Consider the following 144179-nt stretch of genomic DNA (forward strand, 5'->3'; position numbering starts at 1 on the left):
CCCTTCCAGGAGAGCTCCCTCAGGTGTTCCTTGGTCCCTGTGTGTACCAGAGGTATCCCCTTCCAGGAGAGCTCCTGAGATGCTCCATGGTCCCTGTGTGTACCAGAGGTATCTACTTCCAGGAGAGCTTCCTTGGGTGTTCCATGGTCCCTGTGTGTACCAGAGGCTCTTCCATCAGAGCTCCTGAGATGCTCTATGGTCCCTATGGGCACCAGAGGTATCACCTTCCATGAGAGCTCCTGAGGTGATCCATGGTCCCTATGGGTACAAGAAGCTCCATGGTCCATATGGGTACCAGAGGTATCACCTTCCATGAGAGCTCCTGAGGAGCTCTATGGTCTCTGTGTATACCAGAGGTATCCTCTTCCATGAGAGCTCCTGAGATGCTCCATGGTCCCTATGAGAGCTCCTGAGGTGCTCCATGGTCCCTATGGGTACCAGAAGCTCCATGGTGCCTACGGGTACCAGAGGTATCCTCTTCCATGAGAGCTCCTGAGATGCTCCAATGTCCCTGTGTCTACCAGAGGTATCCTCTTCCATGAGAGCTTCTGAGGTGCTCCATGGTCCCTGTGTGTACCAGACGTATCCCCTTCCAGGAGAGCTCCCTTAGGTGTTCCATGGTCTCTGTGTGTACCAGAGGAATCCCTTCCAGGGATGCTGCTGAGGTGTACCATGGTCCATGTGTGTACCAGAGGTATCTCCTTCCAGAAGAGCTCCTGAGATGCCCGATGGTCCCTGTGTGTAACAGAGGTATCCCCTTCCAGGAGAGCTCCTTCAGGTGTTCCATGGTCCCTGAGTGTACCAGAGGTATCCCCTTCCAGGAGAGCTCCCCCCCTTCCAGGAGAGCTCCCTCAGGTGTTCCATGGTCACTGTGTGTACCAGAGGAATCCCCTTTCATGGAAGCTCCTGGGGTGCTCCATGGTTCCTGTGTGTACCAGAGGTATCCCCTTCCAGGACAGCTCCTGAGATGCTCCATGATCCCTGTGTGTACCAGATGTATCCCCTTCCAGGAGAGCTCCCTCAGGTGTTCCATGGTCCCTGTGTGTACTAGAGGTATCCCCTTCCAGGCGAGCTCCCTCAGGTGTTCCATGGTCCCTCTGTGTACCAGAGGTATCCACTTCCAGGAGTTCTCTGAGGTGTACCATGGTCCCTGTTTATACCAGAGGTATTCCCTTCCAGGGATGCTGCTGAGGTGTACCATGCTCCCTATGGGTACCAGAGGTATCCCCCTCCAGGGATGCTGCTGAGGTGTGCTATGCTCCCTGTGTGTACCAGAGGTATCACCTTCCAGAAGACCTGCTGAGGTACCCATTATCTTTTGTGTATACCCATTCCTTAGGCACCTAGTTGCTCCTGTGAATGCTAAGGGTGGCACCCCTTCCTAAGACGCCCAGTGGCTCCTGTGAATGCTAAGGATGTCACCCCTTCGTTAGGCGCCCTGTGGCTCTTGTGAATGCTTAGGGTGGCACCCCTTCCTTAGGCACCCAGTGGCTCAAGTGGATGATAAGGGTGGCACCCCTTCCTTCGGTGCCAAGTGGCTCCAGTGGATGCTTAGGGAGGCACCCCTTCCTTAGGCGCCCAGTGGCTCCTGTCAAGGCTCAGGGTGGCACCCCTTCCTTAGGTGCCCAGTGGCTCCTGTGAATGCTAAGGGTGGCACCCGTTCCTTAGGCACACAGTGGCTCCTGTCAGTGCTAAGGGTGGCACCCTTCCTTAGGCACCCAGTGGTTCTTGTGAATGCTAATGAAGACTTTCTTTTCTCGGGTGTACTGGGGTGCCCCCTGGCCCGTGTGATTGACAGGGATAAGCGGGACCCCAGATTGTTGCTGCGTGTGAGTGACGCATGTGCGCCCCAGCGGTTCTCATCTCTCCCTCCGCTGCCCTGGCAGTGCCCTGTTGCTCCTTTGTCCACCGGGGCTACTTCTGAGGTGTCCATAGCTCCATTCTATGTCAGGGGTGTTCCCTTCTAGGGGTGCTGGTTAGGTACTCTGCGGCTCCTATGAATCCCAGGGCTGATCCACGTCCTTCCGTGTGTGCTGTGACCCCCTTCCTGGATGCTCTCCAGGTGCCCGGTGGCCCCTGTAGATGCCAACAGGGCCCATCTTCCAGGGAGCCTCTGCAGTGCCCACTGGCCCCTTTGTATTCCTGGGACACCTCGCAGGGTAAGGCATGGGTACCTGGTGCCCCCTGTGTACGTCAGGGGTGCCGTCCCCAGGTGCAGTGGCACCCCTGACCCCACACCATTAAAGGGGACCCCTGCTGAAACTATCAGGGAGCTATAACCCCTGACATCATAATCTGCATTAAAAAATATATTCTTAATTTGAAAGCTGGACATGCCTTGCAGTCTCCTGCATACAGGACTGGGTCTTGCATTTCTGATGGGGGCCCGTGGCCCACGGACCCCTGCAGTCTCGGGGGGCTGCATAAAGGACTGGGTCTTGCATCTCTGATGGGGGCCCGGGGCCCGGGGGCTGGATACAGGGCCGGGACTTGCATCCCTGATGGGGGCCCGGAGCCCTCGGACCCTTGCAGTCTCCTGGATACAGAGGTGGGTCTTGCATCACTGATGGGGACCTGGGGCCCTCGGACCCCTGCAGTCTCAGGGGGCTGGATACAGGGCCGTGTCTTGCATCACTGATGGGGGCCCGGGGCCCTCGGACCCTCACGGTCTCCTAGATACAGAGGTGGGACTTGCATCTCTGATGGGGGCCCGGAGCCCTCGGACCCTTTGCAGTCTCCTGCATACAGAGGTGGGTCTTGCATCACTGATGGGGACCTGGGGCCCTCGGACCCCTGCAGTCTCGGGGGGCTGCATTCAGGACTGGGTCTTGCATCTCTGATGGGGGGCCCGGGGGCTGGATACAGGGCCGGGACTTGCATCCCTGATGGGGGCCCGGAGCCCTCGGACCCTTGCAGCCTCCTGGATACAGAGGTGGGTCTTGCATCACTGATGGGGACCTGGGGCCCTCGGACCCCTGCAGTCTCAGGGGGCTGGATACAGGGCCGTGTCTTGCATCACTGATGGGGTCCCGGGGCCCTCGGACCCTCACAGTCCCCTAGATACAGAGCCGGGTCTTGCATCACTGATGGGGACCGGGGGGGGCCTCGGACCCTTGCACTCTCGGGGAGCTGGATACAGAGCCGGGTCTAGCATTACTGATGGGGGCCCGGGGCCCTCGGACCCTCACGGTCTCCTATATACAGAGGTAGGTCTTCCATCACTGATGGGGGCCCTGAGCCCTCGGACCCCTGCAGTCTCCTGGATACAGGGCCGGGACTTGCATCCCTGATGGGGGCCCGGAGCCCTCGGACCCCTGCAGTCTCCTGGATACAGGGCCGGGACTTGCATCCCTGATGGGGGCCCGGAGCCCTCGGACCCCTGCAGTCTCCTGGATACAGGGCCGGGACTTGCATCCCTGATGGGGGCCCGGAGCCCTCGGACCCCTGCAGTCTCCTGGATACAGAGGTGGGTCTTGCATCACTGATGGGGACCTGGAGCCCTCGGACCCCTGCAGTCTCAGGGGGCTGGATACAGGGCCGTGTCTTGCATCACTGATGGGGGCCCGGGGCCCTCGGACCCTCACAGTCCCCTAGATACAGAGGTGGGTCTTGCATCACTGATGGGGACCTGGAGCCCTCGGACCCCTGCAGTCTCAGGGGGCTGGATACAGGGCCGTGTCTTGCATCACTGATGGGGGCCCGGGGCCCTCGGACCCTCACAGTCCCCTAGATACAGAGGTGGGTCTTGCATCACTGATGGGGACCTGGAGCCCTCGGACCCCTGCAGTCTCAGGGGGCTGGATACAGGGCCGTGTCTTGCATCACTGATGGGGGCCCGGGGCCCTCGGACCCTCACAGTCCCCTAGATACAGAGGTGGGTCTTGCATCACTGATGGGGACCTGGAGCCCTCGGACCCCTGCAGTCTCAGGGGGCTGGATACAGGGCCGTGTCTTGCATCACTGATGGGGGCCCGGGGCCCTCGGACCCTCACAGTCCCCTAGATACAGAGGTGGGTCTTGCATCACTGATGGGGACCTGGAGCCCTCGGACCCCTGCAGTCTCAGGGGGCTGGATACAGGGCCGTGTCTTGCATCACTGATGGGGGCCCGGGGCCCTCGGACCCTCACAGTCCCCTAGATACAGAGGTGGGTCTTGCATCACTGATGGGGACCTGGAGCCCTCGGACCCCTGCAGTCTCAGGGGGCTGGATACAGGGCCGTGTCTTGCATCACTGATGGGGGCCCGGGGCCCTCGGACCCTCACAGTCCCCTAGATACAGAGGTGGGTCTTGCATCACTGATGGGGACCTGGAGCCCTCGGACCCCTGCAGTCTCAGGGGGCTGGATACAGGGCCGTGTCTTGCATCACTGATGGGGGCCCGGGGCCCTCGGACCCTCACAGTCCCCTAGATACAGAGGTGGGTCTTGCATCACTGATGGGGACCTGGAGCCCTCGGACCCCTGCAGTCTCAGGGGGCTGGATACAGGGCCGTGTCTTGCATCACTGATGGGGGGCCCGGGGCCCTCGGACACTCACAGTCTCGGGGGGCTGGATACAGAGCCGGGTCTAGCATTACTGATGGGGGCCCAGGGGGCCCTCGGACCCTTGCAGTCTCGGGGAGCTGGTCTAGCATTACTTCACGGCCCACAGCGCCCCCTGGTGGAAGTCGGACGCACTGCACTGCCCTGGCAGGTGGCATTGCTGCCCGGATAGTGGCTGCTGCCCGCTCTGGGCACAGAGGAGTGGGGGGCCCGTGGGGTCCGTGGAGGGGGGAGGTGGGGGGACCCAAAGACGAGAATATGTAATATGAACCTCTGACCCCCTCTCGAGCCTTGGTGACGTGTAGAGATGGGTGGAAGAGAGGGCAGGGGAGGTGGGGGGCTGGTTACACGGGTGAGGGGGGTTTAGTTGCATGGAGGGGGGTTGGTTACATGGAGGGGGGCTAGTAACCTCGAGGGGAGGTGGTTACCTGGAGGGGGAGGTTGGTTACCTGGAGGGGGGCTGGTTGCATTGGGGGGGGGGTGCTGATTACCTGGGGGAGAGGAAGTGGGGACCCAGAGAAAGAGGGGGGAAAGGGGCGCAAGGGAAGAGAGAGATGGAGAGGGGGAAGGGACAGTGGAGTTGGAGGGAACCGAGGAGAGAGGGAGAGAAAGACAGAGAGGTGGAGAGCGGTGGAGGGAAGGGACAGTGGAGGAGGAGAGAGGGAGAGAAAGACAGAGAGGTGGAGAGCGGTGGAGGGAAGGGACAGTGGAGGAGGAGAGAGGGAGAGAAAGACAGAGAGGTGGAGAGCAGTGGAGGGAAGGGACAGTGGAGGAGGAGAGAGGGAGGGAAAGACCGCGAGGAGGAGAGGGGTGGAGGGAAGGGACAGCGGAGAAGGAGAGAAAGGAAAGCCGTGGTGGAGAGGGCGGGATACGAGGCAGATAGGAGGAGAGAGGAGAGAGTGGCACAGACAGTGTGAGCGGCCCGGCTCTTCTCATCAACCTCTGGCTGCCCTCCACACATGGCAGGATGCACGTAAAGCAGGGTAACCCGTGCCGCCACATACATGTGTCATGCATGTGCTGATGTAAGGCCTTGGGTGGTATGTGTACCTGGGGGGCTGGGGGTCAGGCTGCTTATAGAAAGGATTGCGTCATTAGCTCGCAGGGGCAGTGAATTGTACAAGTGCCCTCCCCCCCCCCCCCCCCCCCCCCTCCGCCTTACAATGTGGGGGGGGCACAGAAGTGGTTTAATTACTTTTCAGTAGAATTTGCCTCACGTGCACACAGAGAGGGGGCAGCATGGGGGGGGGGCAGCTGGCATGGGAGGTGCCAGGGCTGAGGGTCGGCTCGGGAGGGTTCAGACGGAAGTTTCGAGGGGCAGGTGGGGGAGGGGCTCAAACAAACCAGGCTGAGGGGGGCAAATAGAGTAAGTTGGGGAAGGGGCGGACCGACCCTCCCGGGGGAGGGGAGGCAGACGGAGGAGTGGGGGGCAGACAGACTCATGGGGGGGGGGGGGCGATTAGACCTCAGTGGGCTGGGGGGAGGACCAGACAGACCGATGTGGGAGGACCAGACAGACCTGGTTGGGGAGGGGGGGGGGGGGGGGGGTCAGACAGACCGACCGAGAGAGTAAGAGAGTCCATGGGGGGGGGGGGGGGGGATAACAATAGAGACTCGGGGGGGCAGCAGGACTTGGCTGAGAGGAGGCAGGTAGAGGCGTGGGGGGGGGTCACACAGACCCAAGGTGGAGGGGCAGACAGACTTTGGGGTGTGGGGGCTCGGACAGACATACTTAGGGGGAGGAGGGGCAGACAGACTTTGGGGTGTGGGGGGGTCGGACAGACATACTTAGGGGGAGGAGGGGCAGACAGACTTTGGGGTGTGGGGGGGTCGGACAGACATACTTAGGGGGAGGAGGGGCAGACAGACTTTGGGGTGTGGGGGGGTCGGACAGACATACTTAGGGGGAGGAGGGGCAGACAGACTTTGGGGTGTGGGGGGTCGGACAGACATACTTAGGGGGAGGAGGGGCAGACAGACCCGTTGGGGGGGGGGGGGCTGGGGCAGACAGACCCAGCCTCGGAGAGAGTAAGAGAGACCCGGGGGACCTGGCTGAGATGGGGCAGGTAGTGACGGGGGGGTCAGACAGACCCTTGGGGGGGCAGACAGACTCATGTGGGGGGGGGGGCGATTAGCCCTGACTGGGCTGGGGGGTCGGACAGGCGCTCGGTCACTGTGTGCTTGGGGGGTCAGAGCCCAGACACCCCCCCTGACTCTCACATTCCTCAGAGTGCGTCAGCCTCCTTTCATGGGGGAGGGGCCGGGGAGGGCCGGGGGGCACCACCTTCCCTCTCTTGGAAAGTTGTGCTGCAGTCGCCGCATAAACAGGAGCCGCCCTCTGATTGGCTGAGCCGAGGCCAAGGAATGTGAGGGGCCCTTTAAAGAGGGAGCCCCGGGGCCGGGAGGCAGCAGAGACCGAGGGAGAGCAGCGAGCACCGGCCGCAGAGAGGCCAAGGAAGGAAGGGGCACAGAGACACAGCAGCCGGAGAGTCCACCGGGCACAGCCTGGGCAGAGAGGCCAAGGAAGGAAGGGGCACAGAGAGTCCACCGGGCACAGCCTGGGGAGAGAGGCCAAGGAAGGAAGGGGCACAGAGAGTCCACCGGGCACAGCCTGGGGAGAGAGGCCAAGGAAGGAAGGGGCACAGAGAGTCCACCGGGCACAGCCTGGGGAGAGAGGCCAAGGAAGGAAGGGGCACAGAGAGTCCACCGGGCACAGCCTGGGGAGAGAGGCCAAGGAAGGGGCACAGAGACACAGCAGCCGGAGAGTCCACCGGGCACAGCCTGGGCAGAGAGGCCAAGGAAGGAAGGGGCACAGAGAGTCCACCGGGCACAGCCTGGGCAGAGAGGCCAAGGAAGGAAGGGGCACAGAGAGTCCACCGGGCACAGCCTGGGGAGAGACGCCAAGGAAGGAAGGATCACACGGGGGAGAGCCCACCGGGCACATCCTGAGAAGGGAGACCCCCGAGGAGGGGCGAGGCCGTCACACCTGCAGAGGATCTGCTGCACAAAGAGACTTGAAACGGGGGGACAGCGCCCCGAGAACCAACTGGGAACCCTTTATAACCCGAGGAGCACCCGGACCCTAACAAGAGAGCTCATCGGAGGCTGAGGAGGTACTGTGCACCGAGGGGTGTTGTGCACTGAGGGGTATTGTGCACCGAGGACGTATTGTGCACTGAGAGGTGCATCGAGGAGGTGTTGTGCACTGAGGGGTATTGTGCACCGAGAAGGTACTGTGCACCGAGGGGTGTTGTGCACTGAGGGGTATTGTGCACTGAGAGGTGCACCGAGGGGTACTGTGCACCGAGGACGTATGGTGCACTGAGAGGTGCATCGAGGAGGTGTTGTGCACCGAGGAGGTATTGTGCACCAAGGAGGTATTGTGCACTGAGAGGTATTGTACACTGAGAGGTATTTTACACTGAGGTGCACCGAGGAGGTACTGTACACAGAGAAGTATTGTACACTGAGAGGTGCACTGAGGAGGTACTGTGCACTGAGAGGTATTGTACACTGAGAGGTGCACCGAGGAGGTATTGTGCACTGAAGAGACACTGTGCACTGAGAAGGGACACTGAGGGGTTACTGTGCACTATTAGTACTGAGGGGCATGTACTGAAGAGGTATTGTGCACCGAGGAGCTATTACGCACTGAGGAGGCCCTGTGCTTAGAGGAGATACGCTGAGGGGTTACTGTGCGCTATGGGCACTGAGGGTGGTCTAATGAAGAGGTATTGTGCACTGAGAGGGGCACTGGGTGCGTATTGTGCACTGAGGAAGCATTGTGAGATTCACTGAGGGATTACTGTGCATTAAGGACTCTGAGGGGATTCACTGAAGAGGCCCAGGGGAGCCACTGTGCACAGAGAGGTGCACCGAGGAAGAGCTGTGCACTGAGACGGGCACTGAGGGGGCACTGGCACTCAGGAGGTATTGTGCACTGAGGGGGTCCTGTGCTCTGTGAGAGTCGGAGGGTGGCACAGTCCCTGATCCTTGCCTTCTATGTTCTCGGGGTGCCCACGGGCAGGGCACTGTGGGGGGCGGGGTCTGGCACTGCTGGGGCGCAGCACTTATATTAGTGAGGTACCCGAGGGCTTGCGCTGGAATTAATGGGGTACAGGCAGTCAGTGCTGGTATTATCGGGGTACTGGAGTCGGTGCTGGAATTATCGGAGTACTGGAGTCAGTGCTGGTATTAGCGGGGTACCTGGCTAAGGGTGAGTGTTAGAATTAGTGGGGTATATGGGGGGGGGGGCAGCGCTGGTATAAGGGTGGTTACTATGGGTGAGCGCTAGCATTAGTGGGGTACATGGGGGAGTCAGTGCTGGTATTAGGGGCACCCGGGGGGGGGCCAGTGCTCATATGTCGGATAACCGGGATTGGTGCTGATATCAGGGCCTGGGGGTACCCGGGGGTTCTCCTTGTCATCAGTGCTGATAGTGGGGCGCCTGGGGTCAGTGCCGGGTATAGTGGGGTATCTTGTAGTCAACTCTGGCGTTAACCAGGTACCTGTGGGTCTGTGCAAGTATTAAAGGGATACCTGGTGTGTTTAGGCTTCTACTTGCAGAGTTCCTGTGCTGTGCGCTTAGCACTAGTAATATTCAGGTACCTGTGACATTTGCACTAATATTAGTGGGGTTACCTGTGAGCTTAGCACTACTTTTATGTGGGCACCTGTGGGCTCAGCAGTTACCTGTGACCTTCTCATTAATATTATTGGGGTACCTGTGGGCTCAGAGCTAGCATTAGTGATGTACCTGTGAGCTAAGCGCTAGTATTATTGGGGTACCTTTGAGCTCAGCGTTATTATTAGTGAGGTACCTGTGGGCTCAACTGGGGAACCTGTGGGCTCAGGACTAGTATTCGTGAGGTACCTGTCATGGTGCTCTCGATGGAGGATCTTCCCCAAAACCTCCACATTTCTCAAGGAGAGAAAGAAGCACCAGTCAAGGTGTCCAAGGCGCACGTGTGAGTAAAGGATTAGGGTCCACGTTTCTGGGATATGTCTAATCTTCTTTACTTCCAGAGTTTTGCAAACTTCAATAGCTAACAGCAAACAGCCTACAGTCGGATATATCAATCTTCTTTTATTTCAAACGTTGTTCCAAATTTCAATAATCAACGGCAATATTTTATAATATTTTAAATATTTTAATATACTAAAATCAGAAGGCAGATGACTTTAGCATATTAATATATAAACAAGAACAACTGTTTTACTTACAGCCCTGAGGAAGTCACTGTGAATATTCTCCAACCAAGAAACACGTGTTGGCTGTGGAATGTTTGCTGTTCATTATTGAAATTTGGAACAACTTTTGAAATAAAAGAAGATTGGATATATCAGACTGTAGACTGTTTGCTGTTAGCTACTGAAGTTTGCACAACTCTGGAATTAAAAGAAGATTGGACATATCCCAGAAACGTGGACACTAATCCTTTACTTACACAAGTATTTGTGAGGTACCTGTGGGCTCAGCACTAATGTTACTGAGGCATCTGTGGGCTCAGCCCTAGTAGCAGTGACGTACCTGTGAACTTAACAACAAAATGAATGGGGTACCTGTGGGCTCAGCACAAGTATTACTGAGGTACCTGTGAGCTCAGCACAAGTATTACTGAGGTACGTATGAGCTCAGCACTAGTATTGGCGAGGTACCTGTGAGCTCAGCTCTAGTATTATTGGGGAGCATGTATTAGGATTATTGAAGTACCTTTAGACTCACCACTGTTATTATTAGGGTACCTGTAGGTGCACCACTAGTATTAATGAGGTACCTGTGGGCGCAACTCTAGTATTAGTGAGGTAACTGTGAGCTCAGAACTAGTATTATTGGGGTACCAGTAGGCTCAGCGTTAGTATTAGTGAGGTGCTTGTGAGTTCAGTGCTAGTATTAGTGAGGCACCTGGTTACTGATTATCCGTGGATTAATTGCCGATATTACTTGGGCACCTGGGTTCAGTACTGGTGTCAGTGGGTACCTGTGTTGTTACTGCTGGTATTGCTGGCTGTCTGTGGGGTTAATGCTGGTATTACTGGGTGCTTGTGGGGTTAATGCTGGTATTACTGGGTGCCTGTGGCTTCAGTGGTGGTATTACTGGGTGCCTGTGGCTTCAGTGGTGGTATTACTGGGTGCCTGTGGGTCACTGATGATATTACTGGGCACCTCTGGCTTCAGTGCTGGTGGGTACCTGTGGTCATTGTTGGTATTATTGGTACCTGTTGGTTCTGTACTTGTAATACTTGGGTACCTGTGGGTTTAATGGAGGTGTTACTGGATACCCGTGTGTCATTGCTGGTATTACTGGGTACCCGTGGTTCATTGCTGGGATTACTGGGTACCTGTGGGATCAGTGCTGGCATTACTGGGTACCTGCTGGATCAGTGCTTGTTTTACTGGTACATGTGGGTCCTTGCTGGTATTACTGGGTACCTCTGTGTGCAGTGCTGGTATTACTGGGTATCTGTGGGTTCAGTGCTGGTATTACCGAGTACCTGTGAGTTAAGTGCTGGTATTACTGGGTACTTGTGGACTCAGTGCTGGTATTCCTGGGTACCTGTGGTTCACTGCTGGTATTCCTGGGTACCTGTGGTTCACTGCTGGTATTACTGGGTGCTTGTGGGCTCACTGCTGGTATTCCTGGGTACCTGTGGTTCACCGCTGGTATTCCTGGGTACCTGTGGTTCACTGCTGGTATTACTGCGTACCCGTGGTTCACTGCAGGTATTACAGAGTACCCTGTGGGTCACGTCTGGTATTACAGGGTACCCGTGGGCCACTGCTGGCATTACTGGGTACCTGTGGGTTCAGTGCTGGCATTACAGGGTACCTGTGGGTTCAGTGCTGGCATTACAGGGTACCTGTGGGTTCAGTGCTGTAGTATTACTGCGTACCCGTGGTTCACTGCCGGTATTGCCAGGTACAGTGATCACATCTGGTATTACCGGGTACAGTGGTCACGTCTGGTATAACAGGGTACCCGTGGGTCACTGCTGGTATTTCCGAGTACCTGTGGGTTCAGTGCTGGTATTGCTGAGTATCTGTGGGTTAAGTGTTGGTATTACTGGTTACCTGTGGGTTCAGTGCTGGCATTACTGGGTACCTCGGTGTTCAGTGCTGGTATTACTGGGTACCTGTGGGTTCAGTGCTGGTATTCCTGGGTACCTGTGGTTCACTGCTGGTATTGCCAGGTACTGTGGTCACGTCTGGTATTACAGGGTACCCGTGGGTAACTGCCGGTATTACTGGGTACCTGTGGGTTCAGTGCTGGTATTACTGGGTACCTGTGGGTTCAGTGCTGGTATTCCTGGGTACCTGTGGTTCACTGCTGGTATTGCCAGGTACTGTGGTCACGTCTGGTATTACAGGGTACCCGTGGGTCACTGCTGGTATTACTGGGTACTTGTGGGCTCAGTGCTGGTATTACTGCGTACCCGTGGTTCACTGTCGGTATTACAGAGTACCCGTGGGTCACGTCTGGTATTAAAGGGTACCCGTGGGTCACTGCTGGCACTACTGGGTACCTGTGGGTTCAGTGCTGTAGTATTACTGCGTACCCGTGGTTCACTGCCGGTATTGCCAGGTACAGTGGTCACGTCTGGTATTACCAGGTACAGTGGTCACGTCTGGTATTACAGGGTACCCGTGGGTCACTGCTGGAATTACTGGGTACCTGTGGGTTCAGTGCTGGTATTACTTGGTACCCGTGGGTTCAGTGCTGGTATTACTAAGTATCTGTGGGTTAAGTGTTGGTATTACTGGGTACTTGTGGGCTCAGTGCTCGTATTCCTCGGTACCCGAGTGTCCGCGTCGGTAGTAGCCGGGTGTTTGTGGAATTTTCGGGTGCATTAGTGGAGTCCCTGTAGGCTGAGTGGTGGGATGCATGTGGGACTACCACCACTAGTAGTGATGTACCTGTTCAGCCACTATAGCTGAAAGAGTGGTTTTGTCTACACGTCTCGTAGATGATGTGACCGTTTTCCTTGGTATCAGGGCCCTTTGTGGGTGGCACTGAGTGTGGTGGTGGACAGCACTGAATGTGGTGGTGGATGGCACTGAGTGTGAGTGTGGAGGTGGGTGGCACCTAGTGTGGATGTTGGCACTGTGTGGTGTTGGACAATGGTGGTGTATGGCACCGAATGTGGTGGTGGATGGCACTGAGTGTACGGTAGACATGGTGACCAGGTGTGTGGAGGTGGAAGGCACTGAGTGTGGAGGTGGATGGCACTGAGTGTACGGTGGTGGATGGTACCGGGTGTGTGTTGGTGGACGGCACTGAGTGTGGTGGTGGGTGGCACTGTCTGGAGGTGGGTGGCACTGAGTGTGGTGGACGGTGGTGGTGGTGGATGGCACAGAGTGTGGTGTGGATGGCACTGAGTGTACGGTAGTGAATGGTACCAGGTGTGTGGTGGTGGATGGCACTGACTATGGAGGTGGATGGCACTGAGTGTACGGTAGTGGATGGTACCGGGTGTGTGGTGGTGAACATCACTGAATGTGGTGGTGGATGGCACTGAGTGTGAGTGTGGAGGTGGGTGGCAGTGAGTGTGGAGGTGGGTGGCACTGAATATGGAATGGGGTAGCACTGAGTGTGGTGGAGGATGGCACTGAATGTATGGTAGTGGATGGTACTGGGTGTGGAGGTGGGTGGCACTGAATGTGGGGGTGGACGGTGGTGGTGGATGGCAACGAGTGTGGTGGTGGATGGCACTGAGTGTACAGTAGTGCATGGACCCGGGTGTGTAGTGGTGGATGGCACTGAGTGTGGTGGTGGCCCGCACTGAATGTGGTGGTGGACCAGTGGTGGTGGATGGCACTGAGTGTGGTGGTAGATGACACTGGGTGTACAGTAGTGGATGGTACCGGGTATGTGGTGGTGGACGGCACTGAGTGTGAGTGTGGAGGAGGGTGGCACTGAGTGTGGAGGTGGGTGGCACTGCATGTGGTGGTGGACGGTGGTGGTGGATGGCATTGAGTGTACGGTAGTGAATGGTACAGAGTGTGTGGAGGTGGGTGGCACTGAGTGTGGTGGTGGGTGGCACTGAGTGTGGTGGTGGGTGGCACTGAGTGTGGTGGTAGATGACACTGGGTGTACAGTAGTGGATGGTACCGGGTATGTGGTGGTGGACGGCACTGAGTGTGAGTGTGGAGGAGGGTGGCACTGAGTGTGGAGGTGGGTGGCACTGCATGTGGTGGTGGACGTGGTGGTGGATGGCATTGAGTGTACGGTAGTGAATGGTACAGAGTGTGTGGAGGTGGGTGGCAGTGAGTGTGGTGGTGGGTGGCACTGAGTGTGGTGGTAGATGACACTGGGTGTACAGTAGTGGATGGTACCGGTTGTGTGGTGGTGGACGGCACTGAGTGTGAGTGTGGAGGAGGGTGGCACTGAGTGTGGAGGTGGGTGGCACTGCATGTGGTGGTGGACGTGGTGGTGTATGGCATTGAGTGTACGGTAGTGAATGGTACAGAGTGTGTGGAGGTGGGTGGCACTGAGTGTGGTGGTGGGTGGCACTGAGTGTGGTGGTAGATGACACTGGGTGTACAGTAGTGGATGGTACCGGTTGTGTGGTGGTGGACGGCACTGAGTGTGAGTGTGGAGGAGGGTGGCACTGAGTGTGGAGGTGGGTGGCACTGCATGTGGTGGTGGACGTGGTGGTGGATGGCATTGAGTGTACGGTAGTGAATGGTACAGAGTGTGTGGAGGTGGGTGGCACTGAGTGTGGTGGTGGGTGGCACTGAGTGTGGTGGTAGATGACACTGGGTGTACAGTAGTGGATGGTACCGGTTGTGTGGTGGTGGACGGCACTGAGTGTGAGTGTGGAGGAGGGTGGCACTGAGTGTGGAGGTGGGTGGCACTGCATGTGGTGGTGGACGTGGTGGTGGATGGCATTGAGTGTACGGTAGTGAATGGTACAGAGTGTGTGGAGGTGGGTGGCACTGAGTGTGGTGGTGGGTGGCACTGAGTGTGGTGGTGGGTGCCACTGAGTGTGGTGGTGGGTGGCACTGAGTGTACAGTGGTAAATGATGTTGAGCATGCAGTAGTTGATGGTACTGAGGGCCTCTTAACGAGGCAGTCGGACAGCGCTGCATCACTTCTGACACGCAGGGATGCTCCATATTCATGAAAATACAGCGCACCCGTGTTCCCCCAGTGCAGGCGCTATGCGGTGAGGGAATGGTAATGTGCAGGAAGATGTCTATTCCTGCACAGAAGCACTCAACAATGGTGTTTTGCTCTTTCTATCTGTGCTGACCACAGCGCAGCACACAGGAGGTTGGCCTTAGAGTGGTGTGAGGATGAAAAATACTTTTATTTCTTCTTGTTCTTGCTTTTCCTATGGTGCCGCATTCTGCAGGACACATGAAAAGAGCAAAACACCATTAATAATTGTTTATGTGTAGGTAGGTGTCCCTTCCTGCACATAAACACTCATTCAGTAATGACGATTTGCTACTTCCGTGTATGCTGCATTCTACAGCACACTTAGAAGTAACAGATCGCTATTAGTGAGTGTTTATGTACAGGAAGGGACACCTTCCTGCACATAAACAATCATTCCCTTCAACACAGGCATCAAGGGTGCCTGCATTGGCGCTGGCTGGTAAATTTAGTGCAGGGAAAAAGCACAGGGGTGCGTCATATTTTTGTAAATATCGCACATAGCTGCATTTCTGAAGTGGCACAGGGCTACTAATCTTGGTACAACACCGTGCTGCGCCACTTCCTGGTAAATGAGGCTCAATTTTTCCTCGTTGTGCCATGCTAACACCCCCCTTGGGGTGGCGTTAGATTTTGGCACTGCCCCAGGTTTACAATTCCTCATAAATCCAGGGCAGCGTCAAAATGCAATGGGTGTTTCGCAGTGTAACGCCCACAGCGACACCCAGTGCACGCCCCTTTCACTCTGAGTGGTGCTGTGAAGTGGCCGTATTTACAAGGCAGTGCTAAGCTACAAAAAGTGGCTCACTGCTGTTTTGTAAATATGGTGCAGGGCATTGCGCCACCGAAACGTCGCTAAAAGTGACTCTTGGGTGGCGCAAGGGCTCACAAGTGAGGCGCTGTCAGTGGAGTGTTGGGTGGTGAGAATCCTCAGTCTCCTTTGCCAGCAAGTCATTGCGGGTCTGATTTAAGGAACGTGGCATTGCCTCCTCTAACGCCACCATGTGTGCGCTGTTTCTAAGATACAGCGCACCATGGTGGTACTTAGGGAAACTAGGGTCAACATTTTTGACGCTTGTTTGGAGCTTTGCAGGATTAGCATAAAAATGTTGACGCTAATCCTGCAAAGACCATTGAAGCCCATTGAAAACAATGGGAGCCGCCTTTTAATGCCTGCTCTGAGATTTCTTTGCACCATTTTTTCAGCCCCCCTAACGGGGAACACCCCCTTTGCATACATTATGCTGTAGCGCAAAAGGTTAAAAGTAGTCTGTGGTACCGAGTGTAGGGTGGTGCATGGAGCTGAGGGTGCAGAGGTAGGTGGCACTGGGTGCTGTGTGGTAGATGGCACAGAGTATGGGGTGGGAGGTGGCACTGAGTGCAGAGTGGTAGGTGGAACAGGGTCCTGAGTGGTGGTTGGCACTGAGTGCAGTGGTGAGTGGCACTGGGTGCTGAGTGGTAGGTGACACCAAGTGTGGGGTGGCACTGGGTGCTGAGTGGCGGGTGGCACAGAGTGTGGAGTGGTGGGTGGTGCAGAGGGAGCAGCGGTAGGTGGCTCAAGGTGCTGAGTGGTGGGTGGTGCCGAGGGAGCAGCGGTAGGTGGTGCTGAGTGGTAAGTGGCACCAAGTGTGGGGTGGCACTGGGTGCTGAGTGGCAGGTGGCACAGAGTGTGGAGTGGTGGGTGGTGCAGAGGGAGCAGCAGTAGGTGGCACTGGGTGCTGAGTGGTAAGTGGCACCATGTGTGGGGTGGTGCTGAGGGTGCAGTGGCGGGTGGCACTTTGTGCTGAGTGGCAGGTGGCACTGGGTGCTGAGTGGTAGGTGGCACCAAGTGTGGGGTGGTGCTGAGGATGCTGTGGCGGGTGGCACTGGGTGCTGAGTAGTAGGTGACACCAAGTGTGGGGTGGTGCTGAGGTTGCAGCGGTAGGTTGTGGGGTGGTGCTGAGGGTGCAGTGGCGGGTGGTACTGGGTACTGAGTGGTAGGTGGCACAGAGTGTGGAGTGGTGGGTGGTGCTGAGGTAGCAGCGGTAGGTGGCACTGGGTGCTGAGTGGTAGGTGGCACCAAGTGTGGGGTGGTGCTGAGGGTGCAGTGGTTGGTGGTACTGGGTGCTGAGTGGTAGGTGACACCAAGTGTGGGGTGGTGCTGAGGTTGCAGCGGTAGGTTGTGGGGTGGTGCTGAGGGTGTAGTGGCGGGTGGTACTGGGTACTGAGTGGTAGGTGGCACAGAGTGTGGAGTGGTGGGTGGTGCTGAGGTAGCAGCGGTAGGTGGCACTGGGTGCTGAGTGGTAGGTGGCACCAAGTGTGGGGTGGTGCTGAGCGTGCTGTGGCGGGTGGCACTGGGTGCTGAGTAGTAGGTGACACCAAGTGTGGTGTGGTGCCGAGGTAGCAAGAGTAGGTTGCACTGGGTGCTGAGTGGTAAGTGGCACCAAGTGTGGGGTGGTGCTGAGTGGTAGGTGGCACTGGGTGCTGAGTGGTAGGTGGCACAGAGTGTGGTGTGGTAGGTGGCACTGGGTGCTGAGTGGTGGCACCAAGTGTGGGGTGGTGCTGATGGAGCAGCGGTAGGTGGCACTGGGTGCTGAGTGGTAAGTGGCAGGTGGCACAGAGTGTGGAGTGGTGCCAACAGAGCAGCGGTAGGTGGCACTGCGTGCTGAGTGGTAGGTGGCACCAAGTGTGGGGTGGTGCTGAGGGTGCAGTGGTGGGTGGCACTGGGTGCTGAGTGGTAGGTGACACCAAGTGTAGGGTGGTGCTGAGGGTGCAGTGGCGGGTGGCACTGGGTGCTGAGTGGTAGGTGACAGCAAGTGTGGGGTGGTAGGTGGTGCTGAGGGAGCAGCAGTAGGTGGCACTGGGTGCTGACTGTTGGGTGGCACAGAGTGTGGAGTGGTGGGTGGTGCCGAGGGAGCAGCTGGAGGTGGCACTGGGTGCTGAGTGGTGGGTGGCACTGGGTGCTGAGTGGTAGATGGCACAGAGTGTGGAGTGGTGGGTGGTGCCGAGGGAGCAGCTGTAGGTGGCACTGGGTGCTGAGTGGTAGGTGACACCAAGTGAGGGGTGGGCCTGAGGGTGCAGCGGTAGGTGGCACTGGGTGCTGAGTGGTAGGTGGCACCAAGTGTGGGGTGGTGCTTAGAGTGCTGTAGCGGGTGGCACTGGGTGCTGAGTGGTATGTGGCACAGAGTGTGGAGTGGTGGGTGGTGCCAAGGGAGCAGCGGTAGGTGGCACTGGGTGCTGAGTGGTAGGTGGCACCAAGTGTTGGGTGGTGCTGAGGGTGCAGTGACAGGTGGCACTGGGTGCTGAGTGGTAGGTGACACCAAGTGTGGGGTGGTGGGTGGTGCCGAGGGAGCAGCAGTAGGTGGCACTGGGTGATGAGTGGTGGGTGGCACAGAGTGTGGGGTGGTGGGTGGTGCCGAGGGAGCAGCAGTAGGTGGCACTGGGTGATGAGTGGTGGGTGGCACAGAGTGTGGGGTGGTGGGTGGTGCCGAGGGAGCATCAGTGGGTGGTGCTGAGTGGTGGGTGGCACAGAGTGTGGAGTGGTGGGTGCTGGTTGGAGGAGGGTGTTGCCTTATTCTGCCCGTGCTCTGGGACCCCGCTGACGCCTCTTCTTCTCTTCAGCAGGTCTCTGGGCAGAAGGATCGACACGATGGCCCTGTATGGAGGTCTCCTCCTGCTGCTCATGATCAGTGTTTATGAAGCCAAACGCATCTCAGGTGAGGGATTGGCTCTGGCAGCCTGTAGGGCACGACGTGTTCTGTGTGTATTGCACGCATGTATACAAATGTTTGTGTGCATGTGTGTAGATTTGGGCTTATGTGCATGTATTTGTACTTCTATGTGCGTTTGCATACTTCTGTGTATGTATACAAATCAGTGTCTATGTAGGTATATGTATGTATAAATATATGTATATAATCGTGCATGTATGTACCCATGCGTTCAAATATGTATGCACATATGTATGTTATTTGCATGTATTTGTGCATGTATGTGAACACGCTCTCTCAGGGCTCCACCACTAGGGGCTCCGTCACTGGGTCCTCTGCCCCACGGAGGGTCAAGGCTGCGGCCTCAGGGATCCTCCATTCAAGGCCCCGTTCCACAGAGGTCCAGGGCTCCAGCTCTGTGCCCCTCAGGGGTCCGTCCCTCAGGGCTGCCTCTCCTCAGGGCTTCGTCCAATCGAGGGCCTGGGCTCCAGCTCTGTGCCCCTCAGGGGTCCGTCACATCGAGGGCCAGAGCTCCAGGTCTGCGTCCCTCAGTGCTCCATCCTCAGGGTTCTGTCCCTCAGGGCTGTGTCTCTCTGAGGTCCGGGGCTCCAGCTCTGTGCCCCTCAGGGGTCCGTCCCTCAGGGCTGCCTCTCCTCAGGGCTTCGTCCCATCGAGGGCCATGGCTCCAGCTCTGTGCCCATCAGGGGTCCGTCCCTCAGGGCTGCCTCTCCTCAGGGCTTCGTCCCATCGAGGGCCAGGGCTCCAGCTCTGTGCCCATCAGGGGTCCGTCCCTCAGGGCTGCCTCTCCTCAGGGCTTTGTCCCATCGAGGGCCAGAGCTCCAGGTCTGCGTCCCTTAGTGCTCCATCCTCAGGGTTCTGTCCCTCAGGGCTGTGTGTCTCTCTGAGGTCCAGGGCTCCAGGTCTGCGTCCCCCAGGGATGTCCCTCAGGGCTGTCTCCCTCTGAGGTCCAGGACTCTAGGTCTGCGTCCCTCAGGGCTGTGTCTCTCTGAGGTCCAGGGCTCCTGGTCTGCGTCCCTCAGGGCTGTGTCTCTCTGAGGTCCAGGGCTTCAGGTCTGCGTCCCTCAGGGCACTGTCACTCAGGGTTGTCTCTGTCTGAGGTCCAGGGCTCCAGCTCTGTGCCCCTCAGGGGTCCGTCCCTCAGGGCTGCCTCTCCTCAGGGCTTCGTCCCATCGAGGGCCTGGGCTCCAGCTCTGTGCCCATCAGGGGTCTGTCCCTCAGGGCTCCGTCCCATCGATGGCCAGAGCTCCAGGTCTGGGTCCCTTAGTGCTCCATCCTCAGGGTTCTGTCCCTCAGGGCAGTGTGTCTCTCTGAGGTCCAGGGCTCCAGGTCTGCGTCCCCCAGGGCTGTCCCTGAGGGCTGCCTCCCTCTGAGGTCCAGGACTCTAGGTCTGCGTCCCTCAGGGCTGTGTCTCTCTGAGGTCTAGGGTTCCAGGTCTGCGTCCCTCAGGGCTGTGTCTCTCTAAAGTCCAGGGCTCCAGGTCTGCGTCCCTCTAGGGTTGTCTCTCTCTGAGGTCCAGGGCTCCAGGTCTGCGTCCCCCAGGGCTGTCCCTGAGGGCGGCCTCCCCCTGAGGTCCAGGACTCTAGGTCTGCGTCCCTCAGGGCTCTGTCTCTCTGAGGTCCAGGGTTCCAGGTCTGCTTCCCTCGGGGCTGTGTCTCTCTGAAGTCCAGGGCTCCAGGTCTGCGTCTTTCAGGGCTCTGTCCCTCAGGGCTGTCTCTCTCTGAGGTCCAGGGCTCTAGGTCTGCGTCCCTCAGGGCTGTGTCTCTCTGAGGTCCAGGGCTCCAGGTCTGCGTCCCTCAGGGCTCTGTCCCTCAGGGCTGTCTCTCTCTGAGGTCCAGGGCCCTAGGTCTGAGTCCCTCAGGGCTCTGTCCCTCAGGGCTGTCTCTCTCTGAGGTCCAGGGCTCTAGGTCTGCGTCCCTCAGGGCTGTGTCTCTCTGAGGTCCAGGGCTCCAGGTCTGCGTCCCTCAGGGCTCTGTCCCTCAGGGCTGTCTCTCTCTGAGGTCCAGGGCCCTAGGTCTGAGTCCCTCAGGGCTCTGTCCCTCAGAGCTGTCTCTCTCTGAGGTCCAGGGCTCTAGGTCTGCGTCCCTCAGGGCTGTGTCTCTCTGAGGTCCAGGGCTCCAGGTCTGCGTCCCTCAGGGCTCTGTCCCTCAGGGCTGTCTCTCTCTGAGTTCCAGGGCTCTAGGTCTGCGTCCCTCAGGGCTGTGTCTCTCTGAGGTCCAGGGCTCCAGGTCTGCGTCCCTCAGGGCTGTGTCTCTCTGAGGTGCAGGGCTCCAGGTCTGCGTCCCTCAGGACTGTCTCTCGCTGAGGTCCAGGGCTCTAGGTCTGCTTCCCCCAGGGCTGTGTCTCTCTGAGGTCGAGGTCTGCGTCCATCAGAGCTGTGTCTCTCTGAGGTCCAGGGCTCCAGGTCTGCGTTCCTTAGGGATGTGTCTCTCTGAGGTCCAGGGCTCCAAGTCTGCGTCCCTCAGGGCTCCGTCCCTCCGGGCTGTGTCTCTGAGTTACAGGGCCCTAGGTCTGCGTCCCTCAGGGCTCTGTCCCTCAGGGCTGTCTCTCTCTGAGGTCCAGGGATCCAGGTCTGCGTCCCTCAGGACTGTCTCTCTCTGAGGTCCAGGGCTCTAGGTCTGCGTCCCCGAGGGCTGTGTCTCTCTGAGGTCGAGGTCTGCGTCCATCAGAGCTGTGTCTCTCTGAGGTCCAGGGCTCCAGGTCTGCGTCCCTTAGGGATGTGTCTCCCTGAGGTCCAGGGCTCCGGGTCTGCGTCCCTCAGGGCTGTGTCTCTCTTGAGGTCGAGGGCTCCAGGTCTGCGTCCCTCAAAGCTGTGTCCCTCTGAGGTCCAGGGCTCTGTCCCTCAGGGCTGTCTCTCTCTGAGGTCCAGGACTCCAGGTCTGCGTCCCTCAGAGCTGTGTCTCTCTGAGGTCCAGGTCTACGTCTCTCAGGGCTCTGCCCCCAGGACTGTCTCTCTCTGAGGTCCAGGGCTCTGGTCTGTGTCCCTCAGGGCTGTGTCTCTCTGAGGTCCAGGGCTCTAGGTCTGTGTCCCTCAGGGCTGTGTCTCTCTGAGGTTCAGGGCTCCAGGTCTGCGTCCCTCAGGGCTCTGTCCCTCAGGGCTGTCTCTCTCTGAGGTCCAGGGCTCTAGGTCTGCATCCCTCAGGGATCCGTCCCTCAGGGCTGTGTCTCTCTGAGGTCCAGGGCTCCAGGTCTGCGTCCCTCAGGACTCTGTCCCTCAGGGCTGTGTCTTTCTGAGGTCCAGGGCTCCAGGTCTGCGTCCCCCAGGGCTCTGTCCCTCAGGGCTGTCTCTCTGAGGTCCAGGGCTCCAGGTCTGCGTCCCTCAGGACTCTGTCCCTCAGGGCTCTGTCTCTCTGAGGTCAAGGGCTCTAGGTCTGCATCCCTCAGGGATCCGTCCCTCAGGGCTGTGTCTCTCTGAGGTCCAGGGCTCCAGGTCTGCGTCCCTCAGGGCTCTGTCCCTCAGGGCTGTGTCTCTCTGAGGTCCAGGGCTCCAGGTCTGCGTCCCCCAGGGCTCTGTCCCTCAGGGCTGTCTCTCTGAGGTCCAGGGCTCCCGGTCTGCGTCCCCCAGGGCTCTGTCCCTCAGGGCTGTGTCTCTCTGAGGTCAAGGGCTCTAGGTCTGCGTCCCTCAGAGCTGTGTCTCTCTGAGGTCCAGGGCTCCAGCCTGCGTCCCCCAGGGCTCTGTCCCTCAGGGCTGTCTCTCTCTGAGGTCCAGGGCTCCAGGTCTGCATCCCTCAGGGCTGTGTCTCTCTGAGGTCCAGGGCTGCGTCCCTCAGGGCTCTCTCACTGAGGTCCAGGGCTCCAGGGTCTCTCTGAGGTCCAGGGCTCCAGGTCTGCGTCCCCCAGAGCTCTGCCCCTCAGGGCTGTCTCTCTGAGGTCAAGGGCTCTAGGTCTGCGTCCCTCAGAGCTGTGTCTCTCTGAGGTCCAGGGCTCTAGGTCTGCATCCCTCAGGGCTGTGTCTCTCTGAGGTCCAGGGCTCCAGGTCTGTGTCCCTCAGGGCTCCATCCCTCAAGGCTGCCTCTCTGAGGTCAAGGGCTCTAGGTCTGCGTCCCTCAGAGCTGTGTCTCTCTGAGGTCCAGGACTCCAGGTCTGCGTCCCCCAGGGCTCTGTCCCTCAGGGCTGTGTCTCTCTGACATCCAGGGCTCCAGGTCTGCGTCCCTCAGGGCTGTCTCTCACTGAGGTCAAGGGCTCCAGGGTCTCTCTGATGTCCAGGGCTCCAGGTCTGCGTCCCCCAGAGCTCTGCCCCTCAGGGCTGTCTCTCTGAGGTCAAGGGCTCTAGGTCTGCGTCCCTCAGAGCTGTGTCTCTCTGAGGTCCAGAGCTCTAGGTCTGCGTCCCTCAGGGCGATGTCCCTCAGGGCTGTGTCTCTCTGACATCCAGGGCTCCAGATCTGCGTTCCTCAGGGCTGTCTCTCACTGAGTTCCAGGGCTCCAGGGTCTCTCTGAGGTCCAGGGCTCCAGGTCTGCGTCCCTCAGGGCTCTGTCCCTCAGGGCTGTGTCTCTCTGACATCCAGGGCTCCATATCTGCGTTCCTCAGGGCTGTCTCTCACTGAGTTCCAGGGCTCCAGGGTCTCTCTGAGGTCCAGGGCTCCAGGTCTGCGTCCCTCACAGGCTCCGGTACCCGAAGGTTTGGGGGTCAGAGACACTGTCTAGTTCTCTAGGGGTGAACACTGCAGGCCCCTGGCCTGTGGGCAGGGTTTATTTTGCCCCACATGCCTGACCAGTGTTACATTTGAACCCCTTATTTCAGTACCAACAATGGCAGAGGAGGTACGAGAAGGTAATCGGAGAGCAGCCAGGGGGTGGGGGGCAGTGGGGCACCCCAAATCCTTTCACTGGGTCTGTAGAGGTAGGGTGCAGGCAGCCCATGAAGCAGGCCTGGGGAGAGGGGGCTGGGGAGGATGCCAGGGTTGGGGGTCAGGGCGGAATATGAGGTGACAAGACTTCAGACACCCCAGCCCCCCCCAACCAAACCTGTCTTTTTTTCTCTGTCTTGGCTACACCCTTGCTTTTAGTGACTTCATTACTTACCGGTAGTCCTCATTACTCCACTACCCTTTGAGGTCCCCCCTCTACCCTGGCTCCTCTGCAGCTCAGGGGCAGCTCAGTCTTGGATTTGTTTGCCAGAGTGGAAGCCCGGGCTCAGCTTCTGGCAGATGTCTCCTGGGGTGCTCTGAACCCCGGCTGCGCCTACTTCTGAGAAGAGGGGGACACCTCGCAGTAGTGAGTATTGGTACTAGAAAAGGGGTCGAGGAGCTAGTGTCCTGTTTCTTCTCAGAAGTATCTCCACTCTTTCCTTAGTGTGGCTTCATCTTCTCTGATGTCCCTCTCTTATTCCTCCTCCACTCCTTCACTCCTTCCTCTGACCTCTCATCTCCTCTCTCTTTGGTCACTCCTTCACTCCTCCTCTGACCTCTCATCTCTCTTTGGTCCACTCCTTCACTCCCCATGACCTCTTTTCTCTTCTCTTTTTGGTCACTCCTTCACTACCTCCTCTGACCTCTCATTTCCTCTCTCTTTGGTCGCTCCTTCACTCCTCCTCTGACCTCATCTCCTCTCTCTTTGGTCACTCCTTCACTCCCCCTCTGACCTCTCATCTCCTCTTTTTTTGGTCCCCTCCTTCACTACCTCCTCTGAATTCTCAATTCCTCTCTCTTTGGTCACTCCTTCACTCCTCCTCTGACCTCTCATCTCCTCTTTTTTTGGCCCCCTCCTTCACTACCTCCTCTGACTTCTCAATTCCTCTCTCTTTGGTCACTCCTTCACTCCTCCTCTGACCTCTCGTCTCCTCTTTTTTTGGTCCCCTCCTTCACTACCTCCTCTGACTTCTCAATTCCTCTCTCTTTGGTCACTCCTTCACTCCTCCTCTGACCTCTCATCTCTCTTTGGTCCACTCCTTCACTCCCCCATGACCTCTTTTCTCCTCTCTTTTTGGTCACTCCTTCACTACCTCCTCTGACCTCTCATTTCCTCTCTCTTTGGTCGCTCCTTCACTCCTCCTCTGACCTCATCTCCTCTCTCTTTGGTCACTCCTTCACTCCCCCTCTGACCTCTCATCTCCTCTTTTTTTGGTCCCCTCCTTCACTACCTCCTCTGAATTCTCAATTCCTCTCTCTTTGGTCACTCCTTCACTCCTCCTCTGACCTCTCATCTCCTCTTTTTTTGGTCCCCTCCTTCACTACCTCCTCTGACTTCTCAATTCCTCTCTCTTTGGTCACTCCTTCACTCCTCCTCTGACCTCTCGTCTCCTCTTTTTTTGGTCCCCTCCTTCACTACCTCCTCTGACTTCTCAATTCCTCTCTCTTTGGTCACTCCTTCACTCCTCCTCTGACCTCTCGTCTCCTCTCTCTTTGGTCCACTCCTTCACTCCCCCTCTGACCTCTCTTCTCCTCTCTCTTTGGTCACTCCTTCACTCCCCCTCTGACCTCTCATATCCTCTCTTTTTGGTCCCCTCCTTCACTACCTCCTCTGACCTCTCATTTCCTCTCTCTTCCATCCACTCCTTCACTCACCCTCTGACCTCTCATCTCCTCTCTCTATGGTCACTCCTTCACTCCCTCCTCTGACCTCTCATCTCCCCTCTCTCCTTCACTCCCTCCTCTGACTTCTCATCTCCCCTCTCTCCTTCACTCCCTCCTCTGACCTCTCATCTCCTCTCTCTTTGGTCCCCTCCTCTGACCTTTCATTTCCTCTCTCTTTCGTCCACTCCTTCACTCCCCCTCTGACCTCTCATCTGCTCTCTCTTTGGTCCCCTCCGCTGACCTTTCATTTCCTCTCTCTTTCGTCCACTCCTTCATTCCCTCCTCTGACCTCTCATCTCCCCTCTCTCCTTCACTCCTCCTCTGACGTCTCATCTCCCCTCTCTCCTTCACTCCCTCCTCTGACCTCTCATCTCCTCTCTCTTTGGTCACTCTCTCCTCTGACCTCTCATCTCCTCTCTCTGTGGTCACTCCTTCACTCCTCCTCTGACCTCTCATCTCCTTTCTCTTTCGTCCACTCCTTCACTCCCCCTCTGACCTCTCATCTCCTCTCTCTATGGTCACTCCTTCACTCCTCCTCTGACCTCTCATCTCCTTTCTCTTTCATCCACTCCTTCACCCCCCTCTGACCTCTCTTCTCCTCTCTCTTTGGTCACTCCTTCACTCCCCCTCTGACTTCTCATATCCTCTCTTTTTGGTCCCGCCCTTCACTACCTCCTCTGACCTCTCATTTCCTCTCCCTTCCGTCCACTCCTTCACTCACCGACTGACCTCTCACCTCCTCTCTCTATGGTCACTCCTTCACTCCCTCCTCTGACCTCTCATCTCCCCTCTCTCCTTCACTCCCTCCTCTGACTTCTCATCTCCCCTCTCTCCTTCACTCCCTCCTCTGACCTCTCATCTCCTCTCTCTTTGGTCCCCTCCTCTGACCTTTCATTTCCTCTCTCTTTCGTCCACTCCTTCACTCCCCCTATGACCTCTCATCTCATCTCCTCTCTCTATGGTCACTCCTACACTCCTCCTCTGACCTCTCATCTCCCCTCTCTCCTTCACTCCCTCCTCTGACCTCTCATCTGCTCTCTCTTTGGTCCCCTCCTCTGACCTCTCATTTCCTCTCTCTTTCGTCCACTCCTTCACTCCCCCTATGACCTCTCATCTCATCTCCTCTCTCTATGGTCACTCCTACACTCCTCCTCTGACCTCTCATCTCCCCTCTCTCCTTCACTCCCTACTCTGACCTCTAACCTCCCCTCTCTCCTTCACTCCCTCCTCTGACCTCTCATCTCCTCTCTCTTTGGTCACTCTCTCCTCTGACCTCTCATCTCCTCTCTCTGTGGTCACTCTCACTCCTCATCCGACCTCTCATCTCCCCTCTCTCCTTCACTCCCTCCTCTGACCTCTCATCTCCCCTCTCTCCTTCACTCCCTCCTCTGACCTCTCATCTCCTCTCTCTTTAGTCCCCTCCTCTGACCTCTCATTTCCTCTCTGTTTGGTCCACTCCTTCACTCCTCTTCTGACCTCTCATCTCCTCTCTCTTTGGTCACTCATTCACTCCCCCTCTGACCTCTCATCTCCTCTCTCTTTGGTCCACTCCTTCACTCCTCTTCTTACCTCTCATCTCCTCTCTCTTTGGTCCACTCCTTCACTCCTCCTCTGACCTCTCATCTGCTCTCTCGTTGGTCCACTCCTTCACTCCTCCTCTGACCTCTCATCTCCTGTCTCTTTGTCCACTCCTTCACTCCTTCCTCTGACTTCTCAATTCCTCTCTCTTTGGTCACTCCTTCACTCCTCCTCTGACCTCTCATCTCTCTTTGGTCCACTCCTTCTCTCCCCCATGACCTCTTTTCTCCTCTCTTTTTGGTCACTCCTTCACTACCTCCTCTGACCTCTCATTTCCTCTCTCTTTGGTCGCTCCTTCACTCCTCCTCTGACCTCATCTCCTCTCTCTTTGGTCACTCCTTCACTCCCCCTCTGACCTCTCATCTCCTCTTTTTCTGGTCCCCTCCTTCACTACCTCCTCTGAATTCTCAATTCCTCTCTCTTTGGTCACTCCTTCACTCCTCCTCTGACCTCTCATCTCCTCTTTTTTTGGTCCCCTCCTTCACTACCTCCTCTGACTTCTCAATTCCTCTCTCTTTGGTCACTCCTTCACTCCTCCTCTGACCTCTCGTCTCCTCTTTTTTTGGTCCCCTCCTTCACTACCTCCTCTGACTTCTCAATTCCTCTCTCTTTGGTCACTCCTTCACTCCTCCTCTGACCTCTCGTCTCCTCTTTTTTTGGTCCCCTCCTTCACTACCTCCTCTGACTTCTCAATTCCTCTCTCTTTGGTCACTCCTTCACTCCTCCTCTGACCTCTCGTCTCCTCTCTCTTTGGTCCACTCCTTCACTCCCCCTCTGACCTCTCTTCTCCTCTCTCTTTGGTCACTCCTTCACTCCCCCTCTGACCTCTCATATCCTCTCTTTTTGGTCCCCTCCTTCACTCCTCTTCTTACCTCTCATCTCCTCTCTCTTTGGTCCACTCCTTCACTCCTCCTCTGACCTCTCATCTGCTCTCTCGTTGGTCACTCATTCACTCCCCCTCTGACCTCTCATCTCCTCTCTCTTTGGTCCACTCCTTCACTCCTCCTCTGACCTCTCATCTCCCCTCTCTCCTTCACTCCCTACTCTGACCTCTAACCTCCCCTCTCTCCTTCACTCCCTCCTCTGACCTCTCATCTCCTCTCTCTTTGGTCACTCTCTCCTCTGACCTCTCATCTCCTCTCTCTGTGGTCACTCTCACTCCTCATCCGACCTCTCATCTCCCCTCTCTCCTTCACTCCCTCCTCTGACCTCTCATCTCCCCTCTCTCCTTCACTCCCTCCTCTGACCTCTCATCTCCTCTCTCTTTAGTCCCCTCCTCTGACCTCTCATTTCCTCTCTGTTTGGTCCACTCCTTCACTCCTCTTCTGACCTCTCATCTCCTCTCTCTTTGGTCACTCATTCACTCCCCCTCTGACCTCTCATCTCCTCTCTCTTTGGTCCACTCCTTCACTCCTCTTCTTACCTCTCATCTCCTCTCTCTTTGGTCCACTCCTTCACTCCTCCTCTGACCTCTCATCTGCTCTCTCGTTGGTCCACTCCTTCACTCCTCCTCTGACCTCTCATCTCCTGTCTCTTTGTCCACTCCTTCACTCCTTCCTCTAACCTCTCCTCTCCTCTCTCTTTGGTCCACTCCTTCACTCCTTCCTCTGACCTCATCTGCTCTCTCTTTGGTCCCCTCCTTCACTCCCTCCTCTGACCTCTCATCTCCTTTCTCTTTGCTCCACTCCTTCACTCCCTCCTCTGATCTCTCATTTCCTATCTGTTTGGCCACTCCTACAATCCCCCCTCTGACCTCTCATCTCCTCTCTTTGGTCCCCTCCTTCACTCCCTCCTCTGACCTCATCTCCTCTCTCTTTGGTCCCCTCCTCTGACCTCTCATTTCCTCTCTCTTTGGTCCACTCCTTCACTCCTCTTCTGACCTCTCATCTCATCTCTCTTTGGTCACTCATTCTCTCCCCCTCTGACCTCTCATCTCCTCTCTCTTTGGTCCACTCCTTCACTCCTCCTCTGACCTCTCATCTCCTCTCTCTTTGGTCACTCCTTCACTCCTCCTCTGACCTCTCATCTCCTCTCTCGGTGGTCCACTCCTTCACTCCTCCTCTGACCTCTCATCTCCTCTCTCTTTGTCCACTCCTTCACTCCTTCCTCTGACCTCTCATCTCCTCTCTCTTTGGTCCACTCCTTCACTCCGTCCTCTGACCTCTCATCTCCTCTCTCTTTGGTCCCCTCCTTCACTCCCTCCTCTGACCTCTCATCTCCTTTCTCTTTGCTCCACTCCTTCACTCTCTCCTCTGACCTCTCATCTCCTTTCTCTTTGCTCCTCTCCTTCACTCCTTCCTCTGATCTCTCATTTCCTATCTGTTTGGTCACTCCTACAATCCCCCCTCTGACCTCTCATCTCCTCTCTGTTTGGTCACTCCTACAATCCCCCCTCTGACCTCTCATCTCCTCTCTGTTTGGTCACTCCTACAATCCTCTCTCTGACCTCTCATCTCATCTCTCTTTGGTCACTCCTTCACTCCCCCTCTGACCTCTCATCTCCTCTCTCTTTGGTCCACTCCTTCACTCTTCCTCTGACCTCTCATCTCCTTTCTCTTTGGTCCACTCCTTCACTCCTCCTCTGACCTCTCATCTCCTCTCTCTTTGGTCACTCCTTCACTCCTCCTCTGACCTCATCTCCTCTCTCGTTGGTCCACTCCTTCCCTCCTCCTCTGACCTCATCTCCTCTCTCTTTGTCCACTCCTTCACTCCTTCCTCTGACCTCTCATCTCTCTCTTTGGTCCACTCCTTCACTCCTTCCTCTGACCTTTCATCTCCTCTCTCTTTGGTCCCCTCCTTCACTCCCTCCTCTGATCTCTCATTTCCTCTCTGTTTGGTCACTCCTACAATCCCCCCTCTGACCTCTCATCTCCTCTCTCTTTGGTCACTCCTACAATCCCCCCTCTTGACCTCTCATCTCCTCTCTCTTTGGTCCACCCCAGACCCTGGCTCGGACGATGACGGCGTCTTTGACCTCTTTGAGCTGGTGGGCTTCACGCGGAAGGCCGTGTCACGCCGGGCTGGAGCTGTCCACCTCGTGAAGGGTCCAGACCCTTCCAGTCCAGCCTACCGGATCGAGGACGCTGAGCGGATCCCACCAGTGCCTGAGGAGAAGTTCCAGGACCTCCTAGACGCCATCAGCGCTGACCGAGGCTTCATCCTGCTGGCCACCCTGCGCCAGGGCAAGAAGACACGTGGGACCCTGATGGCCGTGGAGCGCAAGGACGGCTCTGGACATGTCTTCAGCCTGGTGTCCAACGGAAGGGCTGGCACCCTGGACCTCAGCCTCAGCGCCGAGGGCAAGCAGCAAGTGGTCTCCATGGAGGACGCCCTGCTGGCCACTGGCCACTGGAAGAACATCACCCTCTTCGTGCAGGAGGACCGCGCCCAGCTCTACGTGGGCTGCGACAAGATGGAGAACGCGGAGCTGGACATCCCCATCCAAGACATCTTCAACCGGGACCTGGCCACCTCTGCCCGGCTCAGGGTGGCCAAGGGCGGTGTGAAGGACAACTTCCAGGTGAGGCTAGCGCGTGGAGGCAGGTCCCTCAGTGCCTGCTGTCCAGCACCTTCTTGCTTTCTAGCAGGGGTGGGATATATGAAGACCATTGCCTACATACATACTTTTGGTGACATCATTATTCTCATCAAACAAGAAAATTACATTTATTCTCTACTGCGATAACTGATTACAGTTGTGATATCATAAACCCTGTAGGCAGAGCCAGCAGACAAGGCCTACAATATGTAAATAGCATTGCCTACACATAGAATTCTTCTGAACGCTTTGTTCACCTGTAATAAGAAAATTACATTGCTCCTCTACTGCAAAAACTGACTACAACTGTGCTGTAACAATCCTTCCTGCCAGAGCCAGCAGACAAGCTGTGTGGTACATAATACCATTACTTACTTATATACTTGTGACGTTACTATTCACCTGTAATAAGAAAATCACTTTGTTACTCTACTGCAATAACTGATTACAATTGTGATATCACAATCTCCCCTGCCACTGAGTACCTTGGTGTCTTCCCTCAGTGTACACGGAGGACCTTGGTGACTTCCCTCAGTGTACACTGAGTACCTGGGTGATATTCCTCACTCTACACTGAGTACCCTGGCAATGGTGACTGCCCTCACTCTATACTGAGCACCTTGCTAACGGTGACTTCCCTCAGTGTACACTGAGTACCTTGGTAACTTCCCTCAGTGTACACTGAGTACTTTGGAGACTGCCCTCCCTTTACACTGGGTACCTTGGTAACGGTGAGTGCCCTCACTCTACACTGAGTATTTTAGTGAGTTCCCTCAGTATACACTGAGTATATTGGTGACTTCCCTCACTCTACACCGAGTACCTTGGCAAGTTTTTTTTCTTACTGCCTTTAGTCTATGTCGAATACAGTGAGGGACTGCCGTCACTCAGCCCTTTTCGCCGGGTAGTTTAGTGAAAGCCCTCACTCTGCACTGGACACTTCAGTGACTGACACCTCACGCTGTCCTGCATGAATTGAATCTGCGGTTTCACCATTTGTATTAGTGTAACTGACATGTATTGCTATTTCCCAATGTTTCTACCTGGAAAGATGAAGGTCTGAGCGATCCTTTCCTGGCCTTTGAATATTACCATTGTAAGGAAATGCCTCCTTGGCATGGTTACCCCCTGACTTTTTGCCTTTGCTGATGCCAAGTTATGATTTGAAAGTGTGCTGAGGCCTGCTAACCAGGCCCCAGCACCAGTGTTCTTTCCCTAACCTGTACCTTTGCCTCCACAATTGGCACACCCTGGCATCCAGGTAAGTCCCTTGTAACTGGTATCCCTGGTACCAAGGGCCCTGATGCCAGGGAAGGTCTCTAAGGGCTGCAGCATGTCTTATGCCACCCTGGGGACCCCTCACTCAGCACAGACACACTGCTTGCCAGCTTGTGTGTGCTGGTGGGGAGAAAATGACTAAGTCGACATGGCACTCCCCTCAGGGTGCCATGTCAACCTCACACTGCCTATGGCATCGATAAGTCACCCCTCTAGCAGGCCTTACAGCCATAAGGCAGGGTGCACTATACCATAGGTGAGGGCATAAGTGCATGAGCACTATGCCCATACAGTGTCTAAGCAAAACCTTAGACATTGTAAGTGCAGGGTAGCCATAAGAGTATATGGTCTGGGAGTCTGTCATACACAAACTCCACAGCACCATAATGGCTACACTGAAAACTGGGAAGTTTGGTATCAAACGTCTCAGCACAATAAATGCACACTGATGCCAGTGTACATTTTATTGTGAAATACACCCCAGAGGGCATCTTAGAGATGCCCCCTGAAAACATACCCGACTTCCAGTGTGGGCTGACTAGTTTTGTCAGCCTGCCACACACCAGACATGTTGCTGGCCACATGGGGAGAGTGCCTCTGTGGCTAGTAACAAAGCCTGTACTGCATGGAGGTGCTTCTCACCTCCCCCCTGCAGGAGCGGTAACACCTGGCAGTGAGCCTCAAAGGCTCACCCCTTTGTTACAGCGCCACAGGGCATTCCAGCTAGTGGAGATGCCCCCCCGCCCGGCCACAGCCCCACTTTTGGCAGCAAAGCCGGAGGAGATAATGAGAAAAACAAGGAGTCGTCACTGGCAAGTCAGGACAACCCCTAAGGTACCCTGAGCTGAGGTGACTCTGACTTTTAGAAATCCTCCATCCTGCAGATGGAGGATTCCCCCAATAGGATTAGGGATGTGCCCCCCTCCCCTCAGGGAGGAGGCACAAAGAGGGTGTAGCCACCCTCAGGGCTAGTAGCCATTGGCTACTAACCTCCCAGACCTAAACACTCCCCTAAATTGAGTATTTAGGGGCCCCCAGAACCTAGGAAGATAGATTCCTGCAACCTAAGACGAAAAAGGACTGCTGACCTGAAGCCCTGCAGAGAAGACGGAGACACCAACTGCTTTGGCCCCAGCCCTACTGGCCTGTCTCCCCACTTCAAGAGAAACTGCAACAGCGACGCGCTCCCCAGGGTCCAGCGACCTCTGAAGCCTCCGAGGACTGGATCTAGAAGGACCACGAACTCCTGAGGACAGCGGCCCTGTTCCAAAGACACCAAAACTTGCAACAAAGAAACAACTTTAAAAGGACTCCACGTTTCCCGCCAGAAGCGTGAGACTTTCCACTCAGCACCCGACGCCCCCGGCTCGACCTGCGGAGAAACAACACTACAGGGAGGACTCCCCGGCGACTGCGACCCTGTGAGTAGCCAGAGTTGACCCCCCTGAGCACCCCCAGCGACGCCTGCAGAGGGAATCCAGAGGCTCCCCCTGACCGCGACTGCCTGCTTCAAAGAACCAGACGCCTGGTAAAGACACTGCACCTGCAGCCCCCAGGACCTGAAGGATCCGACCTCCAGTGCAGAAGCGACCCCCAGGTGGCCCTCTCCCTTGCCCAGGTGGTGGCTACCCCGAGGAGTGCCCCCCTTACCTGCCTGCTTCGCTGAAGAGACCCCTTCTCTTTTATAATTATAATTATAATTTACCAATTATAACCCGACGCCTGTTTGCACTCTGCACCCAGCCGCCCCTGTGCCGCTGAGGTTGTACTTGTGCCCACCCCCCGGTTCCCTACAAAACCCCCCTGGTCTGCCCCCCGAAGTCAAGGGTACTTACCTGCTGGCAGACTGGAACCGGGGCACCCCCTTCTCCATTGAAGCCTATGCGTTTTGGCCACCACTTTGACCTCTGCACCTGACTGGCCCTGAGCTGCTGGTGTGGTAACTTTGGGTTTGCTCTGAACCCCCAACAGTGGGCTACCTTGGACCTAACTTTAAACCTTGTAGGTGGTTTACTTACCTGCAAAACTAACAAATACTTACCTCCCCCAGGGACTGTTGAAATTTGCACTGTGTCTAGTTTTAAAATAGCTTATTGCCTTTTTTGCCCAAACTGTACGTGCTATTTTGCTGATTCAAAGTTCCTACTGGCCTGGAATTGTCTTTGAATGTGTGTTCCTCATGTATTGCCTGTGTGTGTACAACAAATGCTTAACACTACTCCTTTGATAAGCCTACTGCTCGACCACACTACCACAAAATAGAGCATTAGAATGATCTCTTTTTGCCTCTAAGGGGAACCCTTGGACTCTGTGCATACTATTCCTTACTTTGAAATAGTGCATACAGAGCCAACTTCCTACAACCATGTATTCCCTCCCTGCTAGCCTGAGTAAGAAAGCCCTCGCTATGTGTCTGGAGTACTATGTAATGCAGACTGGAGCCTGCTGAGCAGAGTTAGTCATTCTTGGTTTCTCCGCAGGGGGTTCTGCAGAATCTGCGCTTCGTGTTCGGGACCTCGCTCGACGCCATCCTCCGGAACAAGGGCTGTGCCAGCAGTAAGTAAACTCTTTCACTCAGCCCCAGAAAGCACAGAACCTTAGGGTGAAACTGGGGGGCTTATGAGATCATTTCAGGGGTACTTTTTCACAGTTTATAATCCACATTAAATCTACGATTTCTAAAGGAGCAAACGCATCAGACAGAAAGTGGCCAAAAAACACTGCTCCCCGTAGTTGGGTGGCGTGAACCCGCACTGCCCTGGGACCCAATTAGGGGTGGGTGTAACTTGCATAATTCTGTGTAGCATAATCGTGCGGGATTACCTTGGAATTCTGTCAGATTAAGCATAAATACACAAGGAGAAATGGACAAGGCTGCATTTTTGTGCTGAGCAATGGCGCTAAACGCAGCAGAGCACGAACAGCGAGCACGTGCGCCTGCTTTCCCCCACATTATGCTAGCAGAAATTATCTCGTAATTATCAGTAATTCCGCATCAAAGAATAACGCAAAATTATCAGAATTTCTCCAGTTACTCCAGCGTAACTGAACTTCCGCCCAAGCCTGGTCCCAGCGCAAGTGAGCCTGCGGCAGAGAGAAGCAGGCTGTCTCTGGTCCTCACCCACCCTTTTCTCGCCATATCTGGCCATCACTCCAGTCTTGAAACAGGCGCTCTGTCCTTTCCAGAAAAAAAAAATATAGCTTCCACGTGTTGCCCCTCTGTGCAGCACGGGCGTCCTCTGCACTAATGCTAGCGAGAAAAATGCTCCCGTGTAATTTTTTTGTAAAATAAGACAGTCATAACTGTGAGCAGTAGACCCCCCACACCACTGATCCCCAGTCCCACCACACCTTATGTAATGACAGCTACCACCTCATACAGGTGTCTTGTCTCTACTGAGAAACATGGGTCCCCATCTTGTCCCACCCACTCCCAACCACCTCTGCTTCCGGTTTCCCCTCCCTGGGGTCACTGCTGAGACACAGCGCACTGGCACAGAAGGGTGCAGTGGTAACTAATGCAAGCAAGGAAGTGTAGCTGCGCCCCCACACCACCGGGCCCCGGTGCCACTGCACCTGCAGCACCAATCATACCGACAGCCCTGTCTCCTCTGCCCCCACCACCAGGCCCCGGTGCCACTGCACCTGCAGCACCAATCATACCGACAGCCCCGTCTCCTCTGCCCCCACCACCTGGCCCCGGTGCCACTGCACCTGCAGCACCAATCATACCGACAGCCCCGTCTCCTCTGCCCCCACCACCGGGCCCCGGTGCCACTGCACCTGCAGCACCAATCATACCGACAGCCCTGTCTCCTCTGCCCCCACCACCAGGCCCCGGTGCCACTGCACCTGCAGCACCAATCATACCGACAGCCCTGTCTCCGGTGCCACTGCACTTTAGCACCAGTGATACCGACAGCCCTGTCTCCTCTGCCCCCACCACCGGGCCCCGGTGCCACTACACCTTCAGCACCAGTGATACCGACAGCCCTGTCTCCTCTGCCCACACCACCGGGCCCTGGTGCCGCTGCACCTGCAGCACCAGTGATACCGACAGCCCGTCTCCTCTGCCCCCACCACCGGGCCCCGGTGCCACTGCACCTGCAGCACCAGTGATACCGACAGCCCCGTCTCCTCTGCCCCCACCACCGGGCCCCGGTGCCACTGCATCTTCAGCACCAGTGATACCGACAGCCGTATCTCCTCTGCCCCCACCACTGGGCCCCGGTGCCACTGCACCTGTAGCACCAATCATACCGACAGCCCCGTCTCCTCTGCCCCCACCACCAGGCCCCGGTGCCACTGCACCTGCAGCACCAATCATACCGACAGCCCCGTCTCCTCTGCTCACACCCCTGGGCCATCACTCTTAGGCCAGAGGCCCTAAGCAGGTTATCTGCCCCTTTGTGTTTGAAAGACAGAGAAGAGGGGATAAAAGCCTTTCATTTGGGCCCTGTTCGTGCAAACCAGTGCTGACCTGGCCCCTAATGCTTGCCAGGAAAATTATCCCTCATTCTCTTTTTGGTAGTACCAAACCATAATGAGATGCAGTTGCCCCTCTCACTCCTGGCTCAATTGTTACTGCACCTGCTGCACCAATGAAAATGATGGTCTTTTAAAACATCTCCCAAACCTCACCCCTTCCCCAGGGACATCTCTCTGAGGAAGCTGCTTCTGTCTATTTGTGAATGAAAGTAGCTCCCACATAGCGCCTCGTCCTCCGCCCCCTCTGACGGTGTCCATGTATGTTGCTCATCTACCCTTACTCCTGATGGAGTGCTCTGAGGTCTCGGGGGTCCGCTGTGCATCTGAATGTGACCCCGCTGGCCTCCTCCCTGCCACCCCATCGACTCACCTGGAAAGGACATCGGCATGTGAACAGAGGTCGAGATGGATAGAATCTGTGGGGGGGCGACATCTCCATGCTTTGAGTCCTTCTACTTTTTGTTGAAACACAACCGAACCTGGATGGTTAATGCAAACTTGAGGTGTTGTGTCTGTGCTGTGAAGCCGAGAGAGGGCCAGCCAGAGAAACGACCTGTGAATGTGTTTAATCACCAGCTGGACTCGCTGGAGCTTCCTCCCGGAAGTCATCCCAGGGGGTGATCAGCGGAGTTCTGCAGTTCATCGTACATATTGCACCGGGTACTATCTGAGTACCTATTGCTAAAATACATGATTTAAAAGTAATTGTTTCATCCTAAACTTTAGGACATTTTGCGGCAGCCTATTTTATACTGCATGTAATACAATTTTACAATAATCACTTACACATTCAGTGCTTTCTGCCACAGACTGGGACTGCACAGCACTATATATAGTCACCATTCCTCACACGTATCCACCAGGATTCAGTTCCATCACTCACACAACTGCAATCATTCCATTAACCGCCTGAGGCCGCATAAAGGGAAATAGTGCATTTTGCACGAATTAGTTTACCTTACATTTTCATTCTAGGTCCTAACAACCCTTCACGGAAAAGTCCCCGAGGGCCCCATCATACCTCCTGAATGTGTTCCTCTAGAGCTCTTGATACGTGCCGGTGGGCTGCTTCTGTCCCATTCCACCAGTACATCAGTCATAGCTACTTTTAGGCCTCCTATTGTGTGAGCATTGATCGGTTCCTCGTTCACACCCCAGGTCCTCATTTTGTATGCTCCCCCTTCTTGCAGCCACAAGCGCAGTCATCACCTTGGACAACCCTGTCAACGGCTCCAGCCCCGCCATTCGCACCAACTTTATTGGACACAAAACCAAGGACCTGCAGGCAGTGTGCGGCTTCTCCTGCGATGAGCTCAGCAACATGTTTATGGAGCTGCAGGGGCTGCGCACCATGGTCCAGGCGCTACGGGACAATGTTCGCAAAGTGGTGAGTCGTTTGTGAGGCTGGAAGCTTGGTTATCACCAAGACGGGACTCTGTCCTGAGTGTGAAGCACCAACTGTGAGCCTTTACTGAGAGTAAAGCACCAACTGTGAGTTTACTGAGAGTAAAGCACCAACTGTGAGCCTTTACTGACAGTAAAGCACCAACTGTGAGTTTACTGAGAGTAAAGCACCAACTGTGAGCCTTAACTGAGAGTAAAGCACCAACTGTGAGCCTTTACTGACAGTAAAGCACCAACTGTGAGCCTTTACTGAGAGTAAAGCACCAACTGTGAGCCTTAACTGAGAGTAAAACATCAATAGTGAGTCTTTACTGAGAGTAAAACACCAACAGTGAGAGTTTACTAAGAGTAAAATACGTAAAGTGAGTCTTTACTGAGAGTACAACACGTACAGTGAGTCTTTACTGAGAGTACAACACGTACAGTGAGTCTTCACTGAGAGTACACCAACAGTGAGTCTTTACTAAGAGTAAAGCACCAACTGTGAGCCTTAACTGAGAGTAAAGCACCAACTGTGAGCCTTAACTGAGAGTAAAACACCAACCGTGAGCCTTTACTGAGAGTAAAACACCAACAGTGAGAGTTTACTGAGAGTAAAGTACCAACAGTGAGACTTAACTGAGAGTAAAACACGTACATTGAGTCTTTACTGAGAGTACAACACCAACCGTAAGCCTTAACTGAGAGTAAAACACCAACAGTGAGAGTTTACTGAGAGTAAAACATCAACAGTGAGAGTTTACTGAGACTAAAACACGTAAAGTGAGTCTTTACTGAGAGTAAAACACGTAAAGTGAGTCTTTACTGAGAGTAAAACACGTAAAGTGAGTCTTTACTGAGAGTAAAACACGTACAGTGAGTCTTTACTGAGAGTACAACACCAGCAGTGAGTCTTTACTGAGAGTACAAACCCAACAGTGAGTCTTTACTGAGAGTAAAACACCAAAAGTGAAAGATTACTAAGAGTAAAACACGTAAAGTGAGTCTTTACTGAGAGTAAAACACGTACAGTGAGCCTTTACTGAGAGTACAAACCCAACAGTGAGCCTTTACTGAGAGTAAAGCACCAACTGTGAACCTTTACTGAGAGTAAAACACGTACAGTGAGAGTTTACTAAGAGTAAAACACGTACAGTGAGTCTTTACTGAGAGTAAAGCACCAACTGTGAGTTTACTGAGAGTAAAGCACCAACTGTGAATCTTTACTGAGAGTACAACACCAACAGTGAGTCTTTACTGAGAGTACAACACCAACAGTGAGTCTTTACTGATAGTACAACACCAACAGTGAGTGTTTACTGGGAGTACAACACCAACAGTGAGAGTTTACTGAGATTAAAACACCAACAGTGAGACTTAACTGAGAGTAAAACACCAACAGTGAGACTTAACTGAGAGTAAAACACCAACAGTGAGACTTTACTGAGATGAAAACACCAACAGTGAGACTTTACTGAGATGAAAACACCAACAGTGAGACTTAACTGAGAGTAAAACACCAACAGTGAGACTTAACTGAGAGTAAAACACCAACAGTGAGACTTTACTGAGAGTAAAGCACCAACAGTGAGTCTTTACTGAGAGTACAAACCCAACAGTGAGTGTTTACTGGGAGTACAAACCCAACAGTGAGTCTTTACTGAGAGTACAAACCCAACAGTGAGTCTTTACTGAGAGTAAAGCACCAACTGTGAGAATTTACTGAGAGTAAAGCACCAACTGTGAATCTTTACTGAGAGTACAACACCAACAGTGAGTCTTTACTGAGAGCACAAACCCAACTGTGAGCCTTTACTGAGAGTAAAACACCAACAGTGAGACTTTACTGATAGTACAACACCAACAGTGAGTGTTTACTGGGAGTACAACACCAACAGTGAGTCTTTACTGAGAGTAAAGCACCAACTGTGAGAGTTTACTGAGAGTAAAACACCAACAGTGAGACTTAACTGAGAGTAAAACACCAACAGTGAGACTTAACTGAGAGTAAAACACCAACAGTGAGACTTAACTGAGAGTAAAACACCAACAGTGAGTCTTTACTGAGAGTACAACACCAACAGTGAGTCTTTACTGAGAGTACAAACCCAACAGTGAGTAGTTACTGTGAGGATAATATCACGCCTCGTCACTTGTCACAGGATAGGGCCACGTCTCATCCCATGAAACAGGATAGTGCCACGCATCATCCCATGCCACGGGATAGTGCCACGCCTCAACCCTTTGCCCATGACAGCACTATGCCTGATCCCTTGCAACAGGATAGTGCCACGCCTCAACCCTTGCAACAGGATAGTGCCACGCCTCAAACCTTGCAACAGGATAGTGCCACACCTGATCCCTTGCAACGGGATAGTGCCATGACTCATCCCTCGTCACAGGATAGTGCCACACATCATCCCATTCCACAGGATAGTGCCACGCCTCAATCTTTGCAACAGGATAATGCCATGACTCAACCCTTGCAACAGGATAGTGCCACGCCTCAACCCTTGCAACAGGATAGTGCCACGCCTCAACCCTTGCAACAGGATAGTGCCACATTTTATCCCATGCCAGAGAGTATGGTACACCTCAACCCTTGCCACAGGATAGCGCCATGCCTCACCCTTTGCCACAAGATAGTGCCACGTTTCATCCCATACCAGAGAGTGTGGTACACCTCACCCCTTGCCGCAGGCCAGTGCCATGCCTGATTCCATGCCACAGATTAGTGCCACACCTCGTCTCGTGTCACAGGATCTGCCATGCCTGATCCCTTGCCACAGCATACTGCCACATCTCACCCATGCCACAGGGCGCACCATGCCCCTGTGCAGCATCATGCTCTCTAAAAGAAAAGCACATAGACACCTTGAGCTGCACATTCTAGACCTGGACATGCCTCACTCATCCCTCCTGTTTGTTTCCCAGACTGAAGAGAATGAACTCATCGCCAGGGTGGTGCAGGTCAGCCCGGGGCTCTGTATGCACAACGGCATCCTGCACAAGAACCGCGAAGAGTGGACCATCGACAGCTGCACGGAGTGTACATGCCAGGTGAGACCCCGGCCCAGTGAGGTAACCACCAGACGAGGTGTCAGTGAGAGCCAATCACACAGGGGTGCCCATGATGGACAATGTGATGCAGAGGAGGGCTGCTGCACTACGTAGTGGGATGTCCTCGAGCCCCCATCTTAATCCTCAGTGGGCTCAATGTGCCTCCTCTAGGAGGAGACCAGGGACGGACAGCCTCGAGCTCAAAGGTGCTTCATCTAGGAGGAGACAAGGGACGGATAGCCTCGAGCTTACAAGTGCCTCCTCTAGTAGAAGACAAGGGACGGATAGCCTCGAGATCACGTGTCTCCTCTAGGAGGGGACAAGGGACGGATAGCCTCGAGCTCACAGGTGCCTCCTCTAGGAGGAGACCACGGGCAGATAGCCTCGAGCTCACAGGTGCTACCTTTAGGAGAAGAAGAGGTATGGCCTAGGCTCCAGTTCGAATGAGCATGAAGGTCCATAGCCTTCAAAGTTCAGTTCTGATCCATGGCTGCCAGGCTTGCAGAAGTCTAATGAATTTACTCTTGTTCTGCAGAATTCTGCCACCATTTGTCGGAAGGTGTCCTGCCCCTTGATGCCATGCACCAATGCCACCATCCCTGATGGAGAGTGCTGCCCTCGATGCTGGCGTAAGGCTTTTCCAAAGATTATTTTTGTTTCAAATATTGAGTTTGTGGAATCTCCAGAGGGCTGCCCTGTAGCAGCACCACAGCATGGTGGCCAGACATCTGAGCGGAGAATCCATTGTCTGCTTCTGTCTTATTGGAAGTCTCCATTGGTGCATTCTGTGTCTATTGTCTGTCTCCACAGCCATTGTCCACAGCCATTGTCCACAGCCATTGTCCACAGCCATTGTCCACAGCCATTCTCCATAGCCATTCTCCATTGCCATTCTCCATAGCCATTGTCCATAGCCATTCTCCATAGCCATTCTCCATTGCCATTCTCCATAGCCATTGTCCACAGCCATTGTCCACAGCCATTCTCCATTGCCATTGTCCACAGCCATTGTCCACAGCCATTCTCCACAGCCATTGTCCACAGCCATTCTCCGTTGCCATTCTCCATAGCCATTGTCCACAGCCATTCTCCACAGCCATTCTCCACAGCCATTGTCCACAGCCATTGTCCATAGCCATTCTCCATAGCCATTCTCCATAGCCATTGTCCACAGCCATTCTCCATAGCCATTCTCCATAGCCATTCTCCACAGCCATTCTCCGTTGCCATTGTCCATTGCCATTCTCCATAGCCATTCTCCACAGCCATTGTCCACAGCCATTCTCCACAGCCATTCTCCATAGCCATTCTCCGTTGCCATTCTCCACAGCCATTCTCTGTTGCCATTGTCCATTGCCATTCTCCATAGCCATTGTCCACAGCCATTGTCCACAGCCATTCTCCATTGCCATTGTCCACAGCCATTGTCCATAGCCATTGTCCACAGCCATTGTCCACAGCCATTCTCCATTGCCATTCTCCATAGCCATTGTCCACAGCCATTCTCCATAGCCATTCTCCATAGCCATTCTCCATAGCCATTCTCCACAGCCATTCTCCACAGCCATTCTCCACAGCCATTCTCCATAGCCATTCTCCACAGCCATTCTCCATAGCCATTCTCCACAGCCATTCTCCATAGCCATTCTCCACAGCCATTCTCCAGAGCCATTCTCCATAGCCATTCTCCATAGCCATTGTCCACAGCCATTCTCCGTTGTCTGCCTCCGTTGCCATTCTCCATAGCCATTCTCCATTGCCATTGTCCATAGCCATTGTCCATAGCCATTCTCCGTTGCCATTCTCCGTTGTCTGCCTCCATTGCCATTCTCCATTGTCTGCCTCCATTGTCTGCCTCCATTGTCTGCTTCTGTTGCCATTCTCCATTGTCTGCCTCCATTGCCATTCTCCATTGTCTGCCTCCGTTGCCATTCTCCATTGTCTGCCTCCGTTGCCATTCTCCATTGTCTGCCTCAGTTGCCATTCTCCATAGCCATTGTCCACAGCCATTCTCCGTTGCCATTCTCCGTTGCCATTCTCCGTTGCCATTCTCCATAGCCATTCTCCATTGTCTGCCTCCATTGCCATTCTCCGTTGTCTGCCTCTGTTGCCATTCTCCATTGTCTGCCTCCATTGTCTGCCTCCATTGTCTGCCTCCATTGCCATTCTCCATTGCCATTCTCCATTGCCATTCTCTGTTGTCTGCCTCCGTTGCCATTCTCCATTGTCTGCCTCCGTTGCCATTCTCTGTTGCCATTCTCCATTGTCTGCCTCCATTGTCTGCCTCCGTTGCCATTCTCCATTGTCTGCCTCCGTTGCCATTCTCCATTGTCTGCCTCCGTTGCCATTCTCCATTGTCTGCCTCTATTGTCTGCCTCAGTTGCCATTCTCCATTGTCTGCCTCCCTCCAGTGCCATCCCCCATTGTCTGCCTCCGTCGTGTCTGGTGCTCGCTAAGCTCCATGTAACGAGAAGGATCTTCCTTTGCAGCCAGTGACTCCCCTGAAGATGGCTGGTCTCCATGGTCCGAGTGGACTCCTTGTTCTGCCACCTGTGGAAACGGGATCCAGCAGAGGGGTCGCAGCTGCGACAGCCTCAACAACCGTTGTGATGGCTCCTCAGTGCAGACGCGGACTTGCCACATTCAGGACTGCGACAAGCGGTGTAAGTCCTGCAGCCTGGGCTGCCTGACCTGAAATCTTTGAAAGCTATGTCAAATTCTACCATTAGCACTCCAGCCCATACAAACATCTGTAGGGTGACCTGACATTACACAGAGCCTGGACAGGGCATCCCTCCAGGCCTTCCAAGGGCTAAGCCAGTAATGTGCCAGTTGTAGGAAGCTGGACCAGTGTGTGGTGGTCACCTATGGTGTTGCACCTTATACTGGGTCCAAGAAAACAACTGTTAGGAGTGTTAGTGTCTAGACAGCCAGGGCTTTCTAGGGTAGCTGTGGTGAGCCAAGACTTATCTAGAAGGCATGTGAAGCACTTACAATACCACAGCTGTCAGACAGTAACTTATCATACATGAAAGAAACCACACAGTGTTGCAAAAATAAAGGTATTTTATCATAGGCACACTAGACTAGACTACCATTGCTATACGTCCCTCTGGAAGCATGAACACCCAAGATATACATAGGTAAGTACTCAAGAAAGGCATAAATTAACAAGGACCATATGGGAGCTGTAGGAAGCTGGCTCTGTATATAATATCAAAATCAGATAGTGTGCACAGAGTCCAGGGGCTCCCTAAGAGGTTTGACAGAGGCAATAATAGATAATACTAATGCTCTATTTTGTGTGAGTGCGGTCGAGCAGTAGGCTTATCAGAGGGTAGTGTTAAGCATTTGTTGTACACAAACACAGGCAATAAATGAGAACACACACTCAATGACCTAACTCCAGGCCAATCTGTTTTTATACAGAAAAATATTATTTTCTTAACTTATTTTAGAACCACAAGATTCAAATTGCAGCTAAGTACATTAAATGTAAGGTACTTTGCATAGGTATAGATAGAACTTTGAATCAAAACAGTAATGTACACAGTTTGGCATAAAATGGCAATAAGCTATTTTGAAAATGGACACTGCAAAATTCAACAGTTCCTGGGGGAGGTAAGTACAGTTAGGTTAATGTGGTAAGTAAAGCACTTACAAGTTCAGACTTTGGGGCACAGGCAGCCCATCGTTGGGGTTTCAAGTCAACCCCAAACACCCGGCACCAGCAGCTCAGGGCCAGTCAGGTGCAGACGTCAAATAAGGGGCCAAGTAACATGGGCGTCTTTGGAGGCTAGGGGTGCTCCGGTTCCAATCTGATAGCAGGTAAGTACCTATGCAGCTATGCCCTCACCTGTGGTATAGTGCACCCTGCCTTAGGGCTGTAAGGCCTGCTAGAGGGGTGACTTACCTATGCCGTAGGCAGTGGGATGTGGGCATGGCACCCTGAGTGGAGTGCCAAGTCTACTTAGTCATTTTCTCCCCACCAGCACACACAAGCTGTGAGGCAGGGTGCATGTGCTGAGTGAGGGGTCCCCAGAGTGGCATAAGACATGGTGCAGCCCTTAGAGACCTTCCCTGGCCACAGGGCCCTTGGTGCCAGGGGTACCATTTACAAGGGACTTATCTGTGTGCCAGGGTATGCCGATTGTGGAGACAAATGTACAGTTTAGGGAAAGAACACTGGTGCTGGGGCCTGGTTAGCAGGGTCCCAGCACACTTTCAAATCATAACTTGGCATCAGCAAAGGCAAAAAGTCAGGGGGTAACCATGCCAAGGAGGTATTTCCTTACACCACCCTACTGTAGCTGAAGATCTGGGTCGACTGTGCTGGATGACGTTCACTTGCGGGGTTGAGGAGCCATAGAGGATTCCCTGAAGTCACCGATAAGCTGTCCATCGCCGGTCGCCGGATTGCAGATTGGTCAGGGTGGCCACCAACAAGCACAAGCATAGCTGTTGGACGTTTGCAGAGCTGTGGAGGACCAGCAAGGTCCTGGGATTCGACCCTTTAAGAGGAGTCTAGGCTGACCCGCCGAAGGACGGAGAGCCGGCAGAAGCAGTCGGAGCCCCCACAGTCAACCCACTGGCAGCAGGCACAGTAAGTCACACTGAGGCCCAGTCAGCACACACGAAGACGAGTCTCACGTCACTGGAGCAGCAGAGGAGAGACTGTCCTTACAAGGATGAAGTGTTGGAGGCCGGGGCTACTTGGAGCCTGAAGATCCCTCGGAGCAGGAGTCAACAAGCTTGGGATTCTATCTGTAGGAAGCAGGCCTGGTGTGTGGTGGACACCTATGGTGTTATCACCCTATACCAGGTCCAGCTGTCCCCTATTAGTGAAGTGTAGACAGTGTCTTGGAAGCCAGACTCTTCAGAGGTAGCTGTGGATGTCCTAGGCAACCAAATTTAGAGGGAGAGAGCGCAATCGCTGGGGTCTTGGTTAGCAATATCCCAGTAAAAACAGTCTAAGCATACTGATAGCAGGCAAAAAGTGGGGGGTAACCATGCCAAAAAGAAGGTACTTTCCTACACTGTCCCACTGGCATATGCACAGGCTTACAGTCTCCCACATGGGATAGAAGGTAGAGCAGACCCAGGGGATCCCTCAGAACCACCACCTGTGTTGCAGAATCTTCACAGATTTGGAGGACAGAAGATCCCACCAGCCGGACGTCGTTGCCTTAGGTGCCTGCAGATGCAGGGGAATGACTCCTTCACTCCAAGAGAGATTCCTTCTTGCTTTCTGGTGCAGCTGAAGTCCTTCCGACCCCAGAGGGTACACAGCCGTGGAAATGCTGCAGATTACTTACAGGTGCCATGGAAACACTGTTGGAAAGAGAAGTCTTCTCAGGCGTTGTAGTCTTGTTCGGTTCCAGTGAAGTCCAGAAGCGGTTCCAGAGGCCAGGAGCAGAAGATGTCTTAGCAGAGAGGTCCCAGTGGAGACTTGCATGAAAAATCTGAGGATCCACCCTCAAGGGAGTCCCTAAATAACCCAAAAAGGGGGTTTGGTCACTCTGGGATGACCACTTATCAGGAGGGGTCACTGACGTCAGCTCCATGGTCTATCTAGTCAGACGCTCCCAGGGGCCTCTTCCCATCTTGGTTGCATACACCAGCAGGCCAATTGTGGGGTGTAAGAAGTACCAAGACAACCAAATTTAGGAGAGAGAACAGTCACTTGGCCACTGGGGTCCTGGCTAGCTGGATCCAGTGAAAACAGTCTAAACACACTGATAAATGGGCAAAAGTGGGGTTAACCATGCTGAGAAGAGTGACTTTCCTACACTTCCCCAAGCCCCCCCAAACGAGGGACAATAAGGCTAACCTTGCCCAGATGAGTCTTCATTGTTTAAGTGGAAATATCTGGAGAGTCCATCTGCATTGGAGTGGGTACTCCAGGTCTATGCTCCACTGTATAGTCCATTCCCTGTAGGGAGATGGACCACCTCAACAGTTTGGGATTTTCGCCTTTCATTTCGTAAGCCATAGGAGGGGCTTGAGGTCTGTCCGAACAATGAAGTGAGTGCCAAAGAGGTATGGCCTCAGTTTCTTCAAGGCCCAGACCACAGCAAAGGCCTCCCTCTCTATGTCACTCCAACGCTTTTCTCTGGGGTCAACCTCCTGCTGATAAAAGCAACAGGTTGATCTTGGCCCTCTGAGTTTAGTTGTGAGAGAACTGCCCCAGTGTCTGGAATATTAATTGCCTTGAAATGGGAGCAGAGCGCATGGGCTGTTTCAGGTCACTAGCTGTCCATAGCACCTTCCTTGGCATCTCTTTGGCCGTGAGCTCATTCAAGGGGGATACAACAGAGCCATACCCTTTATGAACCTTCTGTGGTACCTGGGCAGGCCTAAGAAGGCTCAACTTGGGTATGAGTGGTAGGGCTAACCCAATCCATGATTGTTTGGATTTTCCTACACCATTCATTTGTCAGTCATGTGCATCCCACACTTGGATCCTTCACAAAACCTCCCCCTAGAAAGTAGAAATTAAGGTGAAATACTAAGAAATGGCAGATTCCATGATGTGGGGCATTCTGGGTGAATAACACGCACACAGCCACTGAGACGCACAGAAACACAAATAGACACAAATACACATGTACTGATGCACATATACAGCACACAGAAACACAAACATCACAGCCACACCCAGATCCACAGATAAACAGACACACAAACATCACACAGACACAAAAACAGCACATACATAAACATACACAGACAGAGGTGGGGGGCAGGGGGGCCACTGAGGAGGAAGAGAAACTTGCACCCTATTCCAAAGGATGGTCTGGGACTCTGCTACAGCTTACCTGGCACTGTGCCGCACATCGGGCCTTAGACTGCAGAGAGATCTCTCAAGGGCCTCAGACCCCAAAAGCCGACTTAATCCTGAGAGCTATCTGTTAAACAAGGCAACCGGTATTACATGGCCAGCTTGTACAGCAGCACTATCGCTCAGGTTACACATATCTGAAGGACTGGAACATTACACACCAGAGGCAAACCTTATAGACCATGGGAAAGGCTTGAAAGAGTAGTAATTTAGAGACTGAGAGATTACAGGGGTGCCCTGGGCTCAAGACAGTTGTACCTAGGGTACACATCTGATATTCTCAAACCCTGAATAGAAAAGATATCTCTCACATCAAGCTTCCTGGCTTTCATTGTAAAAGCAGGGCCACGTGTCGGGTACTTGAGTCTTGATGGATGAGAAGGCTGGAGTTGCCTTTTAGCTAGGTTAGCGCCATAGAAATACCTTGTACATTGTTAAAGCAGCGCTCTCCTCGGAGTACTTGTACATTCATTGTTAAAGCAGCGCTCTCCTCGGAGTACCTGTGCATTCATTGTTAAAGCAGCGCTCTCCTCGGAGTACTTGTGCATTCATTGTTAAAGCAGCGCTCTCCTCGGAGTACCTGTGCATTCATTGTTAAAGCAGCGCTCTCCTCGGAGTACCTGTGCATTCATTGTTAAAGCAGCGCTCTCCTCGGAGTACCTGTGCATTCATTGTTAAAGCAGCGCTCTCCTCGGAGTACTTGTGCATTCATTGTTAAAGCAGCGCTCTCCTCGGAGTACTTGTGCATTCATTGTTAAAGCAGCGCTCTCCTCGGAGTACCTGTGCATTCATTGTTAAAGCAGCGCTCTCCTCGGAGTACCTGTGCATTCATTGTTAAAGCAGCGCTCTCCTCGGAGTACTTGTGCATTCATTGTTAAAGCAGCGCTCTCCTCGGAGCACTTGTGCATTCATTGTTAAAGCAGCGCTCTCCTCGGAGTACTTGTGCATTCATTGTAAAAGCAGCGCTCTCCTCGGAGCACCTGTGCATTCATTGTTAAAGCAGCGCTCTCCTCGGAGTACTTGTGCATTCATTGTTAAAGCAGCGCTCTCCTCGGAGTACTTGTGCATTCATTGTTAAAGCAGCGCTCTCCTCGGAGTACCTGTGCATTCATTGTTAAAGCAGCGCTCTCCTCGGAGCACTTGTGCATTCATTGTTAAAGCAGCGCTCTCCTCGGAGCACTTGTGCATTCATTGTTAAAGCAGCGCTCTCCTCGGAGTACTTGTGCATTCATTGTTAAAGCAGCGCTCTCCTCGGAGTACTTGTGCATTCATTGTTAAAGCAGCGCTCTCCTCGGAGTACCTGTGCATTCATTGTTAAAGCAGCGCTCTCCTCGGAGTACCTGTGCATTCATTGTTAAAGCAGCGCTCTCCTCGGAGTACCTGTGCATTCATTGTTAAAGCAGCGCTCTCCTCGGAGTACCTGTGCATTCATTGTTAAAGCAGCGCTCTCCTCGGAGTACCTGTGCATTCATTGTTAAAGCAGCGCTCTCCTCGGAGTACCTGTGCATTCATTGTTAAAGCAGCGCTCTCCTCGGAGTACTTGTGCATTCATTGTTAAAGCAGCGCTCTCCTCGGAGTACCTGTGCATTCATTGTTAAAGCAGCGCTCTCCTCGGAGTACTTGTGCATTCATTGTTAAAGCAGCGCTCTCCTCGGAGCACTTGTGCATTCATTGTTAAAGCAGCGCTCTCCTCGGAGTACCTGTGCATTCATTGTTAAAGCAGCGCTCTCCTCGGAGTACTTGTGCATTCATTGTTAAAGCAGCGCTCTCCTCGGAGTACTTGTGCATTCATTGTTAAAGCAGCGCTCTCCTCGGAGTACCTGTGCATTCATTGTTAAAGCAGCGCTCTCCTCGGAGTACCTGTGCATTCATTGTTAAAGCAGCGCTCTCCTCGGAGTACCTGTGCATTCATTGTTAAAGCAGCGCTCTCCTCGGAGTACTTGTGCATTCATTGTTAAAGCAGCGCTCTCCTCGGAGTACTTGTGCATTCATTGTTAAAGCAGCGCTCTCCTCGGAGTACTTGTGCATTCATTGTTAAAGCAGCGCTCTCCTCGGAGTACCTGTGCATTCATTGTTAAAGCAGCGCTCTCCTCGGAGTACTTGTGCATTCATTGTTAAAGCAGCGCTCTCCTCGGAGTACTTGTGCATTCATTGTTAAAGCAGCGCTCTCCTCGGAGTACTTGTGCATTCATTGTTAAAGCAGCGCTCTCCTCGGAGTACCTGTGCATTCATTGTTAAAGCAGCGCTCTCCTCGGAGTACTTGTGGCGGTAGGGCTGCCTCATACTGATACAATTGATCCTTTTCTTGCAGTTAAGCAGGATGGAGGCTGGAGCCACTGGTCCCCCTGGTCGACTTGCTCCGTCACCTGCGGCAGTGGCCAGATCACCAGGATCCGGCTGTGCAACTCGCCCACTCCACAGATGAACGGCAAGCCGTGTGACGGCGTGGCACGAGAGAACAAGCCCTGCCAGAAGGACCCGTGCCCGAGTGAGTATTACTGACACGTCACTCGTAACCTGTGTTCGAGTAGTACTGCGCACATGTCGCCCGTAACCTGTGTCCTGAGTATTACTGCACACGTCACTCGTAACCTGTGTCCGAGTAGTACTGCACACATGTCACCCGTACCCTGTGTCCCGAGTGAGTATAACTGCACATGTCACTCGTAACCTGGATCCAGAGTGAGCATTACTGCACACACGTCACCCGTACCCTGTGTCCCGAGTGAGTATAACTGCACATATGTCACTCATAACCTGTGTCCTGAGTGAGTATAACTGCGCACATGTTACTCGTAACCTGGGTCCCGAGTGAGTATTACTGCACATGTCACTCGTAACCTGGGTCCGAGTATTACTGCACACACGTCACCCATACCCTGTGTCCTGAGTATTACTGCACACATCACTCGTAACCTGTGTCCTGAGTGAGTATAACTGCACACATGTCATTCGTAACCTGGGTCCGAGTATTACGGCACACATGTCATTCGTAACCTGGGTCCAGAGTAAGTATTACTGCACACATGTCACCCGTACCCTGTGTCCTGAGTGAGTATAACTGCACACATGTCACTCATAACCTGTGTCCCGAGTGCGTATAACTGCACACATGTCAATCGTAACCTGGGTCCTGAGTGAGTTTTACTGCACAAAAGTACTATCCAATACAGGTGGTCCTAGAGGGCCTGGATCACATTAGCCGAGTCCACGCACCACAGAAGGTGCAGGCGGGCATCAGTGCACTATCCAGAGACGTGATCCTGGACACCACACACATCTCACAGCCTCTTGCACTCTCTGTTTGCAGTTAATGGCGCATGGGGCCCCTGGTCACTGTGGGATACCTGTACAGTCACCTGCGGGGGCGGCGTCCAGAAGCGAGGCCGGCTCTGCAACAACCCAGAGCCCCAGCATGGTGGCAAGGAGTGCCAGGGTGATGCGTCGGAGAGCCAGCTCTGCAACAAGCAGGACTGCCCCATCGGTAAGTGCTGCGCAGAGTCCCTGACCACTAACAGCTGGAGCAGACTGGACAGAGCTTTATCCTCTAAAGAGCTCTCAGCTAAGCCCCCTCTTTCTGCTTCTCACCAGACGGCTGCCTCTCCAACCCCTGCTTTGCAGGAACCAAGTGCACCAGCTTCATTGATGGCTCCTGGAAGTGTGGAGCCTGTCCTGCGGGCTACCGAGGCAACGGGGTGCAATGCTCCGACATCAACGAGGTAGGTTGGGGCCACTTCTGCCGCTGATCCCCAGTGTCACTGACCACACCTTATGACCCGGCTGAGCTTCACCTGAGGGTAACCGGGGCGCAGTTTCATCTTTCCACCCATATAGACCCTCTGCTGGTCTAGCCACAATCTCAGACAACGTAAGTCCGAAGAGGCCAAGTGTAAGGAAATGCCTCCTTGGCATGGTTACCCCCTGACCTTTTCCCTTTGCTGATGCTAGGTTTTGATTAAAACTGTGCTGGGACCCTGCTAACCAGGCCCCAGCACCAGTGTTCTTTCCCTAAACTGTACCTTTGTCTCCACAATTGGCACACCCTGGCACTCAGATAAGTCCCTTGTAACTGGTACCCCTGGTACCAAGGGCCCTGATGCCAGGCAAAGTCTCTAAGGGCTGCAGCATGTCTTATGCCACCCTGGGGACCCCTCACTCAGCCTATGCACACTGCCTCACAGCTTGTGTGCGCTGGTGGGGAGAAAATGACTAAGTCGACATGGCACTCCCCTCAGAGTGCCATGCCAACCTCACATTGCCTGTGGCATAGGTAAGTCACCCCTCTTGCAGGCCTTACAGCCCTAAGGCAGGGTGCACTATACCATAGGTGAGGGCATATGTTCATGAGCACTATGCCCCTACAGTGTCTAAGCAAAACCTTAGACATTGTAAGTGCAGGGTAGCCATAAGAGTATATGGTCTGGGAGTCTGTCAAACACGAACTCCAGAGCACCATAATGGCTACACTGGAAACTGGGAAGTTTGGTATCAAACTTGTCAGCACAATAAATGCACACTGATGCCAGTGTGCAATATATTGTAACATACACCCAAAGGGCATCTTAGAGATGCCCCCTGAATACCTACCCGACTTCTAGTGTAGGCTGACCAGTTTCTGCCAGCCTGCCACACACCAGACATGTTGCTGGCCACATGGGGAGAGTGCCACTCTGTGGCCAGGAACAAAGCCTGTACTGGGTGGAGGTGCTTCGCACCTCCCCCTGCAGGAACTGTAACACCTGGCGTTGAGCCTCAAAAGGCTTACCCCCTTTGTTACACTGGTATCAGTGTGCATTTATTGTGCTGAGAAGTTTGATACCAAACTTTCCAGTTTTCAGTGTAGCCATTATGGTGCTGTGGAGTTTGTGTTTGACAGACTCCCCGACCATATACTCTTATTGCTACCCTGCACTTACAATGTGTAAGGTTTTCCTTAGACACTGTAGGGGTATAGTGCTCATGCACATATGCCCTCGCCTGTGGTATAGTGCACTCTGCATTAGGGCTGTAAGGCCTGCTAGAGAGGTGACTTACCTATACTGCATAGGCAGTGTGAGGTTGGCATGGCACCCTGATGGGAGTGTCATGTCGACTTAGTCATTTTCTCCCCACCAGCACACACAAGCTGTGAGGCAGTGTACATGTGCTGAGTGAGGGGTCCCCAGGGTGGCATAAGACATGCTGCAGCCCTTAGAGACCTTCCCTGGCATCAGGGCCCTTGGTACTAGGGGTACCAGTTACAAGGGACCTACCTGAGTGCCAGGGTTGTGCCAATTGTGGAGACAAAGGTACAGTTTAGGGAAAGAATAATGGTGCTGGGGCCTGGTTATTAGGGTCCCAGCACACTTTCAAATCAAAACTTAGCATCAGCAAAGGCAAAAAATCAGGGGGTAACCATGCCATGAAGGCATTGGCTTACACACGTGTACTCTCTTGGTGTGAGTGTGCCGTAAGAGGTAGGTCTCTGTGCACGTGTACACTCTTGGTGTGAGTGTGCCGTAAGAGGCCTCTGTGCATGTGTACTCTCTTGGTGTGAGTGTGCCGTAAGAGGTAGGTCTCTGTGCACGTGTACACTCTTGGTGTGAGTGTGCCGTAAGAGGTAGGTCTCTGTGCACGTGTACACTCTTGGTGTGAGTGTGCCGTAAGAGGTCTCTTTGCACATGTACTCTCTTCATGTGAGTGTGCCATAAGAGGTAGGAGGTCTCTGTAAGTGTGCCGTAGGAGGTCTCTGTGCATGAGTACTCTCTTGGTGTGAGTCTGCCGTAGGTCTCTGTGCATGTGTACTCTCTTGGTGTGAGTGTGCCATAAGAGGTCTCTATGCACGTGTACTCTCTTGGTGTGAGTGTGCCGTAAGAGGTCTCTATGCACGTGTACTCTCTTGGTGTGAGTGTGCCGTAAGAGGTAGGAGGTCTCTGTGCACGTGTACTCTCTTGGTGTGAGTGTGCCATAAGAGGTCTCTGTGCACGTGTCTATCTTGGTGTGAGTGTGCCATAGGAGGTCTCTGTGCACGTGTACTCTCTTGGTGTGAGTGTGCCGCAAGAGGTAGGAGGTCTCTGTGCACGTGTATTCTCTTTGTGTGAGTGTGGCATAGGAGGTCTCTGTGCACGTGTACTCTCTTGGTGTGAGTGTGGCATAGGAGGTCTCTGTGCACGGGTACTCTCTTGGTGTGAGTGTGGCATAGGAGGTCTCTGTGCACGGGTACTCTCTTGGTATGAGTGTGCCGTAAGAGGTAGGAGGTCTCTGTGCACGTGTGCTCTCTTGGTGTGAGAGTGCCTTAAGAGGTAGGAGGTCTCTGTGCACGTCTACTCTCTTGGTGTGAATGCGCCCTAATGGTTAAGTAGTGTCGCCCCATACATGCCATCTTCATCTGTGTGCACTGATGTTATGTGGACAGGTAGGCTCTAAGTACACACATTACATGTGTGTGTGGGGGTCCCTGTGTGAACAGATACCCTCAGGGCGTGTGCACCACGACTCCATTGTCTCCTAGCTCTGTTTGCAGCACAACATACATCAGTAAATGCATCTTTGCTTCCTTGGGCTGTGTTGTGTGATGGTGCCCAAAGCACACATGGCATTCCTCAGGAGGGAAGTGTTTGTAATGATGAAATGTGGCTGTTGTTCACGGTTCTTGCTTTACCTCCGCAGTGCATAGAGGTACCTGATGCCTGCTTCGTCTTCAATGGGATCCACCGATGCGAGAACACAGAGCCGGGGTACAACTGCCTGCCCTGCCCCCCACGGTTCACCGGAACACAGCCCTTCGGCCAAGGCGTGGAGGAGGCTACAGAAAACAAGCAGGTACTGACGGTGACTCACTCAGTTCCTCATGCCTGGAAGCGTCAGTAAGAGCTGTGGAGGTGGCAGGAACTAGAGCCAGAGGCCCCGCATACAGGGATCCCAAACACAAGGTCCCTGCATACACAGGCCCCACATTTACATACCCCGCATTGAGGAACCCCGCACACACTGACCCCCGTACTCAAGGTACCGCATTCATCTAATTCTCTGCACCACTTTCCTGGATGAACGGAAACTTGCAGAAATCAACGCCTTCCTCAAGAAGCCCACAGCTGACCCAGATTAACTAAACAAATTGCGACCCATCTCCCTATTTCCCTATCCAGCCAAAGTAATTGAGAGCAACTCAAAACCCACCTCGAACTTCAACATCTTCTAGACAACATTCTATCATGATTCAGAAAGAACCACAGCACTGAAACAGCACTCATCAGGGCCACTGAGGAGACTGAAATCACCCTGGACCAAAGAGAAATAGTGGCCCCCATCCTGCTTTACTCTCTACAACCTTCAGCACTGTCTCCCACAACACTCTCATCAGAAGACTCCATGAGATTGAGATCCGCGCTCAAATAGATCTGTTCCTTCCTCATGGGAAGCCTGACCTGAAACGGTCAGTATGCCACCTTTCACAACAGAGACCAAGAAATGAATTTGCGGAGTCCCAGAGGGTTCGTCCCACAGTCTCACCCTCTTCAACATATACATGACACTGCTTGCCAACATGATTTGTTCACAATACATCACCGCCATCTCCTACGCCGCTGACACCCAACTCATCCTCTCACTCATGGACAAAACAACCATAGCCAGAGGCAACTTCACTAACTGCAAGATGATGGTAGAAGACTGCAAACCTACTGCCTGGAGCTCAAATCTGACAAGACGGAAGTACTGGTCTTCCACAGAAAGACCTCCCTATGGGACACCACCTGGTGGCTGTCGGAGCTAGGACCAACACCCACACTCACAGGCCACGCAAGAAATCTAGAGATCATCCTAGACGAAAGGTTCAACCTGATAGCTTAAGTCAACCGTGTGCACCTTCAACATCCTATGAGCGCTGTGAAGAATCTTCAAATACTTGCCTTGAAACATTAGATGGACTGTCACACAAGCACTCATCACCAGCAGGCTGGACTACGGCAACGTTCTCTATGCTGGAAACCCCAAACCACTTCTACACAGAATCCAGACCATTCAGAACAGCGCTGCAAGACTCACACTCAACTCGTATGCCGCACCCACATCACACCGCACCTCACTGAGTCCCTATTCCCAAGTACATCCAATTCAAGCTTCTCACACACTTACAAAGCCCTAGACATCACAACACCAGAATACATGACGCTTTTGCAAACCTACCAGACACATATGGCCTGCCTCACTCGCACACAGACACAGCATCTGCAAAAGCAAAACTGGAGGACACTCATTCTTCTACATCACACCCAAGACATGGAACAGCCTCCCTCAGCAGATCAGAGCCTCCTCGCTTCTTGAGTTACGTAAGAAGCTGAAGACCTGGCTCATCATATAAGCACCTTGGGGACCACCCACCTGCCCAAGAGCCTGGATACTGTGTGATTAATGCGCTATACAAATCAATATAACCTAATGTAACTGACCCCACACAGATTTACCCCTCATATATCAACCCAATGCTCATGATCTTCGCATACATGGATCCCAACGCAGGTCACAGAAGGAAGCCCACATAGACGGATTCTGCATACACTGTCCCCGACTCAGGTCACAGCCAGGGCCCCCACATACATGGATCCCGACGCAGGTCACAGAAGGAAGCCCACATAGACGGACTGCATACGCTGACCCTGACTCAGGTCACAGCCAGGGCCCCCGCATACATGGATCCCGACGCAGGTCACAGAAGGAAGCCCATATAGACGGACTGCATGCGCTGACCCTGACTCAGGTCACAGCCAGGGCCCCCGCATACATGGATCCCGACGCAGGTCACAGAAGGAAGCCCACATAGACGGATTCTGCATACACTGTCCCCGACTCAGGTCACAGCCAGGGCCCCCACATACATGGATCCCGACGCAGGTCACAGAAGGAAGCCCACATAGACTGACTGCATACGCTGACCCTGACTCAGGTCACAGCCAGGGCCCCCGCATACATGGATCCCGACGCAGGTCACAGAAGGAAGCCCATATAGACGGACTGCATGCGCTGACCCTGACTCAGGTCACAGCCAGGGCCCCCGCATACATGGATCCCGACGCAGGTCACAGAAGGAAGCCCACATAGACGGACTGCATACGCTGACCCTGACTCAGGTCACAGCCAGGGCCCCCGCATACATGGATCCCGACGCAGGTCACAGAAGGAACCCCACATAGACGCACTGCATACGCTGACCCTGACTCAGGTCACAGCCAGGGCACCCCCATACATGGATCCCAACGCAGGTCACAGCAGGGCTCCCGCATACACAGACCTCCAACTTGGGTCACAGGCAGGAAGGGTCACTGCTGCAGTTACGTTTTGATATTTTAATCGGGGTGAATGGTCCACATTTTACCTTTTGATTCCACCTATGAAGGTGTTAAGTGGCAGAGACACATTTTTCATTTGTGGGATGCATGTAAAACAGGAAGTAAGCTAGTTTGACCTTACAAGGCACTGAATGGTTCTATTTCTGCCGTCTGTAGGTTTGTAAACCCCGCAACCCATGCACAGATGGGACACATGACTGCAACAAGAACGCGCGCTGCAACTACCTGGGACCTTACGGCGAGCCCACGTACCGGTGCGAGTGCAAACCTGGCTACGCCGGAAATGGCATTATTTGTGGGGAGGACACAGATTTGGATGGCTGGCCAAATGAGGACCTCGTCTGTGTTGCCAATGCTACCTACCACTGCAAAAAGGTATGTACGTCTGTCTGGATGTAAAACGTACAACATTGTGAAGAATGAGCTGGAACTTTTAGAGGAAAATGCAACTTGGCAGTTAAAAATACTGTAAATTAATTAAAAGGACAACTAAGTGTGTAAGCGACTGTAGCAGAAGCCCTTGAACATACAGCAGGGATATTAAAACAAGCAGCAGGGGCAATTAAAGAACAATGCAATGGGGCAATCAAAAAAACACTGCATTAGAGGCAGTTTAAGAGGAGTGCAGGAGGGGCAATTAAAGAGCAGTATAGGAGGGGCAACTGAAAATCAGTGCAGCTGGGGCAATTAAAGAGCAGTGCAGAAAGGGCAATTAAACAGCAGTGTAGGAGGGGCAATTAAAAAACACTGCAGCAGAGGCAGTTGAAGAGCAGTGCAGCAGGGGCAATTGAAGAGCAGTGCAGCAGGGGCAATTGAAGAGCAGTGCAGCAGGGGCAATTGAAGAGCAGTACAGCAGGGGCAATTGGAGAGCAGTGCAGCAGGGGCAATTGGAGAGCAGTGCAGCAGGGGCAATTGAAGAGCAGTGCAGCTGGGGCATTTGAAGAACAGTGCAGTAGAGGCAATTAAAGAGCAGTGCAGGAGGGGCAATTGAAGAGCAGTGCAGCTGGGGCAACTAAAGTACCTTGCAGCAGGGGCAATAAAAAACACAACAGGGGGAATAAGAAAAAGCATTCAGCAGGAGCAAGTAAAGAATAGTGCAGCAGGGAGACTTAAACCATACAGCAGGGGCAATGAAAGCATGTAGAAGGGACAATAAAAACATGTAGCAGGTGCAATTAAAGAGCAGTGCAGCAGGGGCAATTAAAAACATTTCAGCAGGGGCAGTTAAAGAACAATTTAGCAGAGGCAATAAAAAAAATTGGTGACGCAATTCAACAACAGGGCAGCAGGGGCTTTAAAAGAGATGCAGCAAGCACAATTGAAGAGCAGCACAGCAGACGCTTTAATAGAGATGCAGCAGGGGCAATTGAAGAACTGTGCAGCAGGGGCTGGAGAAAAGCAGAGCCTCCTTATTGAAAGAACAGCAGGCGCTGTTACAGAGACACAAACCAAGAGCTGTACGGTTGTTAAAGTAAACAGCTGGGCAAGAAAATTACAGCTGAGCCACTGAAGTACAGTATGTAGGAAAGTACCCTCTTTTTGACATGGTTACCCCCACTTTTTGCCTGCTATCAGTATTCTTAGACTGTTTTTACTGGGATCCTGCTAACCAGGACCTCAGTGATTGGGCTCTCTCCCTCCAAATGTGGTTACCTTTGACCTTTGTGCACTGACTATATGGTATTTAGGTACTCAGGGCATTAAGGCACCAGGGGTCACCCATGGGCTGCAGCATGTACTATACCACCCATGTAAGCCCATGCAAAGTGTATCTGCAGGCCTGCCATTGCAGCCTGCGTGAAATGGTGCATGCACCCTTTCACTGCTGGTCACTGCACCAGGTCACTGTAAGTCACACCTATGGCAGGCCCTTCCAGCCATAAGGGCAGGGTGCAGGTCCCTATGAGTGAGGGAACCCCTGCATGAGCAGAGGTGCCCCCAGGAAATCCAGTTCTAATGCACTGGACTTCGTAAGTGTGGGGAAGCCATGTTAGCTATGTACTGGCCACTGGTCACCACCTGTGTCCAGCTACATAATGGTAACTCTGAACCGGGGCATGTTCATACCGCAATACTAAGGCCAGTATTGGTTCTATGATTGCATGCACTCTAGGGGCTCCTTGGAAGACCCCCCCAGTATTACTCCTACCAGTTTTCCAGGGCTTTCCAGCCTGCCTGTGCTGCTGCCGCCACCCCTCAGACAGGATTCTGCCCTCCTCCTGCTTGACCAGCTCAGGCAGGGGAAGACAGAACAAAGGATTTCCTTTGGGAGAGGGGAGGCAACACCCTCTCCCTTTGGAAATAGGTGTTACAAGGTTGAGGAGGGGGTAGCCTTCCCAAGCCACAGGCATTCTTTGAATGGCACATTTGGGGCCAGATGTACCAAAGGGTTTTACCCATTCTGTGTCTATGGGAAAAAGCTTTCGTACATATGGCCCCTGGTTCCCTCCTTGCATAAACAGTTTTGCACCAGCTAAGGGACCCCTGATCCTTGCTCTGGCATGAAACTGGACAATGCAAAGGGGAGTGACCACTCCCCTGTCCATCACCACCCCATGGGTGGTGCCCAGAGCTCCTCCAAGTGGCCACCTGATTCTGCCATCTTGAAATCTGCGAGCATCTGAGTGGCCATGCCAGGCAGGTGACGTCAGAGACCCCTCCTGATAGGTGATCACCGTGCGGAGTGACCAACCCTGGAAGGACTATGTAGAAACTCCCTTGCGGGTGGGTCCCCACATTCGATGTGCAAGACTCCACCAGGACCCCACTGCAATGTTTACTTCTGCTCCTGGCCACTGAAACTGCAACTGGGCACCTCAGGTACACGGGTAAAATGTCTTGCCAGCACTCACAAGTCCAGTGTAATGGAGCTGGAGTTTGTAGGGACACCTCTACTAATGCCAGGGGTGCCCTAACAAACAGGTACCTGCACCCTGCCCTCTGGGCTAGGAGGGCCTACCACAGGGGTGACTTACAGTGACCTGGTGCGGTGACCTGTAGTGAAAGGGTGCATGCACCTTTTCAGGCAGGCTAAAATGGCAGGCCTGCAGACACATTTTGCATGGGCTCCCATGGATGGCACAATACATGCTGCAGCCCATGGGGAACTCCTGGTGCCCCAATACCCTGGGTACCTGGGTACCATATGCTGAGGGCACCAGTATGTCAATTGTGGGGTGTGCTAAGTCCTAAGCAGCCAAATTTAGAGGGAGAGAGCACAGTAACTGGGGTCCTGGTTAGCATGATCCCAGTGAACACATTCAAGACATACTGACAGCAGGCAAAAAGTGGGATAACCATACCAAAAAGAGGGTACTTTCCCACATATATTTAGTGTATACTTACCTCCAGTTGGGGTGAGTGCCTATAAGTAATCTAATGTTGTGTAACTGTAATAAAGTACCTTTATTTTTTGTAACACTGAGTGTTTTCTCTCATGTGTGTAAGTGCTGTGTGACTACAGTGGAGTTGCATGAGCTTTGCATGTCTCCTAGATAAACCTTGGCTGCTCATCCACATCTACCTCTAGAGAGTCCTGGCATCCTAGACACTGCCTCACTTCACTAATAGGGGATACCTGGACCTGGAATAAGGTGCCAACAACATAGGTGTCCACCACACACCATGCCAGCTTCCTACACAATACAGCAGGAGCCGCTGATGACGAGTAGAGCAGGAGCCGCTACAGACAATTAGAGCAGGAGCCACCAACAACATGTAGAGCAGTAGTCATTAAAGACAAGAGCAAGAGCCTTTTAAGACGAGTAGAGCAGGAGCTGCCAGCAACACATGGAGCAGGAGTCATTAAAGAACAGAGCAGGAGCCGCTAAAGTCACGTAGAGCAGGAGCCGCTAAAGTCACGTAGAGCAGGAGCCGCTAAAGTCACGTAGAGTAGGAGCCATTAAAGACAAGTAGAGCAGGAGACGCCAAAGACGAGTAGAGCAGCAGTCATTGAAGACATGTAGGGCAGGAGCCAATAAAGAGAGTACAGAAGGAGCCGATAAAGACACTTAAGGCAGGAGCCAGTGAAAAGAGCACAGAAGGAGCCGGTAAGGAAACATAGGGCAGGAGCCACTGAAGAGAGCAGAGAAGAAGCCGGTAAGGACACTTAGGGCAGAAGCCAGTGAAGAGAGTACAGAAGGTACTGGTAATCACTAGGGCTGCATCCCAATCCATCGTTATGTGGCTGGGTCTAAACTGAGGTTTGACTGGATTGGGAATGCAGCCCAAGTGATTGCCAGTAGCTGAGATTAATTCAAGCATCCATCCTTCACCTTCTTGTTGTTACTCATTAAACAAAACTGCCAGCCTTAGGCAAGCCACAAATACTGCTCCCTATTCCACAAAGCAAACATTATCATATGAAGCTGCTGGAGTGTTCAACCCTTGTTTTGTGTTTTTTATTCTCTTCTCGACATCCTTTGGTAAAAGTAAAACACCCACCCCATCTCTTTCCAGGATAACTGCCCCAACCTTCCGAACTCGGGACAGGAGGATTACGACAAAGATGGCATTGGCGACGCCTGCGATAACGACGACGATAACGATGGGATCCCCGATGACAGGGTAAGTTCGGACCACTGCCCCGACCACACATACTGCTGTCCTCGGAGCTTTATCCTTGACCATGCTCTACATAGGTCTCCCCTCCCTCCCAAGACTCCTCATCTCCACTCCACGAGTGGGCTCCGACTTGGGCCTGTTCTGCACAGACCGAGGCCACTGAACCTAGGGCTCTCAACAGGTTACACACATTACATCTCTACGTCCATGCACACCTCTGCCCCCATCAGATCCTCCATCTCCACTCCAGGAGTGGGCTCCTACTTGGGGCTGTTTTTAGATAGAGGCCATTGTAGCTAGGGCTCTTTGCCTCATCCCGAGATGGAGCCCTATGTCAGGGTCTGCAGCCACTTCCATCACCTTGAAGCAGGTCCTTGCAGTGTCTGCTGCTCTTGGACTCACCTCACACTGCCTGGAAAGAGAGTTTGTGACGCCCACCCCAGCGCATCATTCCCTGAGATTCTGCCAAAATAGCAAGTTGAAGAGATTGCTTTTCTGAAGCTTTTATGGCACTTTGAATGCTGTTTGAACTTTTATACAAATACTTGTCTTCTCCTTTCACGACCTGCATGTGAGCTGGAGACATAGCAGGTGGGTGCAGATTTACACAAGCAAACATCATCTTCTGCGCTCCGGTGCACACATTCTAACACATGGGTGTCGCCTCCCTTTCATGCCACCACACAAGGAGGGTGATGTAGAGTATTCCGGGCACTGACTCAGCACCCTTGGAGTAAATGGGCAGGCCGCTGCTGAGTGTGTATGTGGGGGCAGACCCCTGCTGTTGTGAGTGTGTGTGTGTGTGTGTGTGTGTGTGTGCGCGCACGCGGGCTGACTGTGTGCACACGTGGCTGTATGCACACAGGGCTTCTTAGCATGTTAGTCTTGTGCACATATAGACTGTAAGCACATCCTCACTCTGTACATGCCCGCAGGGCATGACCTAGATTAGGCGGTCTCGCTTGAACCCACACGCAGGTTAACACAGAGCCTCGCTTGTACCTGCACACACATTAACACACAGCATCGCTTGTACCCACACACACACTAACACACAGCCATGCTTGTACCTGCACACACACAGCCTCACTTGTATCCGCACACACACATTAACACACAGCCTTGCTTGTACCTGCACACACATTAACACACAGCCTCGCTTGTACCCGCACACACTATAACACACAGACTCGCTTGTACCCGCACACACTATAACACACAGCCTCACTTGTATCCGCACACACATTAACACACAGCCTCGCTTGTACATGCACACACATTAACACACAGCCTCGCTTGTACCCGCACACACTATAACACACAGCCTCGCTTGTACCCGCACACACTATAACACACAGCCTCGCTTGTACCCGCACACACTATAACACACAGCCTCGCTTGTACCTGCACACACTATAACACACAGCCTCACTTGTATCCGCACACACATTAACACACAGCCTCGCTTGAACCTGCACACACATTAACACACAGCCTCGCTTGTACCCGCACACACTATAACACACAGCCTTGCTTGTACCCGCACACACTTTAACACACAGCCTCGCTTGTACCTGCACACACTATAACACAGACTCGCTTGTACCCGCACACACTATAACACACAGCCTCGCTTGTACCCGCACACACATTAACACATAGCCTCGCTTGTACCCACACACACTAACACACAGCCATGCTTGTACCCACACACACACTAACACACAGCCATGCTTGTACCTGCACACACACAGCCTCACTTGTATCCGCACACACATTAACACACAGCTTCGCTTGTACCTGCACACTCACACACATTAACACACAGCCTCGCTTGTACCTGCACACACATTAACACACAGCCTTGCTTGTACCCGCACACACACTGACACACAGCCATGCTTGTACCTGCACACACACACACAGTCACACTTGTACTTGCACACATATTAACACACAGCCTCGCTTGTACCTGCACACACATTAACACACAGCCTCACTTGTACCTGCACACACATTAACACACAGCCTCGCTTGTACCTTAACACACATTAACGCACAGCCTCTCTTGTACCTGCACACACATTAACGCACAGCCTCGCTTGTACCTGCACACACATTAAGACGCAGCCTCACTTGTACCCGCACACACATTAAGACGCAGCCTCACTTGTACCTGCACACACATTAACACACGGCCTCGCTTGTACATGCGCATACATTAACACACAGCCTCACTTTCACCTACACACACAGCCTCACTTGCATGTATACACATTCTTGCACCTACGCATTAACACACAGCCTCACATGCATCCACATACAGACTAACACAATCGCATACACCCACACACATTAACACACAGCCTCACTTACACCCACACACATTAGCACACACAGATTAACACTCAGCCGCACTTGCCCACACCCACATAAACACATAGCCTCACTTGCCCACACTAAAACACAGCCTTCTACCCATTGCAGGACAACTGCCAGTTCATCTATAACCCTGAGCAGTATGACTACGACCGTGATGACGTGGGTGACCGCTGTGACAACTGCCCTTACAACCACAACCCAGACCAGATGGACACTGACAGCAACGGAGAAGGCGACGCCTGTGCCGTGGACATTGATGGCGATGGTAGGCCATATCAGAGTCCTCCTCTCTTTCTCCATCAGGAGGGACTCAGTGTAAAAACTGAACATGCATCCTTGATGCAGTGTTGATGTGACTATGTGTGGTGGGTCTGTGCCTCTGTTCTTGCTGTGTGTAGTGGGTCTGTGCCTCTGTCCAAGCTGTGTGTGGTGGGTGTGTGCACCTGTCCTAGCTGTGTGTGGATTCTTTGCCTCTGTCCTTGCTGTGTGTGGTGGATCTGTGCCTCTTTCCTTGCGGTGTGTGGTGGATCTGTGCCTCTTTCCTTGCAGTGTGTGGTGGGTCTGTGCCTCTGTCCTAGCTGTGTGTGGTGGGTGTGTGCACCTGTCCTAGGTGTGTGTGGATTCTTTGCCTCTGTCCTTGCTGTGTGTGGTGGATCTGTGCCTCTTTCCTTGTGGTGTGTGGTGGGTCTGTGCCTCTGTCCTAGCTGTGTGTAGTGGGTGTGTGCACCTGTCCTAGGTGTGTGTGGATTCTTTGCCTCTGTCCTTGCTGTGTGTGGTGGATCTGTGCCTCTTTCCTTGCGGTGTGTGGTGGATCTGTGCCTCTGTCCATCCTGTGTGTGGTGGATCAGTGCCTCTGTCCTTGCCGTGTGTGGTGGATCTGTGAACCTCTCCTTGCTGTGTGGTGTTATTCTGTGCCTCAGTCCTTGCTGTATGTGGTTATTTTATGCCTCTGTCCTTGCTCTGTGTGGTGTGTCTAAGTCTTTGTTCTTGCTGTGGGTGATGGATTTGTGCCCCTGTCCTTGCTGTGTGTCGTGATGTTGTGCCTCAGTCATTGCTGTGTGTGGTTGGTCTGCGTATCTGTCTTTGCTGCGTGTGGTGGATCTGTTTCTCTGTCCTTGCTGTGTGTGGCAGGTCTGCATTTCTGTCCTTGCTGTTTGTGGTGGGTCTGTGCACTTGTCCTGTCTGTATGTGCTTGGACTGGTGTCTCTGTGCAGCTGCTTTGACTGTGTTGGGTGTCTGTTCCTCTGTCCTTGCTGTGTATGGTGATTCTGTGCCTCTGTCCTTGCTGTGTACGGTGGGTCTGTGCTTTGATCCTGGCTCTGTGTGGTCAGTCTTCATCTCTGTCCTCGCTGTGTACTTCTGTGCACCTACCCTGACTGTGTGTGGTGTGTCTGTGACTTGCTCCTAGTTGTGTGCCTTTACCTTTTGTAAACCTTTCCTGGTTCTGTGTGGTGGTTTGTGCCAATGTTGTGGATCTTTGCCACTGTGCAGATGTCCTTGCTGCCTATGGTGAGTGTGTGCCTCTCTGCAGCTATTTCAACTGTACATAGTGGGTCTGTGCGTCACTGTAGCTGTCCTGACTGTGAATGCTGTGGCTCTGCTGCTGTGCAGCTGCCATGGCTGTGTTTCTCAGATGTCTACCTCTGTCCTGGCTATGTGTGGTGGTTATGTGCCACTGTGCAGCGGACCTTGTTGTGCGTGGTGGGTCTGTGCCTCTGTAATCTTTTCTGGTTGTGTGTTTGCCTCTGAGAACCTATCATGACTATATGTGGTGAGTGTGTGCCACTGTGCTGCTCTCCTAGGTGTGTATGGTGGGTCTGTGCCTCTGTACATTTGTCATGGCTGTGTGTTTTGGACATGTGAGTTTGTCTTATCAGTTTGTGCTGGTTGTCTGCCTTTGTCCACGATGTGTGTGGTGGAGTCTGCCCATGGTCAGGTTTTGTGCTGTGGCTCTGTGTCACTGTGCAGCTGTCATGGCTGTGTGTGGTGGGCCTATGCATCTGTCTTGTCTGTGTGTAGTTGGTGTGTGACTTTGTCCTGCCTGTGTGTTGTGGCAGTTAGCCTGTGTCCTAGCTGTGTGTGATAGGTCCGTGTCACTGTCCTGGGTGTGTGTGGTTGTTGTCTGCTTCTGTCTGATTGTGTGCTTGATCCTGGCTGCTGTGCATCAGCCTGACTGTATGTGGTTGGTGTGTGACTGTGTGCTGGATGTGTGTGGTTGTTGTGGGTTGTTTTGCAGATGCAGTCTCTAGTGGCAGTAATGAAGCTAAAAATCTTCCCCATCACTTCCTTTCACAGGAATCCTCAATGAGAGAGACAACTGCCCCTATGTGTACAATGTGGACCAAAAAGACACTGATCGGGATGGAGTTGGAGACCAATGTGACAACTGCCCCCTGGAGCACAACCCGGAGCAGGTGAGTGTAGTACAATGCATCAAAACCCATGGGTGTTGCGTGGGAACACCCACCCCAATGCCCATGGTACGCCTCCCTGACACAGTAAGGAAAACACAGTGACACAATTAGTGACGCACCTGCGACACATGGGGCTTGTAAATATGCCCCTTAGTGTGCTTCGAGGTTTCTTATTTACAAGCAGGAAAGATAGACTGGAAGTTTCTCTCATAATTGATAATGGAAAAAATACGAGGCCCTGTTAAAGTATTTGCTTAGGGTCACACATCATATGGTCAAGTTGGAATGCTGGGATGGATCACAGATTTTCTTGTTTCCAATTGTGCAATTCAACCATTTATTTGGTAGCTCTTTCTCCCTCCTTTGTTTTTCTTTGTTTTTTCCTTTTACATAGCAGAGTAATGTTTGTCTTTAATTTTTTGTGCGCAAAGTTAGAGCATTGGGTTGCAGGGAGAACATGGAGGGTCTGCTCGTTTTGAGCTGGAGGTTCCAAGAGGACCTTGAGCTGAACCAAGCATCTGGCTCAACCTTTCAGTGGCCTGCTCACCTCTTCCCAGAGTAAACCAGTAGTTCACTTGTAAAAAGAAAAAGTGTGGTCTGAGTTGCGTGCAGACTGTAAGACATTTTGCAACCCTAGACACCACTCCCCTCTCTCTCACTAACCCTGACCTTCCCCCATTAATCCCCCTCCCACCCTCTTGCCCCCACCACCATGCCTCCTCCCACCCCCCAACACCCATAGTGGATCCCGCCACCTGTGCCACTCTCAGGTTGGAAGTTGCATGGGGAGGCCTGTGCCGGCTTGTCCTGCCTGCAACCCAGGTTTGCCGCCTGCAGGGCCTGAGGGGCGTCCCAGCCCATTACCACTGGAATGTTCCAGTCTCTGGTATGAATGAGTCAATGCTGTCCGTCAGGCTTGTCAGTCGCAGTCTGCACGCTATGGGCAAGGCTTCCCACATGCCTTCCACCTTTCACCTCCCTTGTGATTTCAACCTCCATTCCACCCTTCCACCTCATTATGGGCCTGATTTATTTTGGCGGAGGGGTCACAAATATCCTGTGTACCATACTACAATTATTACAACTGTATGGAGATCGTAATAATGCGGCCGGGATATCCGTCACGCTTGTGACGGAGTAACTTCTCTGCCAAACTCTAAATCAGGCCTTAAGTCCTTCTTCCTCCCCTGTGCTTTCCAGTTTCCCCTCTCTTCCACCTTCTTCACCACTTCCTCTTTCCCCGCACCCTCCATCTCACTCTGTCCTTCTGTCTCTTCTATGCCTTCCACCTCCCACGTGCCTTCTGCCTCCTTCCACCTTCTCCTGTCCTTTCCCCTCCCTACGCCTTCCGCATCTCCCATGTGTTCCACTTCCCGGTGTCCTTGGATGTTTAGAGGACATGCTCAGGGACTGGAAGGTGTCCGCCACCCTATTTCATGCTGTACACTGCCCTCTGCACCTCTCCACACTGCCTCACCACAAAGCTTCACACTGCCCCGTTCTACACAGCAGAGCTCCTTTCCACACTGCGCTGGGCTGCAATGCTCCAGCCCAAACGCTTCCCATCACAGTGCTTCACCTCAGAATGCGCTGTGCCTTACCTCTCCACGCCACACAGCTCCACACCACACTACACTGTGCCACGCTGCACTGCTCTAGTCCCTCTTTATGCTAACCAGCCTTAAGGCTTCACATCACATAGTTCTACCCCACACAGTTTTAGGCTGCAATGATCCAGCCCCTCCGCTCCACGCTACTCCACCAAAATGCTTCATATTGGAATGCTCTGTCTCACCTCTCCACGCCTCACAGCTCCATGCCACACAGCTCCACACCGCAGTGCGCCATGCTGTACTGCTCCAATCCCTCTCCTCCTCACTGCCCAGCCTTAATGCTTAACACATCCTTGCTTCATACCACACAGCTCCACGCCACACAGCTCCACACCACACCACAGTGCACCACGCTGCACTGCTCTAGTCCCTCTCTATGCTGCCCAGCCTTAATGCTTCACACATCCCTGCTTCACATCACACAGTTCCACTTGACACCTGTTTATGCTGCAACGCTCCTCCCACTTCGCTCCATGGTACCCTGCAACAATGCTTCACACTGGAGTGCTCCATGCCTCACCTCTCCACAGCTCCACACCACAGTGTGCCAAACTGCACTGCTCTAGTACTCTCCTCCACGCTGCTCGGCCACAATGCTTCACACATCCCTGCTTCACATCACCCACTTCCACTCCACATCTGTTTATGCACCAACGCTCCAGACGCTTTGCTCCATGATATCCTAGAACAATGCTTCACACTAGAATGCTCTATGCTTCACCTCTCCACACCTTACAGCTCCACACCACACCACAGTGTGCCACGCTGTGCCGCTCTAGTCCTCTCCTCCACGCTGCTCGTCCACAATGCTTCACACATGCCTGCTTCACATCACCCACTTCAACTCCACACTGCTTTATGCTGCAGTGCTCCACCCCACGCCACCACTTCCCGCTAACCTGCCACAATGCTTTGCATCTGCCTGCCTCTTGTCTAGAGCTCCTCTCCTACCATGTCTGTCTGGCGGAATTCTATCTGTTGCCTGGAAGTAATTACCTCCACCATGTCTGTTTGGTGGGACTCTGCATCTTGTCTATAGGTACCCACCATGAAGGCTGTTTGGTGGTACTGCACCTCTTTGCTATAGCCACTTTCCTCCCCATGCCTCCTCCTTTTGGGACTCAGCCCTGTCTAGAGGTACTGTCCACCATCTGTCTGGTGGGGCTCTGTCTCTTGCTGGTGGTGTTCTCCTCCACCATGTCTGTCTGGTTGGACCCGCCTCTTGCTGGAGTTATTCTCCTCTACCATGTCTGTCTGGTGGGACTCTGCCTCTTGCTAGAGGTATTCTCCTTTACCAAGTCTGTCTAGAGGGACTCTTGGCTACAGTAAGTAAGGACTCTTAGACGCAGATGCTTGTATGTATGGATTCTGCTTGTATGTAGGTAATTGCATTTTATATATCGCTAACCTAGTTAGAAAGCAACAGAGCGCTGTTGTAGGAAGCTGGCCTTGTGTGTGGAGGATACCCAAGGTACTTACACCTTATTCCAGGTATCCCCTCTTAGTGAAGTGTAAGCAGAGTCTAGAAGCCAGGCTCTCTAGAGGTAGCTGTGGATGAGCAACCAAGGCTTATCTAGGAGACATGCAAAGTTCATGCAATACTACTGTAGTCACACAGCACTTACACACATGAGAGAAAACACTCAGTTGTACAAAAATAAAGGTACTTTATTTTTGGAACAAATCACCACAAAATACTATACAGGTAACCCACCCTTAGGAGGTAAGTAATACACTAAGGCCCATATTTATACTTTTTGACACAAAACTGTGCAAACAAAGTTTTGCGTCAAAAAGTATAGCGCCGGCTTGCATCATTCCAGAGCGCCAGCCGGGCGCCAAATTTATGGAATCCCGCAAGCCGCCGCAAAGGGTGGGCTATCGTCTTGGAAAATTATGTTAGCCGGGTGGAGTGGCAGTATGGTGGAAGGGGGTTTTGAACCGAAAAATTACGCTAGGCTGGTTAGAGGCAAAAAAAATGCCTTTAATCAGCCTAACGTCATTTCCTGATGCAAAATCATCCATACCACATAACTCATGTCTTAAAAAAGACAGGAGTCATGCCCACCACCCCAATGGCGAGCAAAGGGAACAAGGGTCCCCTGGTCATGGCCATTGCACCCAGTGCCATGTTGGGGTCCCATTTCAGGGCCCTCAATGGCACTTTAATTTTGTTTTAAAAATACTTACCTCTGCTTACCCTACTTACCTGGGATGGGGTCCCCCCATCCTCTGGTGTCCCTCTGGTGTGGGTGGGGGTGTTCCTGGGGCTTGGGGTGGGCACCTGTGGGCTCTTTCCATGGTGTTTGACTATGGAAATGGGTCCACAGATACCCTAACGCCTGCCCTGACCCAGGTATTAAATAATGGCGCTAAGCAGACTTAATGCCATTATTTAGGCCAGCCTACCCCCACCCCACCCCCCTCATGCACCTTTTTTGCAAGGGAGGATAAATAAGGCGCTAGGGGCTTTGAGTCATTTTTTGGACAGGAATGCCTACCTTGCATCTCATTGACTCAAGGTGGTTTCACAGATCAAAAAAATTACTTTAACTCCAATATTTTGATGCTAGTCAGGTCTAGCGTCAAAATATAAATATAGAGTTGTCTTTATTTTTTGCTAATTCAGTGCAAATAAAGTATAAATATGCCCTTAAATATACACACTATTAATCAGAAACAGGCATAAAAAAGGTTAGAAACAGTGCAAATAGCAACAACCAATAGTGACCCAAGGGGGAGCCCACACCATAAACTAAAAAAATGGAATGCAAATACAGGACCCCCACCTAGGGAAGTGAAATGTGTAGAGGGGAGCTGGGAGTACTAGAAAACCAGAGTTCAGTAACACGGTACCCCCCAGTGATCAGGAATGCAGGAGTAAACCATTGGATTTTCCCCAAACCACCCAAAAGGAGACAAAGAAGAAAAATAAGTCACCCAGAGAAGACTGCAAGTAAACCAGTTGTGGATTCCTGAAGAAAGAAGACCTGTGAGGAGAGGGAACCAAGTCCAAGAGTCACAGTGGAGGCCAGGAGGAGTAGATGCTACCCACCCAGCTGTGGATGCAGGAGTTGGGCGATGGTGAGGAAAAACAGGTCAGCCCTGCAGCCCTGAAGCCAAAGAAGAGTTCCTGATGGATGCAAATGAAGCCCTACACTGGAAGGAAGATTGCAGACGGGTGTCAGTGCAGGAGTTCCAAAAAGCTTTAGCACAGGCAAACTCATGGTTAGTGAAAAGGAGGTGCTGCCGGAGACCAGCAAGGCCCAGGAAGACTCAACCCAGGAGGGGGGAGTCACAGAGGTCCCTCAGCGTCGCAGAGAGTCCTGAGGAGCAGAGGCAGCACCCACAGGAGACACACAAGACGGGGGCATAGGAGTCGCAGAAGAAGCCCACCCTGCACTACAAAAGAGAATCCCACGCTGCAGGAGAACCACGCAGGAGGCTCTGCTTTGCAGGATAGAGTGCCGGGGGCTGAGCTACATGTTGCCTAAACATCCCTTGGAGGAGATGCAAACAAGCCTTTGCAGCTGCAAGAGACATGATGCATGGGGGAAATGTCCTGCGTGCGTAGGCAAAGGCTTACCTCCACCAAAGTTGGGCATCTGGCAGAGAGGACCCAGAGGACTACTCCGGACCACCACCCATGATGCAGGATCCACGAAACTCAGCAGGAGAGAGGATCCCCAGGAGCCAATCGTTGCTTGCTGTAGGTGCCTGCGGTTGCAGGAGAGTGACTCCTTCACTCCAAGGGAGATTCCTTCTTCTTGTGCAGGCTGAAGATTTGCTGTCTTCTGAGGATGCATGGCCAGGGAAATGTTGCAAAGCTAGCAGGAGACATGGAAACAAAGTTGCAGAAGAGTCTTCTTCGTTGTAGCAGAGTTTGTCGGTTCCAGTGGCCAGAAGTTGAAGCATAGTTTGCAGAGGAGTCCTGCTTTAATCTTGCAAGTCAAATCTAAGGACCCACCCAAGGGAGAGACCCTAAATAGCCCTTACAGAGGGATTGGTCACCTAACCAGGTAAGCACCTACCAGGAGAGGGCTCTGACGTCACCAACCTGGCCTCACCACTCAGATGCTCCCAGAGTTCCCCGCCAACCTTGGAAACGTGACGGCAGAACCCAGGGACCCTATGGAGGAGCTCTGGACACCACCCCTGGGGTGGTGATGGACAGGGGAGTGGTCACTCCACTTTCCATTGTCCAGTTTTGGGACAGAGCTGGGACTGGGGGGGTCCCTGAACCGGTGTGGATTGGTTTATGCACAGAGGGCACCAAATGTGCCCTTCAAAGCAAACCAGTGGCTTGGGGAGGCTACCCCTCCCAAGCCTGTAACACCTATGTTCGATGGCATCTGTCGCTGTAGATACACATGGTATGCATGAGCTCGCCATCTGGTGTTGGGTCGGAGTGTTACAAGTTGTTTTTCTTCGAAGAAGTATTTTCGAGTCACGGGACCGAGTGACTCCTCCTTCTGTGCTCATTGCGCATGGGCGTCGACTCCATCTTCGATTGTTTTCTTTCCGCCATCGGGTTCGGACGTGTTCCTGTCGCTCCGAGTTTCGGAACGGAAAGATAGCTGAAAACGGAAGATTTTCGACGGTATCGTTGCGATCCGGTTCGAGATAGACACATACGACGACGCGTTGAACATCGAAGCGCTTCGGTGCCCTTCGGGGTAGATTTCGGCACCCCGTCGGGGCCTAGTCGGCCCGACCGCGTGGAGAACAACGCCGATGGAACGGACCCCGTTTCGATTCTGCCCCGAATGCCACAACAAATATCCTTATACGGACCTACACTCGGTCTGTAACCTGTGCCTGTCACCCGAGCACAGCAAAGAATCCTGTGAGGCCTGTCGGGCGTTCCGGTCCCGAAAAACTCTGCGCGACCGTCGAGCGAGAAGACTGCAGATGGCGTCCACGCCAAAGGAGCGTCGACAGTTCGAGACAGAAGAGGAACAGGAGGAATCCTTTTCCATCCAGGATTCAGACTCCGACGAGCTAGACTCTACAAAAACTGTGAGTAAGACGTCGAGATCAGAACTTAAGAAAGGAAAAAAGGCCCAGGGGACGCCACTGCCAACCGGCCATGGCTCCACCCAAATTCTCGGTGACCAACAATCGGCACCGAAAAAGGCCCATTCAGTGTCGAGATCGTCCGACTTCGGTCGAGACACCGGCACGCAGCCTCCTCGGGACCGAGAGAGTGCTAAACAGAAGCATCGACACCGAGAGTTCGGTGTCGACACGGATCGACGCCGAGACAGTGGCGCCGAAGACCATAGAGGCCAAGAATTTTCGGCACAGAAAAAGAGGAAGGTTACCTCGGAGCCGAAAAAACAAACAACAGGGTTTTCGGAGCCGAAAAAAGCGACATCAGACCCTGTTTCTGGCTCCTATACTGAAGAGCATTCTATGTCTTCTCAAATGAAGAAACATAGATTTGAACAAGAACTGCAATCCACTGACGTGGATCATACGCAAAAGCGTATCTTTATTCAGCAGGGGACTGGGAAGATCAGTACCCTTCCACCTGTCAAACGAAAGAGAACGCTTCAGTTTACTCCTCAGCAACAAACAGCACAAAAGGTAACACCTCCTCCCTCGCCTCCACCTGTAACTCCGGCTTCGCCAACTTACACCCCGTCACATTCGCCAGCTCACACCGCCATGAGCCACGATGACCAAGATCAGGATGCGTGGGACTTGTACGACGCTCCAGTGTCTGATAACAGCCCAGACACATACCCAACTAGGCCATCACCACCGGAAGACAGCACAGCCTACTCACAAGTGGTGGCTAGAGCAGCTCTATTCCATAATGTGGAACTACACTCGGAACAAGTAGAGGATGATTTTTTATTTAACACCCTCTCTTCAACCCACAGCTCCTACCAAAGCCTGCCGATGCTCCCAGGCATGCTACGCCATGCAAAGGACATTTTCAAGGAGCCAGTTAAAAGTAGGGCAGTGACGCCTAGGGTGGACAAAAAGTATAAGGCGCCTCCTACGGACCCTGTATTCATCACCTCTCAACTGCCACCAGATTCTGTGGTGGTAGGGGCTGCCAGAAAACGGGCAAATTCACACACTTCTGGGGATGCACCTCCCCCAGATAAAGAAAGCAGGAAGTTCGATGCAGCCGGGAAGAGGGTTGCTGTCCAAGCAGCAAACCAGTGGCGCATCGCAAATTCACAAGCGCTGCTAGCGCGATACGACAGAGCCCACTGGGATGAGATGCAGCATCTCATTGAACATCTCCCAAAAGATCTGCAAAAAAGAGCAAAACAGGTTGTTGAGGAGGGTCAAAACATTTCCAACAATCAAATACGCTCCTCCATGGATGCAGCAGACACGGCCGCAAGGACCATTAATACGTCGGTTACCATCCGTAGGCACGCATGGCTCAGAACGTCTGGTTTCAAGCCAGAAATTCAGCAGGCAGTGCTTAACATGCCAGTAAACGAAAAACTTCTGTTCGGTCCGGAGGTCGACACAGCCATAGAAAAGCTCAAGAAGGACACTGACACTGCCAAGGCCATGGGCGCACTCTACTCCCCGCAGAGCAGAGGATCTTATAACACCTTCCGCAAAACACCTTTTAGAGGAGGGTTTCGGGGTCAGGCCACACAAGCTAGCACCTCACAGTCCGCACCGCCCACCTACCAGGGACAGTACAGGGGAGGTTTTCGGGGCCAGTATAGAGGGGGGCAATTCCCTAGGAATAGAGGAAGATTTCAAAGCCCCAAAACCACTACCAACAAGCAGTGACTCACACGTCACTCACCCCTCCCACACAACACCAGTGGGGGGGAGGATACGTCAATATTACGAAGCATGGGACAAAATAACTACAGACACATGGGTCCTAGCAATTATCCAACATGGTTATTGCATAGAATTCATGCAATTCCCTCCAGACATACCACCAAAATCACAAAATTTATCAAAATACCATTCACAGCTTCTAGACATAGAAGTTCAAGCACTACTGCAAAAAAATGCAATAGAATTAGTACCAAACACACAAATAAACACAGGAGTTTATTCACTGTACTTCTTGATACCAAAAAAGGACGAAACACTGAGACCAATTCTAGACCTCAGGGTAGTAAACACATTCATCAAATCAGACCACTTTTACATGGTCACACTACAAGAAGTGTTACCATTGCTCAAAAAACACGACTACATGACAACCCTAGACCTCAAGGACGCATATTTCCATATACCAATACATCAATCACACAGGAAATATCTAAGGTTTGTATTCAAAGGAATACATTACCAATTCAAAGTATTGCCTTTTGGTTTAACAACCGCTCCAAGAATATTCACAAAATGCCTAGCAGTAGTCGCTGCACACATCAGAAGGCAGCAAATACATGTGTTCCCGTATCTAGACGACTGGCTAATCAAAACCAGTTCGCTCACACAATGCTCAAACCACACAAATCAAGTCATACAAACCCTCTACAAACTAGGGTTCACCGTCAACTTTGCAAAATCAAACATTCTGCCAAGCAAAGTACAGCAATATCTAGGAGCCATAATAGACACGACAAAAGGAGTAGCAACGCCAACTCCACAAAGGATCCACAATTTCAACAGGGTCATTCAACACATGTCTCCAAACCAAACAATACAAGCAAGAACAATACTACAGCTCCTAGGCATGATGTCCTCATGCATAGCCATTGTCCCAAACGCAAGACTGCACATGAGGCCCTTACAACAGTGCCTAGCCTCACAGTGGTCTCAAGCACAGGGTCACCTTCTAGATCTGGTGTTGCTAGACCGCCAAACTTACCTCTCGCTTCTATGGTGGAACAGTATAAATTTAAACATAGGGCGGCCTTTCCAAGACCCAGTGCCACAGTACGTAATAACAACAGATGCTTCCATGACAGGGTGGGGAGCACATCTCAATCAACACAACATAAGAGGACAATGGAACATACATCAAACAAAACTGCATATAAATCATCTAGAATTATTAGCAGTTTTTCAAGCACTAAAAGCTTTCCAACCAATCATAACCCACAAATACATCCTTGTCAAAACAGACAACATGACAACGATGTATTATCTAAACAAACAAGGAGGAACACATTCAACGCAGTTAAGCTTGTTAGCTCAAAAAATATGGAAGTGGGCAATCCACCATCAAATTGGTCTAATAGCACAGTTTATTCCAGGGATCCAGAATCAGGTGGCAGACAATCTCTCTCGAGATCACCAGCAAGTCCACGAATGGGAAATCCACCCACAGATTCTGAACACCTACTTCACACTCTGGGGAACACCACAAATATACTTATTTGCAACAAAAGAGAACGCAAAATGCCAAAACTTCGCGTCCAGATACCCACACAAGCAATCCCAAGGCAATGCCCTATGGATGAACTGGTCAGGAATATTTGCTTACGCTTTTCCTCCTCTCCCTCTCCTTCCTTACCTAGTAAACAAATTGAGTCAAAACAAACTCAAACTCATTTTAATAGCACCAACGTGGGCAAGACAACCCTGGTACACAACACTGCTAGATCTGTCTGTAGTACCACACATCAAACTGCCCAACAAACCAGATCTGTTAACGCAACACAACCAACAGATCAGACACCCGGACCCAGCATCGCTGAATCTAGCAATCTGGCTCCTGAAATCCTAGAATTCTGACACTTACAACTTAGCCAAGAGTGTATGGAAGTCATAAAGCAGGCCAGAAGGCCATCCACTAGACACTGCTACGCAAGTAAGTGGAAAAGATTTGTTTGGTACTGCCATCATAATCAGATACAACCACTAGACGCAACTCCAAAACATATAGTAAATTACTTGCTCCATTTACAAAAAGCAAAGCTAGCCTTCTCTTCTATTAAAATACACCTTGCAGCAATATCTGCATACCTGCAAACTACATATTCAACTTCCTTGTATAGGATACCAGTTATCAAAGCATTCATAGAAGGGCTTAAAAGAATTATACCACCAAGAACACCACCTGTTCCTTCATGGAACCTAAACGTGGTTCTAACAAGACTCATGGGCCCACCTTTCGAACCCATGCACTCTTGCGGAATACAATTCCTAACCTGGAAAGTTGCCTTTCTCATCGCCATTACATCTCTAAGAAGAGTAAGTGAAATTCAAGCGTTCACAACACAAGAGCCTTTTATACAAATACATAAAAATAAGGTCGTCCTACGACCTAATCCAAAATTTTTACCCAAAGTTATTTCACCATTCCATCTAAATCAAACGGTAGAACTACCAGTTTTTTTCCCACAGCCAGATTCTGTGGCTGAAAGAGCACTACATACATTAGATGTCAAAAGAGCATTAATGTACTACATTGACAGAACAAAAAACATCAGAAAAACTAAACAGCTATTTATTGCATTCCAAAAACCTCATGCAGGTAACCCAATATCAAAACAAGGTATAGCCAGATGGATAGTTAAATGCATCCAAATCTGCTACCTTAAAGCAAAAAGACAACTGCCCATTACTCCCAGGGCACATTCAACAAGGAAAAAAGGTGCTTCAATGGCCTTTTTAGGAAACATCCCAATGCAGGAAATATGTAAGGCAGCCACTTGGTCTACGCCTCACACATTCACCAAACACTACTGTATAGATGTGCTATCCGCACAACAAGCTACAGTAGGTCAAGCTGTATTAAGAACTCTATTTCAGACAACTTCTACTCCTACAGGCTAAACCACCGCTTATGGGGAACTAACTGCTTACTAGTCTATGCATACCATGTGTATTTACAGCGACAGATGCCATCGAACTGAAAATGTCACTTACCCAGTGTACATCTGTTCGTGGCATCAGTCGCTGAGATTCACATGGACCCACCCACCTCCCCGGAAGCCTGTAGCAGTTCAGAAGTTGCCTTCAATTTTGTACATTTGTATATATATTACTTAATCCTTTAATAGGTACATACTTACATTTTTCATTGCGCGGGCACTATTACTATAGTACAACTCCTACCTCACCCTCTGCGGGGAAAACAATCGAAGATGGAGTCGACGCCCATGCGCAATGAGCACAGAAGGAGGAGTCACTCGGTCCCGTGACTCGAAAATACTTCTTCGAAGAAAAACAACTTGTAACACTCCGACCCAACACCAGATGGCGAGCTCATGCATACCATGTGAATCTCAGCGACTGATGCCACGAACAGATGTACACTGGGTAAGTGACATTTTCATTCTAGAGTGAGAGGGTGTAACACCCCTCTCCCAAAGGAAATCCTTTGTTCTGCCTTCCTGGGCTTGATCAGATCAAGCAGTAGGAGGGCAGAAACCTGTCTGAGGTGTGGCAGCAGCTGGGCTGCCTGGAAAACCCTGTAAGACTGGTGGTAGCAATACTGGGGGTCCTCTAAGGAGCCCCCAGAGTGCATGGAATCCTACTTCCAATACTTGCAACAGTATTGGGGTATGATTCTGACATGTTTGATACCAAACATGCCCAGGTTCGGAGTTACCAATATGTAGCTGGACATAGGTAGTGACCTGTGTCCAGTACACGCTTAAAATTGTGTCCCTGCACTCACAAAGTCCAGGAAATGGATCTGGAGTTCGTGGGGGCTCCTCTGCTAGTGCATGGGTGCCCTCACACACAGGTACCTTCACCCTGCCCTGTGGGATGAGAGGGACTGCCATAGGGGTGACTTACAGTGACCTGTAGTGAAACCGGGTGCATGCCCCCATTTCACCCAGGCTGCAATGGCAGGCCCGCAGAACCCTTTGCATGGGCTCCCTATAGGTGGCAGAATAACTGCTGCAGCCCATAGGGATCCCCTGGAACCTCAAGGCCCTGGGTACTTAGGTACCATATACTAGGGACTTACATTGGTGGACCAGTATGCCAATTGCAGGAAGAAAAAGGTACAATTTATAGGAGAGAGCAAAACCACTGGGGTCCTAGCTAGCAGGAACCCAGTAGATGCAGTCAAACATACTTGAAACAGGCAGAAAATGGGGGGTAACCATGCCAAGAAAGAGGGCACTCTCCAACAGTTGTACACTACTTGAGGGATCACACAAATACTGTTATCTAGGGGTGTCCTGTCAGGAAGCTTGCTCTTAACTTCATTAACGTTTTGTAACACTCCCCATACAAAGGGGCACAAAAGGCTTCTGCTGCTTTTCCATTTCATCTTCTGCTGTAAAAAAAAACAGACTGAAAGTTGGCTTCCAGCTTTAATGGTATTCCCCAATAATGACATTTCCCCACAGACGGATTCAGATTCTGATCTCATTGGCGACAAGTGTGATAGCAATGAAGATATTGACGAAGACGGTCACCAGAATAACCTGGACAACTGCCCCTACGTGCCCAACGCTAACCAGGCCGATCACGACAAGGACGGCAAGGGGGACGCCTGTGACCATGATGACGATAACGACGGCATTCCAGACGAGAAGGACAACTGCAGGCTGGTCTTCAATCCCGACCAGAAGGATACTAATGGTGAGATTCAGATTGTTCTATAGAAACAAGCTTATAGAAGCCACTGCACTCCAGGCACGCCCGTCTCCAGGATGAGATGCATTAAAGCACAGACTTAATGAGCGGCCAAGAACCACATTTTGATCTGGGTGGTGGAATCGTTATCAACATTACAGTTTTTAGAAATTAATGCAAATGCTGTCTTTAATGCCCATTGGGGTTGGTAGCTTGGAAGGTTTTCTTTACATCAGCTGTTATTGGTGGTGTAGTGCCCTTTCAGAAACTCATCCCTTACGCACAGCATGTATTCATCCAAATAGAGGAGTGGGGAATGAGGCAGGGACGCCAAAGGCTGTATCGTGTGGTTTTAGTGACCTGTTAAGTAGCACCGTGATTACAAAGAGGTTCATCACATCCTCCAAGATCAGCCTAAACTGAGAGTCACATGGTTGAGGGATATTATGTCTTAAATTTCATCAGTGTCGCCAATTGTTCTTCAGTGTGAAACCTCTTTCTTCTTAGCTGACGGTCGTGGTGATATCTGCCAAGATGACTTTGACAAGGACAATGTTCTGGATATCGATGATGTCTGCCCTGAGAATTATGAGATCAGCGAAACTGATTTTCGCAAGTTCCAGATGGTACCTCTCGATCCCAAGGGAACATCGCAGATTGACCCCAACTGGGTTGTCCGGCACCAGGGGAAGGAGCTGGTTCAGACTGTCAACTGCGATCCTGGCCTTGCGGTTGGTGAGTAGAACCCATCGGTGGATGCGAGAAGGACTCTTGGGTTGTGCAGGCACCATTAAAATGTATGATATGAATTTGGCGAAGATCTTGGCTTGCACCCAGGACACTAGGAAGTCAACAGTGACCATTTAACAGTGTCTTTGAGATTCAGAGAGTAATCGTTGTGTCTGTCTGTACCAACCGGACACGGAGAAGCGCTTGCAGGTTTCCATGGATCTGTAGGTTTTTGCACTAGCTCTGGCTTGGATTTGAAGCTTTACTGCCCCTCTGAGTGTAAACTGAGAACATTATAAGGAATTACAAAAGATACACAGTCAGGACTTTAGTTAGATCTAAAGGTTCATATTTTTGCAAAGTGGTCATCTTAATAGACTGGTTTAGCTAGTAATCATAATTTGAGTTAAAAGTGGTTATGTTTCAATAAAATACCATTGAGTGGCTCCATGGCCATTAAAAGCAGATGCAGGTGGTAGGGGTCTCACACAAGTCTTTTTGTCCCTCAGGGTTTGACGAGTTCAATGCTGTTGACTTCAGTGGCACCTTCTTCATCAACACAGAGCGCGATGATGACTACGCTGGCTTTGTGTTCGGCTACCAGTCCAGCAGCCGCTTTTACGTTGTGATGTGGAAGCAGATCACACAGACGTACTGGGACACCACACCCACCAAGGCTCAGGGCTACTCTGGCCTCTCCATAAAAGTAGTGAACTCCACCACCGGCCCCGGCGAACACCTGCGCAATGCCCTGTGGCACACAGGAAACACCGCTGGCCAGGTAAGGAGCTCAGAGGTCACCTTCATATGGTGATGAGTGGTCCGAGGAGGGAGAGTCTAGTAAGGCACTACATTTTGGGGATGTGTGAGAAATGACTGTGACTGGCAGTACAGACCTGGACTTGAGTGGTCACAAGTGAGTGAACAGAGTGAGTGATGCTATCATTGTTATCAACCAACCCATGCAAGTGTTGTACCAGCCATGCCTTGTAGCAGGGGTACAGTCGCATGCATTGGATTCACTGCCCCTTGGCAAACCATTTAAGGGATCAATGTCCACAGAGTGCTGTCAGTCTTCACCCGTAGGCCTGATATGAGATGATGGCTACAGACCAGAATGGGGCTGTTTCTTGTCACAAGGTGTGAGCCACCACCCCATGTTAGATTAAATACTGACCACGCCACATCTTCCCTCTGTGCTACAGAGCATGCATAACCTGCAACACACGCCACCCGCTGATATCTATCGCAGTGCAATCATAGGGATCCGTGGTCTGTGACAACTGCAGCAACAATGGGTTTTGGTGTACTCACATAATGCAACATAGAAGCACTCTTGGCCCCTGTGGTCAACAGCGCATGGGACTTTTTTGAGAATTTATTTTCCCTGTAAAATGAGCAGCACTTTTTCTGCTTATGATGGCTAAAACCACACTCATTCCCTTGGTGCCTGCAGGCACCAATTTACCGCTTGCAGAGGAAAGTCCCTGACACTAGGAAGTGAAACTCCGTCCTTCATAGAGCAGTAAATCCAGAGCTCTGAAAAGTGGGAGATGCTCACACACTGTGTTACTAACCAAGTTCCTGTGCTCCTCAGGTTCGCACTCTGTGGCACGACCCTCGCCACACAGGATGGAAGGACTTCACTGCCTACAGATGGCACCTGACCCACAGGCCAAAGACTGGCTTCATCCGGTAAGTACTGTGGCTGAAAGTGTGACCCTTGGGATGTGCTTGAGGCCTGTGTCCTTTCAGCAAGGACATCAATTTACCAAAGTGCCATGGGTGAAGAAAGTGACATTACAGAACTGACCCCTTGTTTTGCCCATAGCCACTCACAAGACTCCTCTTTGCTGCAGGAGGTTAGGGGGTTGTAGGGTCAGGAAGTGGAAAGTATAGAATATAAACAGTTCTCCTCCAGCTCTGTTCACTTTCTGCTGCCGTCTTCTTCATCCCTGAAGCAGGGGGTAGCAAGCACACTGGCAGGGTAGGAATGGTCAGTAGCAACTGCTCCTCGTTCATGCCACACGAGTGGCGAGTGATGTTGGTGGAGTGAGCGTATGGCTACTTAGGTGCACATCCTCTGTGCAGAGAAAGAACTGGCATTTGTAAATCCCCCTCTATCCCAAGAAAAGTCTACCGTGGCCTGATGTCTGAACACCCCATCAAGTCAAGGACAGCTAGTGGCCAATCATCTCCCTGTAAGGAACAGCCAGACATGGCAGGGCACTTATCAACCCTATAAAGGTATTCATGAACTGCATTCATAAAGCATACATCACTCAAGGAACAGACATTTGAAGCAGGGTGATCATCACCCCCTCTTCCTATAGATAGTTAAGAATAGAGTCCATAAATCTCGTGTCTGAGGCCGATGAAAGCATACATCAATAAAGTCACCTCCTCTGAAGAACCGGCATGCGTGGCATGGCACTCTTACTGCCACGTCAGAGCAGCAGACACAGTGGTGCCCCAACAGTAGTGCTGTTTGTGAGGGTCAGTGGAGTCCAGACAGTAGTGCTGTCCTGTGGGGGTCAGCGGTGTCCAGGCAGTAGTTCTGTCCTGTGGGGGTCAGTGGTGGCGACAGTAGTGCTGTCCTGTGGGGGTCAGCGGTGTCCAGGCAGTAGTGTAGGAGGCAGGCTCAGTTTATGGTGTACACCTATGGTGTGGCACCGTAGACTGAGTCCAGGCAACCCTTAGTGATAGTGCTTAGGTGTCCAGATAGCAGAAGCTCTCGAGGGGTAGTTGTGGTGAGCAGCTAAATCTTATCCAGGAGGAGTGTAAAGCACTTACAATAGCACAATAGTTGGTCAGTAACTGAAAGAACCACACAGAGTGTTGAAAAAATACAAGTTTCTTTATTACAACACTACTGTTACTCTAACATTGGTATATCTCCACCAGGAGATACCAACATACAAAAAATATACTGTAGGAAGTTGGCTCTCGATATACTATCTCTAAGTGAGAGATAGTGTGCACAGAGTCCAAGGGTCCCCGTTAGAGGTTGATAGTGGCAAAATTAGATAATTCTAATGCTCTATATTGTAGTAGTGTGGTCGAGCAGTAGGCTTATCACAGGGTAGTGTTAAGCATTTGTTGTACATACCCACAGGCAAAAAATGAGGAACACACAATCAAAGACTTAACTCCAGGCCAATAGTTTTTATATAGAAAATATATTTTCTTAATTTATTTTAGAACCACAAGATTCAAGATTTGAAGTAAATACATAAAATGCAAGGTACTCCACACAGGTAAGTAAGGAACTTTTGAATTAGAGCAGTAATATACACAGTTTTAGTTAAAATGGCAATAAGCTATTTTAAAAGTGGACACAGTGGAAAAATCAACAGTTCCTGGGGGAGGTAAGTATTGGTTAGTTTTTCCGGTAAGTAAGGCACTTACAAGTTCAAGTTCCTAGGCAGCCCACCGTTGGGGGTTCAAGGCAAACCCAAAGTTACTGCACCAGCAACACAGGGCCGGTCAGGTGCAGAAGTCAAACGAGGGCCCAAAACACATCGGTGCCTATGGAGAACAGGGGTGCTCCGGTTCCATTCTGCCAACAAGTAAGTACCTGCGTTTTTGGAGGGCAGACCAGGGGGGGTTATGTAGAACACTGGGGGGGGGGGACACAAGTAGGTACACAAAACACACCCTCAGCGGCACAGGGGCGGCCGGGTGCAGTGTGCATAGCAGGCATCGGGTTTTCAAAAGGAATCAAAGGAGGGACCCAGGGGTCACTCTAGTGGTGCAGGCAGGTCACAGGGGGGCTTCTTGGGCCAGCCACTGACTGGGCTAGGCAGAGGGTTGCCAGAGGGTCATCCTGCACTGGAGTTTGGTTCCTTCTGGTCCTGGGGGCTGTGGGTGCAGTGCTTGGTCCAGGCGTCGGGTTCTTTGTTCCAGGCAGTCGCGGTCAGGGGGAGCCTCTGAATTCTCTCTGCATGCGTCACTGTGGGGGTCCAGGGGGGTAGTCTCGGGTTACTCACAAGGCCGCAGTCACCTGGAAGTCCTCCCTGTAGTGTTGGTTCTCTGGAACTCGAGCCGGGGGCATCGGGTGCAGAGGGTGAAGTCTCACGCTTCCGGCGGGAAGAGTGAGATCTTTAGAAGTTGCTTCAAAGTTGCAAAAATGTTGCTGTTGCTGAACAGTGCCACTGTTCTCTGGAGTTTCTTCGTCTTTCGGTTCAGGGCAGTCCTCTGAGGCTTCAGAAGTTGCTGGTCCCTGTCAGATGCATCGCGGTGCAGGTTCTTTAAATCTGGAGACAGGTCGGTAGGGCTGGGGCCAAGGCAGTTGTCATCTCTGTCGTCTCTTCAGAGCTTTCAGGTCAGCAGTCCTTCTTCTTTGTGTAGGTTGCTGGAATCTGATTTCCTGGGTTCTGGGTCGCCCCTAAATACTAGATTTAGAGGTGTGTTTAGGTCAGGAGGGCAGTAGCCAATGGCTACTGTTCTGGACAGTGGCTACACCCTCTTTGTGCCTCCTCCCCGAGGGGAGGGGGGCACATCCCTAATCCTATTGGGGGAATCCTCCAATCTCAAGATGGAGGATTTCTAAAAGAAAGGGGTCTCCTTAGGGGCTGTCCTGACTGGTGGGTGACTCCTCATTATCTCCTCCAACCTTGCTGCCAAAAGTGGGGGCAGTGGCCGGAGGGGCGGGCATCTCCACGAGCTGGGATGCCCTGGAGTGCTGTAACAAAAGGCATAACCCTTTGAGGCTCACCGCAAGGTGTTACAGTTCCTGCAGGGGGAGATGTGAAGTACCTCCACCTAATACAGGCTTGTTCCTGGCCACAGAGTGACAAAGGCACTCTCCCCATGTGGCCAGAAAGTTCTCTGGTTGTGGCAGGCTGGCAGAGACTGGTCAGCCTAGCCCTAGGAGTCGGACTGGTATTCAGGGGGCATCTCTAAGATGCCCTCTGGGTGCATTTTACAATAAATTCCACACTGGCATCAGTGTGCATTTATTGTGCTGAGAAGTTTGATACCAAACTTCCCAGATTTCAGTGTAGCCATTATGGAACTGTGGAGTTCGTGTTTGACAAACTCCCAGACCATATACTCTTTATGGCTACCCTGCACTTACAATGTCTAAGGTTTTGCTTAGACACTGTAGGGGCATAGTGCTCATGCACATATGCCCTCACCTGTGGTACAGTGCACCCTGCCTTAGGGCTGTAAGGCCTGCTAGAGGGGTGACTTACCGATACCACAGGCAGTGTTAGGTGGGCATGGCACTCTTGAGGGGAGTGCCATGTCGACTTAGTCATTTTCTCCCCACCAGCACACACAAGCTGTGAGGCAGTGTGCATGTGCTGAGTGAGGGGTCCCCAGGGTGGCATAAGACATGCTGCAGCCCTTAGGGACCTTCCATGGCACCAGGGCCATTGGTACCATAGGTACCATTTACAAGGGACTTATCTGGGTGCCAGGGCTGTGCCAATTGTGGGAACAAAGGTACAGTTTAGGGAAAGGACACTGGTGCTGGGCCTGGTTAGCAGGGTCCCAGCACACTTTCAATCATAATGGCATCAACAAAAGGCAAACAGTCAGGGGGTAACCATGCCAAGGAGGCATTTCCTTACACATACACTTAGTAATAATCAGGGAAAGCATAGAAATACATGAGACCCTATTAGTATAAGAATGGAGGTGCCCAACCCAGGTAAGTGTTAGGATCCCAGAGGCCGGGGCAGTAGGAAATCACTAGAGATAAATAGTAGAAATCTCACAGGCACCCGGGTGCAGAGTTGTTATTGAGCCGGGTGTCCCATAGGCTAACACAGGACCATCGCAGTTGGATTTTTATGGATTCAGGACCCTTCCCAGTGGACCCCAAGGAAACCAGTTGGCACAAGGAAGGTTGGAGAGTGTCCCCACCGGTGGATACCCAGAAGACCGGAGTACCTACACCAGAGAGCCCAGATGCATAGCGGTGAAATGAAGTCAGAAACCCTTGTTGGAGTCAATAGAAGCCTCAGTTGTCCTGCTGCTTTTGTGACCTGTGGACCAGGCTAGTAGAACCAAAAAATTGATTCCGGACATAAAGAACTTGAAAAAGAAGGGGACAGTGTCCAGACCACTCATAGATGTCCAGGTAATGTAGTTTGGCAATGCCCACCCTCTTGGAGGTGAAGTTCCTGCAGGTCAGTGAAGAATGAAGTCCAGGGGATACAAGAGATCCTTGGAGTCACCCATAATCTGTCCCATGTCAGTTGCCGGATTGCAGGAGGGTCAGTGACCCGAAGGCCCACCAACACGCTGTGGTAAACGTAAATAGCTGTTGCAAAGAAGATTGCAGGTTTTGGAGGACCAGCAAGGTCCTAGTGACTTGACCCTCGGAGGGGAGTCAGGACAGGCCTTCAACAGCAAGGAAAGTGAATTGGAGGAGACCCCACGAGTGACCCACCTGCAGCAGGCACAGGGAGTCACAAGGAGGCCTCAGCAGCACAACAAAACAGGAGCCTCACGTCGCAGGAGCTGCACAGTGGAAGCTGAATCAGGAGCTGCAGAGTGCTAGGGGCTGGGGATTGTAGGAGCTCAAAGGTCTCTTGGAGGAAGAGCCAACAAACCTTGGCAAGAGCAGCAGTTGCGGTGCACAGGGGTTCCGGCCCAGTGGCTGCAAGGGCCCACCGTCTCCCAAGTTGGTCAGAAGACAAGCTGGACCAAGAGAGGACCACAGAACCACCAGCGTTGCAGAGCCTTTTGATGTCCACGGGACAGCAGGATCCACCAGCCGGTCGTTGTCGTCTTGAGGTGCCTGCGGATGCAGGAGAGTGACTCCTTCACTCCAAGGAAGATTCTTTCCTCCTTCTTGGTGCAGAGAGTGCCCTTGTGACCCAGGAGGATGCACAGCCCCAGATGTTGCAGAAATCTTTCAGGAGATGGAGAAACAATGTTGCAGTGGGAGCTCTCCCAACTGGATACAGTCTTGTTTCAGTCCCTAAGGCAGACCAGCTGCGGTTCCAGAGGCCAGGAGCACAAGATGTCTTGCAAAGAATTTCCTTGTAGAGTCTTGCTCAACGAGTCTCAGGACCCATCCTCTGGGGAGCCCTTAAGTAACCCTAAAAGGGGGTTGGTCACTTTCTGTAGTGACCACCTATCAGAGAAACCAGGGATGTCATCTACCAGGGGCCTCCACACATCTTGTTTTCAGGATGACAGAATAAACCAGCCACCTGGCAGATCTCTGTGCACCTCCCAAGGGTTCCTGTAGGAAAATGGCTCCCTGTTGCAGTTACCGCCACACACTCTGTGGCCAAGAACAAAGCCTGTACTGGGTGGAGGTGCTTCTCACCTCCCCCTGCAGGAACTGTAACACCTGGCGGTTAGCCTCAAAAGGCTCATGCCTTTTGTTACAGCACCCCAGGGCATCCCAGCTAGAGGAGATGCCTGCCCCTCTGGCCACTGCTGCCACTTTTTGTGGCAAGGCTGGAGGAGATAATGAGGAAAGCAAGGCAGAGTCACACACCAGTCAGGACAGCCCCTAAGGTGCCCTGAGTTGAGGTGACCCTTGCCTTTAGAAATCCTCCATCTTGAGATTGGAGGATTCCCCCAATAGGAATAGGGATGTGCCTCCCTCCCCTCAGGGTGGAGGCACAAAGGGTGTAGCCACCCTCAAGGGCAGCAGCCATTGGCTACTGCCCTGTGACCTAAACACATTCCTAAATTCAGTATTTAGGGGCCACCCTGAACCCAGGAAATCAGATTCCTGCAACCTACAACAAGGACTGCTGACCTGAAAGCCCCGCAGAGACGACGGAGACAAAACCTGACTTGGCCCCAGCCCTACTGGCCTGTCTCCATACTCATAGAACCTGCACAGCGACACATGCGACAGGGAACAGCGACCTCTGAGGACTTAGAGGACTGCCCTGAACCCGAAGGACCAAGAAACTCCAGAGAACAGCGGCACTGTTCAAAAACTGCAACAACTTTGCAACTTTAGAGCAACTTTCAAAGAACTCTCTCTTCCTGACGGAAGTGTGAGACCTTACACTCTGCACCTGACGCCCCCAGGTGACTTAGACGACATGGGTAACCCGAGTTGCGCCCCCCACAGTGACTCCTGCAGAGAGGATCCAGAGGCTCCACCTGACTGTGACTGCCTGGTAACAAGGAACCCGACGCCTGGACCAAGCAGTGCACTCGCAGCCCCCAGGACCGACAGGAACCACCCACCAGTGCAGGAGTAACCAGCAGATGGCCCTCTTCCTATCACAGTCGGTGGCTGGCCCGAGTAGCCCCCCTGTGCCTTGCCTGCATCGCCTAAGTGACCCCGGGTCCCTCTATTGCTTTCTATAGCAAACCCAACACCTACTTCACACACTGCACCTGGCCGCCCCTGTGCCGCTGAGGGTGTATTTTGTGTACCTGTTTGTGACCCCCCCCAGTGCTCTACAAAACCCCCCTGGTCTGCTCCCCGAGGACGCAGGTACTTGCTGCTAGCAGACTGGAACCGGAGCACCCCTGTTCTCCATAGGCGCCTATGCTATTTGGGCCCTACTTTGACCTCTGCACCTGACCAGCCCTGTGTTGCTGGTGCTGGGTGTTTGGGGTTAACTTGAACCCCCAACAGTGGGCTGCCTATGCACCAGAGACTGAACTTGTAAGTGCTTTAATTACCTGAAAAACTAACCAATACTTACTCCCCCAGGAACGGTTGATTTTTGCAGTATCCACTAACTTATATAATAGCTTATTGCCATTTTTGCCAAAAGTGTACATTACTGTTTTCATTAAAAGTTCCATATTTAGCTATGCCAAGTACCTTACAATTTATGTACTTACTTGAACTCTGAATCTTGTGATTCTAAAATAATCTAAGAAAATAATATTTTTCTATATAAAAACCTATTGGCCTGGAGTTAAGTCATTGAGTGTGTGTTCTCATTTATTGCCTGTGTGTGTACAACAAATGCTTAACACTACCCTCGGATAAGCCTACTGCTCGACCACACTACCACAAAATAGAGCATTAGAATGATCTATTATTGTCTCTGTCAAGCCTCTTGGGAACCCACTTGGCTCTGTGCACACTATCTCTCACTTTGAGAAAGTATATACAGAGCCAGCTTCCTACACTGGTGGTTAGCACATTACCGTTAATTTAACATTAAGGAGGTGACTGAGTGTTGTTCACTGATTGTACCTGGTGCCTTTCCTTCCAGGGTGGTGATGCACGAGGGCAAGAAGATCATGGCGGACTCTGGTCCTGTCTACGATAAGACCTATGCTGGGGGCCGCCTGGGACTCTTTGTCTTCTCGCAGGAGATGGTATTCTTCTCTGATCTTAAGTATGAATGTAGAGGTAAGCGCCTGATCCGTAAGAGACGATAAATGTATTTCAGTCTCAGTAGCAGGGCATGGAATCCGTTCTAAATATGATGTATTACTGACTGTGATGACTGAGCAGTATCTAGGGATGACGGGATTGGAAACTTGTAACACAGTGGTATTGTGTGTAGAAGGGAGAGAGTGCGTTGTCGCTCAGTGGGTGGATGTACATATATATCTGGTGTTAAAATGTTAATGTAGTGTGTGATCACCAGTGATGTGGTCTGTTAGACCGTCACAGTGCAGATTGTGTCTGAGTAAACCCATGAATGGTTTCATGGGGGGAGGGGGCGGGGGGATGTCAGCCCTTGCCCAAATAATCAAACACAGAGTTCCGTGAAGTGCTGGTTTTTTTCTGTGATATGCTCAATGCAGCGAGGGGGCTTGGACGTACCAGACACAGTCTGATTTAGATATTGGTGGACTGGTTACTCAGTCACAACGGTGATGGATATCTCATCCGAAATATAAATCTCATTATATCCTATCAGGTTTATATTACAGCGGAGGGAATAGTGGTCACTGTTGTCACGGAGTAACCTTTTCGTCAATATCTAAATCAGGCCCTAACTCTTAAGATAATGACAGGTTTGGAGTTGTCTCTGGTGAGTACATCACTATGGAGGTTCAGGCCTTTGACCGTCCACCTAACCTGTGCCAGCAGCACTGCTACTGTCTGATCAGTCTTCACATCAACTATGCTGGAGTCTTGCCAGACCTCCTAAAGGCATGGACACAGACCAACTGACCTTCCTACGATCTAAGGAAGTGATTGTGGCCTGGGCTACCTCTCATGTCTTTCTGTCCTGGTGTTGCCTTATCTGGTTTGGACTTGTAGAGCGTAAGAATGTGGCAGTGGTGGCTGCGAGGTGGGTGAGATGTCTGTCGGAGGGTGCAAGTGAACTCACAGTGATGGGAGTCATGCCTTTTGTCATCACGACAAAGCAGCAGCTACAGGAGATATCTCACCAATGGCTCATCTTTCTCTTCCAGATACATAATCAGAGCTGCAGTGATGCAGAGGCGGTTAACAAGCTGATTTTGCACCTTTGGAACAGTTTCTTGTTTTTGTTACCAACCTGGGAGCCCTCTTTCCCTCTTCTCTTCTGTCCGCGGGATATGTTCCCAGGCCCCAGCCCCAGGGAGCGCTTTGAACGGCTGGGACGAAGCTTCAGCAGTTTTTGTACCTCAACTGAAACCGGTGTTTTTCTTGTTCTTGGCGGGACTTCCTGGAATGGTAAAGCTCAGGCAGACTTAATGTCTTGGACAGACAGACACCTACCTCCCCCGTCCCGCTGTCCAGCCGAGCGTGTGCTTTGCTTCAGACACCCAGAGACCGATCTCAATGAGGACAATCATGATTCAATGGAGAGGGAAAAGGCACTCAGCCCAGTGGAGAACAGGGACCTGAAGTGACTTTCTCAAAGCCCCAGGGCTCGTTCGCCCCAATTCCGAAGCCTCTTGGTGACTCATTAGTGTTGCTTGACAGAATGCTGTGTGAGCTGGTGGTCTCTCTGGCCAGGGAAAGATTCAGACATTTTGAGGACTTTAAGTTTGTCACACTGAATGTTATTGAATGGCTGGCTGGGACCATTGCTTTACTTAAGAGTGGGAAGCCGCCACGGCCACCCTAGTACAGATGTTTACATGGCTTAGGACCTAGACTAGCTGTGGCGGTCTAGCTTTCGCTATATCTGGCTGACTTCCAGGTTTGTATTGTCTGTGATGTAGCCGGAAGGGTCAGGTGCGAAAACCTTATCTTGCTCGGTAGCACTTGTCGACCAATTTATTTGTTACAAAATATAACAACTTGAAAGGAGCAAATTTAACCTGGACAATGACTCACTTCCTGCACCCCCCAACAGTCCATTGCGAAGCAGAAAAAGAAAAAGGTAGCGCATTAACAGACCAGGATACCGGCGCTGTGGCCCGCGGAGAGCTACCCAACAAGAGCCACAGGGCCAAATATTCACAAAGCAGAAACTAAGTTCAGTCCTCGACTGGAAGATTGTAAATACATATTATTTATTTTACCTGCTTTTATTCAGGAGTGAGATTTTGTTCACAATAGTATTTTTCTTTTTTCGGCCAGCTGGTTGAGATGGCAAGAAGGACCTCTGCTGTATGAGGGTGATAGGTGATGTCACGTGGGACTTCTATTGGTCACATGACCAGGCAGGAACTGTAGAAGGAATGCTACAGCAAACTGCCAGGGTAATGCAAGCAAAGAGGATGTTGTCTGGGGGTCTCTGTGCAAAGTGAGAGATCTATTCACAAGATGTGGGCAGGAGATAAATCGGGGAAAACTATAAAAAAAAGCACAGGACGTCACAGGATGACATCTGCCAGCTTGTAAGACTGCGGCAGAAGTCAGGGGGTTAGACCCTGCAGGCTGTAAAAGCAGACAGGACGTGATGTGATTACACCTGGCACACTGTAACAGGACACAGGAAATCGCAGCGGATTAGACCTAGCAGACTGGAAGAGCAAACACAGCAGATCAGAGAGGGTCACACCAGGCAGAAATGCAGAGGAGGGGTTAGTAGACCCGGCAGACTGAGACCACGCACATGAAGGGAGGGGTTAGACCCGACAGACTGAGACCACACACAGGAAGGGAGGGGGTTAGACCCAGCAGACTGAGACCACACACAGGAAGGGAGGGGGTTAGACCCAGCAGACTGAGACCATGCACATGAAGGGAGGGGTTAGACCCGACAGACTGAGACCACACACAGGAAGGGAGGGGGTTAGACCCAGCAGACTGAGACCATGCACAGGAAGGGAGAGGTTAGACTTGGCAGACTGAGACCACACACAGTAAGGGAGGGGGTTTGTAGACCCGGCAGACTGAGACCACACACAGGAAGGGAGGGGGTTAGACCCAGCAGACTGAGACCACACACAGGAAGGGAGGGGGTTAGACCCAGCAGACTGAGACCACGCACAGGAAGGGAGAGGTTAGACTTGGCAGACTGAGACCACGCACAGGAAGCGAGGGGGTTAGACCCGGCAGACTGTTACAGTGCACAGGAAGGGAGACGGTTAGACCTAGCAGACTGAGACCATGCACAGGAAGGGAGGGGGTTAGACCCGGCAGACTGAGACCACACACAGGAAGGGAGGGGGTTAGACCCAGCAGACTGAGACCACACACAGGAAGGGAGGGGGTTAGACCCAGCAGACTGAGACCACGCACAGGAAGGGAGAGGTTAGACTTGGCAGACTGAGACCACGCACAGGAAGCGAGGGGGTTAGACCCGGCAGACTGTTACAGTGCACAGGAAGGGAGACGGTTAGACCTAGCAGACTGAGACCATGCACAGGAAGGGAGGGGGTTAGACCCGGCAGACTGACTGCACAGGAAGGGAGACGGTTAGACCTAGCAGACTGAGACCATGCACAGGAAGGGAGGGGGTTAGACCCGGCAGACTGACTGCACAGGAAGGGAGACGGTTAGACCTAGCACACTGAGACCACGCACGGGAAGGGAGGGGGTTAGACCCGGCAGACTGAGACAGTGCACAGGAAGGAGAGACTCAGTAGACTGACAGTGTACAGCAAGAGAGGGGGGTTGCTGGACCAGGCTGGATGAGAGTGTGCTTAGAAAGTGGTGGTAGGTAGACTCCAGTGTTCGCTTGTGGTTAACAGCCGTGTGGACAGCAAGGGGTGAGCTGAAAGCCCTCTCTGCGTGAGGTGAGCATCTCAAATGTCTGCCTAGCTAGTGTTCATACTATTTCTGTTCTAGTCCCCCTGGGGTTCAATTAACATAGTATACGGCCAGGGAGCAGGTAGTCAGCATGGCCACTGCAAGTGGCTAACCGATTACGAAAGAGAGTGATCATTGGCCTCAGAAAAGACTCTGCCTGTCCAGAGACCCCTCGCTCTGCCCAGTGAATAGCCGGTCACTGCCCTGTCCCACCGACAGAGACCAGGACTAAGGTGAAAGTTAAATGTACAAATATTACCTCATTGTTGTGTGAATGAGACAAAAGGAGGCCCTTGAAACGAGCAGAGAGTCCAGGAAGCCTCGACACGTCCATGCACTGCCCGGTCACTGACGCTGGACAGGCGCGACTCGCAACAACACTGCTTGTGAAAGATATTGCACCGTTTTCCAAGTTGTTTTGATAGTTTTGTGGTCATCCTATAAACGTAATTCTTTTTTTTATTTTTCATAAATGGTTGTGTTCTTTTCCCGCCTGCATTAGGCCCACTCAGACTGGAGTAAATGTTGGTATTTAAGTAATTTATCTTGAGATGCCGCACATAGGGCATTTCTGTTTGTAGTAAATGTTTGCACACCGAATGGGTATTTGCCTTGGTCCATGTTCTTAGCATATACTTTTTCTAAGAGAAAATAAGAGATGTGCCTTTTTTATATACATGCATTTTTAACCTTTTCAGTTTTTAAAGTGATGCAAATTGTACAGTGAAGATTAAGTACAAAAATCAACAATAAACCAATAAGGAAATCGTACGTTTCCAGATTTGTAAACATGTCACGTGGGTCAAACTGATGACAGTAAAGAAAGCAAATGCATGGTGGACAGGGGTAGAGAATATAATTTCTGTGCACAGGGTGAAGCTGCGTCCATAAATAAGAATCTGAAGACGGCACCGCACACAGGGGCTTCGGGGGCACATCTGAGGACATTTACTTAATGAAATGCAGCAAGGAGGCTTGCTCTGCCGGGAGAAAGGCAGAGAGCCGCAATGTCCATACTTACAAAAACACTGTAGGAAGCTGGCTCTGTACGTACTATCTCAAAAGTTGCAAAGTTGTTGTTGAAATTGAGCAGAGCCGCTGCTCACGGGAGTTTCTTGGTCCTTTAGTCCAGGGCAGTCCTCTGAGGCTTTAGAGGTTGCTGGTCCCTGTTGGATGCGTCGCTGGTTGCAGGTTTTCGAGTCAGGAGACAGGCCGGTAGGGCTGGGGCCAAAGCAGTTGTCGTCTTCTGTCTTCTCTGCAGGGCTTGAAGGTCAGCAGTCCTTCTTGTTTCTTCAGGTTGCAGGAATCTGATTTCCTGGGTTCTGGGGTGCCCCTAAATACTAAATCTAGGGGTGTGTTTAGGTCTGGGAGGGCAGTAGCCAATGGCTACTGTCCTGGAGGGTGGCTACACCCTCTTTGTGCCTCCTTCCTGTGGGGAGGGGGCACATCCCTAATCCTATTGGGGGAATCCTCCAAAACTAAGATGGAGGATTTCTAAAGGCAGGGGTCACCTCCACTCAGGGCACCTTAGGGACTGTCCTGACTGGTGGGTGACTCCTCCTTGTTTTCCTAATTATCTCCTCCAGCCTTGCCGCCAAAAGTGGGGGCAGTGGCTGGAGAGGCGGGCATCGCCACTAGCTGGGATGCTTTGGGGTGCTGTAACAAAGGGGGTGAGCCTTTGAGGCTCACCGCCAGGTGCTACAGTTCCTGCAGGGGGAGGTGAGAAGCACCTCCACCCAGTACATGCTTTGTTCCTGGCCAAAGAGTGACAAAGGCATTCTCCCCATGTGGCCAGCAACTCGTCCGTTTGTGGCAGGCTGGCAGAAACTGGTCAGCCTAACACTAGAAGTCGGATTGGTGTTCAGGGGGCATCACTAAGATGCCCTCTGGGTGCATGTAACAATAAATTGCACATTGGCATCAGTGTGCTTTTATTGTGCTGAGAAGTTTGATACCAAACTTCCCAGATTCAGTGTAGCCATTATGGAACTGTGGAGTTTGTGTTTGACAAACTCTCAGACCATATACTCTTGTGGCTACCCTGCACTTACAATGTCTAAGGTTTTGCTTAGACACTGTAGGGGCATAGTGCTCATGCACATATGCCCTCACCTGTGGTATAGTGCACCCTGCCTTAGGGCTGTAAGGCCTGCTAGAGGGGTGACTTACCTATGCCACAGGCAGTGTGAGGTTGACAAGGCACTCTGAAGGGAGTGCCATGTCGACTTAGTCATTTTCTCCCCACCAGCACACACAAGCTGTGAGGCAGTGTGCATGGGCTGAGCGAGGGGTAGCCATGGTGCAGCCCTTAGAGATCTTCCCTGGCATCAGGGCCCTTGGTACCGGGGGTACCAGTTACAAGGGACTTATCTGAGTGCCAGGGCTGTACCAATTGTGGAAGAAAAGGTACAGTTTAGGCAAAGAACACTGATGCTGGGGCCTGGTTAGCAGGGTCCCAGCACACTTTCAATCAAAACTTAGCATCAGAAAAGGAAAAATGTCAGGGGTTAACCATGCCAAGGAGGCATTTCCTGGTGGACCTAGGCACTTGCACCTAAACAGTTTAGGGTTTTCTCCTTTCATTTGCATCAGCCATCTGAGAGGTATGTGGTCAGTTTGAACTATGAAGTGAGTACCAAACAGGTATGGTCTCAACGTCTTCAGGGACCAAACCACAGCAAAGGCCTCCCCCTCAATGGCACTCCAACGCTACTCCCTGGGGAGTAACCTTCTGCTAATAAATGCAACAGGCTGGTCAAGGCCATCATCATTGGTTTGGGATTGAACTGCTCATATCCCATGCTCAGAGGTAACAGTCTGCACAATGAACTGCTTTAATTAATCTGGAGGTTCCAAACTGGTGCTGAACACATAGCTTCTTTCAGGGTGTCAAAGGCCTTTTGACAGTCCAAGGGCCAGTTAACTTTTCTGGCCATTTTCTTGGGAGGTAAGTTCTGTGAGTGGTGTTAGTATGCATCCATATCCTTTCGCAAACCTCCTATAGTACCCAGTCAAGTCAAGGAATGCCCTGGCTGGGGTTTTGGAGCTTCCCAGTCCAGAACAGTCTGGATCTTGGGTTGGAGTGGCTGAACTTGGCCTCCACCTACAAGGTGTCCCAGGTAAACCACAGTTCCCTGCCCTATCTGGCATTTGGATGCCTTGATAAAGAGGCCTGCTGCTTGCAGGGCCTGCAAAACCTTCTTCAGGTGGACCAGGTGATCCTGCCAGCTGGAGCTAAAGACAGCAATATCATCTAGATATGCTGTGCTAAAGGACTCCAAAGCCTGCAAGGACTAGATTCACCAACCTTTGGAAGGAGGCAGGGGCATTCTTTAAGCCAAAGGGCATAACAGTAAACAGATAATGCCTATCAGGTATAGAGAATGCTGTTTTCTCTTTTGCTCCAGGTGCCATTTTTATTTGCCAGGGCCCTGCTGTCAAGTCAAAGGTACTTAAGTATTTGGCAGCAACTAATTTATCTATGAGCTCATCTGCCCTTGGGATGGGTTGAGCATCTGTCTTGGTGACAGAGTTGAGCCCTCAGTAGTCCACACAAAACCTCATCTCTCTCTTGCGATCTTTTGTGTGAGGTTTGGGGACCAAGACCACTGGGCTAGCCCAGGGACTGTCAGAATGCTCAATCACTCCCAACTCCAGCATCTTGTGGACTTCCACATTGATGCTTTCCTTGACTTGGTCAGACTGAATATTTTATTCTTGACAGGCATACTCTCTCCTGTGTCCATATCATGAGTACGCAGGTGTGTCTGACCAGGGGTCAAAGAAAATAGCTCAGCAAACTGCTGGAGGACTTGCCTGCAGTGAGCGTGCTGTTGGCCAGAGAGGGTGTCTGAATAGATCACTCCATCTACTGAGCCATCCCTAGGGTCAGTGGAGCGGAGATCAGGGAGAGGTTCACTCTCTGCTTCCTGGTCCTCATCTGTAACCATTAACATGTTTACATCTGCCGTATCATGAAAGAGTTTGAGGTGGTTCACATGGATCATCCTCTTGGGGGTCCTGCTAGTGCCTAGGTCCCCCAGGTAGGTGACCTGACTCTTTTTCTCAAGAACTGGGTAAGGGCCTCTCCATCTGTCCTGGAGTGCCCTGGGAGCCACAGGCTCCAGAACCCAGACTTTATGCCCTGGCTGAAACTCAACCATAGCAGCCTTTTGGTCATACCACATCTTCTGGAGTTGCTGGCTGGCCTCAAGGTTTTTGCTTGCCTTTTCCATGTACTCTGCCATCCTTGAACGTAGGCCTAGTACATAGCCCACTACATCCTGTTTAGGCTCATGGAGAGGTCTCTCCCAGCCTTCTTTAACAAGTGCTAGTGGTCCCTGTAGGAGGCTGGCCTGGCTTATAGTGGGTACCTGATGGTACTTACACCTTGTGCCAGGTCCAGTTATCCCTTATTAGTAGTGTTCTAGCAGCTTAGGCTGTTAGAGGTAGCTATAGCAGAGCAGCTTAGGCTGAACTAGGAGACATGCAAAGCTCCTACTATACCACTTATATCATATAGCACTATATCATAAGAATCACAATACCCAGAGTTACTAAAAATAAAGGTACTTTATTTTAGTGACAATGCACCAAAAATATCTGAGGATTCACTCCCTTAAGAGGTAAGTAAAATACACAAAATATACACACAAACCAAAATCAGGTAAGCAAACAGTTAGAAAAGTAGTGCAAACACTGTAGAATACAATAGGATGCAATAGGCCTAGGGGCAACACAAACCATATACTAAGAAAGTGGAATGCGAACCACTTAGGGACCCCAGGCCTAGTGTAGTGTGTAGAGAGTCGCTGGGAGTGTAAGAAAACACTAAGGGTGTCCAGGATACCCCAGCCCAAGACCCTGAAAAGTAGGAGTAAGGTGACCCTACTTCCCCAAAAACACACTAAAGTCGTAATAGGAGATTCTGCAAAGACCACAGCTGAATGCAAAGCACTTAAGACGGATTCCTGGACTTGAGGACCTATAAAGGAAGGGGACCATGTCCAAAAGTCACACAAGTGTCCGGGGGGGGCAGGAGCCCACTAAACCCCAGATGGAGGTGCAAAATGTCTGCTTCCGGGTGGAAGAAGCTGAAGATTCTGCAACAACGGAAGATGCCAGGAACTTCTCCTTTGCACAGAAGATGTCCTACGGCGTGCTGGAGGATGCAGAGTTGTTTCTATGCAAAAGGACCGCAAACAAGCCTTGCTAGCTGCCAAGGTCGTAGTTGAAGAAAAAGGGTGCTGCCCGGGCCCAGGAAAGACCAGGAGGTCGCCACTTGGACGAAGAGACAGAGCAGGCGCTCAGCAATACAGACAGCCCATGCAGAAGCAGGCAGCACCTGCAGAAGTACTTAAACAGGCGTTCAAGAAAACTGAGCACGGCAGTCGTCTCAACACTACTAAGGAGGGTCCCACAAAGCCGGTGGTCAACTTAGCGAGTTGAGCAATGCAGGACAGAGTGCTGGGGACCTGGGCTATGCTGTACACGAAGATTTCCTTGCAAAAGTGCACAGAAGCCGTAGCAGCTGCAGTTCATGCAGTACACAAGATTACTGTCTGGTGTGTGGAGGCAAGGACTTACCTCCACCAAATTTGGACAGATGGACCACTGGACTGTTGGGATCACTTGGATTCAGCTCCTGTGTTCCAGGGACCATGCTTGTTACGATGAGAGGGGACCCAAAGGACCAGTGAAGCAGAGGTTTGGTGCCTGCGTTAGCAGAGGGAAGATTCCGTCGACCCACAGGAGATTTCTTCTTGGCTTCCAGTGCAAGGTGAAGGCAGACATCCCCCAGAGCATGCACCACCAGGAAACAGTCGAAAGTCAGCAGGATTAGGTGCTACAATGTCGCTGGTAGTCTTCTTGCTACTTTGTTGCAGTTTTGCAGGCGTCCTGACGCAGTCAGCGGTCCATCCTTGGCAGAAGTCGAAGAGGGAGATGCAGAGGAACTCTGGTGAGCTCTTGCATTCGTTATCTGACGAGAAGCCCACAGGAGAGACCCTAAATAGCCCTCAGAGGAGGACTGGCCACCTAGTCAGGTAAGCACCTATCAGGAGGGGTCTCTGACGTCACCTGCTGGCACTGGCCACTCGGAGACCTCCATTGTGCCCTCACACCTCTGCATTCTAGATGGCAGAGGTTTGGGACACACTGGAGGAGCTCTCGGCACCACTGTTAGGGTGGTGATGGACAGGGGAGTGGCCACTCCCCTTTCCTTTGTCCAGTTTATCGCCAGAGCAGGGACTGGGGGATCCCTGAACCGGAGTAGACTGGTTTATGCAAGGAGGGCACCATCTGTGCCCTTCAAAGCATTCCCAGAGGCCACGAGAGGCTACTCCTCTCAGGCCCTTAACACCTATTTCCAAAGGGAGAGGATGTAATATTGGTCTGAGCTCCCTATGGGTGGCAAAAGAAATGCTGCAGCCCATAGGGATCGCCTGGAACCCCAATACCCTGGGTACCTAGGTACCATATTCTAGGGAATTATAAGGGTGTTCCAGTGTGCCAATTAGAATTGGAGAGAATGGTCACTAGCCTGCAGTGACAATTTTAAAGGAAGAGAGAGCATAAGCACTGAGGTTCTGATTAGCATAGCCTCAGTGACACAGTTAGGCACTACACAGGGAACACACATTTCGGCCACAACTATGAGCACTGGGGTCCTGGCTAGGAGGATCCCAGTGAGACAGGCAAAAACAAACTGACACACAAGTAAAAAATGGGGGTAACATGCCAGGCAAGATGGTACTTTCCTATAGTCCCCTAATAGGATGGCAAAACAGAAGCTCGAAGGGGGAAAACTCTACTCCCATCTGTGGCACCTCTCTGTAGGCGAAAGCAGACATGGTAAGAGGACATCCATCTCCTTTTGAGTTTTTCAGGAAGCCCCATGATCATGCCCTTCAATGTCTTGTTAAATTTCTCCACAAGACCATTGGTTTGTGGATGGTATGGTGTGGTGAATTTGTAAGTCACCCCACACTCATTCCACATGTGTTTCAGGTATGCTGACATGAAGTTCGTACCTTTGTCAGAAACCATCTCCTTAGGAAATCCCACTCTGGTTAAAATACCAATGAGTGCTTTGGCTACTGCAGGGGCAGTAGTGGACCTAAGGGGAATTGCTTCAGTGTACCTAGTAGCATGATCCACTACTACTAGAATATACTAGTTCTCTGATGCTGTGGGAGTTTCCAGTAGACCCACTATGTCCACTCCCACTCTTTAAAAGGGGACCCCCAGCACTGGAAGTGGAATGAGAAGGGCCTTTGGATGGCCACCTGTCTTACCACTGGCTTGACAGGTGACACAGGAGGTGCAAAACTCCTTTACCTTCTGGGACATATTGGGCCAATAGAAACGATTGACTAATCTCTCCCAAGTCTTGGCTTGTCCCAAATGCCCAGCAAGGGGTATGTCATGGGCTAAGGTCAGAATGAACTCTCTAAACTCCTGAGGCACTACCACTCTCCTAGTGGCACCAGGTTTGGGATCTCTTGCCTCAGTGTAAAGGAGTCCATCTTCCCAATAGACCTTGTGTGTTCCACTGACAATTCCTTTTTCTTGTTCAGCAGCTTGCTGTCTTAGGCCTTCAAGAGAGGGACAAGTTTCTTGCCCCTTGCACAGCTGTCCCCTTGAGGGTCCCCCTGGGCCCAAGAGCTCAACCTGGTAAGGTCCCAGCTCCATGGACTCGGTTCCCTCAGGGGATAGAACTTCTTCCTGAGAAGAGAGGTTCTGTTTATTTTTCTGTGCTGAAGCTGGTTCCCCAGTCTTCTTTCCTTTTCTCTTGGAAGGTCGGGCCATTGTTCCAGACTGTTTTGCCATAAAAGCATGGGAGTCTTATAGACTGGCCTATATGAAAGGGAGTGACTACTTTAGGAAGGAGAGCTGCCCTGGTTCTCATCACCACCTTGTCAACATGAAAGGTTGTAAAAGGAGGTTTCACACTAAGAGCCTGAAGCTCACTCACACGTCTAACTGACGTGATAGCCGATAAGAAAACTGTTTTTAAAACTAAAAGCCTCAACGGGCAAGAATGCACAGGCTCAAATGGTGAACCCATTAAAAAAGTCAGAACCAAATTCAAATCCCACTGAGGCATGAGAAATGGAGTGGGAGGAAACTTGTTAGTCAAGCCTTTCAAGAACCTAATAACTATGGGGGACTTAAATAAGGAAGGCTGATCAGGAAGACAAAGAAAGGCCGACAGCGCTGACAAATAGCCGTTCACTGTCTCAACTGCACATCCCTTCTGTGCCAAGGAAAGAGCAAAAAGCAAAATATCAGACAAATGGGCCTTCAAGGGATCAATTTGTCCCTCTCCACACGAAGCAACAAATTTTGCCCATCTACTTAGACAGTCTTGGTGAAGTGTTGCCTGGCTGATACAATAACATCCACCACTTCTGAAGGAAGAGAAAAATAACTCAGATTGCCCCATTCAATCTCCAGGCATGTAGGTGCAGGCTCTGGAGGTGGAGGTATAGAGCCTGCCCCGGCGACTGCAAGAGGTCTACCCTGTGATGGAGACACAGCAGAGGGCACAGTGAGAGTTGGAGAAGGTCTGTGTACCACACCCTACTGGGCCAATCTGGGGCTATTAAAATGACTTGAGCCCGATCTTAGCAAAGTTTTCTCAAAACCTGAGGAATCAAGGGTATGTGGGGAAACGCGTAGAGCAACTGGTCACACAAAGACATCTGAAACACACACCCCAATGCTCCCTGCACCGGATATTGGAGGCTGCAGAACGACAGACAGTGTGCGTTCTCCTGAGTGACAAACAGATCTATCTGTGGAAATCCCCACACCCGGAAGATGTGAAGAACCAGGTCTAGATGGAGACGCCACTCGTGATCAAACAGACTGTCCACACGTACGTTGAGAACCCTGGCCAGATGGTTTGCTACTACGCAAATCCGATGGTCCTGCGCCCAGGGCCAGAGGCGCAGAGCCTCTCTTCAGAGAAGATACAACCCTACTCCTCCCTGCTTGTTGATGTACCACATCGCAGTAGTGTTGTCCGTCAAGACCTGAACTGACTGACTGCAAAGGGGTGGGAGGAAGGCCTTGGGAGCCAGATGTATTGCCCGCAATTCTAACAGATTGATGTGAAACATCTGTTCCACTGGAGACCAATGACCTTTGACTTCCAGGTCTCGCAGATGAGCTTCCCACCCTAGAGTGTAAGCATCCGTTATGAACGAGGCCACCGGTGGTAGTAGAGAAAAGGGCCTTCCTTAGGAAAGGTTGCCGTCCACACCCCACCATCGTAGATCCGCTGGAGCGTCTCTGGAGACCGTTCTCGACTCCTCGAGATCACCTCTGTGTTGAAACCATTGGTGAGCCCTCATGTGCCAACGTGCATAAGTGACCAACAGAATGGAGGAAGCAAACAGACCAAGCAGACGTAGGACCTTGAGGATTGGAATAGCTGCTCCCTTTTGAAACATTGGAATCAACACCTGAATGTCCTGGACGCTCTGAGGAGGAGGAAAGGCCTGATCCAATGATGTGTCCAGTACTGCCCCTATGAACAGGAGGAGCTGAGAGGGCTCCAGGTGAGATTTGGGCACATTTACTGAAAAGCCCAGGTTCAACAACAACTGAGGTATCATTTGCAAGTGATGCAGCACGAGCTCTGGGGACCCGGCTTTGATCAGCCAATCGTCAGGTAAGGGAATACAGATATTCTCCTCCTCCTGAGGGCCGCTGCAACCACCGCCATCACCTAAGACTCGAGGTGCAGAAGTAAGACCAAAAGGAAGGGCCCCAAACTGGTAATGTTGTGACCCTACCACTAACTGGAGATTCTTCCTGTGCGACTTCAGAATGGGGATATGAAAATAAGCATCCTGCAAGTCGACAGGCACCATCCAGTCTTCCTTGTTCAACGCTAGAAGCACTCTGCTAGAGTCAGCATTTTGAACTTCTTCTGTTTGAGGAACCAATTTAAAATCCTAAGGATCCAGGATAGTCCTCAATCGACCATCCTTCTTAGGAATCAGGACCTTGAATAACATCCCTGACCCTTCTCCTGCTCTGGAACCAACTCCACTGCACCCTTTCACAAAAGGACATGCATCTCCTGTTGAAGCAACAGATGATCTTCTGTACAAAATAAATGGCGGGGAGGGATGGGAGGGGGAAACTCCCAAAAAGGAAGGGCATAACCTTTCCCCACAATGTTCAGCACCCAAGAGTCCGATGGGATTAACTCCCACTTGTGGAGAAAATTAGATAACCTTCCCCCTACGGGAGAAACATGATGTAAAATGGAGAGAAAACTAGGGCTGCTTTCCTTGTTGGGCTCCCCCAGAGTAAGAGGATAAAGTGGAAGGCTGCTGAGTGGCTCCTTGCATCCTAACCCTCCCCCGGCCTCTATAGGATCTGTAAATAGGGTTCGCAGGTAGCTGAATGCTGGATTGCGGCCTTCCACAGAAAGGGGATCCCCGGCCAAAACCCCTAAATCTTCAAAAAGACCTAAGGAGTGTAGACAAAGAAGCTTGGAGCCCCAAAGACTTTGCAGTAGATCTGCTGTCTTTAAATCGTACTAAAACGGAGTCTGCTTTGGTCCCAAACAACCTTTCTCCATCAAAAGGAAGGTCCATAAGAGTGGTCTGAACATCCGTGGAAAAACCAGAATCCCTGAGCCAGGCATGCCTCCTGGTTGCTACTGAAGTGCCCAATGCCCTGGCAACCGAATCTGCTGTATCCAAACCAGACTGGATAACCTCCTTGGCTGCCGCTTGACTGTTGAACAGGAGTTCATCAAACTCTCCCTGCACATCCTGAGCCAAGCTTGGCACAACAGCTCTTGCCAGTTACATCAGGGCATGCATATACCTCCCCAGCACACAGGTAGCATTGACAGACTTCAAGGCCATACTGCATAAGGAGAAGCCCTCCTTTGCTGTTTGCTCCATTTGCTTAGACTCCCTATCTGATGTAGTAGCAGGGAACGAACCAGGTGCAGACCGGACAGAACAAGAGGCTTGCAACACCAAGCTCTCAGGTGTCGGATGCTGAGATAGAAACTGTGGAACTCCTGGAGCAACTCTGTACCTCCTAGCCACAGTCCTGGACACCGCTGGAGTCGTGACAGGCTTCCTCCAAATGTCTAGAATGGGATCAGTAAGGCATCATTAAAAGGAAGGAGGGGCTCAGAAGACGTAGTGGAAGGATGCAACACCTCAGTCAGAATGTTCATCTTCACCTCCGATGCTGGTAAAGAAAGGTTCAAAAACTCAGCAGCCTTTCTTATCACGCTGTGGTAACATGCTGCCTCCACTGTGAGCTCACCAGGGGATGAAAAATCCCACTCAGGGGATGTATCCAGGTCACTTGCAGAGACCAGGCCCTGAAATTCACCCATAAGCTGAGGAATCTCCCCTCCTCCAGCAGCTGTTGCCGATACTCCTGCTTCTCCAAGAGCCTCGAGGCCCTCCTTCTCGACCTCAGTCTGGCCTCCAAACGTGACACCAGTTTCAAAGCAGATGGACGCTCCGGCGGAGGAGAGGGTGGAGAGACACTGCGGTCCGATCTTGATCCACCCGGCGCCGGCATCAACTCCACTGGCGCAGTCGGCAACATCATCTGGAGTGACGACGTCATCGGCGCCGAACCAGCACCTTCACCTGGATAGAAGGGTACAAATGGGGCCTGCTTGTATTGCTCCGGCAAACCCAGCGTGAAAGCTAGTGGACCTGTGGGACCAGCAGGGTCCATAGCTCTGTTGAAAATGCTAAACATAGCATTGAGGAACGCTGAAGGATCCGCTCCCAGATTTGGGAAGGCAGGAAACCTCTGCCCCTCCTGAGGTGCTTGAACCGAATCCGAAGCCTGCACACCCGACTCCTGAACACAAGTGGACACAGGAGAAAAGTGAGCCGAGGGCTCACTGGGCTCTTGAAAATCTCTATCATCGTCGGCACTGGAGAAGCCTGAGGAGTCACTCTTGGACTGACCTCCCACACCACAAGGCTCCATCTGGGAGGGGACCGAAACCGATCCCTGGAAGAATGGCGTCGAGAATCGTGCCGGCGCCGCTTCTTATGCGACCTCGAGGACTTATGCGAAGATGAATCCTTCGTCTTAGATCTCGATGATCCTTATGCTCCTTCTTAGCTTTTTCTCTCTCCTTCAAGGCTTTCGGGTTCATTCGCTGGCAGGACACGCACCCCTCCAAGTCGTGGTCCAAGCTCAGGCATCACAAGCAGTTCTCATGAGGATCTGCAACCGACATGCGACCCCAGCCCTCATAACAAGGTTTAAAGCCCGATTTTGTTCGGTGGTGGCATTGTAACAACAACAACAAATCCTCAAAACAGTAACTGTTCAAGAGGTAGGAAAAATGGTTAGCGTCAGAAGTGTGGAAAAAAGGGAACTGACGTCAGCACGCCGGCGAGGACTTCTTATTGCCACAATTACATCAGACGGATTCATGTGCGGAGCCGTGCAATCGTGACGTCCTCGTCGACGTGGGAGCTAGGAAGAAAATTTCCGTTGCATGCTGGCGCATTTGGAGAATTCATAAGGTGAGGAATCCACAGGTAGTTGTATCCATCAGAAAAGCCTTGACAAATGCAGAAAACGGAAAAGAAGTGTTGCAAGGCTGGAGAGGACCAGCAAGGCCCAAGTGACTCGACCCAAAGAGGGGAGTACAGGGTGAGCCTCAGCAGTCAGAAGAGTTACCAGAAGAGGTGGCAGCCCCCACAGAAACCCACTGGCAGCAGGCACAGCAGTCACAGAGAGACCCACTCACACCTGAAGAGAAGTCCCACGTTGCTGAAGCAGCAGAGAGGCAACTGTGCTTGGCAGGAAGAAGTGCTGGGTGCCGGGGCTACAAGAAGCCTGAAGATCACTGAGAGGAGGAGCAAACAAGCCTTGGTAGCTGCAAGTGTCATGGTGCACAAGGGGACTGTACTGCAAGAACAGCAAGGGCTTACTGTCTCCCAAGTTGGACAGCTAGCAGACAAGACCAAAGGGACCACTCCAGACCACCACCTGTGATGCAGGATCCATGCAGTTCCAGTGGAGAGCAGATCCACGCAGTCAGTTGTCATTGCAGTTGGTGCCTGCAGATGCAGGGTAGTGACTCCTTCAGTTCAAGGGAGATTCCTTCTTACTTCTTAGTGCAGGCTGGAGTCTCGTCAACCTCAAAGGATCCATAGCCTGACAAATGTTGCAGTTGCTGGAAGGAGCCAGAGAAACAATGTTGCAAAGCGGAGTCATTGCTGGAGTTGTAGATTATTGGTTCCTGAAGAGTCCAGTTGTAGTTCCAGTGTGACATCACCTGCCTGACTTTGCAACTCAGACGCTCCCAGGGCCCTCTGCCCACCCTGGATTAAATATGGCAGTACCAAGGGGCCACCTGGAGGAGCTCTAGGCACCACCCCTCGGGTGATGACGGACAGGGGAGTGCTCTCTCCCCTTTCCTTTGTCCAGTCTCCTGCCAGAGCAGGGACCGGGGGTCCCTCAACTGGTGTAAACTGGTTTATGCAAGGAGGGCAGCAAATGTGCCCTTCAAAGCAAACTGGTGGCTTAGGGAGGCTACCCCTCCCAAACCATGTAACTCCTATTTCTAAAGGGAGAGGGTGTTACCCCCCTTCTCCCAAAGGAAATCCTTTGTTCTGCCTTTCTAGTCCTGAGCTGGTCAAGCAGCAGGAGGTCAGAAACCCATCTGGAGGGTGGTAGCAGTGTGGCTGCATGTGCAAAACCCTGGAAGAATGGTAGAAGCAATACTGGGAGGGGGGGGTAAATCATACAGCCAATACTGGCAACAGTATTGGGGTATGATTCTGACATGTTTGATACCAAGCATGCCCAGGTTCGGAGTTACAATTATGTAGCTGGACACAGGTAGTGGGACCTGTCTGGTAGACGGGTAAAATGGCTTCCCCGCACTTACAAAGTCCAGTGTAATGGAAGTGGAGTTCATGGGGCACCTCTGCTCATGCAGGGATGCCCTCACACAGAGGTACCTGCACCCTGCCCTCTGAACTATGAGGGCCTACCAGAGGTGGTCACTTATAGTGATGTAGTGTAGTGACCTGTAGTGAAAGGGGGTATGCACCTTTTCATGCAGGCTGCAATGGCAGGCCTGCAGATACATTTTGCCGGGGCTCTCGTGGGTGGCACAATACATGCTGCAGCCCATGGGGAACCCCTAGTGCTCCAATGCCCTGGGTACCATATACTAGGGACTTATATGGGGCCACCAGTAGGTCAATTGTGGTGTGTGCCAAGTCCTAGGCAACCAAATTGAGAGGGAGAGAGCACAATCACTGGGGTCCTGGCTAGCAGGGCCCCAGAGAAAACAGTCAAAGCATACTGACAGCAGGCAAAAAGTAGGGGTAACCGTGCCAAAAAGAGGGGACTTTCCTACACATCACACATGGAATGATGTGTAACATCTTTGCTGGATAGGCACACCATCTTAATGCAAAGCTAGGTTTACAAGTCCTTGTAGACTTGGGTTTGTGTAAAAAAACATGGGTAGTTGCATGGGAACATCCCTGCTCCACTCCTATAATAACGCACCCAACACAAAGTAATGCAAGGTATGCGCTGCATAGCTTTACTTTGTACTTACTAAACCATGCAAACTGGCTTTGTCCAGCTTAAGTAAATTAAAAAAATAATTGTGTGTCCGGGCAGTGCAAATAAAGTGATGCAACGAGATGCAAAATAATAGTAAATCTGGGCCATAATGTATTTACCCTTCCGACTTGTAAAACTAATCCAAAAAAAGGATGCTCCTGTCAGTGCCTCGGCCCAAAGTTGAACTCAGAATCCCGGAGCCAGTGATACGAACATCAGGTGCAGAACACTAAGGATGCATAGTGTTGATTTCACCTCAGGCTCTTTCATCCACCACCAGATACTTCCTGCCCCTTCATCTCACTCTTGCAGGTTCTTTCTCATCCCCTCCTTCCCGCTCTGTCAGGATGGATAGGTGAAACGAAGGGCGCTCAGATCGCTCTCCCGTCGTCACTCACTGCCATTTGGGATATGGTTGAAAGTTGGGGACGGGAGGTATTATTGAAATCCCCACTTATCCCGAAACAAACCATTCCTATACACTGACAGATTGGGACAGAGTCTCCCATAGAACAGCTTCAGGTTCCATGCACTTCACCTCAAACATCCTACTGGAGAAACCTTCAGTGGACTGCTTGGGGGTCAGCCAGAAAGATCTATTTATTAACATGTGGTGAGAATTCTTGGCATTCTCTCAGGTGAGACGCGTTTCCACCCAGTGCAACAAGCTTCTATGATAAAGAGAAGGGGATGGAAGTTTGTTTAGCTTACAAGCAGCTGCAGGTATCACTTTTCTTGAAATGTAGAAACCTAAAGCAAGTCTCCTTCAAAGGTGCCTGTATAGGTACAAAGCTTCCTCTCACACAGCAATTCTCAAAAATGGCACTTAAAGGTGCAAACTCCACCTGAGGAAGTGAGGTGAGGCTTCTGGAAGTTGTGGAGCTCAGGGTTCTCTCACCTCAGTAGTTGACATTCGGGTCTTTTCAAATGAGACATATGGGTTAATAAAGCAAGGCTGTCTACAATGTATTTCTAAGGATCTTTGACTAGTGCTGTTGTAGACTAACTTTGGGAGCTCCTGCAATTCAAGCTTAGGATGTGTGAGGTGTCCACTGCGGATCCCTCCTTGTGCTTTGCACCACCCTTCTTAGTTTTAAACCTGCTGGATATTCTCTGTATCAACATTTCTTCTTCTTGCTCTCTCCCTCAGTTCAAGGCGCACCTTTATTCTTTCATCCTTGGAGAGAGAAGGGGCGGGTGAAGACCAACCCCAGGTTACCTGATCGAGGCAGGTGCAGCTGGATACCAAGGTCCACATTTATCAAGGTTTTGTGTCACCCTTCTGCCTCGCGACACACACATGAGATTTACCAAGCCACACAGGCCATCTTGTGTGCCCTGCATGGCTTGATAAATCCAGAGTAATGCAATGCAGCGGCAATTCCTCCTTGTGTTACTCTGCAGCAGGGAAGCGTTGCACGAGTGGAGACTGGGTGTTCCAGCACATCCACCTGTCCATTCGGACATTGGTAGCCCTAGGAATGCCACATAAGTGCACGCCGTCCCAGGCAAGCTGCAAGGAGGAGGACTATCTTTATTTCTCCTCATTGTTTCCTCTTCATAAATATGATGCATTGTGCAGCAAACGAACAAAGAAGAAAACGCCTCCCAGGATTGTTTTTGTGCAGGAAGGTGTACATGGGGCAAGGGTGCCAGCTTTGGTGCTAGGCAGCAGTATATGTGCTGGCACAGCCAGAGAGCAGGAATGAGCCGCATGATGTGATGGCTCATTCCTGCCCCCTCCCTTTCAGGCAGTGCAGCACAACAAGGTGGCTTGCTGCATTGTGTTGTATTAAGTATTAAAATATTGATAAATATGGGCCCACATGCTTTTCACAATGCCGTCAGCTAGTGCTGGGCGTAGAACATTACAAGCAGTTTTTTTTACAGAGGAGTTTCGGGGCCACCTCCTGCTGGAACCAGATTGTGCTTCTTCAGCCATCAGGTTCAGACATGTGCTCACCTGCTCCGTTCTCCTCAGCACCAAACTTTACTTTCTGACTCTGGAAGACTGGAGCATCGCTTGCGAAAACCATTACGTGCTGAAGACCCAACACATCGCTAGTGAAAAACGCTGAGTGCATTTTGCACCTGCAGACCTCCTTGGGACCAAGGGCCCAATTTATATGCCCACAGTCTCCATCCCCAGTCGCCAGAGACCACCAAAATAAAGGTCTGTCAGTCAAATTTAAAAGCCGGCGGAGCTCAGGTTTATTCACTCTGAGTCTACTCCATCTTCCGTGTAATTTAACCCCCCACCTCCCTCTCCAACGGCCCTGTGGTGTAAGGACCACCAGAGGCAGACCTCTAATTCCAACCACCGAATTTAGATGGGAGGAATTAAAGGTCCGTTTTCAGTACGCGTGAAAACGCTGCACCAGTGGAAACTGCCAAATCCTCCCCGTCATATTGACGCGGCGCATCACTAAACTCCAGCAGCACTAACAAGAACCACCATGGAGGCAGTTCCTGCACATGCTTTAGAAATTATGGCCAGCTTGGCGTGGCGGCACCTCCATCAGGACGACGCAGTAATTTACTCCCATCTCCCTAATGGAGAACAGGCCACCTGCCTACAAATAAATTAGGACTTAAATCTCCAGATGAGGGGTGCCAGGTCATATGCCAGACTCGTTTCGGGAGGAGGTAAGGAGAATACACCTTATAAATTCTACCCTGCTACAAAATGAATTAATGTAGTTGGACATACATTGGGGCTTAAACCTCTGTCTATGGAGGAACCACTGTAAGGAAATGCCTCCTTGGCATGGTTAGCCCCTGACTTTTTGCCTTTTACTGATGCCAAGATATGATTTGAAAGTGTGCTGGCGCACTGCTAACCAGGCCCGAGTACCAGTGTTCTTTCCCTAAACTGTACCTTTGTCACCACAATTGGCACAACCCTGGCACTCAGGTAAGCCCCTTGTAACTGGTACCAAGGGCCCTGATGCCAGGGAAGTTCTCTAAGGGATGCAGCATGTCTTATGCCACCCTAGGCACCCCTCACTCAGCATATGCACACTGCCTCATAGATTGTGTGTGCTGGTGTGAAGAAAATTACTAAGTTGAGATGGCACTCCCCTCAGAGTGCCATGCCAACCTTACACTGCCTGTGGTATAGGTAAGTCACCCATCTAGCAGGCCTTACAGCCCTAAGGCAGGGTGCACAATACCACAGGTGAGGGCATATGTGCAGGAGCACTATGCCCCGACAGTGCCTAAGCAAAACCTTAGACATTGTAAGTGCAGGGTAGCCATAAGAGTATATGGTCTGGGAGTTTGTCAAACACGAACTCCACAGTTCCATAATGGCTACACTGAAAACTGGGAAGTTTGATATCAAACTTCTCAGCACAATAAATGCAAACTGATGCCAGTGTGCAATTTATTGTAAAATACACCCAGAGGGCATCTTAGAGATACCCCCTGAATACCTACCCGACTTCTAGTGTAGGCTGACCAGTTCCTGCCAGCCTGCCACACACCAGTCATGTTGCTGGCCACATGGGGAGAGTGCCTTTGTCATTCTGTGGCCAGGAACAAAGCATGTCCTGGGTGGAGGTGCTTCTCACCTCCCCCTGCAGGATCTGTAACACCTGGCGGTGAGCCTCAAAGGCTCACCCCTTCTGTCACAGCGCCCCAGGGCATCCCAGCTAGAGGAGATGCCCGCCCGTCCGGCCACTGCCCCCACTTTTGGCAGCAAGGCTGGCGGAGATAATGAGAAAAACAAGGATGAGTCACCCACCAGTCAGGACAGCCCCTAAGGTGTCCTGAGCTGAGGTGACCCCTGCCTTGAGAAATCCTCCATCTTGAGTTTGGAGGATTCCCCCAATAGGATTATCCACAGGGAGGAGGCACAAAGAGGGTGTAGCCACCCTCAAGGACAGTTGCCATTGGCTACTGTCCTCCCAGACCTGAACACACCCCTAAATTCAGTATTTAGGGGCTCCCCAGATCCCAGGAAATCAGATTCCTGCAACCTGAAGAAAGAGGAAGGACTGCTGACCTACAAGCCTGCAGAGAAGGAGGAAGACAACAACTGATACGGCCCCAGCCCTAGCGGCCTGTCTCCAACTTCGAAAACCTGCTCCAGCGACGCATCCTACAGGGACCAGCGACCTCTGAAGCCTCAGAAGACTGCCCTGCACTACAGGACCAAGAAACTCCTGTGAACAGTGGCGCTGTTCAAAACCAGCTACTTCTTTGCAACAAAGAAGCAACTTCCAAAGACTTCATGTTTCCCACCGGAAGTGTGAGACTTCACACTCTGCACCCGACGCCCCCGGCTCGACCTACAGAAAACCAACACCTCAGGGAGGACTCCCCGGTGACTGCGAGCCCGTGAGTAACCAGAGACGACCCCCGTGAGCCCCCACAGAGACGCCTGCAGAGAGAATCCAGAGGCTCCCCCTGACTGCGACTGCCTGCAACAAGGGACCCGACACCTGGAACCAACACTGCACCCCCAGCCCCCAGGACCTGAAGGAACCAAACTTCGACGCAGGAGTGACCCCCAGGCGACCCTTTGCCTTGCCCAGGTGGTGGCTGTCCCGAGAAGCCCCCGTGCCTGCCTGCACCGCTAGAGTGACCCACGGGTCCCTCCACAGAAACCTATACAAAACCCGACGCCTGCTTTGTTCAGGTACTTACCTGCTGGCAGACTGGAACTGGAGCACCCCTGTTCTCCATAGACGCCTATGTGTTTTGGGCACCTCTTTGACCTCTGCACCTGACCGGCCCTAAGCTGCTGGTGTGGTAACTTTGGGGTTGCCTTGAACCCCCAACGGTGGGCTGCCTATGCCCCAGGACTGAGACTTGTAAGTGTATTACTTACCTCCTAATCTAACCTTTACTTGCCTCCCCCAGGAACTGTTGATTTTTGCACTGTCCACTTTGAAAATAGCTTATTGACATTTTTACAAGGACTGTTCATGATATTGACTTCATTCAAAGTTCCTAAAGTATCTAAGTGAAGTACCTTACATTTAAAGTATTAACTGTAAATCTTGAACCTGAGGTTCTTAAAATAAACTAAGAAAATATATTTTTCAATATAAAAACCTATTGTCCTGGAGTAAGTCTTTGAGTGTGTGTTACTCATTTATTGCATGTGTGTGTACAACAAATGTTTAACACTACCCTCTGATAAGCCTACTGCTCGACCACACTACCACAAAATAGAGCATTAGAATTATCTACTTTTGCCACTATCTTACCTCTAAGGGGAACCCTTGGACTCTGCACACTATTTCTTACTTTGAAATAGTATATACAGAGCCAACTTCCTACATTGGTGGATCAGCGGTGGGGTCTAAGACTTTGCATTTGCTGGACTACTCAGCCAATACCTGATCACACAACTAAATTCCAAAAATTGTCATTAGAAAATGATTTTTTGAAATTTGAGATATTTTTCTAAATTTTTAAAAGTCCTGCTAGGGCCTTGTGTAAGTCCCTGTTAGCATTTCTTTTAGAGTTTAAAAGTTTTGTAAAAGTTTGGATTAAGTTCTAGAGATAGTTTTAGATTCTTAAAAAGTATCCCAACTTTTAGAGAAATAGGCCCTCATTACAACCCTGGTGGTCGGTGTTAAAGCGGCAGTAATACCGCCAACAGGCCGGCGGAAAACAATTGGGATTACGACCATGGTGGAAACCGCCAACATAGACAGACACTTTAACACTCCGACCGCCACGGCGGTACAAACAAACAGTGCGGCGGACACCGCCAACAGACAGGCGGAAGACAATGTACTGCCCACCCTATCACAACACAGCTATCCGCCACCTTTTCCGGGGCGGAACCATCACGAATAAAAACACGGCGTAAACAGTACACAGAAGGGAAAAAATTCACCTCTCCACACCCCACGAGGAACCAGGACACCATGGAGCCCAAGCTACAGATACTGCCGGCAATGGTCTTCCTGCTCCTCTATCAGGAGCTGCAACGACAGCGGCGACGACCACGGTGAGTACTGCACCTACAACACAGGGGAGGCGGGGAGGGAAAAGAGAGTGACACGCAACATCCCCACCCCCACCCTCACCCACAACACCATAAATACAAATACATGCTGCAACATTACATATACACCCCCGCACCCACTTGAATAATGCCAGGACAAAAGGAAATGATTGTCAAGATTGTAATCAATAAAAATGCATAAGCCAAAAGTCCAAACCCAGTATATACAATTATGTACACCAAATACACAAGTCCGGATAGTGCACAAATCATTGTCCGTGGCCCACTGGGCCCAAAATGCATGGGCGAGGCCCACACTAGATACCTGACTCCAAACAGAGAAAACACTGGAGGGGCATCAGATAGAAAATATACAGGCACCTCAGGGAGAAGGGGAGGGGGGCACCTCAGCCTGATGAACGCACAACGCCACTGCTCCACGAGGGGGCTCCATGTGCACAGTTTGGTCCTGGGGAGTGCAAAGCCACAGTCTCTCAAGTCTTTTCAGTGGGTGGGTTGCCCACTGCTTTATCCTGGGGAGTGCAAAGCCACAGTCTCTTCACTCAAAGACTTATTCCAGGCCAGTAGGTTTTTATATAGAAAAATATATTTTCTTAGTTTATTTTTAAGAACCACAGGTTCAAGATTTACGAGTAATACTTCAAATGAAAGGTATTTCTCTCAGGTATTCTAGGAACTTTGAATAATCACAATAGCATGTACAGTTTTGACAAAAATGGCAATAAGCTATTTTAAAAGTGGACACAGTGCAAAAATCAACAGTTCCTGGGGGAGGAAAGTAAATGTTAAGTTCACAGGTAAGTAAAACACTTACAGGGTTCAAAGTTGGTGTAAGGAAATGCCTCCTTGGTATGGTTACCCCCTGACTTTTTGCCTTTGCTGATGCTAAGTTTTGATTTGAAAGTGTGCTGAGGCCTGCGAACCAGGCCCCAGCATCAGTGTTCTTTCCCTAACCTGTACTTTTGTTTCCACAATTGGCACACCCTGGCATCCAGGTAAGTCCCTTGTATCTGGTACCCCTGGTACCAAGGGCCCTGGTGCCAGGGAAGGTCTCTAAGGGCTGCAGCATGTCTTATGCCACCCTGGGGACCCCCCACTCAGCACAGACACACTGCTTGCCAGCTGTGTGTGCTAGTGAGGACAAAACAACTAAGTCGACATGGCACTCCCCTCAGGGTGCCATGCCAATCTCACACTGCCTATGAAGTATAGATAAGTCACCCCTCTAGCAGGCCTTACAGCCCTAAGGCAGGGTGCACTATACCATAGGTGAGGGCACAAGTGCATGAGCACTATGCCCCTACAGTGTCTAAGCAAAACCTTAGACATTGTAAGTGCAGGGTAGCCATAAGAGTATATGGTCTGGGAGTCTGTCAAACTCCACAGCACCATAATGGCTACACTGAAAACTGTGAAGTTTGGTATCAAACTTCTCAGCACAATAAATGTACACTGATACCAGTGTATATTTTATTGTAACATACATCCCAGAGGGCACCTTAGAGGTGCCCCCTGAAACCTTACCCGACTATTGTAGGAGGCTGGACTGGCTTGTAGTGAGTACCAAGGGGTACTTGCACCTTGCACCAGGCCCAGTTATCCCTTATTAGTGTATAGGGTGTCTAGCAGCTTAGGCTGATAGATAATGGTAGCTTAGCAGAGCAGCTTAGGCTGAACTAGGAGACGAGTGAAGCTACTACAGTACCACTTAGTGTCATATGCACAATATCATAAGAAAACACAATACACAGTTATACTAAAAATAAAGGTACTTTATTTTTATGACAATATGCCAAAGTATCTTAGAGTGTACCCTCAGTGAGAGGATAGGAAATATACACAAGATATATATACACAATAGCAATAATATGCAGTATAGTCTTAGAAAACAGTGCAAACAATGTATAGTTACAATAGGATGCAATGGAGAAACATAGGGATAGGGGCAACACAAACCATATACTCCAAAAGCTTGCAAAGTCGCGGTTCCCAGCAATGCAGCCCAGCGAGGTGAGGCAAGGACTTACCTCCACCAAACTTGGGCTGAAGAGTCACTGGACTGTGGGGGTCACTTGGACGGTGTCGCTGGATTCGAGGGACCTCGCTCGTCGTGCTGAGAGGAGACCCAAGGGACCGGAAATGCAGCTTTTTGGTGCCTGCGGTTGCAGGGGGAAGATTCCGTCGACCCACGGGAGATTTCTTCGGAGCTTCTGGTGCAGAGAGGAGGCAGACTACCCCCACAGCATGCACAAGCAGGAAAACAGTCGAGAAGGCGGCAGGATCAGCGTTACAGAGTTGCAGTAGTCGTCTTTGCTACTATGTTGCAGGTTTGCAGGCTTCCAGCGCGGTCAGCGGTCGATTCCTTATCAGAAGGTGAAGAGGGAGATGCAGAGGAACTCGGCTGAGCTCATGCATTCGTTATCTAAAGTGTCCCCAGAGACAGAGACCCTAAATAGCCAGAAAAGAGGGTTTGGCTACCTAGGAGAGAGGAAAGGCTACTAACACCTGAAGGAGCCTATCAGCAGGAGTCTCTGACGTCACCTGGTGGCACTGGCCACTCAGAGCAGTCCAGTGTGCCAGCAGCACCTCTGTTTCCAAGATGGCAGAGGTCTGGAGCACACTGGAGGAGCTCTGGACACCTCCCAGGGGAGGTGCAGGTCAGGGGAGTGGTCACTCCCCTTTCCTTTGTCCAGTTTCGCGCCAGAGCAGGGGCTAAGGGGTCCCTGAACCGGTGTAGACTGGCTTATGCAGAATTGGGCACATCTGTGCCCAACAAAGCATTTCCAGAGGCTGGGGGAGGCTACTCCTCCCCTGCCTTCACACCATTTTCCAAAGGGAGAGGGTGTCACACCCTCTCTCAGAGGAAGTTCTTTGTTCTGCCATCCTGGGCCAGGCCTGGCTGGACCCCAGGAGGGCAGCTGCCTGTCTGAGGGGTTGGCAGCAGCAGCAGCTGCAGAGAAACCCCAGGAAGGGCAGTCTGGCAGTACCAGGGTCTGTGCTACAGACCACTGGGATCATGGAATTGTACCAACAATGCCAGGATGACATAGAGGGGGCAATTCCATGATCATAGACATGTTACATGGCCATATTCGGAGTTACCATTGTGAAGCTACATATAGGTAGTGACCTATATGTAGTGCACGCGTGTAATGGTGTCCCCGCACTCACAAAGTTCAGGGAATTGGCTCTGAACAATGTGGGGGCACCTTGGCTAGTGCCAGGGTGCCCTCACACTAAGTAACTTTGCACCCAACCTTTACCAGGTAAAGGTTAGACATATAGGTGACTTATAAGTTACTTAAGTGCAGTGTAAAATGGCTGTGAAATAACGTGGACGTTATTTCACTCAGGCTGCAGTGGCAGGCCTGTGTAAGAATTGTCAGAGCTCCCTATGGGTGGCAAAAGAAATGCTGCAGCCCATAGGGATCTCCTGTAACCCCAATACCCTGGGTACCTCAGTACCATATACTAGGGAATTATAAGGGTGTTCCAGTAAGCCAATGTAACTTGGTAAAAATGGTCACTAGCCTGTTAGTGACAATTTAAAAGTAATGAGAGAGCATAACCACTGAGGTTCTGGTTAGCAGAGCCTCAGTGAGACAGTTAGGCACCACACAGGGAACATATACATGCACACCTATGAGCACTGGGGCCCTGTGTGACAGGGTCCCAGTGACACATACATATAGGCCACAAACCTATGAGCACTGGGGTCCTGACTAGCAGGATCCCAGTGACACATAACAACCATACTGAAAACATGGTGTTTTCACTATGAGCACTGAGGCCTGGCTATCAGGATCCCAGTGAGACAGTGAAAACAGTGACAAACACCCTGACATACACTCACAAACAGGCCAAAAGTGGGGGTAACAAGGCTAGAAAGAGGCTACCTTCTCACACAACCCCCCCCCCCAAACGAAGGACAATAAGGCTAACCTTGGCCAGTTGAGACTTTATTGTCTAAGTGGTGATAAGTAGAGAGTAGCTCTGCAATAGACTGGTTACTCCCTTTATCATCCACTATATGGTTACTTCCCTGTGGGGATGTAAACCACCCTGTTTGAAGTTTTTTAGCTAAGCAACAATGTGAAGATGTATTTTCAGAGTTTATATCAGTAAGTTTTAGTTTAGAGCAGTGGGAATTATCCACTGAACTTATTTGTAATGATGGAAATGCCAGACAGGGATGCTGTCTCAGTAAAGCCATAGCTGGGCAAAAACTTTGTCCATTTGGCTGGAAGAGAGAACAGGGATGCTGTTTCTCTTGAGTTGGAGCAGGGCAGGGATGCTGTCCTATGAGCTCCACACTAGGGCAGGGATGCTGTCCTAAGTGTTGTGAGGTAGTGCAGGGTTTCTGCACTAAAGTTTCTCTGGGAGGGTTGGAGGGATGCTCCATGTTAACTAAAATGGTGCTGTTTTTCTCACCAATGTTAGTTATCCCACAGAGAGGTACTTCCACCTCAGGGAGTCCAGCTTTGCCAGCTGATGATTCCCTTGGAACAGGTGCCACCCCAGGAGAGGTTTCTCCCACCACAGGAATGGTATCCTGAATGGTAGGGTGGTTAGGGGATACTGTGATACCCTCTTTACCTGTTGATGGAGAGGGATCCTGAGTTTTCAGGCCTTCTCTCCTTTGCTTTTTCATTTCACTTGAAATGAGAGGGAACAATTCCTCAGGGATGCCCAGCATGGCTGCATGGGCATAAAACTCTACATCAGCCCAACCTGAGGCCTCTAGGTCATTACCTAAGAGACAGTCTACAGGTAAGCTAGGTGATACCACCACCTGCTTAGGGCCAGTAACTCCACCCCAACTAAACTGAATTATAGCTAAGGGAAGAAACTTAGTGGAGTTATGGACATCAATAATCTTATACTGTTGTCCAATGATGTGTTGATCAGGGTGCACTAGGTTTTCAGTCACCAAAGTGAAACTGGCACCTGTGTCCCTGTAGGCCAAGGCCTCAACACCATTTATTGAAACTGTCTGCCTGTACTTATCCATTGTAAGGGGACAAGCAGCCAGTGTGGCAAGGCCAATGCCACTAGGTGTGACAGAAACTGTCTTGGGACTGATTACATCAGTTTCCACTATGGACCCATCAGTGAACCCAACTACACCCTTTGCTTGACTGTTGCCAGCAGTCCCACCACTAGTACCACTACTGCTAGGGGCACTAGAGCTTGATGTATTAGTGGTGGTAGGCTCAGGGGGTTTACCTGGACAGGACTTATCCCCTGGCCTATGGCCTCTGTTTTTACACACAAAGCACCAAGGCTTTTTAATGTGTGCAGGTTGGGAAGAAGAGGAAGAATTTGTTTTATCCCCCCCCTCTGTAGAGTGTTTAAGATTTGAAGTGGGATCTTTGGTTTTACCCTTATCCCCATGCTTATCTTGAGATTTTTCACCATCTTTCTTCTTAGTGTTCTCTTTGTCACCCCCTGTATGAACTTTTCTGTTCACCCTTGTTCTGACCCATTTGTCTGCCTTCTTTCCCAATTCTTGGGGAGAGGTCAGATCAGAGTCTACCAGGTACTGGTGCAACAAATCAGACACACAATTATTAAGTATATGCTCTCTCAGGATTGTGTTATACAGGCTTTCATAATCAGTAACTTTACTGCCATGTAACCACCCCTCCAAGGCCTTCACTGAATGGTCAATGAAATCAACCCAGTCTTGTGAAGACTCCTTTTTGGTCTCTCTGAACTTTATCCTGTACTGTTCAGTGGTTAAGCCATAACCATCCAGGAGTGCATTCTTAAGAACTGTAAAATTATTGGCATCACTTTCTTTCACAGTAAGGAGTCTATCCCTACCCTTTCCACTAAATGATAGCCATAGGATAGCAGCCCACTGCCTTTGAGGGACATCCTGTACAGCACAGGCCCTCTCAAGTGCAGCAAACCACTTGTTAATGTCATCCCCCTCCTTATAAGGGGGAACTATCTTGTGCAGATTCCTGGAATCATGCTCTTTTGCAGGATGACTATGGGGAATACTGCTGCTGCCACCATGGGTATCTAAACCCAACTTCTGTCTTTCCTTCTCTAATTCTAAAGACTGTCTATCCAAATCCAGCTGTTGCTTCTTGAGCTTCAGTCTGGTTTGTTCCACTCTCAATCTATTGAGCTCCCTTTCTAACAATCTGTCATCAGGGTGGGTGGGAGGGACATTTCTAGATACAGAGGTATGATGGGAATGAACAGAAGGAGACCTGTCCCTTACAGAGGGCACCCTAACAGCTTGGCTACCAGTATAATGTGAGAGCACACCATCAGTATGGTGTGATTCAACCTCTGTACCAACTATGCTAGACTGTCTAGTAATGGGCAGGCTGAGAAGTTTCTTTCCTGAACCTTTTCCTGGGGGAGTCCCTGGGTCAGATTGAGAACCATTAGCTACTTTTTCTACAGATTGGGCACTTATGGCCTTATCCTGTACTCTAAGCATAATAATTAACAGTTCTAAAGAAGGATTCTTCCCTACACTCAAACCTCTCTCTATGCAGAGACTCCTTGCTCCTTTCCAGCTAAGGTGATCATATGCAAGTTTGGACAGTTCAACTTTTTGGCCTGTGCCAGACATTTTTTAGAGAGAGTTAAAGTGATAGACAAAGAGAAAAAAGTTTTCAGAACTTTTTGGAAAGACAGAAAAAACTTTTTAAACTTTTAAGAACTTTTTGAAAGTTTAGAAGTACTTTTCAGCACTTAGAAAAGAGTGAAAAGAGGAAATGCAAAACTTTTTGGCTATGTGTATATACATTGACCTTGTTTTGTATATTTTTCTCTTATGAAAAGCACAATGACAAGAGTGGTAAGTAGTCTCAAAGCACTTATCCCACCGCTGCACAACCCATGTAGGAGGCTGGACTGGCTTGTAGTGAGTACCAAGGGGTACTTGCACCTTGCACCAGGCCCAGTTATCCCTTATTAGTGTATAGGGTGTCTAGCAGCTTAGGCTGATAGATAATGGTAGCTTAGCAGAGCAGCTTAGGCTGAACTAGGAGACGTGTGAAGCTACTACAGTACCACTTAGTGTCATATGCACAATATCATAAGAAAACACAATACACAGTTATACTAAAAATAAAGGTACTTTATTTTTATGACAATATGCCAAAGTATCTTAGAGTGTACCCTCAGTGAGAGGATAGGAAATATACACAAGATATATATACACAATAGCAAAAATATGCAGTATAGTCTTAGAAAACAGTGCAAACAATGTATAGTTACAATAGGATGCAATGGAGAAACATAGGGATAGGGGCAACACAAACCATATACTCCAAAAGTGGAATGCGAACCACGAATGGACCCCAAACCTATGTGACCTTGTAGAGGGTCGCTGGGACTATTAGAAAATAGTGAGAGTTAGCAAAATAACCCTCCCCAAGACCTGAAAAATGAGTGCAAAGTGCACTAAAGTTCCCCTAAGGACAAAATAGTCGTGTTAGAGGGAAAATGCAAGGAAAACACAAATCAGCAATGCAACAACGATGGATTCCTGACTGAGGGTACCTGTGGAACAAGGGGACCAAGTCCAAAAGTCACAAGCAGCTCGGAGATGGGCAGATGCCCAAGAAATGCCAGCGGTTGGTGCAAAGAAGCTCTTACTAGGCTGAAGAACTGTGAATACTGCAGGGACAACAAGGGCTAGAGACTTCCCCTTTGGAGGATGGATCCCCCACGCCTTGGAGAGTCGTGCAGAAGTGTTTTCCCGCCGGATGGACGCCAACAAGCCTTGCTACACGCAAATCGTGCGTTTGGCGTTTTTGGACGCTGCTGGGGCCCAGGAGGGACCAGAAGGTCGCAAATTGGACCTGCAGAGAGAGGGGACGTCGAGCAAGACAAAGAGCCCTCACTGAAGCAGGTAGCACCCGGAGAAGTGCCAGAAACAGGCACTACGAGGATGCGTGAAACGGTGCTCGCCGAAGTTGCACAAAGGAGTCCCACGTCGCCGGAGACCAACTTAGAAAGTCGTGCAATGCAGGTTAGAGTGCCGTGGACCCAGGCTTGGCTGTGCACGAAGGATTTCCGCCGGAAGTGCACAGGGGCCGGAGAAGCTTGCAAAGTCGCGGTTCCCAGCAATGCAGCCCAGCGAGGTGAGGCAAGGACTTACCTCCACCAAACTTGGGCTGAAGAGTCACTGGACTGTGGGGGTCACTTGGACGGTGTCTCTGGATTCGAGGGACCTCGCTCGTCGTGCTGAGAGGAGACCCAAGGGACCGGAAATGCAGCTTTTTGGTGCCTGCGGTTGCAGGGGGAAGATTCCGTCGACCCACGGGAGATTTCTTCGGAGCTTCTGGTGCAGAGAGGAGGCAGACTACCCCCACAGCATGCACAAGCAGGAAAACAGTCGAGAAGGCGGCAGGATCAGCGTTACAGAGTTGCAGTAGTCGTCTTTGCTACTATGTTGCAGGTTTGCAGGCTTCCAGCGCGGTCAGCGGTCGATTCCTTATCAGAAGGTGAAGAGGGAGATGCAGAGGAACTCGGCTGAGCTCATGCATTCGTTATCTAAAGTTTCCCCAGAGACAGAGACCCTAAATAGCCAGAAAAGAGGGTTTGGCTACCTAGGAGAGAGGAAAGGCTACTAACACCTGAAGGAGCCTATCAGCAGGAGTCTCTGACGTCACCTGGTGGCACTGGCCACTCAGAGCAGTCCAGTGTGCCAGCAGCACCTCTGTTTCCAAGATGGCAGAGGTCTGGAGCACACTGGAGGAGCTCTGGACACCTCCCAGGGGAGGTGCAGGTCAGGGGAGTGGTCACTCCCCTTTCCTTTGTCCAGTTTCGCGCCAGAGCAGGGGCTAAGGGGTCCCTGAACCGGTGTAGACTGGCTTATGCAGAATTGGGCACATCTGTGCCCAACAAAGCATTTCCAGAGGCTGGGGGAGGCTACTCCTCCCCTGCCTTCACACCATTTTCCAAAGGGAGAGGGTGTCACACCCTCTCTCAGAGGAAGTTCTTTGTTCTGCCATCCTGGGCCAGGCCTGGCTGGACCCCAGGAGGGCAGCTGCCTGTCTGAGGGGTTGGCAGCAGCAGCAGCTGCAGAGAAACCCCAGGAAGGGCAGTCTGGCAGTACCAGGGTCTGTGCTACAGACCACTGGGATCATGGAATTGTACCAACAATGCCAGGATGACATAGAGGGGGCAATTCCATGATCATAGACATGTTACATGGCCATATTCGGAGTTACCATTGTGAAGCTACATATAGGTAGTGACCTATATGTAGTGCACGCGTGTAATGGTGTCCCCGCACTCACAAAGTTCAGGGAATTGGCTCTGAACAATGTGGGGGCACCTTGGCTAGTGCCAGGGTGCCCTCACACTAAGTAACTTTGCACCCAACCTTTACCAGGTAAAGGTTAGACATATAGGTGACTTATAAGTTACTTAAGTGCAGTGTAAAATGGCTGTGAAATAACGTGGACGTTATTTCACTCAGGCTGCAGTGGCAGGCCTGTGTAAGAATTGTCAGAGCTCCCTATGGGTGGCAAAAGAAATGCTGCAGCCCATAGGGATCTCCTGGAACCCCAATACCCTGGGTACCTCAGTACCATATACTAGGGAATTATAAGGGTGTTCCAGTAAGCCAATGTAACTTGGTAAAAATGGTCACTAGCCTGTTAGTGACAATTTAAAAGTAATGAGAGAGCATAACCACTGAGGTTCTGGTTAGCAGAGCCTCAGTGAGACAGTTAGGCACCACACAGGGAACATATACATGCACACCTATGAGCACTGGGGCCCTGTGTGACAGGGTCCCAGTGACACATACATATAGGCCACAAACCTATGAGCACTGGGGTCCTGACTAGCAGGATCCCAGTGACACATAACAACCATACTGAAAACATGGTGTTTTCACTATGAGCACTGAGGCCTGGCTATCAGGATCCCAGTGAGACAGTGAAAACAGTGACAAACACCCTGACATACACTCACAAACAGGCCAAAAGTGGGGGTAACAAGGCTAGAAAGAGGCTACCTTCTCACAACTATCGGTGTAGGCTGACTAGTTTTAGCAGCCTGCCACACACCAGACATGTTGCTGGCCACATGGGGAGAGTGTCTTTGTCACTCTGTGGCCAGGAACAAAGCTTGTAGTGGGTGGAGGTGCTTCTCACCTCTCCCTGCAGGAACTGTAACACCTGGTGGTGAGCCTCAAAGGCTCACCCCCTTTGTTACAGCATCACAGGGCACTCCAGGTAGTGGAGTTGCCCGCCCCCTCCGGCCACGGCCCCACTTTTGGCGGCAAGGCCAGAGGAGATAATGAGAACAACAAGGAGGAGTCACTGGCCAGTCAGGACAGTCCCTAAGGTGTCCTGAGCTGAGGTGACTCTCACTTTTAGAAATCCTCCATCTTGCAGATGGAGGATTCCCCCAATATGATTAGGGATGTGCCCCCCTCCCCTCAGGGAGGAGGCACAAAGAGGGTGTAGCCACCCTCAGGGCTAGTAGCCATTGGCTACTAACACCCCAGACCTAAACACACCCCTAAATTCAGTATTTAGGGGCTCCCCAGAACCTGGGAACTCAGATTCCTGCAACCTAAGAAGAAGAGGACTGCTGAGCTGAAAAACCCTGCAGAGAAGACGGAGACACCAACTGCTTTGGCCCCAGCTCTACCGGCCTGTCTCCCCACTTCTAAAGACACTGCTCCAGCAACGCTTTCCACAGGGACCAGCGACCTCTGAAGCCTCAGAGGACTGCCCTGCATCTAGAAGGACCAAGAACTCCCGAGGACAGCGCCTCTGTTCACCAAAGACTGCAACTTTGCAACAAAGAAGCAACTTTGAAACAACTTGCGTTTCCCGCCGGAAGCGTGAGACTTGGCACTCTGCACCCGACACCCCCGGCTCGACTTGTGTAGAACAATCACTTCAGGGGGGACTCCCCGGCGACTACGAGACCGTGAGTAGCCAGAGTTGACCCCCCTGAACCTCACAGCGACGCCTGCAGAGGGAATCCCGAGGCTCCCCCTGACCGCGACTGCCTGCTTCAAAGATCCGACGCCTGGTAAAGACTCTGCACCCGCAGCCCCCAGGGCCTGAAGAATCCGACCTCCAGTGCAGGAACGACCCCCAGGTGGCCCTCTCCCTTGCCCAGGTGGTGGCTACACCGAGGAGCCCCCCCCCTTGCCTGCCTGCATCGCTGAAGAGACCCCTTGGTCTCCCAATGATTCCTAATGAGAACCCAACGCTTGTTTGCACACTGCACCCTGCCACCCCCATGCTGCTGAGGGTGTACTTTCTGTGTGGACTTGTGTCCCCCCCAGTGCCCTACAAAACCCCCCTGGTCTGCCCTCCAAAGACGCGGGTACTTACCTGCTGGCAGACTGGAACCGGGGCACACCCTTCTCCATTGAAGCCTATGCGTTTTGGGCACCACTTTGACCTCTGCACCTGACCGGCCCTGAGCTGCTGGTGTGGTAACTTTGGGGTTGCTCTGAACCCCCAACGGTGGGCTACCTTAGACCCAAACTTTAAACCCGTAGGTGGTTTACTTACCTGCAAAAACTAACAAACACTTACCTCCCCCAGGAACTGTTGAAAATTGCACTGTCTAGTTTTAAAATAGCTATATGTCATTTATGTGAAAACTGTATATGCTATTTTGCTAATTCAAAGTTCCTAAGGTACCTACCTGCAATACCTTTCATTTGAAGTATTACATGTAAATCTTGAACCTGTGGTTCTTAAAATAAACTAAGAAAAGGTATTTTTCTATACAAAAACCTATTGGCCTGGAATTGTCTCTGAGTGTGTGTTCCTCATTTATTGCCTGTGTGTGTACAACAAATGCTTAACACTACTCCTTTGATAAGCCTACTGCTCGACCACACTACCACAAAATAGAGCATTAGAATTATCTCTTTTTGCCACTATCTTACCTCTAAGGGGAACCCTTGGACTCTGTGCATACTATTCCTTACTTTGAAATAGTGCATACAGAGCCAACTTCCTACATTGGTGGATCAGCGGTGGGGTACAAGACTTTGCATTTGCTGGACTACTCAGCCAATACCTGATCACACAACTAAATTCCAAAAAATTTCATTAGAAACTGATTTTTTAAATTTGAGCTATTTTTCTAAAAAAATGTAAGTCCTGCTAGGGCCTTGTGTTAGTCCCTATTAGCATTTCTTTTAGAGTTTAAAAGTTTTGTGAAAGTTTGAATTTAAGTTCTAGAGATAGTTTTAGATTCTTAAAAAGTATTCCAACTTTTAGAAACATAGGGGGTCATTCTAACTCTGGCAGGCGGCGGAGGCCGCCCGCCAGAGTTCCCCCGACAGAACACCGCTCTGCGGTCTGAAGACCGCCGCGGTGATTCTGTGTTTCCCGCTGGGCTGGCGGGCGACCGCCAGAAGGCCGCCCGCCAGCCCAGCGGGAAACCCCTTCCCACGAGGAAGCCGGCTCCGAATGGAGCCGGCAGAGTGGGAAGGTGCGACGGGTGCAGTTGAACCCGTCAACACTGAAATTCTTTGTGGGGCCCTCTTACGGGGGCTCCTGCAGTGCCCATGCCACTGGCATGGGCACTGCAGGGGCCCCCAGGGGCCCCACGACACCCCATACCGCCATCCTGTTCCTGGCGGGCGAACCGCCAGGAACAGGATGGCGGTATGGGGTGTCGGAATCCCCATGGCGGCGCAGCAAGCTGCGCCGCCATGGAGGATTCCTGAGGGCAGCGGATAACCGGTGGGAGACCGCCGGTTTTCCTGTTCTGACCGCGGCCAAACCGCTGCGGTCAGAATGCCCTGCGGGGCACTGCCAGCCTGTTGGCGGTGCTCCCGCCGACCCCGGCCCCGGCGGTCCTTGACCGCCGGGGTCGGAATGACCCCATAATGTCTACTGCAGAAGAGACAGTGGTAGAACTCAACATCACCCCTTACCTCCATCTTAGGATGAGAGAGTTAATGTCTCTCTGCAAATTTTAAAAATATTAAAGCTGGTTTAAACCCTACCAAACTACAGCTCCAGGAGCTGTTAGCAGAGTTTGCCAAAGCCAACCCCTCTGAGGATGACCTCCCAGAGGAGGAAGCTAGTGATGTGGAGGAGAATTCCACCCCTCCAGTCCTAGTTAGGGAAATCAGGGCTCCTCAAACCCTGATTCCAAATGTGATAGTCAGATATGCTGGTTCTCTCACAGGAGAGTCCAGCAGCTCTGGAAACATTGAGGACGGCCTCAATGAAGATGACCTCCTGCTTGCCAGGATGGCCAAAAGATTGGCTTTAGAGAGACAGCTCCTAGCCATAGAAAGGGAAAGACAAGAGATGGGTTTTGGTCCCATCCATGGTGGCAGCAACATAAATAGGGTCAGAGATTCTCCTGACATGTTGAAAATCCCAAAAGGGATTGTAACTAGATATGAAGATGGTGATGACATCACCAAATGGTTCACAGCTTTTGAGAGGGCTTGTGCAACCAGAAAAGTAAACAGATCTCACTGGGGTGCTCTCCTTTGGGAAATGTTCACTGGAAAGTGTAGGTATAGACTCCTCACTCTCTCTGGAAAAGATGCAGAATCCTATGACCTCATGAAGGATACCCTGATTGAGGGCTTTGGATTCTCCACTGAGGAGTATAGAATTAGGTTCAGGGGGGCTAAAAAATCCTCGAGCCAGACCTGGGTTGATTATGTTGACTACTCAGTGAAAACACTGGATGGTTGGATTCAAGACAGTGGTGTAAATGATTATGATGGGCTGTACAATTTATTTGTGAAAGAACACCTATTAAGTAATTATTCAAATGATAAACTGCATCAGCATCTGGTAGACCTAGGACCAATTTCTCCTCAAGAATTGGGAAAGAAGGCGGACCGTTGGGTCAAGACTAGGGTGACCAAGCCTTTCACAGGGGGTGACCAAAAGAAAGGGGTCACAAAGCCTCCCCAGGGGAAGGGTGTTGAGACATCCAAAGGGAAAAATAGTAAAGAGTCTTCTTCAGGCCCCCAAAAACCTGCTCAGGAGGGTGGGCCCAGAGCCTCTTCACAATCCAATTTTGGGTACAAGGGTAAAAACTTTGATCCCAAAAAGGCCTGGTGTCGTAGCTGTAATCAGCCTGGACACCAAACTGGAGACAAGGCCTGTCCCAAGAAAAGTTCCACTTCTAACTCTACTCCAGCTAACACTGGAATGGCTAGTCTCCAAGTGGGATCAACAGTGTGCCCAGAGCAAATCAGGTGTCACACTGAAGCTACATTAGTCTCTGAGGGTGGGGTGGATTTAGCCACACTGGCTGCCTGGCCCCCTAACATGCAAAAATACAGGCAGCAGCTCTTAATTAATGGGACAAGTGTAGAAGGCCTGAGGGATACAGGTGCCAGTGTCACCATGGTGACAGAGAAACTGGTTTCCCCTGGTCAATACCTGGCTGGACAAACTTATCCAGTCACCAACGCTGACAATCAGACTAAAGTACATCCCATAGCTATGGTAACTTTAGAGTGTGGAGGGGTCAATGGCCTGAAACAGGTGGCGGTCTCCTCAAATATCCCTGTAGACTGTTTGCTTGGAAATGACCTGGAGTCCTCAGCATGGGCTAAGGTAGAACTGAAAACCCATGCAGCCATGCTGGGTATCCCTGAACTGGTGTGTGTCACGACAAGGGCACAGTGCAAGGCTCAGGGTGAAAAAGTGGTGTTGGAGCCTGGAAAAAGGGCCCAACCCTCCAAGAGGAAAGGAAAGACAACTGGGGAACCAGTTGCAACACAACAAGAAAAAGAGAACCTCTCTTCTCAGGAAGAAGTTCTGCCCTCTGAGGGAACTGAGCCTCTGGAGTTAGGACCTTATCAGGTTGAGCTCCTAGGCCCAGGGGGACCCTCAAGGGAGCAGTTGTGTAAGGGGCAAGAAACCTGTCCCTCTCTTGAAGGCCTTAGGCAGCAAGATGCTGAAGAGTCCAATGGAAAGAAAACAGGAACACATAGGGTCTATTGGGAAGATGGACTCCTTTACACTGAGGCTAGAGATCCCAAACCTGGTGCCACTAGGAGAGTGGTAGTGCCTCAGGAGTTTAGGGAGTTCCTTTTGACCTTAGCCCATGACATTCCCCTTGCTGGGCATTTGGGACAAACCAAGACATGGAAGGGGTTAGTCAACCATTTCTATTTGCCCAACATGTCCCAGAAAGTGAAGGAGTTTTGTGTCTCCTGTGCCACCTGTCAAGCCAGTGGTAACATAGGTGGCCATCCAAAGGCCCCCCTCATTCCACTTCCAGTGGTGGGGGTCCCCTTTGAAAGAGTGGGTGTGGACATAGTGGGTCCACTTGAACCTCCCACAGCCTCAGGGAACCTGTACATACTAGTAGTAGTGGATCATGCTACAAGATACCATTAAGCAATTCCCCTTAGGTGGACTACTGCCCCTGCAGTAGCCAAAGCACTCATTGGTATTTTTACCAGAGTGGGTTTTCCTAAGGAGGTGGTGTCTGACAGAGGTACCAACTTCATGTCAGCTTACCTAAAACACATGTGGAATGAGTGTGTGGTGACTTACAAATTCACCACACCATACCATCCACAAACAAATGGTCTTGTTGAGAGATTTAACAAGACATTGAAGGGCATGATCATGGGGCTCCCTGAAAAACTCAAAAGGATTTCCTCTTGCCATGCTTGCTTTTCACCTACAGAGAGGTGCCTCAGAAGGGAGTAGGGTTTTCCCCCTTTGAACTTCTGTTTGGCCATCCTGTTAGAGGACCACTAGCCCTTGTGAAAGAAGGCTGGGAGAGACCTCTCCATGAGCCTAAGCAAGATATAGTGGACTATGTACTAGGCCTTGTAGGAGGCTGGACTGGTTTGTAGTGAGTACCAAGGGGTACTTGCACCTTGCACCAGGCCCAGTTATCCCTTATTAGTGTATAGGGTGTCTAGCAGCTTAGGCTGATAGATAATGGTAGCTTAGCAGAGCAGCTTAGGCTGAACTAGGAGACGTGTGAAGCTACTACAGTACCACTTAGTGTCATATGCACAATATCATAAGAAAACACAATACACAGTTATACTAAAAATAAAGGTACTTTATTTTTATGACAATATGCCAAAGTATCTTAGAGTGTACCCACAGTGAGAGGATAGGAAATATACACAAGATATATATACACAATAGCAAAAATATGCAGTATAGTCTTAGAAAACAGTGCAAACAATGTATAATTACAATAGGATGCAATGGGGAAACATAGGGATAGGGGCAACACAAACCATATACTCCAAAAGTGGAATGCGAACCACGAATGGACCCCAAACCTATGTGACCTTGTAGAGGGTCGCTGGGACTATTAGAAAATAGTGAGAGTTAGAAAAATAACCCTCCCCAAGACCCTGAAAAGTGAGTGCAAAGTGCACTAAAGTTCCCCTAAGGACAAAGAAGTCGTGTTAGAGGAATAATGCAGGAAAGACACAAACCAACAATGCAACAACTGTGGATTTCCAATCTAGGGTACCTGTGGAACAAGGGGACCAAGTCCAAAAGTCAGAAGCAAGTCGGAGATGGGAAAATGCCCAGGAAATGCCAGCTGCGGGTGCAAAGAAGCTTCTACTGGACAGAAGAAGCTGAGATTTCTGCAAGAACGAAAAGGGCTAGAGACTTTGCCTTTGGTGGACGGATCCCTCTCGCTGTGGAGAGTCGTGCAGAAGTGTTTTCCCGCCGAAAGAACGCCAACAAGCCTTGCTAGCTGCAAATCGTGCGGTTAGCGTTTTTGGACGCTGCTGAGGTCCAGGAGGGACCAGGAGGTCGCAAATTGGACCAGCAGAGAGAGGGGACGTCGAGCAAGACAAGGAGCCCTCTCTGAAGCAGGTAGCACCCGGAGAAGTGCCAGAAACAGGCACTACGAGGATGCGTGAAACGGTGCTCGCCGAAGTTGCACAAAGGAGTCCCACGTCGCCAGAGACCAACTTAGAAAGTCGTGCAATGCAGGTTAGAGTGCCGTGGACCCAGGCTTGGCTGTGCACAAAGGATTTCCACCGGAAGTGCACAGGGGCCGGAGAAGCTGCAAAAGTCGCGGTTCCCAGCAATGCAGCCCAGCGAGGTGAGGCAAGGACTTACCTCCACCAAACTTGGACTGAAGAGTCACTGGACTGTGGGGGTCACTTGGACAGAGTCGCTGGATTCGAGGGACCTCGCTCGTCGTGCTGAGAGGAGACCCAAGGGACCGGTAATGCAGCTTTTTGGTGCCTGCGGTTGCAGGGGGAAGATTCCGTCGACCCACGGGAGATTTCTTCGGAGCTTCTGGTGCAGAGAGGAGGCAGGCTACCCCGCATGCACAAGCAGGAAAACAGTCGAGAAGGCGGCAGGATCAGCGTTACAGAGTTGCAGTAGTCGTCTTTGCTACTATGTTGCAGGTTTGCAGGCTTCCAGCGCGGTCAGCAGTCGATTCCTTATCAGAAGGTGAAGAGAGAGATGCAGAGGAACTCGGATGAGCTCTTGCATTCGTTATCTAAAGTTTCCCCAGAGACAGAGACCCTAAATAGCCAGAAAAGAGGGTTTGGCTAATTAGGAGAGAGGATAGGCTACTAACACCTGAAGGAGCCTATCAGAAGGAGTCTCTGACGTCACCTGGTGGCACTGGCCACTCAGAGCAGTCCAGTGTGCCAGCAGCACCTCTGTTTCCAAGATGGCAGAGGTCTGGAGCACACTGGAGGAGCTCTGGACACCTCCCAGGGGGGGTGCAGGTCAGGGGAGTGGTCACTCCCCTTTCCTTTGTCCAGTTTCGCGCCAGAGCAGGGCTAAGGGGTCCCCTGAACCGGTGTAGACTGGCTTATGCAGAATTGGGCACCTCTGTGCCCAACAAAGCATTTCCAGAGGCTGGGGGAGGCTACTCCTCCCCTGCCTTCACACCATTTTCCAAAGGGAGAGGGTGTCACACCCTCTCTCAGAGGAAGTTCTTTGTTCTGCCATCCTGGGCCAGGCCTGGCTGGACCCCAGGAGGGCAGATGCCTGTCTGAGGGGTTGGCAGCAGCAGCAGCTGCAGTGAAACCCCAGGAAGGGCAGTTTGGCAGTACCAGGGTCTGTGCTACAGACCACTGGGATCATGGAATTGTGCCAACAATGCCAGGATGGCATAGAGGGGGCAATTCCATGATCTTAGACATGTTACATGGCCATATTCGGAGTTACCATTGTGAAGCTACATATAGGTAGTGACCTATATGTAGTGCACGCGTGTAATGGTGTCCCCGCACTCACAAAGTTCAGGGAATTGGCTCTGAACAATGTGGGGGCACCTTGGCTAGTGCCAGGGAGCTCTCACACTAAGTAACTTTGCACCTAACCTTTACCAGGTAAAGGTTAGACATATAGGTGACTTATAAGTTACTTAAGTGCAGTGTAAAATGGCTGTGAAATAACGTGGACGTTATTTCACTCAGGCTGCAGTGGCAGGCCTGTGTAAGAATTGTCAGAGCTCCCTATGGGTGGCAAAAGAATTGCTGCAGCCCATAGGGATCTCCTGGAACCCCAATACCCTGGGTACCTCAGTACCATGTACTAGGGAATTATAAGGGTGTTCCAGTAAGCCAATGTAAATTGGTAAAATTGGTCACTAGCCTGTTAGTGACAATTTTAAATAAATGAGAGAGCATAACCACTGAGGTTCTGGTTAGCAGAGCCTCAGTGAGACAGTTAGGCACCACACAGGGAACACATACATATAGGCCTCAAACTTATGAGCACTGGGGTCCTGACCAGCAGGGTCCCAGTGACACATAACAAACATACTGAAAACATGGGGTTTTCACTATGAGCACTGGGCCCTGGCTAGCAGGATCCCAGTGAGACAGTGAAAATACCCTGACATACACTCACAAACAGGCCAAAAGTGGGGGTAACAAGGCTAGAAAGAGGCTACTTTCTCACACAACCCCCCCCCAAACGAAGGACAATAAGGCTAACCTTGGCCAGTTGAGACTTTATTGTCTAAGTGGTGATAAGTAGAGAGTAGCTCTGCAATAGACTGGTTACTCCCTTTATCATCCACTATATGGTTACTTCCCTGTGGGGATGTAAACCACCCTGTTTGAAGTTTTTTAGCTAAGCAACAATGTGAAGATGTATTTTCAGAGTTTCTATCAGTAAGTTTTAGTTTAGAGCAGTGGGAATTGTCCACTGAACCTATTTGTAGTGATGGAAATGCCAGACAGGGATGCTGTCTCAGAAAGGCCATAGCTGGGCAAAAACTTTGTCCATATGGCTGGAAGAGAGAACAGGGATGCTGTTTCTCTTGAGTTGGAGCAGGGCAGGGATGCTGTCCTATGAGCTCCACACTAGGGCAGGGATGCTGTCCTAAGTGTTGTGAGGCAGTGCAGAGTTTCTGCACTAAAGTTTCTCTGGGAGGGTTGGAGGGATGCTCCATGTTAACTAAAATGGTGCTCTTTTTGTCACCAATGTTAGTTATCCCACAGAGAGGTACTTCTACCTCAGGGAGTCCAGCTTTGCCAGCTGATGATTCCCTTAGAACAGGTGCCACCCCAGGAGAGGTTTCTCCCACCACAGGAATGGTATCCTGAATGGTAGGGTGGTTAGGGGATACTGTGATACCCTTTTTACCTGTTGATGGAGAGGGATCCTGAGTTTTCAGGCCTTCTCTCCTTTGCTTTTTCATTTCAGTAGAAATGAGAGGGAACAATTCCTCAGGGATGCCCAGCATGGCTGCATGGGCATAAAACTCTACATCAGCCCAACCTGAGGCCTCTAGGTCATTACCTAAGAGACAGTCTACAGGTAAGCTAGGTGATACCACCACCTGCTTAGGGCCAGTAACTCCACCCCAACTAAACTGAATTATAGCTAAGGGAAGAAACTTAGTGGAGTTATGGACATCAATAATCTTATACTGTTGTCCAATGATGTGTTGATCAGGGTGCACTAGGTTTTCAGTCACCAAAGTGATACTGGCACCTGTGTCCCTGTAGGCCAAGGCCTCAACACCATTTATTGAAACTGTCTGCCTGTACTTATCCATTGTAAGGGGACAAGCAGCCAGTGTGGCAAGGCCAATGCCACTAGGTGTGACAGAAACTGTCTTGGGACTGACTACCCCAGTTTCTATGATGGACCCATAAGTGAACCCAACTACACCCTTAACTTGACTGTTGCCAGCAGTCCCACCACTAGTACCACTACTGCTAGGGGCACTAGAGCTTGATGTATTAGTGGTGGTAGGCTCAGGGGGTTTACCTGGACAGGACTTATCCCCTGGCCTATGGCCTCTATTTTTACACACAAAGCACCAAGGCTTTTTAAATTGTGTAGGTTGAGAAGAAGAGGAAGAATTTGTTTTATCCCCACCCCCTGAAGAGTGTTTAAGATTTGAAGTGGGATCTTTGGTTTTACCCTTATCCCCATGCTTATCTTGAGATTTTTCACCATCTTTCTTCTTAGTGTTCTCTTTGTCACCCCCTGTATGAACTTTTCTGTTCACCCTTGTTCTGACCCATTTGTCTGCCTTCTTTCCCAATTCTTGGGGAGAGGTCAGATCAGAGTCCACCAAGTACTGGTGCAACAAATCAGACACACAATTATTAAGAATATGCTCTCTCAGGATCAAGTTATACAGGCTGTCATAATCAGTAACTTCACTGCCATGTATCCACCCCTCCAAGGCCTTCACTGAATGGTCAATGAAATCAACCCAGTCTTGTGAAGACTCCTTTTTGGTCTCTCTGAACTTTATCCTGTATTGTTCAGTGGTTAAGCCATAACCATCCAGGAGTGCATTCTTAAGAACTTGGAAATTATTAGCATCATTTTCTTTCACAGTAAGGAGCCTATCCCTACCTTTTCCACTAAATGATAGCCATAGGATAGCAGCCCACTGCCTTTGAGGGACATCCTGTACAACACAGGCCCTCTCAAGTGCAGCAAACCACTTGTTAATGTCATCCCCCTCCTTATAAGGGGGAACTATCTTGTGCAGATTCCTGGAATCATGCTCTTTTGCAGGATGACTATGGGGAATACTGCTGCTGCCACCATGGGTTTCTAAACCCAGTTTCTGTCTCTCCTTCTCTACTTCTAAAGACTGTCTATCCAAATCCAGCTGTTGCTTTTTAAGCTTCAGTCTGGTTTGTTCCACTCTCAATCTATTGAGCTCCCTTTCTAACAATCTGTCATCAGGGTGGGTGGGAGGGACATGCCTTGAAACAGAAGTATGGTGAGAATGGACAGAAGGAGACCTGTCCCTTACAGAAGCCACCCTAACAGCTTGGTTAACAGAAACATCACTTCCAGTATGGTGAGAATAAATGCTTTTGCTATGATGTGAGACAACACTATTTATATGGTGTGGCTCATCATCATTACCAACTATGCTAGACTGTCTTGTAATGGGCAGGCTGAGAAGTTTCTTTCCTGAATCTTTTCCTGGGGGAGTCCCTGGATCAGATTGAGAACCATTAGCTACTTTTTCCACAGATTGGGCACTTATGGCCTTATCCTGTACTCTAAGCATGTTAATTAACAGTTCTAAGGAATGATTCTTCCCTACACTCAAACCTCTCTCTATGCAGAGATTCCTTGCTCCTTTCCAGCTAAGGTGATCATATGCAAGTTTGGACAGATCAACATTTTGGCCTGTGCCAGACATTTTTAGAGAGAGTTAAAGTGATAGTAAAAGATAAAAAGTTTGTCAGAGCTTTTAGAAAGACAGAGAAAAAAAACTTTTTAAACTTTTTAGAACTTTTTAGAAAGTTAGAAGTACTTTTCAGCACTTAGAAAAGAGTGAAAAGAGGAAATGCAAAACTTTTTGGCTATGTGTATATACACTGACCTTGTTTTGTATATTTTTCTCTTATGAAAAGTACAATGACAAGAGTGGTAAGTAGTCTCAAAGCACTTATCCCACCGCTGCACAACCAATGTAGGAGGCTGGACTGGTTTGTAGTGAGTACCAAGGGGTACTTGCACCTTGCACCAGGCCCAGTTATCCCTTATTAGAGTATAGGGTGTCTATCAGCTTAGGCTGATAGATAATGGTAGCTTAGCAGAGCAGCTTAGGCTGAACTAGGAGACGTGTGAAGCTACTACAGTACCACTTAGTGTCATATGCACAATATCATAAGAAAACACAATACACAGTTATACTAAAAATAAAGGTACTTTATTTTTATGACAATATGTCAAAGTATCTTAGAGTGTACCCTCAGTGAGAGGATAGGAAATATACACAAGATATATATACACAATAGCAAAAATATGCAGTATAGTCTTAGAAAACAGTGCAAACAATGTATAGTTACAATAGGATGCAATGGGGAAACATAGGGATAGGGGCAACACAAACCATATACTCCAAAAGTGGAATGCGAACCACGAATGGACCCCAAACCTATGTGACCTTGTAGAGGGTCACTGGGACTATTAGAAAATAGTGAGAGTTAGAAAAATAACCCTCCCCAAGACCCTGAAAAGTGAGTGCAAAGTGCACTAAAGTTCCCCTAAGGACAAAGAGGTCGTGTTAGAGGAATAATGCAGGAAAGACACAATGCAACAACTGTGGATTTCCAATCTAGGGTACCTGTGGAACAAGGGGACCAAGTCCAAAAGTCACAAGCAAGTCGGAGATGGGCAAATGCCCAGGAAATGCCAGCTGCGGGTGCAACAAAGCTTCTACTGGACAGAAGAAGCTGAGGTTTCTGCAAGAACGAAAAGGGCTAGAGACTTCCCCTTTGGTGGACGGATCCCTCTCGCCGTGGAGAGTCGTACAGAAGTGTTTTCCCGCCGAAAGAACGCCAACAAGCCTTGCTAGCTGCAAATCATGCGGTTAGCGTTTTTGGACGCTGCTGAGGCCCAGGAGGGACCAGGAGGTCGCAAATTGGACCAGCAGAGAGAGGGGACGTCGGGCAAGACAAGGAGCCCTCTCTGAAGCAGGTAGCACCCGGAGAAGTGCCAGAAACAGGCACTATGAGGATGCGTGAAACGGTGCTCGCCGAAGTTGCACAAAGGAGTCCCACGTCGCCGGAGACCAACTTAGAAAGTCATGCAATGCAGGTTAGAGTGCCGTGGACCCAGGCTTGGCTGTGCACAAAGGATTTCCGCCGGAAGTGCACAGGGGCCGGAGTAGCTGCAAAAGTCACGGTTCCCAGCAATGCAGCCCAGCGAGGTGAGGCAAGGACTTACCTCCACCAAACTTGGACTGAAGAGTCACTGGACTGTGGGGGTCACTTGGACAGAGTCGCTGGATTCGAGGGACCTCGCTCGTCGTGCTGAGAGGAGACCCAAGGGACCGGTAATGCAGCTTTTTGGTGCCTGCGGTTGCAGGGGGAAGATTCCGTCGACCCACGGGAGATTTCTTCGGAGCTTCTGGTGCAGAGAGGAGGCAGGCTACCCCCACAGCATGCACAAGCAGGAAAACAGTCGAGAAGGCGGCAGGATCAGCGTTACAGAGTTGCAGTAGTCGTCTTTGCTACTATGTTGCAGGTTTGCAGGCTTCCAGCGCGGTCAGCAGTCGATTCCTTATCAGAAGGTGAAGAGAGAGATGCAGAGGAACTCGGATGAGCTCTTGCATTCGTTATCTAAAGTTTCCCCAGAGACAGAGACCCTAAATAGCCAGAAAAGAGGGTTTGGCTACTTAGGAGAGAGGATAGGCTACTAACACCTGAAGGAGCCTATCAGAAGGAGTCTCTGACGTCACCTGGTGGCACTGGCCACTCAGAGCAGTCCAGTGTGCCAGCAGCACCTCTGTTTCCAAGATGGCAGAGGTCTGGAGCACACTGGAGGAGCTCTGGACACCTCCCAGGGGAGGTGTAGGTCAGGGGAGTGGTCACTCCCCTTTCCTTTGTCCAGTTTCGCACCAGAGCAGGGCTAAGGAGTCCCCTGAACCGGTGTAGACTGGCTTATGCAGAATTGGGCACCTCTGTGCCCAACAAAGCATTTCCAGAGGCTGGGGGAGGCTACTCCTCCCCGGCCTTCACACCATTTTCCAAAGGGAGAGGGTGTCACACCCTCTCTCAGAGGAAGTTCTTTGTTCTGCCATCCTGGGCCAGGCCTGGCTGGACCCCAGGAGGGCAGATGCCTGTCTGAGGGGTTGGCAGCAGCAGCAGCTGCAGTGAAACCCCAGGAAGGGCAGTTTGGCAGTACCAGGGTCTGTGCTACAGACCACTGGGATCATGGAATTGTGCCAACAATGCCAGGATGGCATAGAGGGGGCAATTCCATGATCTTAGACATGTTACATGGCCATATTCGGAGTTACCATTGTGAAGCTATGTGAGAAGGTAGCCTCTTTCTAGCCTTGTTACCCCCACTTTTGGCCTGTTTGTGAGTGTATGTCAGGATGTTTGTCACTGTTTTCACTGTCTCACTGGGATCCTGATAGCCAGGCCTCAGTGCTCATAGTGAAAACACTATGTTTTCAGTATGGTTGTTATGTGTCACTGGGATCCTGCTGGTCAGGACCCCAGTGCTCATAGGTTTGTGGCCTATATGTATGTGTCACTGGGACCCTGTCACACAGGGCCCCAGTGCTCATAGGTGTGCATGTATATGTTCCCTGTGTGGTGCCTAACTGTCTCACTGAGGCTCTGCTAACCAGAACCTCAGTGGTTATGCTCTCTCATTACTTCCAAATTGTCACTGACAGGCTAGTGACCATTTTTACCAATTTACATTGGCTTACTGGAACACCCTTATAATTCCCTAGTATATGGTACTGAGGTACCCAGGGTATTGGGGTTCCAGGAGATCCCTATGGGCTGCAGCATTTCTTTTGCCACCCATAGGGAGCTCTGACAATTCTTACACAGGCCTGCCACTGCAGCCTGAGTGAAATAACGTCCACGTTATTTCACAGCCATTTTACACTGCACTTAAGTAACTTATAAGTCACCTATATGTCTAACCTTTACCTGGTAAAGGTTAGGTGCAAAGTTACTTAGTGTGAGGGCACCCTGGCACTAGCCAAGGTGCCCCCACATTGTTCAGAGCCAATTCACCGAACTTTGTGAGTGCGGGGACACCATTACACGCGTGCACTACATATAGGTCACTACCTATATGTAGCTTCACAATGGTAACTCCGAATATGGCCATGTAACATGTCTATGATCATGGAATTGCCCCCTCTATGCCATCCTAGCATAGTTGGCACAATCCCATGATCCCAGTGGACTGTAGCACAGACCCTGGTACTGCCAGACTGCCCTTCCTGGGGTTTCTCTGCAGCTGCTGCTGCTGCCAACCCCTCAGACAGGCAGCTACCCTCCTGGGGTCCAGCCAGGCCTGGCCCAGGATGGCAGAACAAAGAACTTCCTCTGAGAGAGGGTGTGACACCCTCTCCCTTTGGAAAATGGTGTGAAGGCAGGGGAGGAGTAGCCTCCCCCAGCCTCTGGAAATGCTTTGTTGGGCACAGATGTGCCCAATTCTGCATAAGCCAGTCTACACCGGTTCAGGGACCCCTTAGCCCCTGCTCTGGCGCGAAACTGGACAAAGGAAAGGGGAGTGACCACTCCCCTGACCTGCACCTCCCCTGGGAGGTGTCCAGAGCTCCTCCAGTGTGCTCCAGACCTCTGCCATCTTGGAAACCGAGGTGCTGCTGGCACACTGGACTGCTCTGAGTGGCCAGTGCCACCAGGTGACGTCAGAGACTCCTGCTGATAGGCTCCTTCAGGTGTTAGTAGCCTTTCCTCTCTCCTAGGTAGCCAAACCCTCTTTTCTGGCTATTTAGGGTCTCTGTCTCTGGGGAAACTTCAGATAACGAATGCATGAGCTCAGCCGAGTTCCTCTGCATCTCCCTCTTCACCTTCTGATAAGGAATCGACCGCTGACCGCGCTGGAAGCCTGCAAACCTGCAACATAGTAGCAAAGACGACTACTGCAACTCTGTAACGCTGATCCTGCCGCCTTCTCGACTGTTTTCCTGCTTGTGCATGCTGTGGGGGTAGTCTGCCTCCTCTCTGCACCAGAAGCTCCGAAGAAATCTCCCGTGGGTCGACGGAATCTTCCCCCTGCAACCGCAGGCACCAAAAAGCTGCATTACCGGTCCCTTGGGTCTCCTCTCAGCACGACGAGCGAGGTCCCTCGAATCCAGCGACACCGTCCAAGTGACCCCCACAGTCCAGTGACTCTTCAGCCCAAGTTTGGTGGAGGTAAGTCCTTGCCTCACCTCGCTGGGCTGCATTGCTGGGAACCGCGACTTTGCAAGCTACTCCGGCCCCTGTGCACTTCCGGCGGAAATCCTTCGTGCACAGCCAAGCCTGGGTCCACGGCACTCTAACCTGCATTGCACGACTTTCTAAGTTGGTCTCCGGCGACGTGGGACTCCTTTGTGCAACTTCGGCGAGCACCGTTTCACGCATCCTCGTAGTGCCTGTTTCTGGCACTTCTCCGGGTGCTACCTGCTTCAATGAGGGCTCTTTGTCTTGCTCGACGTCCCCTCTCTCTGCAGGTCCAATTTGCGACCTCCTGGTCCCTCCTGGGCCCCAGCAGCGTCCAAAAACGCCAAACGCACGATTTGCGTGTAGCAAGGCTTGTTGGCGTCCATCCGGCGGGAAAACACTTCTGCACGACTCTCCAAGGCGTGGGGGATCCATCCTCCAAAGGGGAAGTCTCTAGCCCTTGTCGTTCCTGCAGTATTCACAGTTCTTCAGCCTAGTAAGAGCTTCTTTGCACCAACCGCTGGCATTTCTTGGGCATCTGCCCATCTCCGAGCTGCTTGTGACTTTTGGACTTGGTCCCCTTGTTCCACAGGTACCTTCAGACAGGAATCCATCGTTGTTGCATTGCTGATTTGTGTTTTCCTTGCATTCTCCCTCTAACACGACTATTTTGTCCTTAGGGGAACTTTGGTGCACTTTGCACTCACTTTTCAGGGTCTTGGGGAGGGTTATTTTTCTAACTCTCACTATTTTCTAATAGTCCCAGCGACCCTCTACAAGGTCACATAGGTTTGGGGTCCATTCGTGGTTCGCATTCCACTTCTGGAGTATATGGTTTGTGTTGCCCCTATCCCTATGTTTCCCCATTGCATCCTATTGTAACTATACATTGTTTGCACTGTTTTCTAAGACTATACTGCATATTTTTGCTATTGTGTATATATATCTTGTGTATATTTCCTATCCTCTCACTGAGGGTACACTCTAAGATACTTTGGCATATTGTCATAAAAATAAAGTACCTTTATTTTTAGTATAACTGTGTATTGTGTTTTCTTATGGTATTGTGCATATGACACTAAGTGGTACTGTAGTAGCTTCACACGTCTCCTAGTTCAGCCTAAGCTGCTCTGCTAAGCTACCATTATCTATCAGCCTAAGCTGCTAGACACCCTATACACTAATAAGGGATAACTGGGCCTGGTGCAAGGTGCAAGTACCCCTTGGTACTCACTACAAGCCAGTCCAGCCTCCTACATTGGTTGTGCAGTGGTGGGATAAGTGCTTTGAGACTACTTACCACTCTTGTCATTGTACTTTTCATAAGAGAAAAATATACAAAACAAGGTCAGTGTATATACACATAGCCAAAAAGTTTTTCATTTCCTCTTTTCACTCTTTTCTAAGTGCTGAAAAGTACTTCTAAACTTTCAAAAAGTTCTTAAAAGTTTAAAAAGTTTTTTTTCTGTCTTTCCAAAAAGTTCTGAAAACTTTTTTTTTCTTTGTCTATCACTTTAACTCTCTCTAAAAATGTCTGGCACAGGCCAAAAAGTTGAACTGTCCAAACTTGCATATGATCACCTTAGCTGGAAAGGAGCAAGGAGTCTCTGCATAGAGAGAGGTTTGAGTGTAGGGAAGAATCCTTCCTTAGAACTGTTAATTAATATGCTTAGAGTACAGGATAAGGCCATAAGTGCCCAATCTGTAGAAAAAGTAGCTAATGGTTCTCAATCTGATCCAGGGACTCCCCCAGGAAAAGGTTCAGGAAAGAAACTTCTCAGCCTGCCCATTACTAGACAGTCTAGCATAGTTGGTACAGAGGTTGAATCACACCATACTAATGGTGTGCTCTCACATTATACTGGTAGCCAAGCTGTTAGGGTGCCCTCTGTAAGGGACAGGTCTCCTTCTGTTCATTCCCATCATACCTCTGTATCTAGAAATGTCCCTCCCACCCACCCTGATGACAGATTGTTAGAAAGGGAGCTCAATAGATTGAGAGTGGAACAAACCAGACTGAAGCTCAAGAAGCAACAGCTGGATTTGGATAGACAGTCTTTAGAAATAGAGAGGGAAAGACAGAAGTTGGGTTTAGATACCCATGGTGGCAGCAGCAGTATTCCCCATAGTCATCCTGCAAAAGAGCATGATTCCAGGAATCTGCACAAGATAGTTCCCCCTTATAAGGAGGGGGATGACATTAACAAGTGGTTTGCTGCACTTGAGAGGGCCTGTGCTGTACAGGATGTCCCTCAAAAGCAGTGGGCTGCTATCCTATGGCTATCATTTAGTGGAAAAGGTAGGGATAGGCTCCTTACAGTGAAAGAAAATGATGCCAATAATTTTACAGTTCTTAAGAATGCACTCCTGGATGGTTATGGCTTAACCACTGAACAGTACAGGATAAAGTTCAGAGAGACCAAAAAGGAGTCTTCACAAGACTGGGTTGATTTCATTGACCAGGCAGTGAAGGCCTTGGAGGGGTGGTTACATGGCAGTAAAGTTACTGATTATGACAGCCTGTATAACTTGATCCTGAGAGAGCATATTCTTAATAATTGTGTGTCTGATTTGTTGCACCAGTACTTGGTGGACTCTGATCTGACCTCTCCCCAAGAATTGGGAAAGAAGGCAGACAAATGGGTCAGAACAAGAGTGAACAGAAAAGTTCATACAGGGGGTGACAAAGATGGCAATAAGAAGAAAGATGGTGAAAAATCTCAAGATAAGCATGGGGATAAGGGTAAAACCAAAGATCCCACTTCAAATCTTAAACACTCTTCAGAGGGTGGGGATAAAACAAAGTCTTCCTCTTCTTCCCAACCTGCACACATTAAAAAGCCTTGGTGCTTTGTGTGTAAAAACAGAGGCCATAGGCCAGGGGATAAGTCCTGTCCAGGTAAACCCCCTGAGCCTACCACCACTAATACATCAAGCTCTAGTGCCCCTAGCAGTAGTGGTACTAGTGGTGGGACTGCTGGCAACAGTCAAGCAAAGGGTGTAGTTGGGTTCACTTATGGGTCCATAGTGGAAACTGATGTAATCAGTCCCAAGACAGTTTCTGTCACACCTAGTGGCACTGGCCTTGCCACACTGGCTGCTTGTCCCCTTACAATGGATAAGTACAGGCAGACAGTTGCAATAAATGGTGTTGAGGCCTTGGCCTACAGGGACACAGGTGCCAGTTTCACTTTGGTGACTGAAAACCTAGTGCCTCCTGAACAACACATCATTGGACAACAGTATAAGATTATTGATGTCCATAACTCCACTAAGTTTCTTCCCTTAGCTATAATTCAGTTTAGTTGGGGTGGAGTTACTGGCCCTAAGCAGGTGGTGGTATCACCTAGCTTACCTGTAGACTGTCTCTTAGGTAATGACCTAGAGGCCTCAGGTTGGGCTGATGTAGAGTTTTATGCCCATGCAGCCATGCTGGGCATCCCTGAGGAATTGTTCCCTCTCATTTCTACTGAAATGAAAAAGCAAAGGAGAGAAGGCCTGAAAACTCAGGATCCCTCTCCATCAACAGGTAAAAAGGGTATCACAGTATCCCCTAACCACCCTACCATTCAGGATACCATTCCTGTGGTGGGAGAAACCTCTCCTGGGGTGGCACCTGTTCCAAGGGAATCATCAGCTGGCATAGCTGGACTCCCTGAGGTAGAAGTACCTCTCTGTGGGATAACTAACATTGGTGACAAAAAGAACACCATTTTAGTTAACATGGAGCATCCCTCCAACCCTCCCAGAGAAACTTTAGTGCAGAAACCCTGTACTGCCTCACAACACTTAGGACAGCATCCCTGCCCTAGTGTGGAGCTCATAGGACAGCATCCCTGCCCTGCTCCAACTCAAGAGAAACAGCATCCCTGTTCTCTCTTCCAGCCAGATGGACAAAGTTTTTGCCCAGCTATGGCTTTTCTGAGACAGCATCCCTGTCTGGCATTTCCATCACTACAAATAGGTTCAGTGGACAATTCCCACTGCTCTAAACTAAAACTTACTGATAGAAATTCTGAAAATACATCTTCACATTGTTGCTTAGCTAAAAAACTTCAAACAGGGTGGTTTACATCCCCACAGGGAAGTAACCATATAGTGGATGATAAAGGGAGTAACCAGTCTATTGCAGAGCTACTCTCTACTTATCACCACTTAGACAATAAAGTCTCAACTGGCCAAGGTTAGCCTTATTGTCCTTCGTTTGGGGGGGGGTTGTGTGAGAAGGTAGCCTCTTTCTAGCCTTGTTACCCCCACTTTTGGCCTGTTTGTGAGTGTATGTCAGGATGTTTGTCACTGTTTTCACTGTCTCACTGGGATCCTGATAGCCAGGCCTCAGTGCTCATAGTGAAAACACTATGTTTTCAGTATGGTTGTTATGTGTCACTGGGATCCTGCTGGTCAGGACCCCAGTGCTCATAGGTTTGTGGCCTATATGTATGTGTCACTGGGACCCTGTCACACAGGGCCCCAGTGCTCATAGGTGTGCATGTATATGTTCCCTGTGTGGTGCCTAACTGTCTCACTGAGGCTCTGCTAACCAGAACCTCAGTGGTTATGCTCTCTCATTACTTCCAAATTGTCACTGACAGGCTAGTGACCATTTTTACCAATTTACATTGGCTTACTGGAACACCCTTATAATTCCCTAGTATATGGTACTGAGGTACCCAGGGTATTGGGGTTCCAGGAGATCCCTATGGGCTGCAGCATTTCTTTTGCCACCCATAGGGAGCTCTGACAATTCTTACACAGGCCTGCCACTGCAGCCTGAGTGAAATAACGTCCACGTTATTTCACAGCCATTTTACACTGCACTTAAGTAACTTATAAGTCACCTATATG

The 144179-nt window shown here is 51.1% G+C and overlaps 1 protein-coding gene across 4 annotated transcripts; it reads left to right on the forward strand.

The window, feature by feature from the left end:
- Window positions 1-6868: 6868 nt before the first annotated feature.
- Window positions 6869-93408, forward strand: THBS1 (thrombospondin 1). Of its 4 annotated transcripts, none has more exons than XM_069209155.1 (23): window positions 6869-6991; window positions 7060-7655; window positions 18303-18397; window positions 29442-30019; window positions 33796-33871; window positions 36994-37190; window positions 40121-40246; window positions 40782-40875; window positions 42736-42909; window positions 49399-49575; window positions 50398-50571; window positions 50679-50806; window positions 53736-53888; window positions 56570-56788; window positions 60872-60979; window positions 63464-63623; window positions 65654-65772; window positions 78641-78875; window positions 79377-79604; window positions 80108-80379; window positions 81196-81293; window positions 88763-88902; window positions 89922-93408. In XM_069209155.1, the coding sequence occupies exons 3-23, from the start codon at window positions 18331-18333 to the stop codon at window positions 89927-89929; spliced, it is 3531 nt and encodes a 1176-aa protein (XP_069065256.1). In that variant the 5' UTR covers window positions 6869-6991; window positions 7060-7655; window positions 18303-18330; the 3' UTR covers window positions 89930-93408. The 4 variants fall into 4 exon arrangements, with proteins under 4 accessions (XP_069065256.1, XP_069065258.1, XP_069065259.1 ...); XM_069209157.1 differs by having other exon boundaries at window positions 18306-18397; XM_069209158.1 differs by having other exon boundaries at window positions 6902-7059; window positions 7272-7655.
- Window positions 93409-144179: the final 50771 nt, after the last annotated feature.

Source organism: Pleurodeles waltl, chromosome 9 (genome assembly GCF_031143425.1).
Source record: "Pleurodeles waltl isolate 20211129_DDA chromosome 9, aPleWal1.hap1.20221129, whole genome shotgun sequence".
NCBI classification, from domain to species: Eukaryota; Metazoa; Chordata; class Amphibia; order Caudata; family Salamandridae; genus Pleurodeles; species Pleurodeles waltl.

Excerpts from the sequence above, each read along its gene's own strand:
- THBS1 (XM_069209155.1), top strand. The coding sequence starts at position 18,331 with ATGGCCCTGTATGGAGGTCTCCTCCTGCTGCTCATGATCAGTGTTTAT. Across the intron at positions 78,876-79,376 it reads CGACCAGAAGGATACTAATG|CTGACGGTCGTGGTGATATC; the intron begins GTGAGATTCAGA and ends CTTTCTTCTTAG. Across the intron at positions 80,380-81,195 it reads CAGGAAACACCGCTGGCCAG|GTTCGCACTCTGTGGCACGA; the intron begins GTAAGGAGCTCA and ends TGTGCTCCTCAG.